Source organism: Lutra lutra, chromosome 12 (genome assembly GCF_902655055.1).
Source record: "Lutra lutra chromosome 12, mLutLut1.2, whole genome shotgun sequence".
Taxonomy (NCBI): domain Eukaryota; kingdom Metazoa; phylum Chordata; class Mammalia; order Carnivora; family Mustelidae; genus Lutra; species Lutra lutra.
In genome coordinates, this window is record NC_062289.1 from 81,073,352 (window position 1) to 81,217,530 (window position 144,179).

At 47.7% G+C, this 144,179-nt stretch overlaps 1 protein-coding gene across 1 annotated transcript; it reads right to left on the bottom strand.

Annotated features, from left to right (window-relative positions):
* Positions 1 to 31,309: 31,309 nt before the first annotated feature.
* Positions 31,310 to 117,619, bottom strand: LOC125081803 (transmembrane protein 132B-like). The gene is given in 8 exon segments (XM_047696512.1): positions 31,310 to 31,838; positions 31,840 to 31,967; positions 31,970 to 32,451; positions 33,346 to 33,541; positions 35,655 to 35,843; positions 35,845 to 35,903; positions 113,803 to 113,862; positions 117,493 to 117,619. Coding segments are annotated over 8 exon segments (1,770 nt in total).
* Positions 117,620 to 144,179: the final 26,560 nt, after the last annotated feature.

The following is a 144,179-nucleotide window of genomic DNA, read 5'->3' on the forward strand; positions in this document are numbered from 1 at the left end:
TAGGTATTATAACACAGAGAAAAGAAATATTACAGAACCCAGGGTCCAAATAGTTTGATCCCCCAAACTCCTAAATCATTCCTGATTTAGGAGTATAAGTATGTCCTCAAGGCCTGAGTGACAGAGAAGACACAAGGAAATGGAAAAGAGAATTCAATTCAAATGAATGCAATGTTGACATCAACCGAATGCCCCTTTAAAGAAAAAAGAAAAGGGAAAAAAAAAAAAAAAACCGAAATGCTCCATTATTCAGGAGTTACCTGAAATTAGGATTTCACCTTAAAAGGATGTGGTCACTAAAAATCCAGAGTGAGATGAAGACTTTTTTTTTTTTTTTTCAGATCCTAACTATGGAAAAAGCTATTGAAAAGCCTTGCCCAAAGCTATTGCCTGAAAAACAATTTTTAAAAGAGTTCTGATGTATCGGGTTTGGCCACAGTTTTTTTATGGACATAAACATTTTTTTCAAAATTTTCATTCCATTAAATGAATGAGAGTGATGAGAGAAAAAATGTCTCAGGTACTCTCCTGCTAATAAGAGTGGTATTCTATCGCATTTCAGCTGGCTAAGCTTCTGGTAAATTCAAAGCCTTTTAATAATTCCTGCAGATAGAATGTCACTAGGGGCTCTATCCCCACCATCCAACTCCATTTGTGACCACCGTTTGCTGGCCAGACTGCCCTTTGAGAGTTAGCCTTGGTAACTGAGGCCATTATAAAGCTAAGACAATTGTGTTCAGATCAGTACGAGAAGGCAGGTGTTTAACTGAGGCAAATAACCACGTTGTGGGCATGTATTCACATGTACATTTTTACACGACTAGCAGATATTTGAGAAAGAAGTGGACACAGCAGTGTCCAGCAGAGCTTTTCAGAATCATTGCTATTTTATTGCACCTCATGAAACCCCAAGAGGGGGGTACAGGTGCAAAATCTCCCCACCATAATTGTGCAAGAGCTTTGGTTTGGCCAGGACACACCTTCCTTGGGGGACCTGGGTCTTATCCAGCCCTCAGCTTACTGATGAGGGCTGGTGAGGGTCAGAGAAGGAGGGGAACATGCTCAGGACTTCACCCTAAAGGAAGGAAGAACTAGAAATTTTACTACGTTCGCATAAATCAAGTGTGTCTTATTTAGTAGTCTTAGGAGTTTCTTCATGCATTAAGAACTGACTTTTTAAGATCAGGCACCTTCACATAGCTTTGCCCTTACATCAAAAGCACAAATCGCAAGAACGTTAGCACCAGCATCTTTCCTCAGTCATTAGCAGAACATCCTGTCTCAGAAAGCCACTCCCTAGAGCTGGCCCTGTTCCAGCTCAGTGGTTGAACAGTAGGGGCCTCCTCTTCCCCCTCCCCTTCCTCTTCCCAATCCCCCCCTCCCCCTCCCCTTCCTCCTTCTCCTCCTCCTCCTTCTTCTTCCTCTTCTTCTTCTTCCACTTATGCAAAACTTTAAACTTGACAGTAAAACAACTGTTTCTTTGATGCTGTCTGAAGGCATTCTGGCATTTACCCCAATGATAATTAATGTTCTATCCAGGCCAAGGCCATTGACCATCTAATTGTCTCTCTTTGTGTCTGAATAATACACAGTAATCAAGAAATAAAAATTTTGCCTTGTGCAGGAAGAAAAGAGGCCCAGGAGATCTAAGAATGACAATTAGAATTTGCATACCAAGACCCAGTCCAGGAGCTCTCTGGTGGACAGGAAGGGAATTCACACACATAAACAGAGACTCCAACAGAAAGGCTCCTGTTAGTTATTATCTCTCTAGTGGGTGCCTTGGTTTTAAGATCTGTAATTAATTATAAGCAATGGATGATGGCCAGGGAGAGCTGATGGCAATCTGGTGGTGGACAGCCCTCTGTAAATTTGAGGATGTCTTGTCACATTGAGGCTGGCTAATGTACTAGACATTCAGTCTTACTCGATGGAGACTCCAGAGATAAATTGCTAGAAATATAGAACAACTTCCAAAAAGTTCACCCCCAGCAAAGAGCCAGTGACCACGCGGAACGGAATGGGTTTTGAAAGTCCGAGGGCCTTCCCTCCCTCCATGGCTCTCTCTTCACTTAAACGACGAGAATCTCTGCGTCCCTAGCACCGAACACAAAGCCAGGCACAGGCCTGGTGCCACTTCATTGTTTTTAAGAAATTGTTTGCATTGAACTGAGTAAAATAGAATATCATAAAATTCTGGGGAAAACAGCAGGTGGCCGGCCAGTGTCCCTAAATCCTGAGGTAGACAGAAACTGTCCCCAATTCCCAGCTGACCAGTGCCCAGATGCGTCAGTGATGGTGAGGAACTGGGGTGGTATAGGGTGTCCACAGCACAGATGGTGAGAAAAACTTAAATTTCCCAAAGAGCTCACGCTTGCTCCAGAATTAGGGGAGCAAGAGAGGGAAAGGGCTCTTCATCAGTTTTTGATGCAAGAACAAAGATCTGTTTCATAGGATGTTACTTTCCTTTTAAAGCTCAAAGGATGTTGTCCAGCAAATCCGCAGTTACTTATAAGAGATGAAGAGTGAAGGTAGCCTGTTTGCCCGTGTCCTCAGGCTACCCCAGAGCCTAGGAGATACCCTCTGTTCCTTGAACCCGAGCAAGCTTTTACTGAAGACAAGGGTGGACATGACACATTGGCAAGCTTTCTTGCTATTATCCCATTCCTCAAGCCTGCTGGGAATGGCTGCACTCCAGTCCTTCTTCCAGTGCCCTGTGTTAATCTGGGCTCTCCTTGTATCCAGGAAGCTGTGTGTTTAGGCATAGGATTCCCTTCTGACCACTGCTAACACAAACCCCCATAGACTCAGCAGTTTTAGGAAACAAATGTATTATCTAATAGTTTTGGAGATCCCAAGCTCTAAAATCCTGGTGTTTGTAGGGCTACATTGGGGGACAATTGGTTTTGGGGTCTTTTCCAGGTTTTAGAGACTGTCTGCATTCCTGGGCTCTTGCTCTGTCTTCTTTGTGACCTTTGTTTTGATCATCCCCTCTTCTCTACCTCCCCCTTATGAGGAGCTCTGTGACTCTGTTTGGTCCCATGTGGACAAACTAGGATAGTTTTCCCATCTCCAGAACCTTAATCACCCCTGCGAAGTCCCACTTAAGGTCCCGGGGACATGGTCATCTGTCAGGGGTGCTCTTCTGCCTCTCACAGAGATGCACCTTACTAAGCCCTGAACTTCTCCCAAACCTGCTCCTGCCTCCCTCTATCTCCCTCCTCCCAGTAAATAGCAGCAGCTTCACTAAATGTATGTTTAATGACAACAAATGGCTGTGACTCTGATAAATTTTTCAAAGTCATGGCACCCCTTTGCTTGGTGTTTCTTTTTTTAAAAAAAGTACCTATTAAGCAAATGTACATTTACCAAAAAAAGCAATAAACAGATGTCTCTCATTAGCAAAAGAAGGGTTTTCAGTTTTATCCAACTTTAATTTTCTTCCTTAATGCTCATCAATAGATGGGATGAAATAAAGCCTTCAGCCAAATACTCAATTTTGGAAGTTTTGAGACACGAGGAACTCTGTAAAGTTGAGACAGAGGACACACCATCTTAACTAGACTCTAGACAAAGAGATGGCTGCCATCCTAAGCTCATCTTGGGATCATAATCTAGCACTGCATTCAAATAAAATAATTTCCCTAAATGAGACTTGATTTGACCCATTCAGGGTTGGAAAAGTGATCAGATCAAGCATGAGGAAGCATTCACCTTGACCTGACCTGTGTCCCCAACCATGTCTGTGCCTGGCCACTGCGCTCAGGGAATTTAGAATGACCCTATTTCATCACAGCCTGAAGACAGTGTCCACCTCATGGAGAGAACTTGGATGACCGGAAGTCATGACATACAGGTGGGTGGTAAGGAGTGAAGCATGCTGGGAGCACTTCTGATCTGCATAAAATTCTTCCCCAAACCAGCAAGGGCTTTCCCACTTCTCTAGAAATAACTGGTCCTCTTCATCTACCTTTCATTTTCCCACTTTGGGTAAAGACATAACATCCAAAATAAGTCTGACTTTCCTCTTAATGCTTCCACTTGAAATAACACAGTATGAACGTTGTGTTGAATGCAATTCCCATTCGCCCTGGATGTCAGGGTAAACAGTGAGGAGTGGGGGCGTGGGCACACTGAAGGTGCCCTTTGAGAAGACAACCTCGCCCCTCTACCCCCAGCACTTGCTGCCCGACAGGAATGTGAGTCAGTGTTGCCAGATCGTCCTTGTTTGCAAGAGAAGATGGAACACGTCTACTTGAACATGTGGTCTTCCAATTTTTTTCCCCAAAGGACTGAGAGCATTTTTTTAATCATACATAAGAGTCCAGTTTCCCAGCTCCTCAGAGAAGCTGATGCACAAAGGTCAAGACCAGGGAGCTTGGATTCATCACGCAGGTAAGACTTGGTGGCTACAACATTTATCGTGCCCAGGGTGTGGGAACTTTCCCAATCTCCAGAGCAGAAACTAAACAAAATCCTGGCAGGCCTCCAGTCTCCTTTCCCGCAATGACCAGAGCCCAGAGGACATGGGCATGTGGCTCCCAGGAAGCTGTAGCAGCTGGGCTTCCAGACTTGACATGTTATCCAATATTTCTGTTTTTCAAAACATCCTTGCTGGTTTAGAATCTCAGAGGTACCAATGGGAAAGGACATTTTGTCCGTTTGGTTCTCTGGGAAGTGGATGTTGAGAGGCAGTTAGGAGTATGAGCAGTCATGGAGGGCAAAGCCCTAAGAAGATTTCAGTGGCAGGAAGCAGATTTGGGCAGAGAGGATTCCGGAAACAGATCTGTGAGAGCTTCAGTCCACACAGCGGGACGGCCGGGAGCAGAGTCTGCCTGTTGGCAGAGTCCTGGGCACAGGGCAGAGCTGGCCAGTTCTGTGCCCCTGCTGTGATTTGCTAAGCCGTTGGCTCATCGTCTGGGAAGAGGGAAAACCACAGCAGATCCAGAGGGCGACAGGCGGAGACTGTCAGCTCACCAGAACCCTTGCAGCTAAGTGGCAACCTATGGAGATCCAGGTGGCCCAGCGCCACGGCAGCCAAAAGGAGGCACCTGTAATGGACCCACTTTCATTCCTGAGCAAGTCTTGTTTCATTGGAGTAGGTGTCGTGCACACATCTATTCACTCGTTGACTCCTTCCTTCACTTAACAGATATTTGCAGGGTAACCAATGCCTTTCATCCAGCCCTGTGCCTGGGAGAGCATCACCCCTTCCAAGACTGGTAGCAGTCGGGCCACTGATGAGGCCTCCGCACTGTGGGGTGGGACTTCTAGTGCAGGAGTCACAGGCGCTGGGGTGTGCAACGGGCATGTGCAATGGAGGGGTCTGCACCCAGGGACCCGCTACCCTTCCAGGGACATGAAGAACCAATCCGTCCATCTGATCTCCCAGGTGGCTGAAATTCTGGATTTCTGGAATAGTTACAACTGACATGTGTACATTTTACCCCAAACCCACGACTGAACACAAAGATGATTCTCACTTTGTGTTCAGGTGGGAGCCAGGATTGGAAAAGCAGATTGTTCCTCCTTTGGAACCCCCACAGCCGTGAGCTGTAGGGAGCAGAAGTCCAAAATCCAGGGGACTTGGGGTCAGAGATGATATGTGAGACCCAATGCCATGGCAAGGAGAGAAACCGGGGCAGATGGGGGAAGGGACCCAGAGAGAGGAAAGCTGGAAATAAATCGTAAAGAAAAAAAGCCTACACTTAGATAGTTAGTTACAAATCAAAGCCAGATCCAAGCACGAGGCACTAAGACATTTAATAGCGGGTGCTAATAATAACAGATGCTATTATTGTGTCTATTTTATAAATGAGGAAACTGAGCTGGAGGGATGAAGCAGAAGCAGAGGGAGGGGCTGGACAAGATTGCATTCAGCTCCAGGGACAGGATCCGAGGGGGTCCAAGCCCAGCAAGAGAAAGACTTGTGTAGGGTAAGGTACATGTATGTGGTCTCCCATACAGGGGCCCCCACGGAAACTGCCTATTACAAAGAAGAGGCTCACCCCTTTCCCCCTCCCCCTGCCACCCCGTCTTGTGACAGCATCAGCAGGCTGGCGGATGGACCACCCATTTCCCAGCTGGGCACCAGGCACAGTTTGGATCTCCTTCTCATCCTGTTTGGGAAGCCTCCCTACCTGAGTCTTTAATGGCCACACATTACTTCTCCAGGACACTTGAATCACCAATTGGCTGTCCAGAAATTAATGATGCGTCATGCCAGGCAGATGTGGATGCATGGATGGTGATCTTGGAGAATCTCCCACAGGGAGATCCGGCTGGGGATGGGAAGGCGGGTGAAAGTTTAGACCAGCAGCCCCCAAATGCAGACAAGGTGATTGATGGGGGTGGTGAAGAGGTCATTTTGCTGGAGGCAATAAAGGGAGGTACAGTTGTTGGCTGGAGAACTTTTCCCAGGAGGAAGGATGGATTGCTTAGGAGGAACAAGGTCCCATCATAACTGTCCTCCTCTCTCAAGAGTTGTGGATGGTTTGGCCTGGAGTTGACAGTTAGCTATATTAATTAAGAAGACAATCACTCTTCCCAGAGCCTCTGCTGTGTGTCAAGCACCGCCTCGGGCCTGGGAATAAAACATGAAAAAAGGCAGAGGAATGTCCCCTCCCCCCGCCAGGGGACTTATATTCTGGGGCGGGGCCTCCAGACAATGATCAGGTGTATTAGTAAGGACATCTCAGAAACAGAAGGGCCATGGGTAAGAGCAAAGTGAGGAGGATGGGGAGGGAGTGTGGTTGGAGGGTGGGCACACAATTTTAGGACACAGTTAGGAATTCCTCAGCGAGAAGGTGACCCCTTTGGAGTAACTCAGTGTAGCAACCAGAAGGCAGAATCGGGATGGCAACCACAATGAACCACACTCACAGAGCCCTGGCTGTGCACTGGGGACTGACTGTATCCCGCAGTTTACTTCTCTGATTCTTAGTTAATGACACACCTGTCGGGGAGCTTGCTATGACCACCTTCGTTCGTTCTTTATTTTTTTTTCTTTGAAGATTTATTTGATTATTTGAGAGAGAGTGAGAGCAGGAAGAGGAGCAGAGGGAGAAGGAAATGGAGAGAATCTCTCCAGCAGACTCTGAGCTAAGCTCAGAGCTCGGTGTGGGGCTGGATCCTGAGACCCTGACACCATGACCTGAGCCGAAACCAAGGGTTGGTCACTTAACCGACTGAGCCACCCAGTGCCCCAACTTCATTCTTTCTATTCTCAGTGCTCTTTCTTTCATGTAAGAATTATTTCTATTTTTTAAGTAGTGGACCCAAGTCTGCTTGTCTATGGGTTGATATGTGATATTTGAGCAGGTTATAGTTTCCTTTACGAAATCATATATTCATAGCATGTTTTATTCAGATGAAGGTTACTCTTCTCTTTGCTCTGCTCCTGAAGCTGCAAATTACACCTTTAAATTCCTCACCCCATTATCACATCTCCATATAAGATAGAAAAGGGCATTCCCAAGAGGAGATTTCCCCCACCCCAACCCCACCCCAGACTGGTATATAAATAGTAAGGAGTAGTTATGGAAATCGCTGCTATTTTATCCGAGGAAACTTTAAAATGCCTCGTTTTTAGAAATGTTTTCAAACTGAAATTTTAGGATTTCCCTAAGCTTATTCTGGGGGTCCAAACATGGGGAAAGCAACACAAACACAAAAAAAAGATAAATTGAAGACTGGAAGAGAGACATGACTGTCTGATGGATGTTACTGACTTTCCATTTTATGGGAGGAGCAGAGACCTGAGCAGGAATCCAACAGGCAGAGTAGCCAAAAGTTAGGATGACAGGTGTCATCCTGACCATGCCCCTGCCTGGAGCCTGCTCCTTGGTGGCTCTTGGACATGGGCTTCCGGCAAGTAGAGACGTCTTCTCATTTTAGGACAAAGTTTATGGGGAAATGAAATGTCAAGAAGAAGCCTCACACAGCACCAAATGTGAGCTCATCCATTTCCTTTACCCAAGGTAAAGTTGGACTTTGTTAAAACTGCTTTGAAAAGGCCTTGTTACTTTGTGTTTCCAGAAATAATGGTTTACGGTAGGGTTACGTGATGGTTAGAAATCATTTGTGTTCATTTCAATGGCCTCATTTGTCTTTTGTCAGGAACATGCATCCTTATCTGAGACAGAGGACCTTGGACCTGGGGACCCTGACCATCCCCAGGAAGTTGGGGTGACCAGCTGCATTCCCAGAGGGCTGCACATCACAGCAGTGGGGGTTACATGCAGCTGCCATCACCACCCAGGGCTTAAAAAAGAACCACCCCTTTCATTGCATTCAAATAAATTCTCAGTGTGATGCTAATACATTCTGAACACCTCTCTAATACCAACAAACGTTTTTAATGAGGAAAAAGTGGTCTCAGGCCAGAGACTTTGTCAGGCAATCAAACTGGAATCTAGTGACATTGTTTTGCATTTATTACCTATTTGGAGAAGATGTGTGTGTGTGTGTGTGTGTGTGTGTGTGTGTGTGTGTGTGTGTGAGATTAGTGATACCTATTTCCATTTCTGATAGAGGTATAAAATTTCCTTTAAACATGTATTCATTTAAATGCAATTCTACATCATGATTTCTTTGGCCCCACTTCCTTGTTTCAGAGGCCCTCGCACCCCTCCTTGACTGCACACAACAGTTTGGGTCCTTGTAAGTATTGCACGGTTTTGCACTTAGGGAATAGACCACAATGTATCCACCTGTTCTGCAGTCTGGGTGCATTTGAATGCTTCCCTATTTGGGGCTAGGGTATGAGTCTTGGGGAGTTGTGTATGTATTTCTAGGGTGTATGTATACCCTGGAGGCATGGGTATGCCCATATGCAGCTTTGACAGATATTTCCAAAGAATTTGCCAAGGGGCCTTACAGGCTGAATCCCATCAGCAGAGGAGGGAGTATCCTTACTCCACACCCTTGCCAATACTTTGCGTCTTCCTCCCATGGATTTTAGCGATCTTGGCAGGTGTGGTGACATTGCACAGAGTTCCTTGGGGAAAGTGAAGAGCCTTTCGTGGTCTCCTGACCACTTAGCTTCCTCGATGAGGCGCCTGTTCAAGCCATAGGCTCACTATTCCGTCAGGTCATGGAGTGTTAGAAGGGAGGGTAGTTGGGTGACTTTCGGGGAAATTAGTGACAGGAAGGGGATCTGAGGGGTCTTCTGGAGCCCTGGCAACATTCTGGATTTCTTCCGGGTGTGCGGAACTTATAAAAGTCAAGGGGTGTGGATTTTCTGTAAACTCTTACAAAAAGCTTCAGAGAAAAAAATATAATTGCACAATTTTAAGACAATAGTGAAAGAAGATGTTTGCAGAAGTGTCCAAACCCTGGTAGGCTGCCCACGAGGGATGAGGGTGGGAGGGCACTGACTGGGACGGTTGGCAGGCATCAGAGCCTAGATGAGATCCTGACCTCAAGGGTTCACTGTCAGAAGAGTTGTGTCCACGTGTCCTTGCCGCCCAGGGTGGGCAGGAGAGATGGGGGTACGACCCCATGCGTCCAGGGCCTCCTCCTTCCTGGCTCTGGAATGAGTGGTCATGAATGGATGTCCTGTGGGTCACTAATAAGTGAGGCGGGTATCTAACGTGACTTCTCTTTTGTTCATAAACACCTCCAGACCCTGGGCCAGTGAGGACAGGCTGGGTTTGGTTTCTATCACTGGTCACGGGCCATCGACATGTTTTATGACTTGCTTAGGTTCACAACTGCATTTTTCATGTGACTAAGAGTGTCTCCAGCTGGGACCGGAGTCTCCCTCACCTCTGTCTCCCATGGCTGACCCAAAGCGAATGACCAAGGCATGAACATTGGATGAAAAACCAAATGAACCATTCCATATTTATTTATTTATTTATTATTAAAGATTTTTTATTTATTTACTTGACAGACAGAGATCACAAGCAGGCAGAGAGGCGGGCAGAGAGAAGGGGAAGCAGGCTCCCCGCTGAGCATAGAGCCTGACACAGGGCTCAATCCCAAGACCCTGGGATCATGACCTGAGCTGAAGGCAGATGCTTTAACCCACCGAGCCACCCAGGCGCCCCTCCATATTTATTTTTTATAATTGCTGCCACTGTTCACAAAGAATGTCTCATCCCAGCCAGGAATGTGTCTGTGGGGGTCCCATCAGGAGAAGGGAACCTGTCCACATAATTCAACAGAGATCATTTTATATGGGAGCTAATCACAGAGGTGCCCTAAAAGCTCAGTCCACAGGAAAGTGAGGCAAACTGGAGATCAACAGTGTCAGAAAACCATCAGGGCTGGTGGGAAGAAGCCCAGGGTCTGGGACCCTGAGGAGAGGTCCAAACCCTGAAAGACAGGCCACACCCAGAGCCAGAGCCAGTGTGGGAAATCTCCCAGCTGGCGTCGGGACTTCGGAGAGGTGGGGGGAAATGGACATGAGAGGGCAGATCCAACACTGTAGAGACCCCAGAGAGCGGGTGCCAAGAAAAATGCCTTGGCTGCTTCCCTGCCCTAAGCTTCTCGCCTTCATCACTGACTCTGCGGGTTAAACCCATGCAGACTGTGAGTTAAACCCACAGAACCCTGGAACCCAGCCCCTGCCACGCAGACCAGAACAGAAAAGCTTAATGCCCATCACCCAGTTACCCCAGGCCCCCCATCCTCCTCCCCTCCAGCAACCCTCCATTTGTTTCCTATGATTAAGAGTCTCTTAGGATTTGTCTCCCTCTCTGATTTCATCTTATTTTATTTTTCCCTCTCTTCCCCTATGATCCTCTGTTTTGTGTCTTAAATTCCACATAGGAGTGAGATCATATGATAATTGTCTTTCTCTGATGGACTTATTTCGCTTGGAGCTGATCAATTTTAATGAATCCTGAGATCTGAGATCCCTGCCCCATCCGTCCATCCCTTCTTTCCTAAGCTGCGGGGTCCGTCAGAAGCAGCTGGGTCCAGTACAGAACGGGTTAGGGCAGAGAGGAGACTGTTAATTCTGGTGGTCCTACTCCCCCCCGCCTTTTGGTGGGGAAGCCCGGCTGGGATCCAGGCCACAGATGAAGACCTCACGGGACAGATCAGAACCGAACCCATCACCATCACCCCCAAGGCCCTGGGACAACACGAGTATTGACCTCATTCCTCACGACCGTAACCCTGTTGGTTTACACCGGGTAACTGCTTTCTCCCATTTGGAGTATGAGTCTTCATAATGGAAAAATCAAACGAAAACCGTATCCTTAGTAGGAAAGACAAGCTCCTCCAAGTCAATTATCTTCCACGAATGTCCATACATTGGCTGCTTCTAAAGTTTACCAGAACCTTCACTCTCTTTAGCTCCCACATGGAATGGGTTGACACATGAGAAAGAAGCCGTCAACCTAAAATGGGAGAGAATGTGCGGAACACATCAGCTTTCTTTTTATCACTGAAAGACCACAGCGACATTTATATGGTCCCTGGGGAAATACTCTTATTTCGCTTTTCCATGGATGGTGACGATGTTCTTTTCTTTTCTTTTTAAGATTTTATTTTTTTATTTGACAGACAGAGATCACAAGTAGGCAGAGAGGCAGGCAGAGAGAGAGAGAGAGAGGAGGAAGCAGGCTCCCCGCTGAGCAGAGAGCCCGATTCGAGGCTCGATTCCAGGACCCCGGGATCACAACCTGAGCCGAAGGCAGAGGCCTCAACCCACTGAGCCACCCAGGTGCCCCACGATGTCCTTTTCTTAGCGGCAACTACTGGACACATCAGTGAATGACAAGTCCCTGTGAGCACAGTGGAGGGAATGGCGGGGTGGGAGGGGCATGGGCTGCCCTGGGGAGGGGGAAGAAGAGGAAGATGTGGCTCTCTCCAGCAGGAATGCAGTTCCTAGGGACTGTTTTCTGTTTCTCTGCAAAGTACAGCTCCAATTTCTACTCTTGGTGATGCAGACTAAGTCTCTTGGGTCAATGACCTGTATGCATTTTCTCCTTCATGTCTCTCTTAGGTGTAATACTGCCTTAAATTTCACTCAGAGTCACACAATCATGTCCGAAGGCCATGGGCCCATGACATTGAGGGAATGTTGTTAGACAGATGTGAGAGGCCCGAATCCCAGATGCCTCCTCTTAACATGGTTATAGATGTGGAGAGAAACAGTATCAGAGGTATTTGTAATTCTCCCCAAATGTCCTCAAAATGCCCCTCAGGAGCCCAGATGGATTCACTAGCTGCCTTTCCAACTGTATAGAATAAGTGACTGAAATTCTGTCTTTGGTTATAAATTAACTTGGGGACTTTGGAAATATTTCACAATATCTGTGAGCTGGAGAGATCTATGAATTTCAATCTGTCAATACCCACAAATAGTTCCAGGGCACTAAAAATACACAGACCCTGGAGCTTGGGACATCTGGTTTACCAAGCTCGCGCGCGCTCTCTCTCTCTCTCTCTCTCTGCCTCTCTCTTCCACTAGCCTAGCTGCTAAACATGCTTCCCTTTGCTGCTGGGAGCCATGATGATTTCAGGTGGAGGTCTGCAGCTGGATGTCTCTGCCCAAGTCAGACACATTTAACTCCAACAACAGAGTTACGGTTCTGAGGCCAAAAGATCTCCGTTTCCTGTCCTTCGCTTTGTTTCTCATAGGAGTGTGGCATTCATTTCCAGCTCTGACTGGCAGAATCCACACCCCCCCAACCCTGCACCAGCAGTATCAAAAGATGGAAGAAATCAGAAAAATGTCTGCTGAGTGCTCCCCTGACATACCTATTCCTTGCATCAGACACAACGCAGCAGCAAGACAAATATCACAGGCTCCTGTGAAAGTTCCAGAAAGAATCCAGGAAGTGACAGGAGCCTCCTACTCTCAGCTATCCCATTCAGGAGGTGTTTCTCCTCTAATATGCGCAATCCCCCAGCTCTTTGGTTTCAGGAACCTGCTAAGACAGAAACCTCAAAGCACCCAGGATTCAGCAGGCTGTGTCCTCCACAGCAGAACAGGATTTGTGGACTGATGGTGTCTCTGTTCTGTCTGTTTCCTCTGAACCTAAAGCCTGGTATTTGCTGCAAGAGACTCTCATGTGAAAATGTAAAATTGTTGAAGCAAACTCAGAAACCCTGCTTGAGAGTCGTGTTCAATTTCCTTCTCCTGAGCACCAGGAGGAGCGCCTAAGTCTGATTACCATCCTCCTACTTAAAAGGAGTGTGCATTTTCCCTTGGCTAATGCACAGTTAAGTCTATCCTGGGCTATCTCAGTGCAGCTAGCTCACTGCCAGGGGAAACAGACACTGTAAAAATAGAGAAAAATCCAGAATTAGGTGACAGCTCCAAATTCCCTCACACTTAATCCATAAACATCAAAGTTGCTGCTGACCGCCACAGACCTGTCATTCTTGGTGGGGTTTTGCAGAATCTAGAGAGAAATCGATGCCACAAAAATCTAACTTCAAGGGGAAAAAAAGCAAGGAAGTGGGGGAAAAAAAAAGGATGTACAAAGTTTTGCTTCTTTTATTTTATTTTTTTCTTTAAAAACAAAAAACAACTCACCCCTTCCAAGCCCCTGCCTAGCCTGGGATCACATAGCATTTTGCATGTGAATGGTCCCAAATGGGCTTCTGAACAGTGGACCTCTAAAATGGTTAGGTAATTGGTGCCCCAGGAAAACCTAAGGTCCCTGCAAGTCTTTACCAAGTGTAATGGGAGGTTCTAGTTCATTCAGTTTCTGGTGAGGCTCTCATCCTGACTTGTAGACAGATGACTTCTTGCTGGGTCTTTACACGGCAGGAGAAAGAGCAGGAGCAAACTCTCTGGGCTCCTTTCCTCTAAAGGCACTAACCCCATGGCGAGACCCCCACCTTCATGACCTCATCTAACTAATGACCTCCCAAATACCATCGCACTGGGGGTTAGGGCTTCAGCATGAATTTGGGCAGAAGACGACTCAGCTCATAACAACTACCATCCCAAGTATAAGACATGACCCAATATATTATGGGAAAAAAAGTAAAATAAAGGAAGGAAGGAAGAAGGTTCCAGACTTGTTTTTTCCCCCTCCCTTAGTACCTGCAAATCTCTGCTACATGATTTTTTGCCAACTTAACCCCACCCCCTACCCCCTTCTAATCCTAAGGATGACTTTTCGGAGATCTCTTCCAATGACAAGCACATCAAACAAGACAAAAAATGAGGCAAAAGTCATTATGACTGGGAAGCAGATAAGTGTGGGAGCCTCCCAGTGCTCCGGACAAGCTCAAACATCTAGTCAGACTTCTCCAGCCTTTTTCTATTGCCTCGGGATGACATCATGGGTGACGTCACCTCCCATCCCCACCAAGCAGCTTCCAGACCTTCCCTCCTCCTGCTCCGCCCACAGTCCACATCCAGTAATAAACCCTGTTACTTTGTAACAATCGCAGTAGCTGCTTTCCTGATGCAGCTACAAGAGCCACACTAGACAACATCCTGAAGGAGGTTTTTCCCATTCTTTCTGTAATATTTGTGTTTTATCAGAGTTTCATCCCAAGAGATTTTAAACTCGTGTAAGTTTTCTTTACACGCTTTTTTTTTTTTTTTTTTTGAAGCTAAAAGGCCGAGATTTGTATAGGACAGCGAAAGGAAGACTGTGCTAGTGGAGAGTATAGGATCACAGGATGAAGGAAGTCAGACACCGGGAATGAGCAAGAGACAAGCATATTGATTGTAAATGTGTCCAGGCGCAAGGCACAGAAAACTCAGCCCCCAGCTCCCTAAACCAGAAGCATATGTATTTTTTTACTTTAGAAGTCTAGAGGTGAGGGACGCCTGGGTGGCTCAGTTGGTTAAGCAGCTGCCTTCGGCTCAGGTCATGATCCCAGCGTCCTGGGATTGAGTCCCACATCGGGCTCCTTGCTTGGCGGGGAGCCTGCTTCTCCCTCTGCCTCTTCCTGCCATTCTGTCTGCCTGTGCTTGCTCTCTCTCCCTCTCTCTCTGACAAATTTAAAAAAAAAAAAAAAAAAAAAAGAAGTCTAGAGGTGAGTTCAGAATTGGTTTTGTCATCAAGGTCCTGGACCCTGGCCATCTTTCCCATCCTTGTCCAGAACTCTACCACAGGATGGGAAGGCAGAGGTCAGTAGAGCTTTCTTGCAGGACAATGATTATCAATAACCAATAATATCAATCAATATCAAAAGTAGTCCCCAGAAGTCCTCAGAAAACAGCTCCTAATGTCTGGTTGGCCCAAATTGGATCACACGTCCTGTACCTCCACAGGATGATGCCGGTCACCCATCCATCCCCTGGGGTGGGCAAGGGGATGATGCTGTGGGCCCCCCAACTTGGCCCACCCCAAAGGGGGAGAACTTTCTCCACTCCAGATACTCAGGCATCATTCTGGGTGAGACAGTAGGTGTCACGGTGACTCAGAGACTCACTTTCCACGATTCTGTGTCCTTCTAGCCACATCAAGGAGAAGGTGTCTGTTTGGTGTGTGTATATCTAAAATCCTTCCTCATTCTCCAGAATCTCCTTTTTAGACATCAAGGAAGCAGAATTCAGGCTCAAAGCTTTGTATGGGTAGCAGCATCTAGGTCACCGTGTTTTATATTTATTTTATTTATTTCCATAGTTACCTGCTATTTTTGACAAGGGGTCGGTTTTCCATTCATAAAGAAAATTCCTTTTCAAATACATTTATTTAAGTAAATTAAGACTTTTAAGGTAAATATTACATAGGTAATGGTACAAATATGATTGCAATTATGGGGAAAATTGTAGGAATGCTAACATTAAAAAGAGGAAGATATTGATTAAAAAGAGGAAGGTATTGTTTAAAGATTAGCAAAAAAAAAAAAAGTAGGTTCGAGAGAGAAGTAGGTCTCCAGTGCAATTAGACCCATCAGGAAAACCTGAAGCCTGCCTCTAGATTAATTTCTAAAACAAGCAAAATATGCAAAAAAAAAATAAGCTCTGTGCCAGCTCTTTTGTCCTTCCAACAATACCTCACCACTCCACAATAAATCTCCAAGCACACACATTGTTGCAGATTTAAACATCAAAACAATGCTTTGTTTCAAAATTCATTTGTTAACTCCTGCCATAATTACCGTTCTTTCTGAAGACCGCCTGAAGTGGTCCAAGCCATCATTAACTCTATTGATTTCTTATTAAATTTGGAACTGAAATAACAGAACTCATGAGCCAGTGCCTATGTGTTCATAACACACCCATGCTTACCTACGCACAGTGTTTTAATAGTGTTTCTTCATCTCGGTTGCATACAAACAAAAACAATTCAAAAAAATCAGCAAACTCAGTTTGTTTTAGGGTTAGGGTGAGGGTTGATGGGGGGAGGGGGTTGGGAGAGGGGGTGGGGTTATGGATATCGGGGAGGGTATGTGCTATGGTGAGTGTTGTGAAGTGTGTAAACCTGGCGATTCGCAGACCTGTACCCCTGGGGATAAAAATATATGTTTATAAAGCTGTAAAAAAAAAAAAAAAAAGAAAGAAAGAAAGGATGAATCCCCAAGTTTTGTAGCAACATGGACGGGACTGGAAGAGATTATGCTGAGTGAAATAAGTCAAGCAGAGAGAGTCAATTATCATATGGTTTCACTTATTTGTGGAGCATAACAAATAGCATGGAGGACAAGGGGAGATGGAGAGGAGAAGGGAGTTGAGGGAAATTGGAAGGGGAGGTGAACCATGAGAGACTATGGACTCTGAAAAACGATCTGAGAATTTTGAAGGGGTGGGGGGTGGGAGGTTGGGGGCACCAGGTGTTGGGTATTGTAGAGGGCACGGATTGCATGGAGCACTGGGTGTGGTGCAAAAATAATGAATACTGTTATGCTGAAAAAAATAAAAAAATTAAAAAAAAATCAGCAAACTCAATATTTCCCACCCACAAAAATCTGCTTCATACTCTATTTTTAAACTAGGCTCAGACACGCAAAAGTATTGATTCTGGTAAATACCCATTTTATCGGTGTTTTCCAAAGTGTGCATTGCCCCCACAAGGGATGGACGATGCAACTTTAGGTGATGCCTGAAAGCAGTAAGTCTCTTTCCTATCGGGTTTTTCATTTCAGTTCTCTTCCAACAGTCCTTGTCATTACATTGAGAACATCTCATCCTGAGGATGGAATGTCCCTGCCGTCTCCAGCACCTACTGGTTTTCCTATTAGTCAATGCTCAGGCAGAATGAGCATCACACCCAGCACCCCGGGGGAGCATCAGAATCTAAGTAGAAATGGACACTTCTTTGTACCCATTGGAATGGGTAGCCACAAGGAGCAGCTGAATGAACAGATGACAAATAGCTCACACGGCAGGTGGTCTGGGGGAGCACGGGTTCCGGGGTCCTAGGTCTGAGCCTGTGCCCACCTTCTGGTTTTCCTTCCTTGGACACCTGGTGTCTGGGCTTCACACATGAAATGCTTACATGTCAAGAAAAAAAGAAAAAAAGAGAAAAGATTCTTTTCTTTTTGAAAAGCTCTGGTTTTCTTTCTGGAAAGTTTTATTATTATTATTATTTCCTTTTTCAGTTTGTCTATTTTGTTTCGCTTTCGTTTATTTGCTTCCCAAGAAGTTGCACCCCTGACTTCCCTCTGTGCCTTTCTGGCCTCTGGAGGGTCCCACATGCACAGACCAATCACAGGCAAGGCGGGAGATGGTACCTGTCTGGCCCAGGTGCACGGCTTCCTTCCTCAGGACTGGGGGTCGGACTTCCGGCCCTTGGTTCCAAACTGGGATTGGTTGGCAGAGAAAGAGGAAAAAAAGGCTTTTGGTTGGCAATGAATAGAATGGGCGGCATTGATTATCTGTTCTATGTTTTTCTTTTTAACTCCCACTTAAAACAGCCACAAAAGGGACGCCTGGGTGGCTCAGTTGGTTAAGCAGCTGCCTTTGGCTCAGGTCATGATTCCAGCGTCCTGGGATCGAGTCCCGCATCGGGCTCCTTGCTTAGCAGGAGCCTGCTTCTCCCTCTGCCTCTGCCTGCCATTCTGTCTGCCTGTGCTTGCTCTCTCTCCCTCTCTCTCTGACAAATAAATAAAATCTTAAAAAATAAAATAAAATAAAACAGCCACAAAAAAACAGAAACCCTGGGGATGAGCTGAAGCCCTACAGTGTAGAAAGGAAAGGGGGTGTAAGGCAGTGTGGGAAGGAGGGGTATGGCAAAGGTCTCGATGTGACTCTTGAATGACTGACACTTGGGAGATGTGTGCGTGTATATGATTATATTTTACAGGTAATTAATGTAAGGTTAGAGAATTAGAGCAATCTCAAGACCTAAGAGGGTCGGTAAAATAAGACTTAGCACTTTTCTTAGTTTATATCCTGTTTTTGCCAGAAAGATGCTCCATCCATCCCATGTAGAGAAGAATTCATCCTAGGCATCACTTGTTGTATCTGAAGTGGTAATCAGGGTGTAGAGAGCAGCAGAAGTGAGGCTGTCCCCTGGGGAAGAACATCCCACAGGTGCGTATCCTTCCAGATGGGAGGGGCTGGCCCACACTTTCCCTCTCCACCTTCCCATTTATTTTCCTCTTCCTGGATTTCAGGTTGTATGCCAAAAACTGTAAACCTGTCATTCTAGAAGAGCTGACAAGTCTTGGGTCAGGCACACTGGGACCAAGTGTCAATTAGTGAAAACAAAGTCAAATTTCCCATTTTATGGATTTTTATGTCCCTCCTTTTTGAGGAAAACTCTGTTAAAGATTTAAATCGGGGGCGCCTGGGTGGCTCAGTGGGTTAAGCCGCTGCCTTCGGCTCAGGTCATGATCCCAGGTCCTGGGTTCGAGCCCCACGTCAGGCTTTCTGCTCAGCAGGGAGCCTGCTTCCTCCTCTCTCTCTGCCTGCCTCTCTGCCTACTTGTGATTTCTCTCTGTCAAATAAATAAATAAAATCTTAAAAAAAAAATTAAATCGTGGGGCACCTGGGTAGCTCAGTTGTTAAGCATCTGCCTTCGGCTCAGGTCATGATCCCAGGGTCCTGGGATCAAGTCCCACATCAGGCTCCCTGCTTGGCAGGAAGCCTGCTTCTCCCTCTCCCACTCCCCTTGCTTGTGTTCCCTCTTTCACTGTGTGTCTCTCTGTCAAATAAATAAATAAATCTTTAAAAAAATAATAAAAAAAGAATTCAAATCACAAGTACAGTGCAATTTCACACCACTCTAACTGAAGAAACATGAATTCCCATTAGTTTCAATTTGAATTATTAGATTTGAGATGAAATGTAATCATTGTCGATAGGGTACCGATGGTATTTCAAAGAAGGTTGAAAAGCATTAAACCCAAATTTTATTTTTTCTCAGACCTTTTTAATGACTAGAAAAGACCACAGTGACACAATCTTATCAGAAAATAAATGTGGGCCTGTTTATTCACCCCTTGGAAGAAGTTGTGATATTTCTGTATTTTTATCATTTTATACTATTTAAGACACCTTTTCATTGGTTACCAGATATTTTCTTAATTTATAACTCTTACTTGTCTAAATTACCAAGAATTTCAAATTAAGGGTATTTGAATTAGTGAGGTCTGTGGGTCAAAGGATTTAGAGCAGAGGATGCTTTCATCAAGTCTAAAAACATATAGAAGTATCTCTCTATTGCCTGTCCCCAACTACTCTACTTCCCAATTTTGGTGACAGAATTCCCGATCTGAAGAGTCTTTCTGACCTCCTTTGTCAATGGCATGTGACTGAATCCTTGCCAAAATTACCAGAGAAGGAGTTAGAGAATTAGAGCAATCCCAAGACCTAAGAGGGTCGGTAAAATACTATACTGATATTTTTCATTAATTACAGAGACACCTGAGTTTGTCCTGCTTTTAAACATGGTCATAATAGGATGTGATGTCAGGAGCTCTGGCAGCCATTTTGGGGCATGAGGTGACAAAGGAGCCAATAGATTAAAGAAACTGGAGTGGAAGGATGGGGAAGTCCTGGGCATCTGAAGACATCTGAGAGCTTCTGAACCAACCAGCTTTAGACCTCCTGTTCTGTGAAATAATAAGCCCTGTTTTGTAAATCCTTCTACTTGAGTGTTAGTTGTTGGGCGAAGAATCAAAGTTGCATTGGGGGATTCCCAATGAACCAGAGATTCTGATAGTGAAATTCTGGAAATACGTAGGTGAATCTATTTTACATAGATGAATAGCATATTCTGAGTTCCCATGTAGCTTTTCCAGAAGTCATGAAGAAGAAGAAGAAGAAGAAGAAGAAGAAGAAGAAGAAGAAGAAGAAGAAGAAGAGAAGACATGAACAGGACAGTGCATTTCTTATTGCTTTATCATGAAATTGACCTTAGCACCACTGCCCTCTCCTTACTGGCACCAACATCAAACACTTTGTCCATGCACATGTTAAGATTTGACTTACTTCATGATGTAAACTCAGCAAAGTATACAGACCCCTTCCATGCCTCTATTCAGCATTTCAGAGTCCTGAGGTGACTGTGTGAGGCAGATCTTAATAAAGGCAGATCTTTATTAAGATCTCTCTTAATAGGGGCGCCTGGGTGGCTCAGTGGGTTAAGCCGCTGCCTTCGGCTCAGGTCATGATCCCAGGTCCTGGGTTCGAGCCCCGCATCGGGCTTTCTGCTCAGCAGGGAGCCTGCTTCCTCCTCTCTCTCTGCCTGCCTCTCTGCTTACTTGTGATTTCTCTCTGTCAAAAAAAAAAAAAAAAAAAAAAAAAAAAAAAAAAAGATCTCTCTTAATAAAGAGAGATTGCTAAGTGCAGTCAAAGCCATAGGGATGTAGAACTGAATTATGGGGTCAAAGAATCTGCCTTATTTTCTATTTCCAGTGGAAAACACTACCCAATACCACAGTCTTCCTGAATTTCTCATAAGAAAAATATAAAAAGTACATTTCTTTTTGTCAGCTTGATAAGTGACCCTGTAAAAATCCCCTAACTCCCTTCGCAGACAAATATGAAAATTATTTTCCAGTTCAGATATGTTTATCCTTCCTTTAAAAAAAAATCCTATCTCCCCTAAATAGTTTATATGATTTTACTGGGTCTATAAAAAGCAATGATTTTATTAAACTGTAAGACCATGGCAGATGGAGAAACTATAATTTAGAGAGATTAAATGAGCTGAATTTTATATGCCTGTAGCATTTAAGGCATTGAAAAATAACAAAATAATTAGAAAACGATGCATTGTGGACACCAGGCTATTTCTCAGCTGAACGGCTAATAATCACTCCTCACAAGGCTCCAGATGTGCGTGTTTCCTCTAATAATGGGGAGTTAAAAATAACATTTCTAATTCCTCCCCCAAATGATGATCAGCTGTCCCACGCTGCCAAGCACTCCGCAAGGGGGAACGTTGTCGGGTGTCTTGAAGCAGCTCGACAATAAATAAATAAGCATGTTCATCACATTATTCAAATGCAGTCTTAATTACTTGCTCCGAACTTTTCCAAGCGGGCTCCTGGGTGTTCAGTCTTCCAGCTCACGACATCATGCTAAATGGACGGCTACTGCAAGTGCTGCTGGTTGAATATTTACTAGAGCTGGGTCTTTGCTGCATTCCATGTCTCCAGGTCTGCTAGCCCAGCCCAGCTCCCAACTCACCTGCAAACCCAGCACCTCTCCTCGAGCCTCCATCTCTGTGGGGTGAAGGATGATGAGGGTTCACGCTTCTAGTGCCCAAGGGACTAACTTACAGTTTGCTTTCCATGTGTGGTGATGACCACAGCCTTACTCTGTCCAGAGCTCTGGAAGGACACAGGGAAAGATGGCCAGTGGTCCCCTGCACTCTGTGTCAGAGGGGAGCAGGCCCCATGGACTGTGTCACAGTCCCAGGGGCAGGGATGAGCTCATGACTTGGGGTTTGGGGAATGAGCCATGGGAAGTGAGGGAGTGTGGAATCTTAGTTCTGGTTCTTCTACCAGAGCCCTTGGCTGGTGGGCCATTTCTAACTGTTCGGGTTCCCATCTGGAGAACAAAATACTGATACGCTGACCTGCTTCCACAGCTTTTGAAGAATCAAAGGGACTGTGGGAAAGCGTCTCACAAGATAACCTGAAGGTTGAAGTCAACCTCTCCCTGTGACCGGGTCCTCTTCCTTGTGGCTTCAGTGGCCTCGGGACCGGGGAGACAGAGGCCAAACCTTGCATGGCACTTGGACACCCTGGGGTCACAATGGATGAGAGAAGAGAACACCGTAATGATGTCCTAACTGGGACATTGTCCACAGCACGGTATCTATTCTGAGCCCAGCCATCCCCTAATGCCACGTTTGACGGACAAGCATGTGCACTGCTCGTGAAAGGGACCTCCACCCAAGTATGTATCTCCACAGTCTCATTGAAATTTCTGCAGAGAAGACAACGTCCCCCTGACCCTCGGTGAATTCGCCCTTCCGTTCAGGTTTACATAATAAACCACTGTGTACCGAAGAATTAACTTTGTCCACAGTGAGGTCTGTCCCTTACCACGGCTCCTGGCGCGGGGGGCGGGGCACCCCCTAAATCCTTCCCATTTCCTCTGGGATAACCCTTTCTTTGTAGTGCATCTGGGCCCCTTAGATCACACCTGCTAGTTTATGCTAATCAGATGAAGGGGCGGGGTGGGGTGGGGCCAGGCCAGAAGGACCAACCAGCTGCTGAGAGGTTGGGGGATGTGAGCCCAGCGACGTCAGCCCGGCCTCCAGCGAGGGCCAGGCTGAAGTCGAGTTCAAGCACACAGGCCTGGTTCGGTGGTTCCTACCTGTGCATTGACGCCCCCACACAGGCTCTGATGCAAAGCGCAGGTGAACCTCCTTGTTGGCGATGCTTGGCGTGTGTCGTCCCTCGTCGCAGCTGGGAGGCGTGCGCTGTCCCGGACTCCGACCTCCGGGAGAGGTCGGCAGGAGCTCCACGTCTGGACCCCTCCCCACGCGCCCTAGACACCCAGAACCAATCCACTGCGCTGAGACCGTGGCTGAGCACTGAGCTGGTGTCTGCATCAGTGTGTGGGATTTAAACAGCGATCACAGACAGAAGCAACGCTGTAACCATGAACGTGCCACTTGTCCCTTTTCTGCCAACAGCATGGATCGTCTATGAAATATTAAGTGTCTTTCCCTGGGTTTGATCGTTTCTGCGTTAATTGGCCGTTAATTGGTCGTCCACTCCCATCACGGTCCCTGCTGCGTCTTGCGGGTGTGCCTACCTCGCAGGTGGCAAGGCTCTCCGCTCCAGCAGCCCCCCCCGCCGCCCCCCACCACCACATCACCCACTGGGAGTGGTGGACCTTTAATTTGCTTTTGGAATTCCAGAAGTGGTCTGCAGTATACCTCCAGGAGTCCTAGACAAGGCTTTCTGTGGAGGATGAGTATTTTATTTTATTTTATTTTATTTTATTTTATTTTAAAGATTTTATTTATTTATTTGACAGAGAGAGATCACAAGCAGACAGAGAGGCAGGCAGAGAGAGAGAGAGAGACGGGGAAGCAGGCTCCCTCTCGAGCAGAGAGCCCGATGCGGGACTCGATCCCAGGACCCTGAGATCATGACCCGAGCCGAAGGCAGTGGCCCAACCCACTGAGCCACCCAGGCGCCCCGAGGATGAGTATTTTAAAGGGTGTGGAGAACCAGAGAGAAACCAGCACAGGCCATACAGTGGTGGTCCTGAGTCCTGTGCCACGAAGGAGCACCTGAGTCCTTCCACAAGCAAACCCTGGCTTCTCTCAGCGCATGTTTGGCTGCCACGGTTTTGCCCAGCCCAGCGTCTGGGGGCAGCTGTGGGGGGCAGGACCAGCTCCATTGCACAGATGTGCAGGTAAAGATCTTCAAAATGGAAGAAAGAACTAAAAGGCCAGGTAGTTGGGGGGGGGGGGCGGTGGCGCTGTGGACCTAGCCACCAGCTCTGGTCCACCCAGACCCACCCACACTATTCTCAGATGGGACATACCCACCCCAGTGTCAAGAAGCCCTGGGACCCAGAGTCACAAGACATTCTAAAACAGGACTGAAACGGGAAAGAAAAGCCCCCTGTCAGGAGGCAGGAGAGGCATGAGCAATGTTCATTTTATTTTATTTTTTTTAAAAGATTTTATTTATTTATTTGACAGATCACAAGCAGGCAGAGAGGCAGGCAGAGAGAGGAGGGAAGCAGGCTCCCTGCTGAGCAGAGAGCCCGATGCGGGGCTCGATCCCAGGACCCTGAGATCATGACCTGAGCCGAAGGCAGCGGCTTAACCCACTGAGCCACCCAGGCGCCCCTCGTAATGTTCACTTTATAAGCAGCACCCACACCTGCCCTTTCGGTACATTCATTCATTGGTCAGACTTCCTCATAAAAGGAATGGGTTGTTCCATTCCAGTCTTGCCATACAATACCAGGATTGCGAGAGACCCCCATTTTTATGTGATTTTGGGCCAAAGAAATAACGGGAGCCGTGGCAAGTCAGGAGTGACCTAAGCCATCCTGAAAAAATAAAACACGTTTAAATGGGTAGAACAGTGAGAGCCTCACACAGACCCCAGATTTCAAAGTCACACCCACCTCATTATAAGATACAGCTTATCCCAAGGAACAAAAAGGCCGTTTCCACTCCTAGCCTCTGCTGTCTCTACAGAGACAATCTGCAGCTAAAATAAAATACACATATTTCATCTAAACAAATGGCCCAGACTGACCATTAAAACCAGAGTCATTTCCGTGCTTCTCCTAAAACACAGACATCGACTGGTTTTATCCACTGATAATATTCCAGCCTCCCTAAATTGAGAACGTTTATTTTCCCAGTGGAGTTTAAAGCCCATGGATGATTATTTCCCACCTCCTGGTCTCCAGCGAAGGAAGGGTTTATATTAAACTCTTCCCTGTGCTTTCCTCTGTATTTTAAGATTTCTAAAAACAAACAACACCCCTACCATCATAGTGCACGTTAATTATACAGGTTCAGCAAGAAATCTTCAGTAGGTACTAAGAACATCAATACCAGAAAAAAAAAAAAAAAATCTCAAATGCAGTATTTGGAGTTTGCACAGAAACTTCTAAACAAAGTGCTTGTTCCTTTTTGAGTCTCATTGCCAATGTTCTTCCCTTCTGGAAAGCAATTATGCTAACCATCCTCCTTGTACACTGAGGTCCGGGAGAAACTCTCCGCGGCCGGTGGCTCGGCTCTCCTGCTTTCCATTAGAAAAATGGAAAGCGGATGAAGCTATTAGTGAAAGATAATTTTTGATGGTTCTGAAATAATGCTGGGGGAAGAATGGAGTCGAGAATTTGGGAGTGTTCTGATTCATATTCTGCCAGCTCTGTTGAGGGGGGACAGGCACGAGGCTTCACAAACTCTTCCTCAAAGACCCTCCCCTGCCCGTGCCCATTTACCCGTGGGCTCCTGTGGGGCGCGGAGGAAGAGCAGGCTTGGCTGAGGGCACTTATTAAGACCTATCCAGCGACACAAACCCTGGGTTCCCAGGGAGATCTCTCTTTTCATCCTGAAAGCAAAGTGCGGCATTTGCCAAAATGGCCAGGGTGACACAGTCAGTTTCAAAAAGGGCACATATGGCTGAGAGACCTTGGCAAGGGCACCCACCGTCTTTTCAGCTGGGGTGGCTGGACCAGTCTTCAAAGATCTGACCAGAATCCCCAGCTCTCTCTCACTCTTCTTATGCCTCTAAGTGCTCTGCCTGCCTGGTAGCATCGGCTTCCTGGGATCTCCGACCCATGCCCTGCCCTGTCACAAACACAGACACACGCTGAGACATGTGCATGCACACGCAGAGATGCATACAAACACAGGCACACACACAGCACACACGAGCATGAACAACCACAAGCACACACGCAAACATGTGCACAAACACCCCCAAACACATGCAGACCACACAGTACACAAACTATGCACACGTGCATGCAAATACACATACATGAACACGCACGTGCATGCACGCGTCCGAGCCGATCACAAATACAGCTCAAGAGGGGAACAGAGAGAACCATCTCACTGACCCCAAACAGCCCCTGCATCTGGGGTTTAACTTGGTTTGGTCCAAGACGGATGTGGAAAGCAGCCACCCCTCTTCCTGTCCTTAGCACGCTGGGTCATCTAGCTACCGAAAACGTCTCTCTGGGTGGCTGCAGGAATGAGTAAAATGCTGCGCTTTTTTTTTTTTTTTTTAAGATTTTATTTATTTGAGAGTGAAAGAGAGCGAGAGCAAAAGCAGGGGAGCAGCAGAGGGGGAGGGAGAAGCAGACTCCCCACGGAGCAGGAAGCCCGACGTGGGGCTCGATCCCAGGACCCTGGAATCATGACCTGAGCCAAAGGCAGACATTTCATGGACTGAGGCACCCAGGAGCCCCAAGTAAAATACTTCTTAAAGGTGAAATTTCCTAGTGTTTTTCAGACTTTTAGTTCATGCTTACTATTTCTGATTTGCAAAGAAAATCACCAATTGTTTAGATGGGAACACTGTCACATCCTAGGGATGCTCGTTTTTGCCTCGATGCCAACTACTGGATGACCAGAAGTGTAGGACCAGTTTACTGACCTCAGACAACCTGCATCCGCCCGATGTGGTCAGTCCTGTTTGCCGAAGCCCTGAAGGAGGGGGAACTGGGTGGGCGGACAGCCCTGCGGGGAATGTGAGGACTCCCAGGAGCCTGGTCTGGACATCAGCAGAGGCAGCAAACCCAGCTACTTCCCTCCATGCAGTCTGAGCCTGACCAACAATGTCTCCTACTGAGCCCTGACTTCATCCCAGAGCATGACTCCAAAGTCAATAGGGGAGAATCACTCCCCTTCCCCATCCATTTCAACTGGCATTCTTTGTAGACTATGGACGGATGCCTGCTATTAGTCAGGTAGTGCTTGGACTGGGGGATGGCCGATTAGATCAGAATGCACTCGTGCCTCATTTACAGGGACAGAGAAGTGGGTCGAGGCTTTTGAGTGGAGAAAAAACAGTTTCACTACCGTCTTGAGTTGCAGGGCAATGTCCCTCTGGTACTGTTGTTGGATGGGGTCGCCCCCTGACGGCCCCACCTGTGCTCCCACCCCCACAACCTGCTGGTGAAAGGGAGTGAAACCAGCATTTCGCTCAAAACACGCAGAGAGCAGACTTCCACGTTACGTAACGTCACAGTAAAACTCAGCCACGGAAGTGGCAGTGAAGCCAATAACGCATCATTCCACTCGCCTCGATGCTGGTTCCCAGGTGTTCTGGAGAGGCGTAAGGATGGTTTCAGTCTGGATTAACCTGGTCCGTTTGCAAAATCAAAGTGAGGCAGTCAATTTCTCTCCGTACACATGGTTTTTCTGGGGGCTGTTGGGTGCTGTTTACCCTCAGGGAAAACGTCAAGTGTGTTCTGTTCTTAATCTCTCCCGAACTTAGTCTGTGGATTTCAACTCCACTGTCTCTTCCCCATAGTCCCCTCCCCATAGTCTGGTCTCCAAAACAGGGTCCCTATCTAGACCAAGGGGACAGACCTCTTGCATGCACAGTGTTCTAGGTAGTACTCTCTCTGCACCTTCTACACCTTCAAGAATGCCCAACACTGGGCTGCTCTCAAGATGAATTAACCAGAATTAACCCAAACTACACCATCCTGGAGTACTGGAAGGCATATAATCTATACCACACTTTGGATGGAATTGTTTCTTCAGACCCACAATTCGAGTATCTCAACCACTAAAATCCTGCTCATTTTAGGCAAACAGCGTAGGACCCCAGGGAGATGCATTCCAGGAATCATCATTCATGTCCATTTTCCACGCTGGGTTATGCTTCTCGGGATGCAATGTCTGTTATGTGGGTGGGAAACAAGAGTGAAGATAGCCCATGGCTTCTAATTAGCAAGAAACTTTCGGAGCCGATACAATGCCAGGGAAATTGTATTAACTTGATGAGCGTCAATGCCAAAGTTCAGGGAAATTTAGAGTCCCTGTGGTTTCAAACCAAAATGTTTATGCTTTTGCTTCTTAGCAAATATGACACCCCCCCCACAGACATAGGAGAGAGGGGGGCAGTTCGGAAAGGGGGATCCCAGCCCCCGTCCAATTTTTGGCTTTATGGTGACTGGGTTTTAGCAAAAGCAGCAGATGTGACTGCCCGGGAGCAACTGTGTCTCACTGAGCGTCCGCACATCATCTCTCTCCACAAAATCCTTTTCAGGAGTGGCTCCGTTCCCAGTTCTGATGGCCAGCGCTGCCACATGTCTGCATTCCGAGTCTGCCCTGCACCAAGCCGAGCCCACTGTTCAGGCTGCTTGCAGCAGGATCCCCCCGTGAGCTGACATCCGCTGGCTCTCCACCCACCATGCAAACCCCCCTGCTCCCCAACCCAACAAAGTCCCCTTTCCAGGGGACAGGCTTGGCTGACTGTGCATGACTCATCCAGTAACTTGAGTGTAGATGCTTCTATTTCAGAAGCGAATTCCCGTTACGCTGAAGCCAAATGTCAAGGATCCAAATGGAGATAACACAACTTCGAGAAGGCGCAGACTTCATTTGAATAATGATGTGAGGATTAGCATATACTTCTCTCCACATGCACCATGGGGCCACCTCCTTTGCAGAAAACCCAGCAGAAGACACACAGTTACCCCAAGGCTAACAAAGAAGGTCTTCCAACAAGTGGCTTTTAAAATAATCTTTGTTGTTACTGTGACTGGTTATTTCTGACCATTTTATTTATTTTTTCTTTATATATGCGTATGTTTTCTACATAGTTTACAATAGACACCGATGTCCTTGACAATCCTGAAAACAATGCCTTAGAGGCACCATGCCCACAGTGCAGCGTCTTTTAATTTTACATCAAATGACTCTGGGCTGGCTCCTGGCTTCATTCTCCAAGCTTTGCCAGCCTCAGTTCTCAACCCCAGTAATAACATGTAGAAGACTCAGAACTCCAGCTCCTGGGGACAGGCTCAGTGATGTGTCCCTGTTTATAAACACTTAGGCGTGCTACAGACAAGGCATACAAGAAGATCACAGTGGGAGCTGGTGTAGACCGCCCCTCCCAGGGAGAATGGTACAGAGAGGACGCCGTGCTCTACTGGGAATACCCGAGTCATTGCCGTTTGGGGTCACAGAGCCACCTGAGATCACTCTGCAGCAACTTTCCATTCCTGCTCCTGTGGACCCCGTTTCTTAGAGTTGGTCTTTAGATATGCAAGTCTACCCTTGCTGGCCTGTGAGCTCTCTGTGAGCACAGCCAGGATGCAAGACTCTATTGAGGGAAGCAAATGGGACAGGACACCGTCCATCCCATGGATAAGAGAACAAAGACGGGAGGGAGAACCGGGTTAAGATAAGAGGGTTGCATCTGAAAGGCAGTGTCAGAATAATAGCAGCATTTCTGAAGCAGTCATTCTCTGCTGGGTGCTGGCCTAAACTCCTTCTTTCATATTGAAATTTGTATGACAAAATAATTTGAAACCATAGAATAATAATGAGGTGCCAAACCATAAGGGCCACAGGAATTTAAGATGCTACCTTTGTCATTTTTGCTTACGATCTGCCTCTTTTAAAGAAATAAAACACTACAGATTCAGCTGAAAAGTAAAAAAAAAAAAAAATTAAAAATCTGAATTCCTGTCTTCCACCCTTGGACCACTGCTACCATTCACTTCTCTTGTATGGAAGTATACAGAATCAAGTACGTTGTTGTTGCTATTATTTTGAACAGATTGTTATCTGTTACATCAATGAAGAATAAGAAAAATTAGAATTTTTATTATACCTTCCAAAGAGTTTGTTTCTTGGAGATAAATGGCTTAGCCAAGACTAAGAAGGGCTATTCTAGCCCCAAATCCAAATAAGAAACTATTTCATCTTAATAAATAAAAATTGTACTTAATCTTCCTACCCTTAAGTTCTTTTACTTCAGACCATTTCCTCTGGTTCCTCCAATACCATTTTATAAGTTATACAAGAATCGTGCAATATGAGATTTCTTTCTTCGTTGCCACTGATCCAGAGCTGCCATGTTTTTCCTAACAATAGCTTGATCTTGGAATAGCTGTTTGCTTTTGTGATGTGTGTGTGTGTGTGCCCGTGGTGTGTGTGTGTGTGTGTGTGTGTGTGTGTATGCACGCGCGTGCATGTGTGCCCCCGCCACTTATTCACATCCCTCCTCTGGACATCCTGTGAGTGTTTTGTCTCTACCACAAAAGCAATTTTGAATATCTTCCTGGTCATCGGATGGATGGACATCTACATACTGTTAGATTGGACTATCATTCTGTTTATCTCTTTTTACCCTTACTCACACAAATGGCAAGCTTCATCTGCAACTGTTTCCTTGGCAACTCCTTTTCTGTACACATAAATACTATTTTTAGAGTTCAGATTGGGTGCAAAAAATTGATGCTCATATACAGTGCTTTCATAAATACAGCCTAAAGTAGTTTGAGAGATTGGAAACCCCAAGAAGTGAGCCCCATCAGTCCCCCATGAAGTTACTACGGTCAGAGGAAACAAAATAAATGTGTTGGTGATGTCAACATTTACCCAGAATTCATGTGAAAAAGAAAACTTCATGTACAACTCATTTGTTAAATAGCCCTCCTTTATTGACACTCTTATATTCAGTAAAACCTCTTGTCCAATTCAGATACAGATAAAGTAGGGGTATGAATTTACATACTGCCCTGAACAGTGATGTGATGACAGGTGGAGAAAACCGACATCCAGCATGGACACTCAGTAAACGGCAAGACATGACAGAGCCTGGGCTATAAAACTTGTACAACAATCAACAGATCTTGAAGACAGGACTAGTTTTTGTTTTTGTTTTTTTTTTTTCCCTTGATAATGTTTGCAAAAGAATTCCGGAAGCCAGAGAAACTAGTTTCCATGCATACGCAGGGCATGGAGTAAGGTGAGGGGAATGAGGAGCTGAGGGCACAGAATTTAATGAGACATTCCCTGTTACTGTTGTGCAGTGCACGCCCCTGGCACCCGGTGCACCTTTGCATACATGCATCAAGAGCAGTACTCACTGCAAATAAGGGTTACATTCTGTTATATTTTGCATATGTCTACTCTCAGGCTGTGCACAAGTGATGTCCACTGTGCTTTATGAAGACCCAAGAATAGAAATATCAACTCCCAAATTATTTCCAACTCCCAGTGGCCATTTGCCCTGAGACAATGGGTAACATCCGTGAGTTCTAGGCTCCTTACATATCACTGAGCTGGTCCCAGAAATCAGGTAAAAATCTTGTCCCAGGAGGTTCCCAATAGCTCCTTGTAATTGACCTAGAGGCAAATCACATCCTGGCTTACAACCCGGCTGCTATTGTTCTCCGGGACTCTGACACCTGCTCAGAAACAAAGCTTTGTTAAATCACCCCCTATTGCTGAACAAACTTGCTGCTCCACCGTTCCAAAAACAGAAGGCATAGAGGTGAATATGAATGTAAGAAAGGAGCTCACATGGAGTCCTGCAGCCTTTCCATGTAGTCTCTGAGGTCCCGGGGGCCCCCCAGCCCCATGTCCTGACACACCCACTTGATGTTGTCCTCACTGTCAAACAGGATGGAGTTGGTGTACGGGCCGCCGTCCTCCGGGAGGATGGTGGTGTAGGACGTAAACTTGACTCGCTTCCGCTTTGGACCCGATGGATTCAGAGGCTCACTTTTCAGGTCCTTCTCATAGACATAGTCAGAGGGCCTGAGCAGCTGGCTGTGGAAGGTCTTCTGGGAACCGCCGTTGAGAAGGAAGTTCCTCTCCTCGAACTGCAGCCCCCTGTCTATCATGGTCGTGTACTCCTCCGATGGGAGGGTGATGTCCACGGGGTTCTCCAGAAGTTCCACCTCGTTCCCAAGCCAGACCCAGTCATGGGAATGGGGGATGTTGCCTTGCTTTCTTGTGGTGAATGTTTTGTGTCTGTATTTCCAAGCAAATGTCACACGGTTGATCAAGAAGACCAAAATGGCCAAGCAGAAGACACAGAGCAGAGTACATGCCTATCTCCAAGTCAGTCAACCCCCTTGAGGTCACCGTCAAGTCACTGAGATTACTGGTTTCTGGTAATTTCCCTTGACTGGGGAAGCTTGTGAAGGCATCTGAACTGCCACCTTGAGTGACTTCTTATCCTTTCCTTCCTGGGGAGACCATGCGGTTGTGCTTTTGTTGCTATGTTCCTCGTGGCCAACAGAGGCGCCATGTTGGAACCACTCCTGACCTGCTCTCTCCTGGTTCCCTTCACGCTCGATGGAATTACTGAGGTGGTCTTTGTATTCCCGACTGATGCCCTCAATGTCGTTGGTGCCTCCTTGGCGCTCATCAATATTTGGTTGAAATCTGACCTTGACATTTCCTTTACCCACGGCAAGAAAGTTCTTCCTCTTGGTCTTCTGACAGGGCTCACTAATCATCATTTCTAGTTTAATCAAGGGCCCTTGCCCTTCACCCTGTGCAACCACCACCGGCCATCTGGACTGAAGGTTTGCCTGGACAGACACCACCATTTCACCCAATGATGACACAGTAACTGAAAAATCCTTGGGGTCATAAATGTCTAAGGGTATCACCAAACCATCACTGACCAAAATCCAACAACTAAGAAAAATGAAATTAAAACTTTATGTTACAATTTATTTCCTTCAAATTTATAAGCACATACACAAATTTATAAACCGCATATGTGGTTTATTATGAGATATGTCTCCAATACCCAGGCAGAGAACAATAAATGTGTTTTAAAATCGGGATTAGTTGGTATCATACATTTAACTGGCATAAATAATGGGTTGTATCTGCACTGGTGTGAGGAGCAAATTTGTTTACTGTAGTCCTGTGTATATTAACTTAGTGAATGTCATATAACGGAATTCGACTTTGAATTTTCCAAAGAGTTTGAAAAATCACAGGATGCTTCTGAATCGATTTCAGGTGCAGCTAATCATGCTGCTGTTCAAGATGAATATCACTCCACGAAACCTTTATTAGAAAGACATGCTCATTTGAAGTATCTGAGAAAAGATGTATTGTGGGGACTGGCATGCTTGAAGGACACAATGACCTTGGTATAATTCAATGGATTTGCTACAAGTTTAGAGATGGAGCAGAGGTTTAAAGTTGTCCATAATTAATATAAAACAACAGATGTCTGGTGTCTATTAGCCATACTTCTTTAAATAATAGAAATAGAATTTGCAAGGACCAATTATTACCTATTTTGGAAAGGAGAAGACGTGAACCTTCGGTCATGATCTACCAAGAGCCCCCCATCACAGATAACCCACTGCAGAGTGGTATTGGGACACATGGTTAGTGTGTGAAATATCTAAGAGGACAATTTCCCTTTCCTGAGCACTTTTCTCGGACACAGACAGACTGGAGAGAGAAAACAGAGTTTCAAGGGTCTCCTGTCCTAGCTACGAGTGCTCTATTGATCTTCTCTGCAGATGTGAGAGGGAGGGAGGTGATCTCAAATGACCGGGGACTCAAGGATTCTGGAATCCCACCTGCTGCGGGGTCTGGATAACGTCCTGGGCCAACACCGCCGAGACGATGGCTCTCTTGTCCGCTCAGTGAGGCTGCAGGGCAAGGGACAAGCCGGCCACCAGCTGCACGCCCAGGTCTGCGATGGTGATGCCGTCATCCAGCACGATCACCGTCTTCTCGGCCAGGATGGAGTCGGACAGCAGCGAGAGCACCTTCGAAGGAAGCGAGAAAGCTCCAGGGTCTGTCGCACACATCAGTAATAAAAAAAAGGAAAGAAAAAGGTTAAATGCCTACCAAAAGGAGTGGGGCTCTGTAAGCAGGTCATTTGTTTGCCACCCTCCTTGAAACCCCAAAATGTGCTCTCAGTGCTAAATGAAAGCTTCAGAAAGTAGGAACTAGCTCAGATCTAAAAAAAAAAAAAAAAAGAAAAGAAAAAAGAAAAAGAAAGAAAGAAAGAAAGAAAAAAAAGCAGGGACCTACCTTTCCCTTTATCTAGCTGCAGTGACAGATGCAGGGGAAGTCAGCTGCCACATTAGCAGGAAATATTCCTCCCAGGGACAAGCTAATGCTGAAGTGTCAGAATACTTTTTATTTGGGGGACTGCTACCTTTTTACCCCCCAAGAAACATTGTTCTCTAAAATCCAAGATTATCAGAAACCTTGCTCTTTGAAATCCCGCCGTCAGGCAGAATGAACTTCCCTCTCTTGCCTTGAGGACCTAAGTCACTTTGACACAGAGAAGCAGATTTGATTTCTAACTCCGATGCGGGATTTCAGATAACGCAACATTTCCCACGTGCGTGAGTTATGTGTCTCACTAGCGGGCAGGACCCTGGGTCCATAGACGGTCCAGACGGATGCCGGCAGCTCAGCTGCCGACAGTGTGCTTCATACTAGTCTTACCTGTCCTCAGCCCTTGCTGGCTTTCCATCAGACCCTATCTCTTTTGTGCAATACACTTTCCCACATTTCCTCTGCATGGGGTCTCTCTAGGAGCAATAAGTCAACAAACCTGACTTTTGTCAGATAATAGATTTTCACCTGATGATCTTAGGACAGATGATCTGGGACTAGGACAACTGGCTGAAATACAGATGGTTTAGAAGAGCATTTTTTAATGTTTAATCACACACCCTCCATTAAAGAACAAGGAACTATAGGAGCACCTGGGTGGCTCAGTGGGTTAAAGCCTCTGCCTTTGGCTCAGGTCATGATCTCTGGGTCCTGGAATTGAGCCCCACATTGGGCTGTCTGCTCAGAGAGCCTGCTCCCCCGCCTGCCTACTTAAGATCTCTCTCTCTGTCAAATAAATAAAATCTTTTAAAAAAGGAACGATAAATAGACCCACCTAATATATTTTGCTTCCTTTGATTTATACAATATTAGTCATTTGTTTTCTTCAAAGAGCTTGATTTAATTTAGTGGTAATTCCCCCCAAATTAAAGAATATTATCTCCCTGTTGGTGCTGGCCCATTAGAGCACAGAAAATGTAACAGTTTCCTCAAAACAGTAGTTATATTTTGACAACCTTTCTTACTAAAAATATTTAGAGAAATGGTGTCTTGCCTTCTTCCCCTGCTTAATTTTTGCTCTTTGAGTAGATGTTTATAACGTAATAATTGTAGATCCTTGTAGCATCATTGAGTTCGCTGGGGAAAAATCCAGCACAAAAAGGAATCTTAATGGCTTTTAAAAGTCATTTCGGCTCATAAAACATCAATTTGCAACCAGAGGGTTTCAGACCTGGACTAATGTCGTACCAATAGAGCAGCTTGTACAAAAATCACATTTGGGTGAGCCCTAAATTGGGACGTGACAAAGAATATTTAAACACTTTGTAAAGATAATCTGTTCTATAATCTCTTCACAGCCCTCCTGTTAAAATTAACTAAGAAATATTTTCAATCATCCTCTAAGAAAAGAGAAAGCATGACATTGGGGAACTCTGTGCGCGTAAATAGCTACGACAAACAAAATGTGGCCAGATGTTGGCCAGATGTCGCCGAGTGCCCTGGGGTTGAGAGCTACTAATACCAAGGATGTAAGGTTGCTTTTGTTGTGTGTCTCGAAGTAGCATCCCCTGGGGAAAGGGTGCGAATCCGGTCTCAAGAGCATCTCTAATTTGCAGAAGCTTCTCTGTGGTTAGACATGAATTTCTGAATGTGCCGTCTACAGGCTGATGATTTCTGTGTATTGCGATCATGACTCCCTCCCATGTGCAGACAACCCACTTGCACAGAACCGACTCACACTAGCATATCTGGACACAAGCAAAGAGTGGGCTGAGAATTTGGGGAAAGCATTAAGCAGTGCATGAAACCGGCACCGTCGGTGGTCATCCCAGGCTCCCGGCCCACCAGGGTCCTGCCGCCCTGGAGCTGCGCGATCCTGGGCTCCTCCACCTTCATGAACTCGGCCACGAGGTCGGTGATGTCCAGCTGCCAGTCGGGGCCCAGCATGGAGCTCAGCTGACTCACATCAGGTGCCTCGGCTACGACCTGGGTGAGGACACGACACCGTGGCGTGCTGGTACTGCAGGGAGCACCCCTTGCCCCTCTTCTCCTCATCCTCCCCTTGGTGGGCCGGGAGCACAAACCAGAATGAGCCTACTTTTCATCAGGGTGTTTTATCCTCAGTTTTCCAGCAACCGTGGGGCTGTGGTCATGAAATGACAGGACCCGGCTCCTCATCTGGTCAAACATGTGTGCCCGCAGATGCACTGACGACATCTTCAGCCCTCGGGCATGTGGGGTGTTTCCCTGGTGCCAGAGCTGTGGCTTCCCGCCCAGAATTCAGGAATCAAAAGGCGTTGTCTCTTGCCTTCAACGTGTTTTCCCTCAAGTGGCAGATGTAGGCAGCCGGAGGACCAGGAGGGAGGTTTGCTGCACGGTGGAAACGCCCTGGGGTGATCCCGTGGTCCCCTTTTGGTTCACAGCAACATAGTCAGAGTGTCTAAGGGTCAGAGCCAGGAATCCACATATTTCAAAGAGCCCCGGTGATTCCAAGGGGCAGCAGTTTGTGAACCAGTAGCTTGAGCTCAAGAATACATGCAAACTAGCCTCACGGCCCCCTCCACCCTCACTCAGACAAGGGACACGAGTGCTCTGATCCTTACTCTCCTCCCCTGGGAAATCGGGGGTGCCCACCTCTGCTGAGGTTGTCTCAGGGAGGGGAAGGGCACGAGCCCTGTTGGTTGACCTGAAGTTGGCACCTGACGCTCATGATCGAGAGAATTTGAGTGACTCTATTATCAACATGGCGAGGACAGGTGCTAGGGGAGATCCCGGCGGAGTTCAGCTCCGGGAGGCAGGGAGCTAGGATGGTTCCTGCACCTGTGTGGTTGAAAGGGGCTCGTTATGAATAACACAACACCCATCCCACCTTTATGACTCCCCACTGAGGACAACTATTACTACAAAAGACGCTCGAAATTGCTCCTCCCGCTTAGAAAACCCCAAGGGTTTGGGGAGCCCTGAGCCAGGAACCACAGACAAAGACCCACATGCATATTTCTTAATAATGCACCGTGTCACAGGCAGTGTCCAGAGTGGCATCGGCTCTTGGGGGAACATCCGCGGCCACCATTGCTGCTGTCACTTTACACATTTACCTGGTTTCCAGCCACGGGTCCCCCAGAGTGCCCAGCAACCTTCCGTCCCGGAGCAGGGCCCCCTTCTCTTCTAGCATTGAAATCTGCCCAGCTGTGGTGAGGGACAAGAGCAGAGCGGCCGTTAGCAGCCCACACTGTCTTGTCAAATAATCGTAGCCACTTAAGTGGCTGTTAGACTTCATAGGACATAAACGCTTTCCTCTCTAATCCACTTTCTGTTTACACACAGGGTAGGCACTTCATCCCCTCATTTCAGCTTTTCTTCTGCCTCAAAAAAAAATCAGATCTGCAGCCCCAGGCACTTATCGGCTCTCTCATTAAGCCCCCATGCTGGGGAATTCATTCCCTCCGAAACGCTTGGTTCCTTGAGCTGATAGCTATTTCTAAAGTCGAGGCAAAAACAACCACAAAAATCACTTATTGATGATGATATTTGGGGACGTTTCCTCTTCTTCTTTCTCCCTCCAGGGTGTTTATACCGGGTGTCTCTTTATAGACTTCACCACACCTGTTACGGAAGAGCTATTATAAAAGCAAATTGATGTGGCTGTTTTTGTGCTTTGTGACAATGTTAGCAACCAAGGAGCAGCAAGCATGCTGCTCGAACGTGTACCACTGCGTTTCCCGATCAAATGTTTGGGTAAAGGGAACACAGGCCAACAGCTGGTAAGGGGAGCAGCGGGGACAGGGAGCTGGGAATCTGGCTCACTCACTCCCAACCTGAGTCCCCTGGCCCTGCATGCAGCCCCAGAGAAGCCAAAGCTCCCAATCCGTCAGCAGACGTCAGAAACCTGGCTTTTTAATAAACAGTAATAATAATAATAATAATAACAACAACAACAACAACAACTTTGGTGGTAAGAACACTTAACATGAGATCTACCGCTCTAAATTTTTCAGTATAATATATAATATACATATTTTCCAGACCAGATGAAACATATTTAAGGAAAAGATTCGGTTGCAGGAGCAAGGTGTGGGGGAATTTTGGCTTCAAGGTCACCCCCACCGGATGTTCTGGCAGACTAGGCAGGTCCTGACTGTCTCCAGGATGTGATGTGACTGTAACCAACTCCCCCCACCCCATCTGCCTCTGGTTTCCTCAGGCAGACCGTCAGAACACCTGCTAAGATCAGTTCAGCAGACAGGGAGGACTCACTGCTGGTCCCAATCTCCTCCCCAGCCCCAGGGCAGGCATAGGACAGGTAGGGAGAGAGAATGGGGCCACTGGGGTTCAGTCCAGGATCCGAGAAGAGATTCTAGGTTGATTTCCAAGTATTCCACTGGTTATAGTCTGAAAGGCAAAAGCAAACCAAACAGAAAACAAACAAAAAACTTCCTTATTCTGAAAAATAGCAAGTAGTGGGTCATCGTTTCTCTGAAGTCCTGCCCCTCCCAGTTTCAGTAGCAGTGACACGTTTGTCTTCAGGAAGCTGGTATTTCAGAAGATGCTCAGCCTTCAGGAAGAGGATTTTCTTCCCACGGTCAAGGGCACCCCCCACTTCCCAGCCTGAGCCTCCTGCACCAGCATGAGACACCTGCCCCCCACAGCCTCAGGTGCAGGGGCCTGCGGAAACCCAGGCGCCCTGTAGGTACAAGGGCAGATGCATCCCCAATGGGCCAGGATCCTGGGCTGCTCTCCATGGCCTCCCAGCCATGTTTCTCCACCTGCCCCTCCCCGGCCCCCCGCAGCGACAGATGTTTCCATGTATGTTCATACGTGTAGCGTGTAATCCCCCCTGAGGTTCCCTGCCCTTCCCTGCACATCTTTCTAATCCCATTCACTGCTTCCCTTTGACGTCTCCAGGCTCTTTGGGTTTCCAGTATCATTCTTCACTACAAGGAGCTGGCTTCTTGGAGGGCTGGCTTCTTGGAGGCAAAGATGATTCTAGGACTGTGGCAGGTGGTTCATCTGCCCCCCTTACCCTCAGTTTCAGCAGGTGATCCTTCTTCTGACTTGTCCTCGTAAGGTCAGTAGTAGCCTAACTGCTAGGTCTGTGCCATTCATCGTCTCACGTGAATATCTACCACCGCACATTGTCACATGAAGAGGGGCTGTACTGGTTATGTACTCTGTGTCCGTGTAGCATATATGTATAGTAATTATATTCTTAAATATAAAATGTAACCTATAATGATAAATATTATATACAGTAACATACTATATATAGTATGTATGTATAGTATGTCCGTGTAGTATATATATAGTAATTATATTCATAAATATAAAATGTAACCTATAATGATCTATAGTAACATACTATATAGAGTATGTATGTGTAGTATGACATATACTTTGTAGGTTTTAATGAATTATTGTGGACTTCATGCATGTTTTATATTTATATAACATGTAAGTGTTATATTCATATGCATTACATGCATGATATATTCATTATGTATATTTATGTTCTATAGCATAGGTATAATTCTAGGCATGCTTTATGGGTTATTGTGTATCTCATGTATATTTTATTTTATAGAACATAAATGTTTACTGCACATGCATTATCCATATTTATGTTACAGAGAGTCCTTGGGCTATAGAACAGGAATATGAAGGGCTATCATCATTCCCAAGTGCCTAAGAAGAAGCCAGGACCGGGCAGCATGATTAACGAGCCCAGGGTCACAGAGCCATAAGCGGCAGAGCTGGGACTCACCCCTGCACGCCCCCTCTGGCATCTGCACCTTGCAACATCGCAAGGTTACTTAGAAGAAAAGCAGGAGTTTCACCTGAATGCACCACTCCTACCCCGCCTCGAGTTTGCCACCGTATCCATCTGTCTGTTTCAATCGCAGGGACCCAGCCACGCACTGCTTCCAACCTGACAGATGTGAAGCTCCGTATCGAGGAAGAAAAGCGACAGAATCAGATGGTCTGTTTCTCACACGTGCACGAAAAATGCACACACCTATATGAAGATAGGCAAGTGCTATAAAAAAAAGATAACGGTCCTTTTTCATGCAAACCTAAAGGATATTTAATATTCTTTACATAGTTTTGCAAAAATGCTGCTTAGTCTCTGCCGCTTAAGGTGCCCTTAGATCGATTTTTGGTTTTGCCTTGTATTCAAATGACCGCTGAAATCCCAGCAGGGCTAAGAATCGTCACTCTATGGGGAACGGGGTAAGCTTAGTTCTCAGAACTTCACATGTACTGTATCTGTTTAATCCTCATGGCGCTTGTATAAGGTAAATTGGTATTATTCTTCTTTTGTAATGCACCAAGTGAAGCTCCGAGAGGCCATTTCGTCAGGGGTACAGAGCTACCAAGAGACAGAGTCAGGATGTGAACTCATGCTGCTTGGAGGCAAAACCTGGTTCTTAAGGAGTTGGGGTGACTTCCTCAGCACAAATACACAGGACAGAAGACACACCCTTCTCTCTCAGGCAGCCGGTGTAGCTGGGACCTGGAAGAATGAGCAGCCAGGGAGAAATTCATGACCCATCTCCGGGGTCTTGCAGCTAAACTCCCCAGAGGACGGCCCGGGATCGCCAGCTCAGTGCAGTGACTTGAATCAAGGGAACCCACGCCCACTAGGCTCTCCCTTGCCTGCTTGTGTCCTCAGGTCGCCAGGTCAGACACTCTCGCTCCTAAGCACTTAACGTACGGAGTCTGCAATAATTAGTAAACTAATCAGGGTTCTGCATGGGCAAATAAAATTTCAAAATAAGAAGAAATTGATTTATTGGAAGAACACCTATGAAATGGATCAGATCTGCTTGGCTCTATAAAATGGCAGAATTTCATTCTGTCTATACAATTTCTTAGCAAATTGCTCTGATGTACATCACGTTCTGGTTTAATACTGATTCCATAATACAATTATTTTCTTTCTCCCCTATTCTTTTTGGCGAGGTTTTCTGAGTGGGTTTGAAGAGACTGTTTTTAATTATATTTCCCTAAAGCTCCCATAGGGGCTTGGAAGATGAACATATTTACTGGCTGTTTTCACCTCGGACTGGCAAGAAGCATCCACTGTTCACCTTAATTTTGGACACACACATCTTCATGAAAGACTCCTGAGACCTCTCTCAGTCTGCCTCCATTAGATGGCATAGAACATCTCTGCATTCTATTTAATGGGCTCTCACCATGAGAAACCCAACAAGTTAGTCTTTTTCCTCTAGGAGAAAAATCTCTGCCCCCAAATACTTCCGATAATGCTTTGCTATTTCTAGATAAGTATCTTCCAAAACTCACTCCTTATAGAAACTTCAGAGCATCCCGGGCCAAGACTACAGCTCAGTACAAAGCCTTAGCATATGCTTATCTGCAGAATGTTTTCATGTTCGCATCTCATCTCTTGACTTAGGGGATTTTAAAAGCACCACCGATGCTTGTTAGCTTAGGAAAGGATCCAAGCCCTTCGTTTTCATCAAACGGTGCCCCAGAAGGGATTAGGAGCTGTTGATCTGGTGAAAGCCCAGCATATGGCCCTGCCCAGCCTCCCGTGCCTGCTCCGACCGCACTCCTGGAGCCTGCTGGAGAGAGACACTGGTAATTAGCTGCCATTGGCACAGATGTTGAAGCCAAAGCTTAGATGTTCGATGTTTGCTTATAAATAAGTGCCACATATGCACACAAAAGCACATAAGGTATTTTGTCAGGATAAACAGGTTTTCAAGGCGGAAAATCAGAGAGAGAAAGTTCTGCAGGATTTTTGCAATTTCTATTAAAGCTACTTAGGAAATTTCTTTTAGAACAAAAAAAGCACTTGGGAAATCGGAAAGTCACACAGTGTTTAAGAACAGCATAAGGCATTGGTGGCCTCATAGAAACAGTTTATTCCTGTGAGTCCCAGGACCTAAGTCAGTGCAAACAGTGGCCTCATGACCACCTAGTCCACAAAGAGAACTGGGAGAGAAACTTTGAAAGACCCCAGTGGACAGGACCCAGCAGACCCAAGACATGCCCCTCACTGCAGAAGGCTGGCCCTCCAAACTCTTACTCTCACTGACTATTTCCTCAAGAGGACCAGGAATTCAGAATCTAGCCAAATCCTCATGTTTCAGGGGGAAATTCTTGATGTAGAAGCAATGGGCTCAGCATTATAAAATGCTGTACCACTGATGGAGCTTGTGTTCTCTCTGCCATGAATAGAGGCTAATGACATCCTTGCCTACAAGAGACTTTTTCTGAGCCTCCTGAGAAAATTCTATCTGAAGCACTGAGCTCTTCAGTTGCCATGACCCTTGATTAGGTGGTGTGGCACAGCCACTGTTCCCAGAGCCATGCCACCTCCCCATATGGCCAGGGTGAAATTATAGCGGTTTCTTCCTTTATGGAACACCTAGATTGACGCTAGTGATACAAAACCAACTTACCATCATATTCTCTGTACAACCATAGTATAATTTAATTTATAAGAAGATAATTTACCCATAAATTCTCATGAATAATGGAGTGGCATGAAGTACTGTTTGGACTAGTGAAGCAAGAACAAGCCAACCCAACCCAACCCAGCCCAACCCATCCCAACACAACACAACACAACACAACACAACACAACACAACACAACCTATCCCAACCCAACCCAACACAACACAACCCATCACAACCCAACACAACACAACCCAACCCAGCCCAACACAACACAACACAACCCACCACAACCCAACCCAACCCAACCCAACCCAACCCAACCCAACCCAACACAGCCCTGCATGGCCCAGAGCAACAGCATAGCGCCAGGTTGGCTGCAGTGTATCTAGGGATATCGAGACCAGCCAAACTGGAATGAGCATGTTTCACCCAAGGGAAGCGACCAGCACATCTAGAATGAATTGTTTCCATGAAGGAATGTTGGCTCTGCCTTTTTAGGCATACTTTTTTTTTTTTTTTCCAAAAGAGGCAGGTTGAGAGTGAAATCTATCAGATTTCAATACTGGCCACTATTAGGAAAACAGTAAGACATGACACTGGCCAAACAAAGCAAGTTTCGGGACTGTATTTGCTTTAAGAATGGCTGTTCTACAGACGTGAGCATATGCTCTCCTTGACAATGTGACTACAATACCCAGAGAAGGAAATGGAGATAGTACAAAACCATCTAGAACAAATGTGCCCCTCACCGATATGATGCTCCAGTCTCTATTAGACACTTTTCCTGACTCCCACAGACTATAACAGAAATGGGAAAGTTTTTATCACATTGGTGAATGTTGATGGATCCTAACAGGCCCTGTGAGGGAAGGGAAGAGGACTTGTCCTGAGAAGGGATCTGGATTCTGGAGGAGAGGTGTGCAAGGATCAGTTAGTGATGTCTTCCTTGGACGGGTGCTAGGGAGCTATAGCATGTGTGTCTTACCTCTATCACTTTTGCCACAAATTCAAGTCCAAATTCTTTAGAAAGCTCTGAAGGTTCTTAAATCCTAATAACACAAAGTTCCCAAGATGCTTCTTGGCAGCAACGATTGATGACATCATGTCTTCTGCATGAGAGCCCAAAGTCACATGATCAGCATTTCAAACTAAAAATTCAGTATCCAGGGCTGCCTGGGTGGCTCAGTGGGTTAGGCCTCTGCCTTCGGCTCAGGTCATGATCTCAGGGTCCTGGGATCGAGTCCCTCATCAGGCTCTCTGCTAGGCAGGGACCCTGCTTCCCCCTCTCTCTCTGCCTGCCTCTCTGCCTACTTGTGATCTCTCTGTCAAATAAATAAAATCTTTAAAAAAAAATTCAGTATCCATACTTCTCCCTATAATCAACTCTCTTTCTTTTGTGGTAATGATCCTTAGTACTCCTGCCCCACATAGTTATCTGTGCACACTGTCTCCCCTTATGGACAAAAGGGGACCATGTCCTAAGATCCTCCATAGTCCTCTCACGGAAACTACTTACTGTGCATGAGAAGTCAGCTGTGATTTTTTTTAAAAAGATTTTTATTTATTTATTTGACAAAGAGACAGATCACAAGTAGGCAGAGAGGCAAGCAGAGAGAGAGGGGGAAGCAGGCTCCCTGCTGAGCAGAGAGCCCAATGTGGGACTTGATCCCAGGACCCCGAGATCATGACCTGAGCTGAAGGCAGAGGCTTTAACCCATTGAGCCACCCAGGTGCCCCTCAGCTGTGATTTTTTAAAAAATTAGGATTTAAATTTAAATTTTAAAAAATTTAAGAATTTTTAAATTTATAAAAAAATTTAAATGTATTTATTTATTTATTTTTAAGATTTTATTTATTTATTTGACAGACAGAGATCACAAGTAGGCAGAGGGAGACAGAGAGAGACGGGGGAAGCAGGCTCTCCACGGAGCAGAGAGCCCAATGTGGGGCTCGATCCCAGGACTCTGGGATCATGACCCAAGCTGAAGGCAGAGGCTTTAACCCACTGAGCCACCCAGGTGCCACTGAGCCACCCAGGTGCCCCCCAAATTTTTAAATTTAAAAAAAATTTAAAAATTTTAAAACATTTTAAAATTAAGATACATTCACATATCCTAAAACTCACCTTGTACAGTATACAAGTCAGTGGGTTTTTAGCAGATCCACAGTTGTACAGTAATCACTATCCACTTTCAGGACATCTTCACCACCCTCAGAAGAAACCATGTACTCACTGGACTGCACTCTTCCATCCTCACTCCCCTCCCCCACCAACCCCTAGAGACCACTCCTCGACTCTCTGCTTTGACAGATTTTTCTATACCGGACATTTCACATAAACAGAATTATACGATATATGCCCTTTTGTGCCTGGCTTCTTTCATGTGGCATAATGTTTTCAAGGCTCATTCATGTTGTAACATAGATCAGGGCTTCATTCCTTTCTACAGCTGAGTGGTCTCTTATGTGGATAGACCAAATGGGCCTATCCAACCATCAGAAAATGGGCTTTTGGGTTCTTTCTACTTTTTTTGATACTGTAATGTTGCCATGAACATTCATGCACAGGTTTCTGTGCAGACTTCTATTTTCATTTCTCTTGGATATATACCTAGGAGTGGGATTTCTGGGTCATATGAGAACTCTACCTTTAGTAGTTTGAGGATCTTTTAAACCATTTTCCAAAGGAGCAGCACCAATTAACATTCCCACCAGCAATGTCTGGGTATCCCAATTCCTACATCTTCAACAGCCATGATTCTGAGAACAAGCCCTCCACACAATGTGCAAGCGGTTCCAATCCAGACTTCTCTACCCACCCAGAAGAAAACATTTCAGTATCTTCTTTCTTTGGGTTGTCTGTCAAAAGGAAGAATTCTCCACTGGCGAGGAATTCACTACCCATAAGGGACCTCTTGCAGAATCTAAACTGTGGCACAGAACCACCGACTGAAATATCTATCAGGTTCTGTTCACCAGTTTAGACACCATTTCTTTCCAATACCCACATATCAACTAAGAATGCTCTTTTTAATGAGCCAACTGGAGAAGGCAGTCATTAAATGGTGCACTGAACATATGACTGGGTATATGCATGACTGACTCATGATTGAATAAATGCATGATGGATGGATGAATGAACAAGCTCAGTGAATATTTATTGAACACTCTGTAGGAACCAGATGCTGTGCTAGACGTGGAGACAGAGCAAACAAGAGACACATGCGAGCGAGCTCACAGGGATCTCACGTTCTGTTGTGGGAGATGGTCAGAGCCAAGCAGATACACTAGTTGAAGGGGAATGTCCGTTGGTGGCAAATGCTACAAAGGAGCTATGGGAGGTAAAGGAGTGTAGTGGCTGGGCAGGGAGGTTGGAAATGTGGATGGGATCCAGATCTCATGGCCCTTGCAGTCATGGTCACGGGATGCAGGGAAGAGAGGTTTTGAGGATATTAAGGCTCTTTCTAGTCTGAGTCCTTAACTCTTCAACAAATTGTCACCAGTGTTTCTCACTGGTCTCCTTTTAAGGATTCCAGTGGATTATTTTGATCCTTGCAAGAGAAATTCAGAAATACCTTTCCTCTCTCTTATCTACATCTACATTACTGCCTGAATTTCATTATTTCCAGAGCTCATTTTCAAAAACTTTCTCCCAATGACCAATGCTCAGTGACTCCTCTCTGACCAGATGGTAAACTCCAAAGTCCTGTGCTCAGCTTCACATTTGTCTTTCTGCATTACATCCCAGCACCTCTCCTGCTAACTGTGCTTCAAGAAAACTGGCATCTCCCAATTTCACCAAGCAGATCAGACATTAAAACAACAACAAAAATGACAACTAGCTGATGCTTTTTCAATGCTGAGAATGCTTTATTTCTCAATGCCTTCCTAATCAAATTTCCTCTGTTCCTTCCTAACTCCTATATCTACTTCCAGACTCTTCTCAGTCATTTCCCAAACTTGCCGAGATGATGTATCTCTCTGTCCCAGTTTTATCTGAACATCTAATAAAGCACACCGAAAACCTGTTGGAGGCGGGACCCAAATGAGCTGTTCATTTTTACATCCTCCACACCCAGGACAAGGAATGGCACAAAGTATATAAGGGATGGATGGATGGATAGACGGATGGAAGGCTGGATGGACAGCTGGCTGGCTGACTGGCTGGCTGGAAGGATGGAAGGATAGAAGGATGGATAGATGAATGGATGGATGGATGGATGGATGGATGGATGGATAGAAGGATGGATGGTTGGAAGGATGGATGAATGGATGGATGGATGGATGGATGGATGGATGGATGGATGGATGGTTGGATGGATGGATGGGTGGTTGGATGGATGGATGGATGGATGGATGGTTGGGTGGATGGGTGGGTGGGTGGATGGGTGGATGGATGGATGGGTGGATGGATGGATGGATAGATGGATGAGGAAAGTTTCCTCCTTTCTCCTTGGCAGGAAAGCCCTGCCCAACAGGAGATTATGTGAGCCAACAGAGTGCCTCAGATCCCTCCAACACAGACAGTTCAGAAGTCACTTGCTGTAAGATGTGTTAGCCAAGCTAGACGAGAGCCCTCCATGGGAGCTTTTGGACTGAACTTGGTTGGAAAAGATTCTTTTCTTTCCTTGTCATAGAGTTGCACTGGTAAGAGCCTGAAGCTACTGTGGTCACGGTTTTTGATTTTATTCAGCAGCTTGTTGGGAGAGGTAAAGTTAATGCATAGAAACAAGAAAACCCACAGAAAGTGTCTGGCCACAGTTTTATCTCTGGTTCCTATCATCCCTAATGCCCTAAACTTCTAAATATGGGCTTACGAGGTCTGATCTTGTCCCTCTTCACCACCTTGGAAGTAGATTTCAGTGGTTCTCGCCCAGGGATAATTTTACCTCTAGTGTAAAGAGGAATGTTGGGCAAGGTCTGGAGATGTTTTGGGTTGTCACAATTCAGGCAAGGGGTTGGCGCTGTTATCAAGTGAGTGGACGCTGGGGAAGCTGATCCAATCCCTACCGTGCACGGGACAGACCCTCACAACAGTTATCAGACCTGTCAGGATGGAGAAACCTTGAATTAGCTCAAACTCATCACTTACAACAAGGTTCCCGATAGTCCTTGCGAAGGCCGTGCCCCGAGGCTGACACCCACACTCCACCCAGTGAGGCAGACCTACCCGCTTATCTCTGCAAGTCAGCCCACAAAACACCTGCCCTACAAAGGGAAAGTTTCCATGTTCAAATAGTCCATTTTCATCCGTACGCTGTCTTCCCTGGAATGCATATGAAAACCACTTTCCTCTCCTTCCTGGTTTTGCTCCCTTTCGGCCCATGTTACAGGCCGATCTTTGAAGTTAAACCAAGGAACAGCAAAGCTTATTAGCCCTGGCTTCTGCAAACAGCCCTATTAACGTTCCAGGGGTTAGCAGGCTGCAGGTGTGGGACTATTGATTGGGCTTGAAAGAACTCCTTCTTCCCAGAGAGTAGGTGTCTCCTTCTCCATAATTCGCGACCTCTGTGTTGACAGGCCTGGGTCCCCGAAGCTTCATTGATCGGTGTGGCCACTGAATTTTTAATGAAACTGTGTATAATGCACAATATGATAGCTTTGTATTGATTCAGTCTCACGGGAGGTCGTCTTTACAGAGAAAGTCCCTCTAACTGCTTCCCATTTGATTTTGGTTTAGTTTGGTTTCGCTTCTGTCTCATTCTGCGTTACCTCTTCAGCAATGCACTGAAGCGAGAAGCCCGCCCCGTGTAATGCCCCCAGTCTGGACGCATCCACTGGCTTTCCAAACACTTCCCCAGAGGCTCAAAGACCCTGATGGGGCTCGGCATGCTCCCTGGGGTCCTCCGGCACCTCCCGTGATGCTGGGGTACCATCCCGACTCATAGGGCCCTCCACAGATACACGCCCCGATGAAACAGTCCTTGGGGTTCACCAAGGGTCTCTTGATTCCCGTCAGCTTGGGTGGTGGCTTACAGCTGACCAAACTCAGACTCTGGGGCAGGGCGAATCGGGACGCCAACCCCAGTTTACGTGTCTGGTACCCGGATGACGTGGGCAGGTCTACCCCCGGAGCCTTCCTCACTGTGAAAGGAGGATGCTATCCCTTGTATCCTGAAGGGCTGTGGCAGTCCTCCCTTTAAGTAACCGATGAAAAGGACTCAGGGAAAGAACCAGGCACCTGAGAGTCATGCCTCAAACTAATCGGTAAATAAAAACTCAAGAGTAAACAAGATGCGTCAACTGAACAGAACGAGGACGTCGGGAAGATGAAGAAGGAGAGGCTTGGACGGACGGGACAACTTGCCCGAGGTCACCGTCGTGTGTAGTGGGACGAGGGTACAGAAGGCAAAGCTGAGGGCAAAGCACAGGCCAATAGCCCACGATCACCACACCGCCCCCCCCTCCCAGGTGGGACATGTGTGATATTCCTCAGGCACTGCCGGCCGCCCTAATGCTAAGGGAAGGAAAGACAAATGGTGGACTAACAGAGTTCACTGTCCTGCAGGAAAAGCCATTCTTACCAATAACCTGACTTCCGGAGGCCCACAGACTCGATCTCCTAGAGCCCTCACATGACCCTCCCCTCCGTGAGTGATATGGGAAACAGAAGCAGAAGGGCGTGTAAGCAAGTTAGGTTTCCTTATAACCCGCAGCCTATTGACAAGGACTTGTAATAGAGTATGAGCTTCCTCCAGAAAGCTCCCAGCTGTCCTCATATAAGTGTCTTATACTAGAAGAGAGACGACCTTCGCTTGGCAACAGCCAGGCTCCCGGCATCCGACAGTCTTTCGCAGCTTATGAAAGTGCTTTTGGACACCTCCCTTTGTCCCTACCTCCCCCATCTCCCAAGCATAGAATCAGCCACTCCTCACAACCCAGGTCAGCAGATCTTTCTGCCCATGGGTCCTGTCCCTGTGCTTTAATAAAATCACCTTTTTGGCACCAAAGATGTCTCAAGAATTCTTTCTTGGCTCTTGGATCTGGGCCTCACTCACCAACATTCAAAAACTCCATCAGCAGCACTATGACTCGAACCCATGGCCTGTGGACCAGGCTCTGAGTTGTGCGGTATAGACGTCTACACGGAGTATCTAACCCACATATAATCATGATTCTAAAGACTGTTTGAAATGCATCAGCAGCAAGATGAAATAGAAAAGGCATAGAGCACTTTATTTCTATGTTGAGGTTAAAATATGGGCATAGAACTAGGGAAGAAATGGAGATGCCAGGGGGCATGGCAGTAGATAGATAGTGGCGGGGGCAGGCTTGGGATGTCTACACAATCTGATTTCAGAGGGAAAAGATGGGTTCAAAGGCAGGAGAGTAAATATACAGTCCCCTGGGCTCCAGACGGGCAAGGAGAGCAGAGGAAGGATGGATTTGCTCCTGGAACTCGCCAAGAGTGGAAATGGGCCCCCTGGCTCTCAGGCCACCTGCCAAGGAGCTCAGACAGCTTACGAGTCTCTACGTCCCTCAGCCACACTGAGCAAAGGGCCAACTGGGTGGGGAGGTGGCGATTTTCAGGTGGGGGACCGTCCGATGCCAGCACACAGCTCTGTCCCTCGAGAACCGAAGGCATCCGAGTTAATACAGTAACTTCTGCAGGAACCAGGAGGAAGGGATGGAGAGATGATTGAATGCACTGGGCAGGCATTTAAACTCAGAGAAAAGCACCAAAAGAGAAAGGAAGGTCTTCTTTGCTCTGACAGAGCACAAAGTGAATGCATCTATAAATGGAACAAGGCAGTAAGGGCCAGGGGTGGGCGGCGCCGGAGAGCACGGCTCTCCCGAGGAGACAGGTGCAGGGGCTGGAGGCAGCCCAGAGAGCCCCAGTCCCTGCCTCCCAGGAAGAGGGAGAAGCCCTGCACCCAGATAGAAGCTGGGGAGTTTACAGCCACATGAAAGGATTTCAATTAAGAATGTCAGTTCTTATCAGAAGTCATCAAAACACTAATGAAAAAAAAAAAAACCCACAAATCTGTCTAATTAATACTAAAATCACCATCTACACAGCAGGAGCAGAAGGTTAAGAAGGAAGCGTTCTCTCCAGTCCAGACAACAGGAAATAGATGCTGTTAATTCCAGCCAGAAAGGAGTGACAAGTGGTAAATTACAGATTTAAAGAAAAACAAACCTGGGCAGCAACCTCCCAACTGCCTGACATTTTATATTTAGGTTCTCGGCTCCTGGGGATGGGCCAGGGAAGGAAATGCACGTCCAGTCATTCGCAGGAGGTGCTGGCAAGTATGGCCAAGAGGGGCAAAAATCCTCGGAGTCATGCGCCGAGAGTCACAGCCAAGGTTAAAACCGGCGCTGACGCCCCGTGCTTGTTAATATGAAAGGGATTTCCAGGCACGTGTGTACTCTAGTGCATGGGTGAGTTTGCCAGCGTGCATATTGAAATTGCACCGTAGAGTGTTAGCACGACCTTGTGGGAGCTCCTAGTTGTAATAAAAATAGCCATAATGGTAATAGTGGTAGTCACACAGAGACAGACAATGCAGAGTTAAGTAAGACATGATCCCTGCCTTTGGGATGGTGGGATCTCAGGGAAGGGCCAGCCTCTCCCACGCTCATCCTCATAAGACAGGCCCAGGAAGCCCAGAGAAGGGTCTGCACAGGCTGATCCCAGCCTGGGGCAGGGCAGCTATGGAGTGGGAGAGGTCAGGAGGAAAAAGCTCCCTTGCAGAGTAGGGGTCCAGAGCTGGCTTGAAACTGAAGCATGGTCCGGTGTTTCCATGGACAGAGATCTTGTCTCAGGAATGAAAAATTCTAGACGAAGTCTGGTTAAACCAAAGAGACCCTTGTCCCAACTCTGCATGAAGGAATCATGATGTTTTCAGTTCCCTAAGCCAGGACACTTCCGTTGTGAGTATGCCTGAGTCTGCTGGGCTGTGTTCCCACAGTAGGCAACCCAAATACCGTCATTAATCTAAGACCTTAGGGTAGACCTACCAGTGCCCACTGCCTCCCACTTGGGTACGGGCACCGGCAGGCAGAGTCTTCCCTAAGGTCCTCACCTCAGTTCCTAAGGCTCGAGCATGCCCATCGATAGGTCTACATTCAAGGTCATCTGTCCTATAAAGGCACCCATTTCAGGAGCTTTCGGTAGGAGAGCTCATCTGGATTTGGATTTAGTTCACATTAACCCAGGAAAGGCAGCTGTTGTAACGGAGCTGCTGATGTTCTCCAGAGGGGTGGTATCAGGTTCTACTTAGTGACCAATTTCCTGTACATTTCTGAGCACACAGCTCAGCTAACTGCAGATTTCCACAGACAGGTCATCCATCAGGAAACACTAGCCTTACCTTACCTGGTGGTAAGTGTAGTTTGAACACTGATGCTTCCCTGCAGTGGGAAAGGCTTTAAAATGTTAATGCAACTTTTGGGGAGTCTTTCAGCACCTCATTAGTGTTCTGTCAGCAGATTTTGGGAACCTGGACACTTTATGACTGTGAAGCAAGTCAGGAGGCACTGCCTTGTGGAGCAGCAAGAGGGTCTTAGCTCTCTCTCTCCAAGAATGAGGAAAACAATTCACAACCCAGCTGATGACAGGTGACCAGCTTCTGGTATTCTGGAAGCCAAGGATCATTGGCAAACAATACAGTTACCAATAACATAAAAACAGGAGCCCAGCCTTCTGTCGGAAAGATATATTCTCAAAGGTTACAACAGAATCTTGCCCTGGAAATCACATTTTTCTTCCTTCCTGGAAAGACCTTCAAAGAAACTGAGGAAAAAGAAAAACAAACAGAACATGAAACAAGGCTTAGAGGAGATGCGATTAAACACAGATGTGGTTTGAAAACCCAAAAAAGCCCATTCCAACTAACAGATCCTGCTGATGGAGAAGCAACAAGGACAGTGTTCTGCTGCTAGGTTCTGAGAACAACCTCTGCTTACAGAGTGAAAATTCAGGAACACACAGTGTGGTAAGGGGCAGCTCCAGAGCCTTCAAGCACCTGTGGGCATCTGCCAGCCAGGCAACCTGGAGTAAGTGACTTCCTGTCCCTGGACCTCTGACTCCGTACCTGTAGCATCACATGATGACTGGTATTACACACATCAAAACCCTGTCAGGGTTCAATGAGTCAACAGGTCCCAACATGCGTAGAGTAGTGCCTGGCACATACTGAGGGCTCCAAAAAGTATCAGCTGCTCTCACCATTAGGCTGGCTATAAACCTCCATGGGCAGGACACATACATATCCCATGTAGTAACTCATAAGTTCCTGTGCATATCACTGTGCCTGGAACAGAATCTTTCCATGAAGCTAAAGCACACTGGATCCTAGCCACATCTGAAGCCCATGTCAGATCTCTCCAACAAAGATGTTCCTAATACCAGTCCACTCCTCTTTTAAGTTTTCCCATAGCAGGGCTGTCTCTGGGGATGTTCTAAGGAAGACTATGTGACCATGGGTAGAGGAGCTCACTGCGGATTTGGATGGAGCTATGGACTGAATTGTCTCCCAAAATTCATATGTGGAGGTCCTGACCCCCACTGTGACTGTGTTTGGAGAGGGGGTCTTTAGGGAGGTGATTAAGATCCATTGAATTTAGAAGGACCTCAGTCTGAGAGAACCAGATCATTATAAGATCCTTCTAAGAAGAGGACCTCTCTGGGTGTGTGTGCACAGAGAAAAGCCCATGTGAGGACACAGCGAGGATGACGCAGCCATCTTCAAGCTTTCTTAAAATTCTGGTCCTGCTTACCCCATCTTTTCATGGTCCACTCCTGACAGATACCAGGATACAGGGTTTAGAGGGAACAGGTGTGAAAGGATGTGACACATGAACTCATACTGCTAACTTGACCTTCTCAACAACCAATGTGGTAAGGCCTATTTTCCTTCTCTTTTACACACAGATGATTTGTCTTTCATTGCTATTAAACTTGGAATGAGTGGCTACTGGTCAACAAACAGATCATTTGGAGTGATAATTTGAAAACAGGGTAATTGAACTAAAGAGGGTGAAGCATCTTATATGTTATACATGTGTAGATCTTTTTCCCTCTAGAGACAATTGTATTCATCCATCCAACTATCCATCCATCCATCCAACCATCCATCCATTCATCCATCTCTCCATCTGTCCATCCGTCCATCCATCTGTCCGTCCGTCCATCCATCCATCCATCCATCTGTCCATCCATCTAATCATCCATCCATCCATCCATCCATCCATCCATCCATCCACCCATCCATCCACCCACCCATCCATCCACCCATCCAACCATCCATCCATCCATCCATCCATCCATCCATCTATCTATCCATCTGTGCACCAAGTGATACCTGAACATATACTCTGTCATATTTCTATTCTGTGCAGTAAGATGATAAGTAAACCAACAATCACATGGTACAGCCTCCCCACTTGAAAGAATCCACCCTTGCCAGGAAGCTCAAACACAAAGAAGTATTTATGACGCCCACTAGGAAAACTCTGAGGAACTGGGGATAAAAGATGTCATTCTCTTTGGGGCAAAAGTGCAGATGTGGAGATACGTTCTCAGAAGCACAGCTGAGGTTTTCCCGGGGAAAGCAGCATCCCACCTGTATCAACAACCTCAGCTGCTGTCCAAGGCTCCAGCTTCGAGTTCTGATTCCTGCCTTGGGCGTTCCCCTCATGCCCGCCAGCCCCCACCATGATGCAGGCCAGTTCTGTGTTAGTGCTTCCCAGAGCAGATGCCGGGGCCCTTGCTCTGTTTCCCACCACCCCTCAGCTTGTTGGGTGAACAGAGCACTCAGCCAGGACAGGAACACAGACTCTTGAAGGCCAACACCCACCATCATAGCCACCATGGTGTGTCTTCTGCTAGTCACCATCTCTGATAAATGCAGGTACAGTGTCACCTTATCTAACTGAAAAAGGGACCTTTGAGCGTAAACATGGGATTCCTAAAATCTTGCTTAAAACAAAGCAGCAAAAAACCACGAAAGCTGACCAAATGTGTTTTGCATTTCGTGAAGTTCTATCAGCAGAGAAATATGCAAGGAGCCCCAGTGCTCATGAATGCTGAGGTTGTGGTTTATTTTACCCTCCCCCTGCCCCCCATCCAGGAAGCCTCGGGAGTCACAGCCAACCCCGAGGTCCAGCGCTGGCCTCGGAAGCCGACTCCCATGGTCACTTCATTACAGCTCCCCCCTGCTGCTTTTTGTTTTCAAACGCCTTGAGTTATGATTTATAAAACTTCAAGGCAGCTGTAAACTTCAGGCAGAGAAAAAAGAGGGTGTTTTTTTGTTTTTTTTTTTTTGTTTTTGTTTTTGTTTTTTGCAACACCTTAAACCGTGATTTTCAATTCCCGAGCTGGGCATAAGATAACTCAGAAGTCTGCCTTGGCTCACCATTTAAACTCTATTTTTGTGGCCTCTGATAAGACGCTATCCTGACGGTTTACTCTTTCAAAATCCAGCTACCTGTTGGTCCCTGAAGAAAATGAGGAAAGACATCGCAAATAAGATAGTACTTGGAGAAAAATTCAATAAAAATTCAGTGCGGCTTGAAGCTTGCTTACGGTGTCAAGGGCACAGTAGCTAATATGGGGAGACGGGAGAAGTGGAGGAAAGTCCCATTATCACTGTCCCTGTGGGTGGAGACTGTCCATCAGTCGTCAAGACTAACTAGATAATACCAACCACCCACCTGCCCCCCAGGGGTTACGGCGAGGGGGCTGGCTGGCCAGTGGGCTTTTCGTATCATTTACCAAGTTCTCTTGCTGAAGTCCATCCATGCACCTTGCACAACAGAATATAATAAAACAGGTAACCTTGAAGCTGCGAAATCAACAATAAAGATCAATGTTCTTCCGTGGAAAGTGGGGGCATCAGGAGCAGGAATAATGGAAGCTTCCGGAAAGGCAATGAGGGTCAGGACCACCTTTCATGCCTGACATCTGAAGAGTGAGGGGTGAGCCCATGTTTGTTAAATACATACGAAGCAGAGCTATTCTAAACATTCATTAGGAATTTCTCCCTTCCTCATATCCATGCGGCTGGGTGGGGACCCAAGAAGCCATCCTGGGAAGCATGACCCACGTACCCTGGCCACTGCTGGTGGGTCCATTGGGGAACCTGACCCAGACTGGGCCTCGAGGCAACAGATATGGGATTGTCTTGGCTCTTTCCTCTAAATGGAGGGACCTAAACTCAGGAGCAGGTGGTGGCCATTTCGTGTCACACGGACTGAAAAGCAGAGAGAGTTGTTCTGTAGGAAGAACAATAAGAAGGCAGCTTTGTAGAGAGAAGCCGAGATGGGGGCCAGTTCCAGGTCAGCCTTAAGCAAGGGATGGTGGGTGCCCCTCCCTCGAGGGGCTTGGTGTCCATGAAGCAGTCTGATGTCATGATAGCAAACACCCTTTTCACCTTGAGTCCCCTGGGGCGGGTGGTGGTTGCTGGCCTAAAGTCTCTCCATTTTCCACTTAACCCTAAAGCATGTCAGGCCTTCCCACTTGTACACAATTTTCATTTACTGTTCAGAGATAAACGCCAGCTCCTACGCTTCCAGCCGAACACCCCTGGCCTCGCTGCGAGGGCGGTGAGGTGAGTCAGTACGAGAGGCTCTAAACTCAGGGTCACAGGTGTGGGTTCGTCTCTGCTGTGCGGCAGGCTTCCCGGGTAATCCCAGCCAGCAAGACCCTCGGCCCACTTCCTCGTCTATCAAACTGGGAGTCACCATCCATGCGATCGGAGTCCCCCAGGCTGGACGGCAATTGGACAATGACCAGAAAAGAAGGGAGGGCAGGAGAGAGAGTTGTTATATTGACAAGCGGAGGAAGAGTTGGCTGGGACCCTGAAAGGAAGGGGGAGGCTCCCAGACAAACGCCTCCGAAGTCCAGCACGGTGATGGAGAGGACAGGTTGGCCCAGGTGGACACGGAGTACCTCTCCACTGGGGAGCTGTTAGGACACGCAGGTTACAGAAGAGGAGGCTTGGAGAGAAGTCACTTACCTGAGGTCACACAGCTGCCCGGGAGCAGGACAGAAGGGGCCAGAACCACAGCCTCTGTGCCACAGCCCTGCCTCAGAGCTCTGTGGACATCGCATGGGGAAAGGCTGTCTTTGTCCCGGGACCGAGGTGGGAGGTGAAGTGTGTTGTTTGCACCGAGTTGGTCGCTGAGTAGAATAGAGTCTATGAGAAACCGCGTGGATTCAGTCCATGGCTGAGGCTCTCTCTGCATCAGACAGATAGTGAGGAACAGGCAAAGCAAAGCCTTGATGCTCTATTATGATTTGGAGCCCATCTCCTTCTGCAGGGTATCGGGTGAGAGATAGGTATTCCGCAGGCGTCCTTGGGCGGGGAGGAGATGCACCTTCTCCCCATTCTGGGCTACGGAGAAAAAGCTGAGGTCCCTGGGAACAGAGCCATCATCCACGTGAGTGGGAGGGACAGGAATGGGAACAGGCAGACGGTCAGATAGGAGACCGAGGAGGGAGACAAAACGACAGGGAATTCCTGTGCTCGGAGAACATGGAGAGAGGCCAGAGAGCACACACAGGGGCAAACAGAGCCACGAAGACAGCGTGAGTCAGCTACACGGACAGAGGATTATGGAGACCACAGGGGCTTTAGACGCACCGAGTCACGGAAACGAGGCCAAGAAGAGAAAGAGAAAGACAGAACAGATGCAGGCTCAAGGCTTGGTGTGCTCTCTGTCTTCCTGGGCATGGAGCTTCTGCCCATGCACCTGTCTATCCACACACACACCGATGATGAACGATGACTAGCGGGCCGCCCCCCAAGCTGGGACAGGTGCATGCAGGTGGAAAATCTACTGACAGTGGGACCGGGAGCTTCAAGGGCAAGGTCTGGACGGATGCCCGGAGCTGCTCTTTGTGGCGAGAAAGGCTTGCTACGGTCCCAGAGGGCGCAGGTGGGGCTGGATCGCTTTGCTGGTGCTGGGAGGAAGTGAGGGTCACCAGTGGCTCCCTCGGGGCTGCTGGAGGAGGAGGAAGGGCAGGGCAGCTGGAAGCTCTGGTCTCTATCTTCAGGGTCACCAGGAGGAGACATAGCTCAGGGTGCTGGGTCCTGTCCATCTTGTGGGTTAGAAAAATAAGTTTGTCCTGCTTCGGGACTGGCATCACACCCTAGTCCCAAGAATGCACCAGCATCTTCCTAATGGAAGAAAAGGGATTTACAGAGGAGATGAGAGTCACGGTCTCCAGAGGAGACGATTGTCCTCAAGTATCCGGGCGACTCCTGAATGTCCTTCCCGTGTCCCTGAAGAGGGGGGAGAGGAAGGCTGGGTGCAGGTAGGAGAGGAAAAGGCAGGCATGCACATGGGGACAGGGATGGCAGCGAGGCGTCAGCTGCAAACCAGAGGCCACCTAGGGGGCCACCAGACCAGGTGGGAAGAAGGGTCGGCCCCAGGGCCTTCAGAAGGCAGCTGCCGGCAGACACCCTGGTTTTGGTGTGCTCCGACTGATCCGGGACTTCCGACCTCCAGCACTATGAGAGGTCACATTTCTGCTAAGTCATCCCTCCTGTGGACCTGTTAACAGCGGCCACAGGACATTACCCCGTCATGAGGCAGAGAGATGGAACAGGACAGGGAAGGAGGGGCAGATGGGGGACACGGCAGAACCTGGGGGGCTAGAAGGCCCGTGACATCCGGGGACTTCCATGCCCAGGACTCTGCGGGGCAGGGGTCCTTCTTATTCGCACACCCCAGCGCCAGCCCTGAAGACCCCGGGTTTGTCTGAGGTCCCTTCCTGCTGCCTGAGTCTATTAGCTGCTCCGTCAAGCTCTGCCTGATTACACCCTCAACCTGCTAATACAGCCATCTCTGTGGGCTGACGGGATCTCTTACCCACCGCAGGCCCTGTGAAAATTTAATAGGACACCACGTTGCCTCAGAACTAGCATGCAAATATTGGGCACTGAATTAACAGCGGGGCCTGACAAGACAGCAGCGTGCGGAGGAATGCTCCAGAAGGAGGCCGAGAAGCCTAGCCCACAGCGGGGAGCTTCCCAAAGAACCAGGGACCCAGCTGCATGGCTCTTGCCAACCCAACCCCGGTGGGTCCAGCCAGCGGGGTGGGGGACGTGGCTGGAGTCTGGCTGACTCTCAGACTTCCAGTCCCTCCAACAGGAGCTGGGAAAGGAGAGGGAGGCCCACAGACATCAGGGGGAAGGTGGAGAAAGACAGGACTGTCCACATCTCCATACAGTCAGAGACAGAAGCAGGAGGAGAGGCAGGTGCTTGGTGTGGAGGAAAAAGGCAGAGTATAGAAGAACTTATGCAGACTGAGAAGGAAAGAGAGACAGAGAGAAGAAATGAGGAAGCCGGGCTGCTTAAAAAGGCTGTCAAGTCCAAGACAGAGGCAGAGAGCCAAGGACCCAAAGAGAAAAAACCAGCAGTGCTGAGAGATGGCAAGGCAGAGAGACACAGAGAGAATGTCCGAGAGAGATCGGAAGGAGAGGCCGGTCACCTCCGGCTCAGTACCCCATGTCCCATCCCACATCTGGAAATAAGGCACCCCCGGGCCCCATTTTAGCTACCTTCCCAGTGCTTCTGCAGGTAGCAGACCTACAGCACAGCTCAGCACACCCATGTTGGGAAGGACGCAGGAGACAAAGGCATAAGAGAGGGGACCTCCCCAAAAGGGGGATTCTCACAAACCCTTGTGAGGTCACTTGCCCACCCTGTATCCTGAAGCTCCAGCAGGGCCCGAGGATCTGTCCCCAAGTCACACAGCTGGTCTCAGGGGCAGCTGCCAGCAGACACCTTCCAGTCCTTGAGCCGATGAGACACAGGCTCCTTTAGCCATCCGTGCTTTGGCAAACTTCTCTCTCTTTCCCGACTCTCTTTCTTCCCGAACATCCAGTGGTGTGGTGTGATGGCTGAGAACCCAGGTGCTTGGGACCGACTGCCTGCTCTGAGAGCTACCTTGTACTTGGGAGAGTCGATGACCTTAGTTGTCTCAGCTGTAAAATGGGCATAATGAGAGTTTCCCCTAACTCTTACTGTGAAATGGCTAAGAAGGATAAGGCATTTAAAACAGATGAAAAGAAAAAAAAAAAGAAAAAGAAAAAGAAAAAACAGATGAAAAGCACAGTTAGTGCTCAGTTAAGAGTCACTATTCATTTTATTACTCAGAGCTCTTCATTCTTCCTGGCAAACTTCTACCCATCCTTCAAAACCCCATTCCAATACTGTCTTTATTTTCAAGCCTTCCCAGATGAGCAATTTCCCTTTTGGAAGAATGAACCGTGTCTTTAAATAGAAAACCATACCAGCTCTTAGCATACAGGAACCTCTTCTCTAGCTGTCCCTCAGCTTTACTGTACAAAGCCTGAAGGGAAGGGATGGGTATAATTTGATTTTATCAGCCTAGGACCAAGTAAGGTTCTGAAAGAGAGAGCCCTTGAGAAAACTGGTAGATACAACAGTATCAGAGAACTATGGGAGGGCGAGGTGTGCGAGGGGTTGGCAGAATGCAGCGGAGCTGGGGAATTGGAGATATGGGGCGGGGGACGTCCTGAATGCCCACCCCCCAATCCTGCCCTAGTCCCCTCCCCTTCCCCAGGGCACATCCCACCAACCAGCAAAACTCCTCTCAGATCTCAGGAGTGTTTGGCTAAGACATTTTTGGGGTCAATACCCAGGTATAAAGAAAAACAAGTCTGTGTGTCATCACCGGCCAATCTGATAGAAAACTGTGTCTTTTTCCGTAAAGCCTTTGAACTTGCTGTCTTTCAGAAAAGGTTACAAGAAGGTAGCAAAAAGAACAAATTCTCTGAAAACCTTATTTCCTGTTCCATCAATTGCCTTCACGCTGAACTGCTCCATGGGAAGCAGGCGCCCTCAGAAAGGGTCTGCTGGAGCCATCCTCCCTGTGTGCCACGGAAACAGTGGCCTGGGCCACTTTTTCCCTTTGTGGTAATTATTCGCTGCTATTTTTTTCTTCAGATGAAATAAGAAGGAGGTATACTTCCGAGCCCGTCTAATATCTCCATTAGCTGCTTTGCTAAAGGACGATGACCCGGAGCAATTCTGACGGGCCCTCCCCCGGGGGCTTCTGATCACACGTGCCTTCATTCACTGGGCCACGGCCGCAAGGCGAGTTTGATTCCCAGTCTTGTAGCCAAGTCAACCCTGTCCGGTCTTTGCCTACATCTCAGAGCCCGTGAACTGACCTTTTCTTCTCCAATGTGGCCAACAGCACACTGTTCTCCAAGACCAATCATCAGCTGGGACACAGGGCCTGGCACGGGGCTCTGGGTCGCCCTGCAGGGCCTCACACAGGAGATGAATGAGCGGTGACGAGGATGGGTGCACGGGGCCACCCGCCTCCTGCAGACACAGAAACGGGAGTATCTGTGTCCGGGTAGGAGCCAGAAGCCCAAACCAGCCTTGCCGAGACCTTCCCTTTGCTGCTCCCAGACCTCAACGCCTCTAACTTCCATTTGGACCCTGGGCTCGTTCATGGTTTTGCATATTTGGTTTGTGTTAGGTCCATTATTAAACAAAACGAGATTGAGACAAAGCGAAAGTTATTTAAAGCTTTATTTTATGATAGGTATTAGAAGTTAGACTGATCGGTCAGGGGAATGAGACTGAGACAAGGTGAAAGTTATGCAAAGCTCTATTCTATGCCAAGCATTAGAAGTCAGACTGACTGGTCACTCTCTGAAGAGAGCGACCACCCCCAGCTTACAGACGACCTTTTATAGAGCAAAAGTCTGGCCACACATAGGTGGCCAATGAGATTGTAGTCATGTTAGGTCACACGCAGGTGGTCAATTGAATTACAATTTACCCTATAGTAGCTGTTTGACCCAACCTATTACTCTGGTCAGAGTTGGTGCTCAAGGTTGGCGCCCAAATGGCAGGGTTTGCATTCTTTGGTGGTTAGGGGAAAAGTATGCATGTTTCTTACTGATTGGATGTCTCCACCTGGCCCGATTCGTCCTTGTATTCTGTTGTCAAGAACTGGCCGACCTGGCCTTGTATTCTGGGCTCTGTTATTAGGAACTAGCTGACCATATTTTACTGGTTTCCCAGACTTGCTTCTAAGTAAGTTTCTCTGGGGGGAGGGGGGCAGGGTCAGTTTAAGTTTTACTGCACAAACAACAAAATGGCTTTTAACCAAGATGGAGTGGCTCTGGCTAAATAGGTCCTTACAGTTTGAATGAAAAAGAAAAAAAAATCCACGCCTCCACTGAAGAGACTAGTGTGAGGTGTGGTGTCCCGTATCAGGGAGGACACCTCATCATCTGTGGGTCTGACGACAGGGATGACACCTGTCGTCATCTGTGGGTCTGAGCCCTCACGAGCTCCCGGGGTGAAGTCTGGGGAACAGCCCCCCGGGCCAGGGAGAGGCCGAGAAGCAGGCAGAAGGCTCCAGATGGGGAGGGCGGCAGGTGGGGCCACAGGGGAGCTCCCGTCGGGGTTTGTCTGGGGTGACAGACTAGCAGGCTTTGGGCCCTCCCACCAGCACCTTGGGGCTCACAGGGAGGCCTCAGTGGGGTCCCTGCACCGTCCACACAGTCTCAGCGCCACATGGTCCTCAAAGGCGTGGCCTAAAATCCGCTCCCTCTGTGGGAGGGGGGTGACGCCCCATCCGTAGGAGAGGTACAGCAGCCGTCTTAGCACCATGAGGCAACAGGTATGAGAAAAAGCTGCAAAGGATAAGGAGAACAAAGCGGAAGAGGAAGTAGATAAAATTAAATGTCCTTACAACCCACAGCCCACTGACGAATGCTTGAGGCGGGCAGAGTAGGACACTCTCCAGGAGCCCACAGCCATCTCAACATCAGTGCCTTGCTGGAGGGAAAAACAACCTTAGCTTGACAACAGCTGGGCCTCCAGGATCCCAGAATCTTCTCTAGCATATGAAAATCCTCTGGAAACTTCTCTTGGTCGTTACCTTCCCCAGCTCCAGAGTATATAATGAGTCACTCCTCACAAGCCCAGGGCAGCTCCTTCTGCCCACAGGTCCTGTCCCCGGGCTTTCATAAAAACACCTTTTTGCACCGAAGACGTCTCAGGAATTGTTTCTTGCTCATTGGCTCTGGGCCTTGACATTTCCGCATCATGAAGAATCTCAAAGACTTTCATCCTTGTACCACAGAACCGCAGAGCCAAAACAGAAGCTTCCAGAACTTTCTGCCCTTGAGACAGGCAAACCCCTGGGTTTTATTTTTAGTTAGCAGGACTCAGCTGTCCTGCTGCTCACAGACAAAAACATTTCTAATCCCAGGGCAGGAAAAACAAAGGGAAAATAAAAAGACTGGGGGACATTAGCTCTCCCTCTGGGTGTGGGGGAGAGGGAGGCAGGGGGAAAAGATAGGGAAGAGGGGAGGGAGTTATGGTGCACCTTCCTGTATTTCCATAAGCTTCTCTCTCTTCCTCCCCTAGATCTAAATGCACGTTGGAGAGCAGAAAGCCTCAGAGCAGGTTGTGCTTGTTTTAGGGATTGCTCTGAATCCTCCTCCTCTTCCGAACTGCGTGACCTTCTACCTCATCTCTCATGCCTCCCCCACCCAGCTTCCTGTGGCTTCCCCTCTTTACAGAGCAGGCGTGGGAAGAGAATGGCCCTTCTATCCCACCAGTGATCTCCTTACACAGCCTGGATGGGTTTCTGGGCTTGAACTGTCATTCACAAACCCATCCCTTGCTCGCTCTCTTAGCCCCTAACGTTTCCGCGGCTTAATTCTCCAAAGGACGGTGCTAATTGCTTCTCCCCCCTCCTTTTCTGTCAAAGCCAAAAGAAACAGTTTCCAACAGAAGGGCGCACTTCCTCCGTCCTCCTCTGTCACAGCGAGGGGCTGAAGAACCTGCAGGTGTGAGGGACCTGGGCGACACTTTCAATGGCTTTTGTCACCCTCCGCCCGAACGCGGCTGTGTTTGCTTTTGTTAAGTCACAAAGTCCGATGTGTGCGGTGGTTTAAGATGAATGCCTTTGCTGACAAAGAAAAGATGCACGTTTGGAGCGGTGACAGGAGAGGACTTCCGCAGCCTGAGACGCTGCCCTTGGAGGGGCCCCACCCCTGGGGTTTGGGGTTCGTCCTGAGACCCCAAGGAAGGATCTGCCCACCTGCTCATGCTCACACCACAGGGGAACAGTGGGAACGGGTGAGCTCGGCCTCGGACCGGAAGGAGGCACGTCCCAGGTGCCGTCACCCACCCACCCACACTGTACTCCATCCGTGCCTCTGCCGGTTCTAAAAACCAGCCCAGACCCAAGCTCATGAGCCTGGCTGTAAGTCTGACGGGCCAGATTCACTTTGCTTCCTTTGGATGGATTCTCATTACAGAAACACACATATACGTGGTGTGCTCACGCACACACCCCCCCCCACACGCGTGTGCACACCATGCTCCAGGCACCACCCACATTACTGAAAACCATCAGTCATAATGCTGTTGCGTTTAATAAACATGAATCTTACTGAAAGGATGAATTCTAGGCAGGAGAAGCAGCCCAGGGAAGAGAAAGGGCTTATCCAGCATCCTTTAGCTGAAGACTATTTATTTACTTATGTGTTTGTTTGTTTGTTTGTTTAAGACTGAGAGCATGAGCCGGGGGAGGAGCAGAGGGAGAGAGAGAAAGGGAGAGAGAATCTGAAGCAGACTCCGCACTGAGCACTGAGCCTGACACAGGGGTTGATCTCACGACCCTGAGATCATGCCCTGAGCCCAATTCAAGAGTCGGAGGCTTACCCGACAGAGCCACCCGGGCGCCCCCAGTGTCATTTAGCTGAAGCTGTCATTTAGGAGTCAGAACTAGAACCCAGGACCTCTTGTCAGATCAGAATTGCCTGGCTTGATCCCCAGAGCCACACCATCTAAGGTGAGCGGGGGCCCCGTGGGTGTGGGCACTGTGCAGAGCATGATGGACAGTCCCAGACAGGCACACTTGGGTGTGGGTCCACAGATGCCCTGGCCTGGTGGCCATCTAGGCGGAGGGGACCTGCTGCACTTGCAGAAGACGGCTTGAAACCCACGGCCCAAAGTTTCCCTCCTACGTAGGCACTGCCGACCTAAGAGTTGTTGCTCTAGCCAGCCTGACCTCAGTTCCCTGACCCTTTCTGCAGTGGAGACCATCCCCCATGACCTTGGCATTACCCAGATAAATGCCTGATCCTAGGACTTTTTAAAAAGGACCAAAGAAAAACAACAGCAAAGCTACCAAGTTAACTCGCAGCCTGAGAATATGTTCTTGTCCAACGGTAGGCACAACGCAGACCTTGCAAAGGTGGGATGGTGACTGTGGGGAGAGAGCAGGAAGCAGGACAAGCCCTTTCTATGGGGTATGGGGCCCAGAGGGGAGGCGGGGTGGGGTGGGGGAGGAGAAGATGATGGCTGGTTACTGCCCTCGGGAGTTTTACTTTACTTCCTCCCCAACTGGGCTGCCGCAGATCAGAATTCTGTGGGACCCAGGGACACGGTTTATTCCAGATCGGAGCTCTCAACGAGGGCTGTGATTGTGTGATCCAGGGCACGTTGGCAGTGTCTGCAGACCCCTGGCTTGTCACGACCTCGTAGTGGGGCGTTTGGCAGGTGGAATCCAGGGATTCTGCTAAACGTCCCACAATGCACAGACCAGCTTCTCGCAGTCGGGAATCATGCAGCATGGAATGCCAGCCTTGCGGAGGCCAGAAGTTCTGAGGTCAAGGGCGAAACTCTGAATCAGCAGAGGAAGAGGCCGCGTCCCCCTTTCAGGAGCCAAAGTGGAGGTCCGGCCATGCCTCCCCCGCTTCCCTCTGATGCCGGGAAGCCCGTGGTCCTGCTCCCCGCCGGGCTCAGCCTGCCACAGGCCCACGGTTCTCCCCACCCTGGGTGTCATTCATTCTCCTTGTCTCTATCTGAGTTGAAAATCGCCAAGGTCATTCTATGTGATGGTGTTTTGAAGGGGTTTGGGGGTTGGCGTGTGACAGAATGTCACAAGGACCATGACTGATGGAAACCGGGAGAGAAGCAAGGTTATGTGTTCTTCAAGAATGCAGGACACTGGGGAAAACACTCAGAAAGGGATATTTTGCCCCCCTGAGATAGATACAGACTCCCCACACCATGCATCAAGCCAGGGTGGCCTGGGGACGAGGCCATGTATGTGCAGGCTGGACACACATCAACCCGCTGGACGGGGGGCAGGGAGTGAGCGTCCAGAGGGACGTCCTGGCTCACACATGCTTGCTCAGGATGCCTCGGCTTTCCATGTTCACACACAGCCAGTGGGCTTTGGACTTTTTAAACTGACCCTGGTTTTTATTTAAAATCACTTAGTTCAGGGGCGCCTGGATGGCTCAGTCGGTTAAGGGTCTGACTCTTTGATTTTGGCTCCGTTCATGATCTCAGGGTCCTGGGATCGAGCCCCGCATTGGGCTCCCCGCTGAGCAGAGAGCCTACTTGAGATTCTCTTTCTCTCTCTCCCTCTGCCCCTCCCCATCTAAAATAAATAAATAAATATATTTTTTTAAAGACTCTTTTTTTTTTTGTAATTTATTTTTTTTATTTTTTCAGCATAACAGTATTCATTATTTTTGCACCACACCCAGTGCTCCATGCAATCCGAAGACTCTTTTTTTTTAAGATTTTATTTATTTATTTGACAGAGATCACAAGTAGGCAGAGAGGCAGGCAGAGAGAGAGGAGGAAGCAGGCTCCCCGCTGAGCAGAGAGCCCGATGTGGGGCTCAATCCCAGGACTCTGAGATCATGACCTGAGCCGAAGGCAGAGGCTTTAACCCACTGAGCCACCCAGGCACCCCAATAAATAAATATTTTTAAAGAAAAATCAAATAAAGTCACTGAGTTCGTAAATCCTCATAATTTGGGGCAATGAATGCCTCCCCTCCGCCCTGCTCATCTCACTTGGTGGTGCTTTAATCTCTCTAGAAACTCAGACAAAAAAGAGAAAGCAAACCAAACATACCTTCATATGTGTAAATCTATCAGCCAGTCTGAGAGCTCTACCTTCTGATAGCGAACACCGGAGTCCTGCCTGTCACTCTCACTGCCAACACACTGCCCCAAGCCACTCCTACCATCCACTGGCCAAAATACTCCAACAGCTTCCTAACTGACCCTTTCAGTCTCACTTTTGCTCCTCTTTGGTATGTCCTCAAAAGAGCAATCAGTGTAAGCCTATAAAAATGTGTAACAAAACAAATCCCTTCTCTGCTCAAATTCTCCAACAGCTCCCTAATTTCTGCAAAGAAAAAGCCATAGTCCTTTAATGGCCATGAACACCCACCATGACTTCCTCACTCCACCCCAGGCACATTCCTGCCTCAGGACCTTTGCACTTGCTGATCCCTCTACCTAGAATCCCTAGGTACCCCTGTGACCCACTGACACATTGCCTTTCATCTTTACTCAGATGGAAAGAATTTTCATTTTTTGGAGGGAATTTTCCTGAACTCTCTCTAAAATTGCAATCTTTCCTTTTAACCCTAAGATGCTATCCCTGGTATTTCCTTTTTCTGAGCACTTTTCATGATCTAACATACCACATGTATTACTCACATATCTCTGTCTGCCCCCAGAAGATTCTAAGTCCCATGAGAGCAGAGATTTTTATGTTTTAGTCATTGAAATCACCAGTATCTAGAATCATGAAAGCCATATATATGGCAGGCTCTCCCTACCTATTTGTTGAATGAATTAATGAGACATACATAGGAAAATTGCTAACCACATGGCCTTGCTATGAGTACCATTTCTAAAATGCACAAAATGATTATTTTTAATATTTACCAATTTTACCACTTTACCACTTACCAATAGAAAAAATATCAGAAATCCATAATCACAAAACATTCTCCCTCACAATTTATCAAAGAAAAGCAAATAAAAACAACAGGTTTCAACTCTCAAATTAGCAAGTATTTTGGAGACATTAAGGAGGGCATCTGTTATGATGAGCCCTGGGTGTATATAATTGACGATTCACTGAATTCTACTCTTGAAACAAATATTGCACTGTATGTTAACTAACTAGAATTTAAATAAAAATTAAAAAAAAAAACAGTATCCAGCATCAGGATGGATAAGCATTTTTTACACTACCCATGAGAAAGCAATCTTGTACAGCTTTTCTACAAAACATATTGACAATATACAGCAGCAGCCTTCAAAATATTTGTGCATATTAATTTTATTTCAAGAAACACTCTAAAGAAATAACAGGAAGACTAGACAAAGACACATAAGAAAACACTTACTGTAACATTGTTTATGATATAAAAAGGTTACCATCCAGTAAGACAGAAATTGGTTAAATACATTATATTTCAGTCATTTAGTAAGGAGCTCTGGCCAATGAAATCTGACTAGAAGGTTAGAGATGATGTCAGATGTCAGAGAAGCTAGCAATATGTTCCAACAGTAGATTAAATAGTTGGGTGCGAATCCTCCCCCTTCCCTATGTCTACACTGGTCTCCAGGATAGACCATACTCTCATAGTCCTCTGTAGACACCAGATGCTATAAAGCCAAGGGGCGCCTGGTGGCTCAGACAGTTGAGCATCTGCCTTCAGATCAGGTCATGAGCCCGGGGTCCTGGAATCGAGTTCCGCATTAGGCTCCCTGCTCTGCGGGGAAGCCATCTTGCCCTTCCTCTGTCCCTCCACTCCTGCCCTTGCTCTCTCTCTCTCTTGCTTGCTCTCTCTCTCTCTCAAATAAAAAATAAAAATCTCTAAAAACATAAATAAGTCTACAGCCAACAAACAGGTGCTCTTACTTGAAAGAACCAAGTCATCGCTCAGTTGAATCTGAATTTCCCATACATGTACCTAAAACAGAGAGACTTAGTAGGGTACCAGCTTCACACGGCAAGTCAGCAACTGAACAAGAAACAAAATGCATCTTCCGCATCAGGGCATAGGACCTCCCATCACATCACACAGCCCCCAAGATCCTCTGGATCTTTTAGGTGAAGACCACTGGATGACCCAGAGTCTCTGAAATTCAGAATCTACAGGGCTGTGTGTTATACCCCATAGAGGAGGGAGAACGGAAGTCCATCTCCCACGAGTGGATCGCTGGCGTGTTCTCACACACACACAAGCTCCTCCTGCTGGTGATGGGGCGGACGAAAGCTTCACAATGACACCCATTTCCAGCTCTGCAGGGTATGTGAGGAACACCAGAGGGGTGTGCAGGGGTGTATGTGTGTAACACTCTGGGGTCCCTCCACTGGAGGGCCACAGAGAGAGTTGGACAGGTGCCTGATAATAAAGGAGGTCAACCTAGATGCCACGTGGGAGCCGGTCAATGGCTGCTTGCTGTCATAACCAGTGTTATTTATCTCCACATCGATAGCAACGGGTCAGAGAGGGCTGCCAAGTCCATCTTCCTATTTATAGTTTAGAGAACATGATTTATTCTTGGAAACTTTCTAGGGACTAGCTTTCCTGTTGGCCAAGAGTGACTTTAAATGGGATCACTGGCAGCAATCAAGCCTTTGGTCTGCTCCAGAATCCCCCAATGCTATACTCGGATCAGCTCAGGTCACAGAGGAACTATCCCGCGCCTGCCTCTTCAAGAAGGACCTTCGCCTGTCCCTCTGCACCACGCTGGCCCAAGCCACACCGTCTCCCCTCTCCTGGAGGAGGACAGCAGCCTCCAAAGCTCCCTCCCCCCTTCCATGCTTGCGGTCCCCCAACCCAGTACCACGAAGTAACCAGATTTCCAGATTCAATTGTTTTAAGTATAAATAAGTAAGATAATGTCAGTCTCGTGCTTAAGACCCTTCAGTGACTTCCAGCTGTTAGGGAAGGACCCAAGCTCATGCCATGGTCCTGGGAGGCCCTTCCTGCGTGATCGGGCCCCTGAGTGCAGCCCTCATCTCATTCTGTGCAACTTCTCCCAGTGTTCACCACATACAAGCCCCACTGTCCTCTTCTAATTCCTGGGATCACAGCTCCCTCCCCATCTCCAGACCTTCACCAGCATAGACCCCCCAGCCATGAGTACTTTGCATGCAGTCCCCTTCTACTTGTCTTGTAGGACGTATCTTCGGAGCTGTAATTCCATAAAGCAGATTCTTTTAACTTGTGGATTGCCACACACGCAGGACAAGCACTTCCTTTTTATCTCAAGAAGTAGGATGTCCACAGAGCAGAAGTGGAGGGAACAGCCCAGAGCCTTTTCTCCCCTCTCCGGAGCAGGGCACCTGCAGACTTACAGTCCCCACTGACAAGTGTCCCGTTCTCTGAGTACTCCGTTCTCTGAGAGCAAAAGGAGGAGAAAAGGGGAACAGAAATGGAACAGAAACAATCCTAGGGTGATTTCCTCACCCAATGTAGGTACCAGATATCTACCACGAGTCAAGCACTATTTTAAAGAATTTTCTTGAAGCATGTGTGATATAAAATAGAATCATATGCTTAAAATACGTAAGATTTTTTAAGTTTCGACCTATGTATAGGCCTGGGAAACCACGACCGAAATCAAAATCGTGATCACAAAGGTTGACTCATGGGGCGTCTGGGTGGCTCAGTGGGTTAAGCCTCTGCTTTTGGCTCAGGTCATGATTTCAGGATTCTGGGATCAAGTCCCGCATCAGGCTCTCTGCTCAGCAGGGAACCTGCTTCCCATCCTCTCTCTGCCTGCCTCTCTGCCTACTTGTGATCTCTCTCTGTCAAATAAGTAAAATCTTAAAAAAAAAAAAAAAGGTCGACTTGTACCACTCTGTCATCTGTGCCCCCCACTCTTGTCTGTGCCCCTACCCCATCCGCACACAACCCTGCCCTAATTTCTGCCACTGTGGGTTTGTTCGGATATGACTGTAATTTCATAAAAATGGTATCACCCATTTTTCTGAATGGTTTCTCTCATCTAGCGCAATTATTTTCAGATCCTTTCATGTTGTAATGTGTGTCAGTAGAAAATTTCCTTTGATTGCCTAGCGGTATTTCTTTATATGGAGGATTGACTATCCATTCACCTGCTGGTGGGCGATCGTGCGGTTCCCCGGTGTGGGCTAGTACAGACAAGCCCGCTGTCAACATTCACGAACAGGGCTTTGCATGCCATACCCGTTCATTTCTCTTAAGCAAATGCCTAGAAATGGAATGGCTGGATCAGAGGGAAGATACATGTTCAACGTTTTTTTAAACCTGTTTTACAAAGTAGCTATTTCACTCCCCACCAAAAGGAAGTTCCTGTCTCTCCATATCCTCACCAGCACTGGAAATAGCATTTTTGTTTCTCAAACTTTATTCATTCTGATGGTGCGTATTGGTATCGCCTCGCATTGTTCTCACGACTAAATATGTCTGATGATCTGTGTATGTCCATGCATCCACTGGCCAGCCACCCATTTGCTGTGTGAGACATTAGTCATCAGAGCTACAAATGACACCCTTTGATCTGGAACTCATGTGGAAATGACAGAGTCATCAGCCCTCGCCTGTGAGGAGAAAGCTGGATAAATTGGCAGAAAATGAGAATAAGCCTTCTGGAAAAAAATCCAAGTGGCTTCCGTCCAAACAACACCTAATTGTTCCTCGTGTGAGATGAACGAGCTCAGCCACGGAAAATGGGGTACGTGCCGTGTCCGTGATGACAACTGATGGCCTGTGGCACTAGACACAGTGAAGTCCTCCAAATAGAGGTCGCCGTCCTCCCCGCTGGGAGGTAAATGTTCTGCAGGAAAAGAGCCAGGACTCTGGCGATAGGAGTCAATCTGGCCGTTTAGCTCCAGGCTGGCTGAGTGATGGTCAGCAAATCCCCTCCGACCTCTGGAAAGAGCGAGATAATGACCAGGACCCAGAGGTTAAAACGGGTTAGATGGTCACCATCCCAATCAGAGACAGTCTGTGAACTCTCAGCCTCTGAACTGCAACTGCGAGAGGCAGGGGGCAAAATATTTGGACGACAAGGAGAGGCAGGAGGGTCTGGTTGGGGTGTGGTGGCCCAGAGAAGTGGCTGGAATCAGGCATCTGCTTAGTTGCTGTCTGACCTTGGTGAGTTATTTAAACTCTGTGCCTCGGTGTCCGCCTGGAGGAGATGGGGCTCCAGGAGAACCTGTCCCTGCAGACACGACTATCATGATGACCCCTGGAGGGTGCCATCCAGTCAGTATGGTGTCTGTTGGGATTTGGTTGTTTTTTTCCCAGATGATGATGTGGCTTTGCCTTTGCCAGATCTTCATTTCCCCCCGCAAGATAAACCAACAAGCTCGACTTTAAGTAACATTCCTAAATTCACAGCTTTAAAATTAAGCAAAAGAATGAAAAAAAAAAAAGAAAATATTTCACTGGGCAAAAATATCACATTGGTCCAATCTACAGGTTGCCATGACACATTCCGAGGAATGAGGCAAATGCATGAGTGACCACAGTGACTGTCCCTGTCACCGTCTCCATCGTGCCCTAACTCCCTGTAACGGAGACCGGTCTGCTCTTCACTCTCCCTTGGTTTTCCCGACCTCCACTTGGCAACTGGGGAAACACAGTCTCAGAGAGGTTCTGAGATGTGGCCAAGGTCACACAGCCAGTAAGTGGTAGAGGACAGATTTGAACCTGGGTCTGCCCATACCAGGAACACGGTCTGCATGCCCTCTGTTCCAGGGCTTCTCCTCCTGCGCTTTCTCTAGCAAATCCACTTCCTCCAACTCCCCTGCCCCAGGGATGGATAATGACCAAACAAAAAGTGGACCAGATGTCTCCATTCAGGACAGAACAGCCTGGTGCAGGTTTGCAGACATCCCCCCAGGCAGGAGGAGCTGCTTCTGCCCTCAGCCTCCCTCTGTCTGGAGTGTTTGGAAATGGCCAGTGATGAAATGGGTCTGAGCCCGAGGCAGCTCATCCTGGCCATGCTCCTGCTTGAGCATCATTAAGGAGAAGCTGCTGTTTCTCCTACAGAGGGGGTTGCCGTGGTTGGGGTACATCTATGTGCTATGTTTAGAAACCCCATTCACTTTAAATGTTGCAGTCTGGCTTAAAATGTTCCCCGGGGCTGTAAGGATGCAGTTTTCCATCTTCATCAGTCTTCCTGCTGCAGATTTCCAGGGGGTATTGACCACCTCTGAGTTTGCTCATCCTGTGGGGAGAAACTCAGCGCTCCAAGAAGCAAGGACTTCACACGGTCCCTGTCTCAATCTCTCTCACAAGCAGACTCAGGGTGGTGGACTGAGCTAGATGTACACATGCCGTGTCCAACCACAGAGAGGATTCTGTCCATCGGTGACCATGCCCAATCCCTAGGGCCATCTCCCTGGCAGGCTGTCTGTCCTAGGACGCTTGGAAGGTCACTGGCCAACGTATGGGCTCATCACTGATGCAACAGAAGGAGTGGAGGCAAAGCTGACTTTGGTTCTGGATTCGAACCACATTCTAGCCATGGTGTAGTTTGGGAAAGTAACGTTTTGTGATTGAGTTTCTTGACCTGTTTTTGCTTTGAAGAATTTATCCTGTTATAATATTGTCCCTTCTTGGGAATTTCTTTTAAAGTTCAAACCATCTGATAGGCAATATATGCAGACCATAAAGGCAATAACCAATGAAAACAAAAGAGGGTGCAGGTCCAGAGGCAAATCCAACCCACAGTGGCCAAGTTTCATTCCCTAAGCTGGGTGTTAGTGACACAGATGCTCGTTTTTTTGTTGTTCCCTCACGAGGCAGGTCTGTCTGTGAGCCTGGATGTAGTGAATGTCTCTGTCTCTCCCTCTCTGCAGCAACCAGGCATCACCTCGTAGCAGGGACGTGCACAGATTTGCGGAACCCTGTTCTGGGCCCCCTGCGCCTTTGCTCCTTGGCAAGTCAGCCGGGCAGCAAAGTCGGGGCAAAGTGGGGATCTCGGAGCAGAGCAGATCGCAAGGGCAGCCTTACCTATGGGAGTGCAGTAGGCCTTCCTGCCCCCTGCTGAGGTGAGCCTGCTTTTTCAGAGCTGCCTCTTAAACAGGAATTTCGAGCTGCCCACAGGGAGCCCCAGATGGGAACCCTGATTGGCTATAAAATTGCAGGGAGGCTGCATGGCTCTCCCAGAAAATTAGACTGTGTTCTGTCCCATTAGGTTTCCTACGGCCCAGGCAGCTCATTGCTGAGTGGAGTAACTGCTTCCATCCGTAAGCTGTCCACCCCCCAGGAGGGATTGGGACCTCGCCTTCCCCAGCCATGGGCAAGTTGCTTCACTGGCCAGAGACAAATATCTTCCAAAAGCAGAGATGGTACTGGGGAGACCAGGAAAGGCAGCCAAGTCAGCTGAGGTCCTTCCAGGTTTTCCTGCTCCCTGTCTGCTCTCAGTTAAAAACCCTACAGCTTCCTTTGATTCATCTTAAATAGGTGACTCCCCTCAAGGGTACTAGTGTTTTTAAGAATGCTCCCTAATTGTGGGGTAAAACCTATGGTAGATCACATTTACCAAAATGTCTGTGACGATGCTGTCCACATTATCTCACTGGGACACGGATGCCCCTGTCATCCTGCCTTGAGGTGTCCGTCTCCTCCCTTGGATCCTGGGCAGACAGGTGGCCTTGGTAGAAGAACATTCTGTGACCTTTGGGGCCTCATCACAAAAGGCCTCTTCGATCTGTCAAAGGAGGAGAGATTTGAAGTTCTTCACTGTTACTTTGGAGCCTTTGTCTCCTGTTAAATATGTAAGAATAAATTTGGCACATTTGTACAGAAACGGCAAGCAGAATGCTGGTGCATTTTTATAGCACATTACCCCCATTCATCTGGAGATCCATTTATAGCCACCCCACAGGGCGAGGGCTGAAATGACAGCCTTCTGAGAGGGGAAATGCAAAATTTAGGATCTTATGGTTTGAGGTGAATTTTCTTTTTTTCAAGTGTCTATGCTGCTTGACCTTTCTACCATTAGCATCTTCTAAAATAAGTACTGAAGTCGCTACCACAACATGAAGGGGTGTCAGCGGACGGGGGCCGACACACACTTTGCCTGCAAGCTACCACACACACATCCTTGCCACGGGTCTCCAGGGACGCTCCTGGAAGGAGCTGTCCTAGTGCTCGAGGAGCTGTCCCTGGTGCTCACTCGGGCGGTGGGCCAAGGGATGGGTCCCTCCTTGGGAGAAGGCACGGAAAGAGTGGGAAAGAGTAAAGTAGGTGACCCCAGAAGGGTGGGGCATGGGAACCATGGAGGAACATGGTGGAAGAGAAGAATCACCAGCAGACTTGACAACATCAAGTATCCAAGGACCAACAACTGGATGAACCAGTGTGCTCTGTCCACACAACTGAGCACTGCTCATCCATGGAAAGGAATGGCAGGAATGAACTCCTGCTCCATGCCACATATGACACAGACACTGCTGAACACATCATGCCAAGGGAGAGAAGCCACAAAAGGTCACATAGTGTCTGGTTCCCTTCCCATGAAATGTCCAGAACAGACAAATCATGAGAGACAGAAAATGGCTTTGTAGCTACCCCCATGGCTGGGTGGGGGGCAGGCTGGGGAAACGGGGAGTAGGTGCTAGCTGGAGGCTTCTCTGGGGATGAGGACAGTGTTGTAAAACTGCCTGTGGTGATGGTTACATCACTGTGAGTATATGAGAAACAATGGACTTGTATATGTTACACGGGTGAATTGTACAGCATGCGGATTACATCGTAATGAAGCTATGTGTGCATTGTAGATATATAAATATGCATACAGATGACCCCCTTTACCTGCCAGAGACTTACAGTAGGAAAAATGAATGCAAAAATGTCCTCTCGAGGGGTGTCTTGGTGAAGTGGTTGCCTTCAGCTCAGGTCATGATCTCAGGGTCCTGGGATTGAGCCCCACGTTGGGCTCCCTGCACAGCAGAGAGTCTGCTTCTCCCTCCCCTTTGGTGCTATCTCTCTCTTGCCATTCTCTCTCTTAAGTAAATTAACTCTTTAATAAATAAATAAATGATCTAAAGTGTCATCTTGAGAGGATGAAAAATAAAAACCAATTAAAAATGCTAAAATCAGGAATGCCCGGATGGCGCAGTTGGTCAAGCCACCCAACTCTTGATTCTGGCTCGAGCCCCACATCACGCTCTGTGCTCAGCAGGGAGTCTGCTAGAGATTCTATCTCTCCCTCCCCCTCTACCCCTTCCCCCAATCATGATTTCTCTCTCTCTCAAATAAGTAATCTTTTTTTTTTTTAATGCTAAAATCAGGAGCATGCTATGTGGGAACAGGTGTACCAAACAGTTCCCCTCCCCCTCCCAGGTAGCCACAGGCATAGGGTCACGGCCAGACCACGGGCTTAGAACTGGTGTCTGCTCTGATTGCTTAGTGCTCGTGGGTTTTTCCTGTTAAACTTCTGAATATTATTTCTTAAACCTCTCCCTCTCCCTCTCCCTCTTCCTCTCTCTCTTTCTGTTTGTTTTTCAAACATATAAGCCTAAAATGACAAGACTTATTCATTTGCATGTGCTCACTACAGGTTAAGCACTTTATTAATTGTATCTTGTCATCTTCAGCGTGCTCTGATGAGATGCCTCTGGTAGAACTTATTTTCCCCTTTTATAGATAAAGACACTGAGGTCATATGATCCAAAGATGTGTTTCCAGGTCACACTGGTAATCAATGGAGAGCTGGGATTTGAACTCAGGGAGTGTGAACATATCATATTAGCATTATGCCTCTAAAGACATGGTTCACCAGATGATGACCGAGGTGTGTGTGTCATCTGTGTCCGCCAGCAGGGAGGCCGGAGGAGGTTGGGTGTTTTCTCTGACTTGGATGAGAGGAAGGTGGAAAATTCTGGGAAGAGTCACACCTCTCTTAGTGGACATCACAGTCATGACGCCATGTCCTGATGAATAACCCGTCTACCTCCTGTCATTGAAGGTACTTATTTCTTCAAGGAGAACGTCATTGTCTGAGAACACAGCATCCAGACACTATTGCCCTCGAGGAGGTGTGAAACAGGAACTCAGCACTTCGTGCTCTGTGTCCCTTTGTACTCATCACCAACAATGCAGACCGAGGCCAGCTACCCAACCTGCAGTGCGTGTGGTCACAGTGGCTGCTTTTGGAGTGGATCATAAATACCAGAGATTGAGGCAGAATCTCTACAAATTTGTCATGCCTCATTCTTGCACAGAAACGCCCAGAACTATATTCCTGGCTAAAGACCAGCAGCAGTTTTTCTCATTGACTTGTTTATTGGTGTCTGTTTTCCCAATTCACCTTAAGAAACAGCACATCTGTGAAGGTTTTCCTGAAAAGATGCAGGTCAATTGAACCGAATACCTTTCTACTTAATCTCCTTCCTCTTTTGCATTTAGCTGACTTCAGTCTGCTCCCTGGGATCAATCACTGTGTATTTATTTACTCCTGAATGGTGCTAGGAAATGATGTCCCATATGAGCCCTGTTGTAGGCCACCATTGCAGTATGTTCACAAGCTATGTGCTGGCGTTCCCATGTTATCAGAAGAAGCAGACATGGACAGGTGGCTTGCACAGCCCACACTCCCACTGTGGCCCCCTCTCTGCAGGAACCCTATGCCACAGTGCTTACAAAGGGTGCTGCTCACTCTAGTTTATGCAGAAGCATGAAGGTAGATTTGTCCCAGCCATACTGCCGAGTATGGATACGCTCTGCAATGATAGGCTCAATTAAATACCTACTTGGAATTCAGACCTGTAAAAGCTTATCAGGTAAGCGCTAATCAAAGATAACTTTTGAGGATATAGGAACCTCTTTCTCTTTATTCTAATAGACAGGAACTAACCACACTACCTACTGTAAACATTATTGTTCTTGACCACCATGAAGATCTACTAAAACTAATTAGAGTCAGAATCTTTCCTATATGTAGTATGCAATCATCAGTATACTCAGTAACTCTCTGACCAGCACGTACTGGGGACTAAGGGTGATCTGTAGAATAAATGGGTGGATGGATGGATGGATGGATATGTGGGGGGATGGACGGATGTGTGGGTGGGTGGATGGATGGATGGATGAACACGTAGTCTGATCAAACCAATGGTCTGATCCTTTCATGTGAAATGTGGCTTTCTCACTTGCAAAAGCCCTTCCTCTTTCTCACCAAGGTAGGTTCCATCTATCCATTCAGACATTTCCTCTCTGAATGTCTTATGGGTATTATAACAAAATATCACAGACTGGGAGGCCCAAACAACAGAAATGTATTTCTCACGGTTGGCAGTGGAAGTCCACTATCAAGGTGCTGACAGATTTCGGTCCTGGTGAGACCCACTCCCTGGCTTACAGAGAGTGAAATGGAGGAGAGAAAGACAGAGAGAGAGCTACAGTGAGAGAGCTCTGGTGTCTCTTCTCATAAGGGCACTAATTCTATCAGGTTAGGGCCCTCCCCCCAATGACTTCATCTCAATCACCTCCCTATAGACCCCATCTCCAAATACTGTCACACTGGGGGTAGGACTTCAACACACAGATTTGGGGACAGGGGAACACAATTCAGTCCATAGTGACTACGAATTCCACACAAACAAGCATAATCACAGGCTAAGTCATGTCCATCCTCCCTCTCCTCAGGAACCAAGTCAGCATATTGGACAAGGAGGCCCTTCCTCCCATCAGGAACTGCTCTGTGCCCTGTTGCAGTAAATGCTCCCACAACAGCTGAGCAAATGATGTGCCCTTCCAGTCCTAACCTGCACCCAGCAAGTCCCTGGTCTCTTGGGTCCCATCCCAGGTTGCTGAATGGAATGCACTTCACACACCCTTGGGAACTAGTGAACAGACCTCAGGGAGCTTCAGCCAAATCTAAAGCCAGACAGGTAGACACCTGTCCCCTCTGTCTCCAGCTCCAGCTCTGGACCAGATCACAAGGGTGGAGGTGGGTTTGAAAAGAGAAATTCACACATAGGCTGCCAACATCAGAGGTGTCTCGTGTGCCCCCAAGAACCAGGAAGCAAGACTTGGAGGACACAGCAAAGAACAGACTAATATAAGTTTAAACAGGAGCCTTTGGAGGGGATGTCAGGAGACAGAAGACCGAGTTGCCATCTCTCCATCTGAACCGGCAGATCACAGTTCTGACAAATGTGCCCAAGGAGAGCAGCCAGCGCCCATCCTCCAGCGGTGGGGGGAGGGGGAGGGGTGCTGCAGTAAACCAAACCATGAGCACCAAACTCCCGGTAGGCAACCGTGGCCACTGGCCCTCAGGATGATTCCTCCCCTTCTCTTGTAACTTCGTGCCACTCTCATTTGTTTTTCAGACTTGGATGGATCGTCACCTGGACAGATTCTCTCTTCCTTCAGACTCTGTTTCCCAGAAAGAGACTTCTCTTCCCATTTGTATCCTTTCATGTGGTCTGCTTACAGTACGAGGTTGTTTCTCCCAGTGTGGGCTCAGAAAAAGCTGCCCCTCCGCTCCCCGCAAGGATAAAGTGTTCTTGATTCTTCCCAGACGATTCCCCGTCTCCAACAGCGCAGAATTGCCGTCCTGACTCCCCATTCGACATAAATCTCCGTGAGCAAGTTACTGTCCCATTCACTCTGCACGGAAGCAAATTAAAAATCCAGGATGCCCAGACGGCCAGGCTTGAATTTTCGCCCAATGCTTAGTAGCTGATCAATAATAACTTAAACCGAGAAAATATATGACCCCCAAATAAAAAGAAATAATAAAACATAAATAAATAATAAAGAAATAGAAATAATAAATTCAGAGAAATAGAAATAGAAATGTTAGAAAAAGAAATAATAAATTCAGGTCCTAGTTGAAAAATACAGGGATTTTATTAGGAAACATAAATGAGGTGAAGTCAAGGAGTTAACTTATTTTAGCTAAACAACTTTTCAGAAATCTCTCTCTGAAGGCAAGAGATTGGATTGGGTGAGGCAGAGGCAATATACCCCGTAAATCAGCATATTTGTGTTACTTCACTACCTTGGTGGTTCCGTTTCCTCCTGACAAAAGGTTTAAATTAGGAGATCATTTTTTTACATTTGAAACATTTTACAATAGTCAGCCACCTGTAAGCAATGTTTATATCTATCTATCTATCTATCTATCTATCTATATACTTATATATATATTCTACCTAAGTTTATACAAATTATATATATTTAGGTAAAAGAAATATATAGAAATAATATCAATGTATACTTATGTGAAAATATAAATATATAGTATATATTAATATATCTCATATAATATAATAATAAATAATATATATAATTTTTATTTGACTATAAAATTTATTTATAAATTTAATTTTTTATTTTAAGTTTAAAACTTATATTTTTAAATTTGTAAATTGTATAAATTAGAGATTTATTTGATTAATAAATAAAATGTATTTATTTTAAATATATTTAAATAAATAATTTTATTACTAAATAAAACTCATTTATTTAAATGTTTAAATAAATAATTTATATTTATTATATATTATGAATAATATATTATAATACATAATATATGTTTTATATAAAGTACATAGTTATATAAAAGAAATATATAAATAATATACAATTTATATTTACATTTACATGTAAATATACACATACATATATATAATTTTTAAAAGCAGGTTATGAATCCAAACTCAATGGGCAATAAGGAGATGAGGGCTTCAGGCCATAAATTAGCACGTTCGTGGGGCTGAAGACACGTGATTAAGGTAGCAGGCAGAAAATTGGAGTGAAGAGTCACGGCTTCTTGAGCATGATTATAAGTGGGCAGTTTTTGTGTTCTGAAATATACCGAGCCTTCCACATGTGATAAGTTCTCATCCACCAACAACTATAAATTTGGGTGAAGAAGAAGATTAAGTTTTATTATGTTCCGTACAAATCATTTCTGAGTCCTAAAACGATGCATGCAATTAGACCGAATGAATTCTCAGATTCCTCTCTACCAACTGGGACCCTGTGAGAAAACAGCTGTAAACAGCCGATGATCTGGGAAGGGAGGTGTGTTAACTGGCATTTTGGCCTCCATTATTAAGCTCTCCATTTTTCTAACTATTTTCAAATACTAGTCATTTCTTTAAAAAGAAATAGTCTTGACAGAGGGAGACACAGAGAGAGAGGGAACACAAGCAGGGGCAGAGGGAAAGGGAGAAGCAGGCTTCCCGCGGAGCAGGGAGCCCGATGCGGGGCTTGATCCCAGAAAACTCTGGGATCACCTGAGCCAAAGGCAGACACTTAACAACTGAGCCACCCAGGTGCCCCTCTCATATTCCTTTATCCATTTCTATTACCCATTCTGTCCAAATCTTAACCCAAATGCATGGTGGTGGGATTAGGAGGTATGCAGATACATGCCATTTATACATAACCACATCTCAAAATCAGGCCTAAGTCAATTTGCAGGTCCTCTCTACTCAAGATTTATGAAAGCAATATTGTGTAAAGTTTAATTAATGATGCAAACAACACCATAATGCTCTGGAGACTTTTTTTTTTAAATTTTATTTTTTATAAACATATATTTTTATCCCCAGGGGTACAGGTCTGCGAATCGCCAGGTTTACACACTTCACAGCACTCACCATAGCACATACCCTCCCCAATATCCATAACCCCACCCCCCCTCTCCCAACCCCCCTCCCCCCATCAACCCTCAGTTTGTTTGGTGAGATTAAGAGTCACTTATGGTTTGTCTCCCTCCCAATCCCATCTTGTTTCATTTATTCTTCTCCTACCCCCTTAACCCCCCATGTTGCATCTCCTCTCCCTCATATCAGGGAGATCATATGATAGTTCTCTTTCTCCAATTGACTTATTTCGCTAAGCATGATACCCTCTAGTTCCATCCACGTCATCGCAAATGGCAAGATTTCATTTCTTTTGATGGCTGCATAGTATTCCATTGTGTATATATACAACATCTTCCTAGGAACATCACCAAAGGCAAGGGAAGCAAGGGCAAAAATGAACTATTGGGATTTTATCAAGATCAAAAGCTTTTGCACAGCAAAGGAAACAGTTAACAAAACCAAAAGACAACTGACAGAATGGGAGAAGATATTTGCAAATGACATATCAGATAAAGGGCTAGCGTCCAAAATCTATAAAGAACTTAGCAAACTCAACACCTAAAGAACAAATAATCCAATCAAGAAATGGGCAGAGGACATGAACAGACATTTCTGCAAAGAAGACATCCAGATGGCCAACAGACACATAAAAAAGTGCTCCATATCGCTCTGGAGACTTTTAACTCCCACCATCTGCTTGGCACAGACGCACACACACACACACACACACAAATTAATTTCTTCTCATCATCACAAAGGTATAGGGAGAATTAAGATTTGTCTTCAGCCTTTTCTTCTTGGTCCAACATCTATTTAAAGAAATACGTATTTTGGTGATGGGAAATTATAAAATAAAGGCAGTAACATACTAGTTGCCAAGTATGGGTCGAATATTGTGCTAGGTATTCTGCACACTTTGCTCATTTCCTGAGCTTTTCCTCTGGATATATTGGATGCACGTGATGGTCATCCCCCCAGCATCCCCACGCACCCCATCTTTTTCTATTTATAGCACGATGATGGATTGCATCATTAGTGTCAACTTTTACACCTGCCGTCATGGGACGGTGCCAATTTATCCCATTAAAAGGCCCCGTTGTTTTGGGATTCAACAAGAAGCCTTGCTTTGGCCAAAGCAAAGAGACAGGCTGTTGGCGAACCACATCTGAGCCTGAGTCTTCAGGACATCCATGCTGGTTTCTATTCTGTATTGCCTCGTTTGGGGAAAAAAGAAAAAGGCTGTGGGCATTCTTACTGCCCTTCTGGGGGGTTTGCCATTGCCTCAGGAAGAACATGGCTGGGCCAGCCTGCTGGCATCAGGATGACTAGGAAGGACACACGTGAAGGACAGCATCTCCAGCAGGACCTCAACCTCCTCATGGATGTTGGCTGGAAAATAAGTGAGTAACTTTAATATATTTCTTTCATTTGAAATAATCACAAAACTATACAACAGTTGTAAGTATAGTATAAGGAATTATGTTCCCCTGAACTAAATGAAAATAAATGGCCAGGGGCGCCTGGGTGGCTCAGTGGGTTGAGCTTCTGCCTTCGGCTCAGGTCATGATCTCAGGGTCCTGGGATCGAGTCCCACATCGGGCTCTCTGCTCAGCAGGGAGCCTGCTTCCTCCTCTCCCCCTGCCTGCCTCTCTGCCTGCTTGTGATCTCTCCCTCTGTCAAATAAATAAATAAAATCTTTAAAAAAAACCTGTTAAAAAACAAAGAGCCAATCCATTTAAATTAATGGTTGACCCCTTTGAGTTACTTGTGTATCTCCTATAGCAAGAACCATACTACCAAACCCTCCACACAACCATCATAATCAGGAAATTCACACTGATACATTGCTAACATTTATGCATTTTGATACATTGTTAATATTTAAAAAGCAAACCTCATTCCACTTTTTCCAAATCTCCCAACCATGTGCTTACAGTGAAGGATCAAATCCTGCATTATGGGCTGTTAACAGGAACCATCTGAACCTTCTCTTTCTTTGTTGTTCTTTTTTTTTTTAACATTTTATTTATTTATTGGAGAGAGAAAGAGAGAGCCTGCAAGAGAGAGCATGAGCAGGGGGAGGAGCGGCAGAGGGAGAGGGAGAGGTAGGTTTCCTGCTCAACAGGGAGCCCGATGCCGAGCTCGATCCCAGGACCCTGAGATCAAGACCTGAGCCGAAGGCCGATGCTTAACCAGCTGAGCTCCCCAGGCGCCCCTGAACCTTCTCTTTCTACTGGGATTACTGTGCTGTAGAAGGTAAACGTCACATGCTGATGGCCGTGTGTGCTAGCACATGGGGAAATGCCCCATGCATGGCACCACAGAGAGCAGAGCTGTAAAGAAATCACTCATTTATTTTCCCTCCAGCATCTGTGAGGTGGCCGAGCTCCTGCCGGAGATGCCATCCTTCACATGCATCTCTCTGAGCAGCTCCAAAGGCCACAAGACACCAACTCCAGCTTCTCCCTGGAACCCCAGAGCAGTCACCTGGAAAGAAAGAAGGTGTTCTTTTCTTTCAGTCAGGGAGTCTGAATTTTGCTGCTTGCAGCTTTATCAAAGAGCCATTCTCTCTCTGGCCCTAGGGTGCCTACCCACATACTTAGCAGGAAATGTTTACAATGGTTTATCATTTGGAATATGAACCATAGCTCAGTCACTTCCTTGCTCTCAGCCTATGTAACTCCATCTGTCAGTGCCTCAGTTTACTCATCCATTGAATGGGTTCTGAAAGGCCGGCACAATCACACACAGTGTCCAATCCACCATAAATGTTCCATGATGTGACATGTTCACAAATGTTCACATGATTGGGGCATTAGGAAAAGATGGAATGAGGTCTGATTTTTAAATATTAACAATGTATCAAAATACATAAGCATTAGCAATGTATCAGCGTAGATTTCCTGGCACATACAGAACACCATAAGGCTTCTGTAGAGTTACTAGTATCATTCTTGCTAGCATTCCTCAGGTAGCCTAAGAAAATCACAAGCCCCTGAGCCCCGCATGCAAAGGGGATAGGGGGAAAAAGCGCGGGGGGTGGGGGGGGAGTCCACTTGCTAAATACTCTGGATCATTCTTAATTTCCAGTAAATAATCAATCAGATATTTGTGGGGAAAAAAATCTAAACCCAAACTTTAATAATTTACACAGACAGTCTCCTGGGACCTACTCATCCTGTGCTTCTAGAGGGGGTTTTCTGATTAACTCCGTTTTCCATTAGAACACAAGTATTAATCTACTGAGGGAACATGAACCTAGTCACTTAATACTTCTCGATGCACAAAACAGAAATAAATTAGTGTGAATGTGTGAGATAATACTCCCTTCAGTTGTTCCCTAAAAATATTACTTTTTTAAAAGTTAAATGAATTAGGTTTATTTAATTTTTGTTGCATCTTAATAAATTCATTTATTAAGAAAACAAACTCAGTCTGAAGAAGACAGATTTCACAGATTGAAATAAGAAAAACAAAAGGCTTCCAAATTAGAATCTATGGTCAGGCAAAATCCAGCAAATTATTATTAAATTAAATCCAGAAACGTATTATTATTTTTAATTGCTTTGGATTTTGATTAATCACCCTCTTTAGAACACAGATTAGTGATCCGCATACCCACGCTTCCAAAACACCTGAATGCTGCCTCAATTCATCATTTGCCTGTTCTTTTTCCCACTTTCAATGTTGATTTATCAGCCCTTGAGCAGAATAAAAGATCTGCATGTTTCCTAACATCTCCCTCCTCGTGGAGAAGACGAGGTTCATCGTCTCACCAAACCTGCATCTCTCCTGCCTGTGTCGACTGGGGTTTTGTTTCATCTGAGCTCAGCAGAGAACCAGGAGGTGGGAGAGGGTCCTGACCTCACAGAATAGCCCTCCAGATCTCGTCCCATAGTAGCGTAATTCCATCTCTCTACAGAGTGCTCAGCATATCAGAAAGAACTTGTCTTTAGAGAGCTGAAGCTGGCTTGTCCATGAGATGGCAGTCTACAATAGTGATCCCAATTCCTTTTCAGCTCATTCTGCAACTGGGGACATGCCGAGAAGAGCTAAAAATTCTCTGCATTATTGACCTAACCCATGGCCAGTCCCCAGCTCAACCATAGGCACACCACAAGAGGGCATAATACCCTGGGATAATATTGCTTTGCTTAATCAGCAAGCATTTACTGAGCACCAACAATATGCCAAGCGTTTATCCAAACACTGACGACCCCACAGAGAGGAAAATAAGGTCCCTAAGACCATGGAGCTTATTATCTTTTTTTTTTTTTTAAAGAAATAGACAGCTGATGGTGCAAAAATAATGAATACTGTTATGCTGAAAAAAATAAAAAAATTAAAAAAATAAAAAAATAAAAAAAAATAAAATTCTGCACCCAAAAAAAAAAAAAAAAAAAAAAAAAAAAAAGAAATAGACAGCTGATCAAATAAATACATAACATGTCATTGGTAACAAATGGGAAGAAGTCACATAAAGAAGGGGATGAAGAGGGAAGACAAGGGTTGTTATTTTAAATGGAGGGGGGGGTCACAGAATGCTCTACTGAAAAGGCTCCAGTTGAGGTGACAACTGGGAATGATGGTGACAAGACAAAGACAATGACAGGGGTGATGACCATGGGTGTCCTCTGTTGGGGCTGTGGTCAGCACTTGGCATGCATCATCTCTTACAACCCTGCGAGCAGATTCTGCTACTAACTCCTATGTTAAGGGGAATACAAAGTTGAATTACTTTTTTCAAGGTACCTGGTACCTGGCTGCTGTGTTGCCACTGAAGGATTTTGAATCATGGACCAAAGAAAAGGAACTCATCTTTTGACAGCAGGTATGGTGTGATGGCAACCAGACACTATGGCTTTCTCATTGATGGTGCATGGTGTTGAAAAGGGCATAATCACTGATGGATGTATTTCTAGATCCCAGGTAGACCCACCATCACTTCCTGCATTCCACTGGGGGCAATGCTTCCCCGGATCAGTGTGTGAGACAGGTATCATCTGCCTTGTTCTCATCTTCATCAAGGTCAATCTTACCAACACTCTCTAGAAATGCAGGAGCAACTCACGGTCATAGCTTGCTGCAAATACTAGATGAATAACAAAATTTCAACTGGATGTTTTCTAGACACGTGCTGGTGACCTGGAGTGTATCTACCGACAGGCGTCCATGAGGTGTATCCCTCTGTGCTTTCCCATCAGCTGGCTGGTCACACTAGGAAGCTAGCAAGGAAGGGGAAGGGATATGCCAGATGGAGAATGGTGGAAATAAATTCCAAGAATCTGGGGAGGGATCGGAGACATGGTTAATTAGTTAGACACATTCAGCGAATGACAAGATACCTTGAAGGAAAGGTAAAGCTCAATTAAATAAAATCCAGCCAGTGACAATAAAGAACCTCGGGGCCACATGTGGGTCACTGTGTGGAAGTGGAAAGAGCAGAAAACATTGAAATTTATGGCTGGAGATATTTTAAGAAATCAGTAAGTTTCCACCTCAAGGAATTCTGCCCTTCTGTCTCCCTGCCATGTTCTTACTCCAAAATTTCTATAGCTGACTGCCTGTTCTTCAAACTGCTACTGAAATGTTACCTTTCTCAGCGACGCTTTCCCTCACCTTCCTCCCAAAGCCACCCCTCACCTTCCTACAGTCGACCTCGATTACATTGCCCGATCATTTGTCATCCTATCAAATTATGCAAAAATAACCGGAGATTCGTTACTCGTCCGTTTATTCATCTATGTGTCTGTTGCCTTTTCTGCTCAAATATAAAGGAACTTAGAAACCTCATCTACCCACATGAGCCACTGTCCTCTTAATAATGAGCACCGTGCTCAGCCCCTGGTCGTTACTCAATAAATGAACGGCCCGGTTATTTTTACAAGCGAACAAGACGGAGAAATGCAAAACGAAATAACTCCTCTAAGACGAGGTCATGGAGATTCCCAGGGGCAGAGCCTGGTCTCAAATTTAAGACCCTTGGCTGCTGGTTGGTTCTGCTTTTCAGACTCCCGGTGAAAAAATCCTACTATACGGATGTTCAAAGGGTAGTTAACAAGCTGAATGCTGTTGTTGTATAGACACACTCATGGGAAAGGGCATACTTATTTCCTGGTTTCTTTTGCTCGCTCACACAAGCTTTGTCACCTGGACAGCTCAGCCCTGAAACGTCCCCGCCACACACGGACTTCCCCTCCAGAAGAAAATCTGGACATGTTTTGCTTCCATAGATGACATGAGCAATTTAGGAAATGATTGGAAACATAAAGGCATCTCACAGAAATGCCAATAAGAGTTAGCAAATCTCATTAATGAGATATACGAACTTGGAAATTACCATGATTCTATTTCCCAGTGAAACTATTGTAATTAAGTCCGAGCGTGTCTGGGTTATTTAGGAAAATAAGTAATTACGCTATGCCCTTGAGACGTCTCGCTAATTGGGCGCAGTGAGCGAACACTCTCGCGGTCTTGCCTGGAACTGAATTTGATCGTCTCATGTCCAGGACCGTGCTCAGGGCAATTGACCGCCTCCTGCAAGAACAGGGCAGGGCCCCAGCAACACATAGCAAACCGACATCTGATGTATTCTCCAGCTGTCCCAGATTAGGAAAGGCACAGTGCTTTTTAACTCCACAGGGACCGAATGAACACGGACATCCCAGCCCATGAGGACCATCAGCCCTCCAGGTGGCATGGGTCCAACAGGCCAGAGCTCACTGCATGAGGGTATTATGAAGAGCCCACATCTCAAAGATGCATTACTGTCACAAAATATGGTATCTGAGCCTAGAAGAACATTGGGCTCCAGTATTTATTTTTTTAAAGATTTTATTCATTTGTTTGACAGAGAAAGATCACAAGCAGGCAGAGAGGCAGGCAGAGAGACAGGAGGAAGCAGGCTCCCCGCTGAGCAGAGAGCCTGATGCGGGGCTCGATCCCAGGACCCTGGGATCATGACCTGAGCCGAAGGCAGAGGCTTTAACCTACTGAGCCACCCAGGTGCCCCTGGACTCCAATATTTAAAGCACACACAGCACACACAAGGGAAGTCAAATCTAGCTGCTTACCCAATCAGTACCTCAAAGAGTAGTAAGCCTGGAAATCTAACGTGTAGCAGGATGAATGCAAGTGGTAATATGGCATTGAATACGGGATGTTTTCTAAGAGGGTAGGTCACAGATGGTCTCAGCGTACACCCGAACTGATAATCAGATCAGGGCATGTGTCCATTAGCTTGACTGTAATATTTCACTACATATAATATATATATATATATATATATATATATATATATATATGTGTGTGTGTGTGTGTGTGTATAAAATCATGTTGTACAACTTAAATATATACATTTTTTTATTTAAAAAAAAAAGATGTGGCTGCCTCAGTCATTAAGCATCTGCCTCTGGCTCAGGTCATGATCTCAGGGTCCTGGGATCAAGTCCCAAGTCAGGCTCTCTGCTCAGTAGGAAGCCTGCTTCTCCCTCTCCCACTCCCCCTACTTGTGCTCCCTTTCTTGCTGTCTCTCTCTGTGTCAAATAGATAAATAGAATCTTTAAAAACAAATACATAATTTTTTTTTTTTTTAAAAGATGCAGGTGACCTGACCAAGGATCTAGAAGACAGTTGGCTTGCTGGACCAGTCAAAGAAAATTTTAGAAGCAAAGCTAATATTACCAGCTCTGGTCTCTCTTCTGTCCAAGATTTTCTGATGTCTCACGTCCCAGTAGAGATGATCTCTGGGGGCAGAAGGAGTTCACTGTCTTTCTGGTTAATATGAGTTACCATTAACATTGAGACATTTCAATGAACGGGTATTACAAGTGTTTATCTGTGACCCAAAGGGAAAGAGACAAACAGCTCTGCATTCACTATCCCTGCTAATTACATCCCTCCAGAAGTTTTAGGTAGGCTGTGACTAGAATTTTTCTTTCCAATGAGGAATAATTGAGATCTCAATGGGTTGTTTATCCTATTAGTGACCCTACGAAGGCACAGTTATGGGTTCCCCCCAGACTAGATAATCCCAACTCCATAACGAGAAGATTGATTATCAGAAATGTGAAACATACTCACATGGAAGAAAGGGCCATGGATAAACAAACAGTGAGGAGAGTTCTAGCCTTTTAAAAAGTGAGGGGAAACAGAGTTCTGAGATGCTCATGATGTTAGAAATACATCTTACTCCCATCTATTCTTACGATGGTAATATCGATGAGGGAACATGACAACTCGGACTGCAAGTGTCATGAATATTGGCAGATTATGAATACTTCAAAGGTATTCTTCCACTGATGGAAACCTACCTGTTAGCCAAGTGAGATGTGAGCTGAACATTCTGAGTCAGCATAGGTTTGGAAGAACAATCAAATGAATGCTTTCTTTAATCCAGTTACTTTTTGCCATACTCAATATGGAAAGGCTAAATTCTTATTATCTTTAAGGTGGGAGGAGCACAACACTCCTGAGATCAAGGTTTAAAATTTCAATCAACACGGTGTGCGGGGAGGGGAATTAGCTTTAGAGAGGAAAGTCCTAATTCTAAAACATAAATTCTACTCCTAACCTTGACTGGTTAGTTAAAAAGAACAAGAAGCACTGGGTCTTGGACAAGAACACACAGACAGCTCCATGAAGCATCACAACCACCACGGGACACCCAGTTTGAGTGATACAAGCTGTGGACGGTAAAGTCGTTATTCACGCCTTTCATGCAGAAAAAGAAAGCAAGACCGTCCTGGCGGTAATCATATTCAGGAAGTTCTCCAGAGTTGTGTGACTTCATTTATATATAGGACATTTAAATATATATACACAGATCTTCAAAATAAAACAGAAAAAGTGTGTGTGGATAAAATATGTATATAAAATATAAATATATATATATATATATAAACATTTTATGCATATACATCCTTTCTGTTTTATTATTGATACTTGCTATCACCATGTGTTCAAATTTACTAGTATCTATTTGCCACTAAAGCCATCCAGTGTATTTTTCATCCAGATCATTATAGCTTTCATTCTTAGAAGTTTGAGACTTTGTATCTTCCAAGTCATTAGGGATGAGGACTTTAAATCATAGACCAATGAAGCTAGAGAATGCAATGAGGTAACATGTGAACAGTTTCTAGAACGTCTTGCATTTATAGTGATAAGATCAAACAACTGAGAAGGTAGGGATCTCGGTAGGTGTGTCAGTTAGCTCTTGCTGAATAACAAATTGCCCCAGCAGGTGGCATAAATAAGGAGCCCCTCTTGTAACACTTGCGGGTCTGTGCATCTGTTAGAGCAGCTCTTGAGCCTGTAGGTCTAGGCACCTGTGGGTCACCTGGAAATGCACACACACTTAGACCCAGACATGCACCCCTAGGTCTACCCAAGCACACAGGAAACAGGTACAACAATGTTCACTTAAGGAAAAACTCCATTGCCAAGCTATCTGGATGTATGTAGCTCCCATGCAAGGAATCTGTTGGCTGACTTCCATTTCTCTTGGCTTGGCATTAGCTGTTAGAACAATTTCAGATCCCAAGGGTCCTGGAATCAATTCCACCATGGCCCGGGGGGGGGGGTTCCTGCTCAGTGGGGAGTCTGCTTCTCCCTCTCTCTCTGCCCCTCCTCCCTCCTCAGGTTCTCTCTTTCTCTCGCGCACTGTCTCCAACCAATAAATAAACTCTTAAAAAAAGAACACTTCTCAGATTTGCTTATTTTTCTAAAGTCTTCTGTCCTTTATAATCACGTGGTTTTCATCTTCATTGACTCACATTTCCTCACCGTGAGTATTCATTAAAATATTTTAAGTTAAGACTTTTTCTGCCTTTCTAACCTAGTGCATTGGGTCTTTGCATTTACCAGCTCCTAAAATTCTTATCACAGTTTTTCAGGCAGTTTGTGTGTTACCTTCTATTAAAATGATTCTACCCAAGGTTGTCACAATTCAGAGATTACAGCTTCTGCAGGATGTTTTTTTTTAGGAATATATTCATATATTCACTTTGTCAGCCATTGAACACATCCCATGAGCCTGCATTTAACATCTCATTTGATAGCATAATTCAACAAAAGGGATAAAAGAAGCAATATTTATTAATATTGTGGAATGGATTTTACAGGGGTATTAGATAGGCATACACTGTCATCCCAAAGCAAACATTTCTGCATTTCTAGCACTGCCAGTAAGACAGAGAGGAAAAGGGTAGGAAGGGAGGAAAGGAGAAGGAGGTGGGACGCCTGAGAACTTCTTCTAATGATGTAACTTTGGTTGCATAATGCCTTTTTCTAATGCAATCTTTCCAATCTCTTCTAAAAAAGAATGCAAAATTTATTCCCACAAATGTGGTAAACACCATCTGTGTTGTTCTTTGGGTTTGAAAACATCACTACTGATCAAATAGTTTAAGAAAAGATATGCCCTGTACAAAATCCACAGATATTACTATTTTGTACCCAGGCAGTATTTCCTGAGCGTGTAGAGTGGAAAATCCCATGTGGACTTCTCAGGCACAATATCTGGGTAGGAAAGACTATGGTGACAGCTTGGCCCCTCTCGTTTCTGCCTGACTCCGTCCCTAGCAGCCATCCCCGAGAACTTCACTCATCCTCTAAGCCCATGTCAACAGTTCAGGTGGGCTGGCCAGAGTGACTGGTTCTGGTGGGTCCATGATCCATGCTGGGCCAAACAGAGCCAGAAGACCTAAGAGGGAAGAGCACCATCCTCCCTAAACCCTAAAGAGACCACTCCAGCAGGATGGACACTGGGAGCTGCTGGTGGCCGACCTGCCACCAGGAGGGAAGATCCTGCTGGAGATGAGGCTGGAGATGCCACCAACCAGAGAAAAGACAGGGGACAGACACGTCACTAAAGATGCCACTGGACAGCTGGATCCAGACGTCCCTGGTAGCAGCTCCCTGTGTGTCTCCATTGGCACAAGGAGCCCAAGATCCCTTTCTTCTTGGGCTTCACTTGTGTGGGACCCAACGGCAGCCACCAGACCAAGCTCACCTGACCAACACCCCCCAGCAAACCAGAGGAGGTCTGGGCCGCAGCACAAAACAGAGAACCAAACAAATATGGCCTTTGGAGAACAAGGAAACCTATTGACTACATCCTTGGCAACAGGGCCTGCTCCCAACTATGAATCCTAAAAATGTCAAATATATGCCTTACCAAACTCCTCTGAATCCAGGACTCACTGTGAATCTGTGGGATCTGAGGGGAAGACCAATGCAGGATTTGGGGAAAGGTGTTTTCCCCTGGTAAAGAGACAGACCTGTGAAGAAACTTCATTCTTCCTGCCTTTGGATGAGCAGTGTGAGCCTGTGATATTCGGAAGAGCTGCAGCTATCTTGTGATCATGAGGACACGTGTGGATGAGTGACAGCCAGTGTCTTGGGTGTCGTGGAGTGGAAAACCACAAACATCTGGATGCCACTGCCGGGCCACTGGATGAACAAACCAAGGTACCAATCACCTCTGAAATTCTTGTTATGAAATAATCCTAGAATTAAGTCCTCTCATTTCAGCCACTTTCCAGTGACATTTTACTAACTGCAGCTGATGGACAGCATCTTAAATAACACACAAATCTCATGCCTTCCCCATGTTTTTGCAACTGAGGCTTAGGGGATGTTCCTCAGGTATGCCAGGGTTCCCAAAACCCATGGTCCAACAAGGTTGCATAAGGAAAGCCTGTCTCAGAGGTTGTGAATGAGTGTTGGGTTTGAGAACGAGAATGTTGAGTTTGCAATCACCCAGGTTCTTGAATATCTTGATCAATGTCTATCTACTTAGTTTTGTCCACTCGACCTCAGTCACTTACTCTGGGAAGAGATCTTCTAAAGCAGACAGAAGACAGTCCCAGATGAGATTTGCTGGGGTCGGCAAGAACAGAGCAGAGCCTTCGCGGCACAATTCCACAGATGTACCAGCCAATGCCTCCTGCACTCACACTTGCTAACTCTCTCATTAAACAAGTACTTTCCAGCACCTACTCTGTGTTTCCCACTATAGAACCCAAATCTTTTAAGGATTGAAGAAGAAGTAGAGAACTTGAAAACGCCGTCACAACGCAGCAGGAAAGCAGCCATAGAAGATGCGAAATGAAAATGTGGGACTGTGTTTCAATAAAATGTCATTTGCAAAACAGAAGATGGGCCAGATTTGGGCAATGCCTGTAGTTTCATGACACCTGGTCTAAGGAAAAGGAGGTTTCTGCATGTTTTACACGAAGGTTCTCAGGAAGATATGGTTGTGGTGAGGAAAGTCTCTATCGATGGTGACCCCTTGGTTCTCTATCACTAAAGCAGAGAAGGAAGAAGGGCTCAGTTGGTGGACCATGTGACTCTTGAATTCAGGGCCATGAGTTCAAGCCCCACATTGGGTGTAGAGCCTACTTAAAAAAAAAAAAAAGAGGAAAGGAAGAAAAAGACAAAGACAAAATCATTCATGGAAGGCTTGAAAACCGAGTTAGGTCAGCAAGCAGTTTACAAACAAGATGTTTAAATTCTGAACTTAATTTCATTTGAAATGTCACATTCCTTCTGGGAAGTGCCAACAAATTACTGTATAAGATCCATATGTAATTATCTCTGTGGAAAGTTGGCAAGTCACAAATGAGTTTAAGGTGTTATTTGCTTGATGATAATTTGTGGTGTATTTACATGGACTTTTCTTCCTCCTCTCCCACTCAGACTTTGTGTTTTCTGAGGAGCTATGACTCAGGGCTCACATGGGATGTTTATGTTCTCATGTCTTTGTCTCCATGGTTGGAGAAATCAGGCCAAGGAATCTGAATCTCGGCCCAACTTGGGCCTCTCGGCCCTAGGCTGTGGATGCAGATCTACCAACACCCAACTACAAAGAAGCTTTCAGAAAGATTGGCTACCTTCCCCAGAGGAATTCATTTCCAGACTCTCATGCAGAGCTTCAAAAACCGAGAATGTGCTCTGAAAATGAACCACAAAGTTGAGAGGACCAAGAACTCAGGACCTACCCGAGATGTCTACAGAGGGCCTCAAACTACAGGATGTTGGGAAGCCCATTCCAGATCTGGGGGCTGCTCACAGGGTGTGTAGTGGAGAGGATGACTCTCCCAGGGGAGACTCTTCTGTGCTGCCATCTCAGAGTGAGAAGACCATCCCAGCATAAAGGTTTCCCCAGAAGTCCTGCCCAAGAACCCCTCCTCACATCTCAGACCTTGCCACAGGGCCACCCTCTCTCCTGGCAAATGTGGCTTTTCAGCTAGGCACATCAGCAGGGGGAATACAACCAGGGGTCCATAAGCAAGGAATAAAATTGAAAAGACAGATAATACCAAGGGTTGGGTGAAGATGAGGGGCAAGCTGACCTCTCAATGATCATTAGCAGCAATGTAAAAAGCAGTATGACCCCTTGGGAAAAAGCTTGGTTGCTCCTTTAAAGCTTAAGCCAACACTAATTCAAGACCCAGCAATTCTGCTCCTAGCAAAGAGACTTGCACGTGAATGTTGGTAGTGGCTTGGTTTAAATAGTCAAAGCCTGCAAGCAATCCCAGTGTCCATCAACATGTGAGAGGTTCAACAAGTGGAGGTGTATCTATCACCAGCAATAAAATACTATTCAGCCATAAAAAGGAGTAAACTAGGGTCACATAGCAATGTGCATGAATCTTATATGCATTTACAGACTCAAAGAAGCTGGACACATCACACTGCATGAAAATGCTGATGTGATGTTTAAGAAGGGAGTTTGTAGTGACAAAAGAAAACTAGAGTTTGCCTGGGGACAGAGTTCCTGCATGTACTGACTATGAAGGAATAAGAGGGAACTTTTGGGGGTGATGGAATGTTCTACATCTTTTTTTTTTTTTTTGAATGTTCTAGATCTTGATTCTGATGCTAGTTCCATAGATATGTGTATTTATCTAAATGACTCTAACTATACATTGAATATGGGTATGCTTTACTGCATCTAAATTATTCCTCCAAAAAGCAAATTTTAAAAAATCCAAACATTTGATAAGCCAAAGTACACAGCACATAAATCCATCCCAAGTATGACCATCCATCATTACCTGTAGCACTTTTGCATCAATTAATGCAACCACTGTCGTCTGCTAGACAGCCATAGAGCCCTCAACCAACTGCCCTACTTCTCATCTTGGAACCTTAGTGCCTAATCTCTGCTAGCAGCCAGAGCGAGCCTTAGAAAGAATGAAATAAGTTGGGTCATTCCTTGGCTTCAAACCCTCCAAACACTTCCTCTAGGTTAGAATAAAATTTGAAGGTTTTTTTCCCAGGTTTATCCAACAAGATCAGGTTCAGTGGTGAATCACAGAAGGACTCCACAGTGCAGAGCCTTAATCAGAAAGAAATTTATTTCTCCCTCACGACAGTGAAATCTAGAGGCTATCATCCAGGGCTAGCATCAGAGACCCAGATACCACTCTCTCTGTGCTCCACTGTGTGAAGCCTCCATTCCTGAGGTAACATCATGGTCCAAGATAGAGGCTGGGGCTCCAGTCATTACACCCATGTCCCAGCCACCAGACAACAGGAAGGCACACCTCCTTCCATTAAAAACACATCAAAAATTTTTAATTGCTCTGGCTGGGAGGGTCCTCCAGGTACCCATTCTTTTTCCTCATGCCTATCCCTATTCCAAGGTCAGCCTCCTCAAGGACCTTCAGGACGACTCCACCTAAAATAGTCCAAGGCCCTTCCTTATTCATGCACCCAGCTTCCTTCTGCATGGACCCTGGAGATCTATTTCCTTTTCAAGCCAACAGGAAAGAAAAATGCCTCACCCACACCACCATCCCACTCCCGTGTACCTGGAGTTCCAGGAAGAAAGGAGAACTATTTTTAAACAATAGAGGATTATTTGCAGGGAAAACAGGGTGTAGTTGGTCTGTCTGAGAATCTTCAGCTTCAAAGAAGGGGGATTCCCAGGGAATTTCCAGCTATGCTTAGTGACTTTGGGTAAGCAAAGCCCACATTTAAATGTCACTTAGCAGTGTCCCTTCCACTGTGTATAGGCCAGCTTTAAGGAGAAAGTTTCCTGGCCGAGAGAAGTGACTCTTATATTTTTTAAAGACCTATTTATTTATTTGAGAGAGAGAGGGAGGGAGAGCACATACTGGTAGGGGGAGAGGGAGAGAAGCAGACTGCCAAGGAGCAGGGAGCTGGACTGGGATTCGATCTCACAACCCTGAGATCTTGACCTGAGCCAAAATCAAGACTCCATGGCTTAACCAGCTGAGTCATCCAGATGCCCCAAGAAGCGATTTTCATGATGCGCTCTTGGCTTTCAGAAGTCAGCCCATTCTGGGACAGGGAAACCTGCAGCGCCCAGGGACAGGGCAGGAGGAGCAGACACTGCACACCTGTGGATTATAGCCACCAGGGCCCCAGGGCTCAGACCTGCGACCTGCAGATCCTTCAACTCAACGTGGGCAGCATTTTCCCTTACCCTTGACCGGACCCTGACACTCCTCGGGGCCTGTGTCCTGCAGGAAGGGGTCCCTGTGATGACAGCTCCTAGGACCCAGAGGCTGGACCTACCCTCCATCCTCCCCACCACCAGCCCTGCCTTCGCCAAATCCCTGTGGCCACCCCATAAAACGTGCGCAGAAGAAAACAGCCAGGCAATACCAGCCGATCTCCTCTGGAATGTTCTAGGCGCTGTGTTACGGGCCCATTAAAGTCCCCCACTCAGAGAGTCTGCGCATTTCTGCTGTGGAGGGGGAAGCCCAGGTCTACTCAGCAGATTCGCACCCACCTCCCCCAGACGCCATCTCCTCTGAACCCCACAATCTCCACCAGCACCCCCAAATTGTTTTGAAATCAACCTCAGCTGCCGGCGGGGGAGAGCCTAGATTTCTGGCAAGAAACAAGTGCTATGGGGGTGACTTGCTCCGTGGGCCAAGATCGGCTCTTGGGACCCCTCGGTTGGGTTTCTTTGTCCTGCATCGCCAGCCCCCCAGTTGAGGAAAGGGGCAGTGGAACCCCAGTTGTGGACACTTCTCTCCATCCTCTGTTCTCACGGAAGGACGGAGCTGGGGACAGGGCAGGGACCTCACGTTTAGGGCTGGAGCTCCCGTCAGCAGTACCTAAGCAGGACCTGCGGTAGAAAGCTGGGGGGACAATCAACGGAATTTTCCCCTTGGTCCCGCCCCTTCCCAACTCTGGGGCAGCACCCGGGAGCCTCCCGTCCATCTAAGCTTGCTCCGAGAGCCCCAGCGCTTCGGGGGCCGCCAGCCTTCTCGCCCCTCGCCAAACTCCAGGTCAGGCTCCCTACTCCTGGAAACAACCCGAGATCCGAGGCAATTTCCCGAGCCCGAGAGCCTGAGCGCAAGCCACCCGCGCCTGCCTCACCTCGACCCAGCGACGCGCTAGGAGCGCACACTACGTCCCCAGGTCCCCAGTGTCCACGCCCAGTCGCTGCTGGTCCTCACCTACGTGGCTCCGGAGCCACCTTGGCCCGCGCTCCTCTAGGATTAACTCCACCGCTTCAGTCCCCGGGGCCTCGCAAGGGGCAGCCCCGCCTCCAGCCGGATTCCAGGCTGATCCAGCCCAGTCCCTCCCCAGTTCCCTCCCGGCCCTGCCCTACCCCAGGTATACCCTAACCACCCCGGCCTCCCGACCCAGCCCCGCCCTGCCCACGTAAGCTCCGCCCACAACCCCATCTCACCCTCATTCAGCCCCTGGCTCTGCCCCCAACCCTGGCTTGCTTGGACCACCTGAACTTCGCCCCCAGCTGGCTCCAGGCCCATGGTCACCGGAAGCATCTCCCAGGCCCGGCCCCAGTCCCACCCAGCCACCTGAGTTAGGCTCCGGGCCTCGCCTTTGGCCCAGGCCCACCCCACCAGCTGCTCCTCGCCCCCGCCATCTCATGACAACACCCTATTCCTTAGGTGCCCTTTCCTGTCCAGAACCGCCTCTCCCCAATTGGCCGTCTTCCTTTGCCAACGTCCTGGGCCTGGCGCCCAAGACCTGCTGCGCCACCCAGTTGGGTGGTGAGCTCTGGGAGTGGGGAGGAGAACTGGCAGGGGGGAGCGCCCTTCCAGCATCACTGGCAGTGGTGCAGGAGGAAGACCAGGAGGGGAGGACACACCACCTCCTGAGGCATCCCGTGTGGGATTCTCCGTGGCCAACTCCTTTCCTCGCACACTGCCTCGCAGCCCTAGAAAATTCGGCCCAGGGATGCCCAGTTGATGTGGGAAACAGAGGCAGAGGAAAAATTATTAAATTTCTTTACCTACTGACAAGCCCTTAAAACAGGCAGAGTGACTCTCCTCTAGGGACTCAACTACCCCCACCTTAAGGCTTTGCTAAGGGCAAAGGACAATCCTACCCTGACCGGCCCCCTACCCCCAGCCAGGATCCTGTAAGTCTACTTTAATACTTCCTTTGGAAACTTTATCTCTAAGCCTCCAAGATAGTGTCAACAATCATTCCCAAGCCTATGACCCACTGATATACGTCTAAAGGGTCTCACGAAAAGGTTTTATTACTGGTAATGAATAACTTTTTCCCCAGACAATAGCTATCCCCTCAAGGTCCTAGAAACCTTGCTTCTAAAATTCCTTAGAGACTTACGCCATCCCTAACCCCCCCCCCCGCCCCCAAACTTACAAGTATTTAATAGACCAGTCCTCACATCCCGGGGGCAGCAGCTCTTCCCGACCAGGGGTCCTGTCCCTGTAATTTCATAAACCACCATTTTGCACCAAAGATGTTTCAAGAATTCTTTCCTGATCATTGGCTCTGGACCTCACCCCACAGAACCTCACCTATGTTCTAGAACTTCATCACAATGACCAAGATGGAAATGAACCCTTCCATTGTCTGCCTTTCATTTCCCAGAGGCTGTCTTGTCCACCTGCGCCCACTAGAGCGCACGTGCCCAAAGCTTCCTGTCCTCGGGAGCATGTGTGTCTTTCCAAGACCTCCACTGACTAGGCATCTTTTACTTGTACTGTCCAACCAGCACCGTGTCACTGATGTAGTACATCAGGGTGATCTTGGGCACGATGTCCCTGCAGGCCAGATGTCAGTGAATTACACTTCCACTATGAGGAGGAGTTGGTCCAGTTCTGAGACCACATGGTAAGTTAATATTGTTGTAGGGGATAAGAGCAAGCAGCCCCAAGATGGGCCACTTTGACAGAAAGCCTATTTTTCATTGAAAGCAATGAAAACTAAGCAGATCAAAGTAAAAGCTCATTTACCTCCCCCTCAAATGCCCACCTGCACCAGGAAAAGAGCTATTAATAGAGATTCCTCTTTACAAGAAACTTATCTGCATGGTAAGGCAAACTTTGTTTTCCAAATATCTCCTCTGCCTTCCTGAAAATAGTTTGTCTTCCCTTTGTATCCTCAGGCCCTATCCCTCTCCTTTGGCTCACATTAGATTCCTGTTGCTTCTTTGGAGTTTCAAGTCTCTGGCTTCCCATAGGAATAAAACTAAATTTCTTTTTCTCTTGTTTGTCTGTCTCATGCCCATGTGATTCTTAATGCATCTGGAAGGACTTTTAAGGGCAGAGAAAATTCTTCCTCCCCAACACTGTCCATCTGCAAGCTTGCAAAGATTTGCATGTGTGCATGGATATGTACACATGTGTGTGTTCTGAGTTGCCCCGCAAAATCTAATTAATAGTGTGGGTTGTGGTCAAAAATATGATGCAAAACATTTAAAGTCTATACATAGTAGTAGAATCCCTCTGTTCCTGGGAATATGTGTTTTACTTTCCAAGTTACCAGATTCCTCCCCAAAATGGTTGTACCCGTTGGCAGGTTGTGTTTGAGGTCTGAAAGTTTCTTTACTTTCTGGTATGATGAGAGGATTTTCCAGAAGCTCGTCTTTGTTTATCTCATTTTGGGGTGACATACTTCTGGTGTGGTTTTATAGATCTGCAGTTGGTGTTTTGTTTTCCAGAGAAACACTCATCTTTATGGCTCACCATTTAATTTCCCTGCTGTCAAGAGGCAGAATTAAGTTATTCCTCTTCTTAAAAGACTGATATAAGTAGGGAATGATGAATGCAAAATACTGTAGTTAAACATCGGCAGATAAGCTGATGGATCGGCTGTCACTTAGATTATGCTATAAACCGAAAGAAAGTAATATTTAATCATTTGGGAAAAAAAAAAAACAAAAACAGCGTTGAGGGATTTGGTGTACTTTGACTCTGAGTGACTCATGACAGCACACTGTTATTTCCCAGTTAGGAGGAGGACTAAAAAGTACAAAGCTTAGAGAAAAGTCATTGTTTTCAAGAGCACGCAGGGTCTCCCAGAGGGTTTAAGCAATTGCGAAGTTGACAGTTACAGGATGACGTCCATCCTTTTAAATTCCCATGTTGAGGTCCTAACCTCCAGGACCAGAGAGTGTGTCTGTGTTTGGACAAAGGGGTTTTAAAGGGAGTAATTGAGGTAAAATGAAGGCATGGGGCTTGGCCCTAATCCCATATGACTGATGATTTTGGAAGAAGAGGGAAGACCATGGGAAGACACATGCCTTTGAAGAAGGTGGCTCCTGGTGTTCCTTGGCTGTGGAAGACTCTGGTCAGTCTCTGCCTGCATCTCCACATGGACGTGGCCTCTTCTCTGTGTTTTCACTTCTTCTGACAAGGACACTTGCTGAGGGATTTAGGGCCCTCCTGGCTAATCCAGGATGAGTGCCTCTCAAGATCACTCACTTAGTCACTCCTGCAAAGAGTCTTTCCAAAATCACATGGATAGGGTCCAAATGGATGTATCTTTTGGAAAAGCCGCCACTCAGCCCACTACAGGACCCATCCAGAGAGTCGAGGGTGATCTCATCTTGAGATCTTCAGCCTGATTACCCTTGCAAGGACTCTAATTCCAAAGAAGGTCACATTTGCGACTTATTAGAGTTAGCTACGCACATGGCTTTGAGGGCCATTGCCAGCCATCATCTCATCACCTCGTGGGGGCATTGTGGGGCTGAAATTGGTTTATTCCTCTGAAGCGCTTGCAATGGTGTCTGAGAAAGTGACCAGTAAGTATTGGCTAAGTATTTTCATCATCCACATGTGTATCAAAAGCGAAGGGGAAGAGTTTTGAGGTAAGTGTGAAAGCACATTTCTTTGTAACAAATAAAAATATTCCAATATTGGGATATATTTCAATATTCCAATATGGAATTTATACAGAATTCCAAAATTCCGTGTAAACAAGACTTCCGTGTAAAGGACAATGGAGTTTACCCACCCAGTCTCTGTCCTGTGTATCTCTCTTTGGCTTAATTTTGATCTGTACACTTTCCCTGTCATAGAGCCATCCCCATGAGTGCAAGAGCATCCGTGAACTCTGCAAATCCTTTGAGCAAACTGTTGAGTTGGAGGGTGACTGGGACAACCCTCTGAACGTCCTGTTGGGGTCAGAAGTGAGGGTGGTCCTGTAAAGGGTTATGGGCCCCTTAAACTTGATTGTTGAGTTTACATTTTGCAGTTTGCCTCACCCTAAAGGTCACATGGTGGGTGTCACACTCTGGTTTCCTGTATCCTGGGGTACAAGCAGATTTTCACTTATGATGGTGAGTCTCTGTCACACAGATCAGCACCTCACACCGCAGGGGGCCTTTCTTGCTGGAGTGAGAGGTCATGTCGGGAACTAGAGTCTGAACAGCATTCCAGGGGCCTGTGTCTGCCTTGGCTGAAGCCCCCCGAGTTCCTTCTATTATGTTCCTTTGTTAGGGTAGAGGGTGGGCCTCTGCTGGTTTTCCATTTCCCCGTCCACAGCAGAAGACCCAGGTGCACAGTGGAGGCTGGAGCCCGAGCTTCGAGAAGAGCCCACCGCCGTCCCACTGGTGGGGAGAAGGGGCTGGTTGTGAGGTCCGGGTCTGTGAGGGAAACATTCCTGAGGCCGCTGTGGTTGTAAATGTCCTTGATTTGGAGCCGGCAGGGGCTGGAGGTGTCCTCTCCCTCTGCGGACTCCACGGAGCCAGACAGCTTCATGAGGACGGGGTGGGGGCACTGATGGGACCTCGGCGGTGACTCCTGTCTTCCCTGAAAGATGGCTGAGTGGCTGTGGTGGGGCCCCTGCTGGGAAGACCCGCCTGGATCCTCTGCTTTTAGAGGCTTTCAGCGAGCTGAGTAATGACCATCGCTGGGGATATTTTTCTCTGTTTTCTGGGTAATAGTTCTTTCTTAAGAAGTGAAGTTATTTTAAATGGAAATGGAGATAACTTATAATTAAACATGTGCAGTTAAAGCACATTTACTGCTAAGGTGGTCACGTCTTCGTTTTGAACAGATACCACTGAAGCTAAATATACCACGGAAACTGCGAGAGCAATATCTATAACCTGGTAATAACGGCCGTTGTGAGTCTGTTTGTTTTCCTGGGAGTCTTCATGGCAGCAGAGAAGACAGCTGAATGCCGTGAAATTGAGCTGAATGGGGAAGTGAAGGGTTCATGAAAAGCATTCTTCCCCCCTGAATTGTCTTTGCACGAGTTGAGAAAAGTTTCCTCTATTTATGGTGTTTGCTGGTTTGGGGGAAATATCATTCCTTCAGTATGAATCCTCCTGACCATTTCCCTTACAGATGAAATTCGGTTATTACCCTCATTTGCATCTAAAATCTTGGGATCTGGATCAACTAGATCCATAGATCCCAATCCTCGGAATAATGCCTCACTTTTATGCCTGCTTTATATTTGGAATCTTTTTCTTTAACTTTAGTTGTGCAGTTCAAAAAGTAATGCAGGTCACCATGGGATCCAACATGGCACTTTTGGTCATTTGTTCCAGGGAAATGCAAATGTACATACAAAAACCTGCCTGTGAACACTCACAGTGACTTTATTTGTAACGCGAAAACTGGAAATGACTCAAATGTCTTCAGTGGGAAAGAGTTGAATAATCAGTGGCACAACCCAAATCCCAATGGGGATCCCAAAATATCTCATTCTATATAATTCCCTTTTATAACATTTTGAAGGGACAAAATTACAGAGAAAGAGAAGATATTGGTGGTGGCCAGGAGTTAGGGACCTGGGAGGGCAGAGGGAGCGTTGGAAAGATGGGCTGTTCTCCCATGGGGTGGCGATGAGACACATGTGTACAGGTGAAAAAATTATGTAGAAGGAAATACACAAAGACACACACGTGAATGTATGTGAAAGTACCCAAATTTGAATAATGTCAGTAGGTAATAATAATTATTAATATAAATAGATAATAATAATATCAATATTAATAATAACCACTTCCTGGTTGTGATATTGTGCAATATTTATATAAGATGGTACCATTGGCGGGAGCTTGGTGAATGGTATTTGAGGTCGCTCTGCCGTATTTCCTACACCTGCAGGTCAATCCATGATAACTGCAAAACGAAAAAAAAATTAATAACTTAGAAAAGAAATACAAGGTCCTTGTTGACAACTTGGAAAGCATAAACTACAAAGAACTACTATTACTATTTTGTTCTTCTCCCATTCTGTGTCTTTGTTTCATGCACATATGCCCTATTTGAGTCCCCTGATCTCCGGTCTTCTTGTCACAAAACATAGTAACGTTCTTTATTGTTTGAATGCCACATTTTATGTTCTCTTCCTTGAAGACCAGAGCATCCTAATACAAGCCCCTGCTTACATGGTAATATTGATGTGGTTTTATTTCTTCCGGTTTGCCCTGAGATTATTCCATTATGAAGTGAATGCTGGATTTTGTGCCATGAAGGACAACAAGGACCAATAAGGCAGCGGACACGGATACTATTTCCCTGTAGTGGGTGGGACTGAGGGCGTGGCATGTGGGATGAGGAGTGACAATTCCGCATCTTCTCGAATTGTCTTCACTTGTAGATGCTGGAAAAATGTCAATACGCTGAGAAAGGACTAAAAATCACAAGTCTAAGCGTAAGATGAACAAATGAACCCAACAGTATTTCCAGTGAGTACTGTACTGGTGTTGAATGGAAGAAACTAGACACAAAACCAAACCAAAACCATACCAAAAGAAGTGAGTGAGACTAGAAAGGAGGGGACCAACTTAGGCAGGTTAAGCAGGTCAGGCCTCTCTAAAAGTTAGTCTTTATGGCAAAAAGACACCCCCCCCCAAAAAAAAATCAGCCAAGAGGAGCATTCTGGGGCAAGAGACCTTATAGATAAAGAACTCACAAAACTCAACAGAAAACAACAGCAACAACAGTAAATCCTACAAGACAACGTGGGTGAACACAGATATTTCGTCAAGGAGGATACATGGATGACAAGCACATGAAAAGATGTCCAGCATCGTTATCCATCAGGGAAATGTCAACCCAAACCACAATGAGATGCAACTGTACACCTGTTAGAATGAGTAAAATTAAAAATTGGGACATCGCCAAAGGCTGGTAAGGACGGAGAGAAACTGGATCTCCCTTAGGCTGCTAAAGGGAAAGTAAATGGTATTGCTCTTCTCGATAACACTCTGCAAAGTTTCTTCTAAAACTCCACCCTCCTTCACCCTACAACCTGGTAATCATCACACTCTTTGACATGTACCCCAGAGAAAGGGAAAGACATGTTCCCACAAAAGCCGGAATATCAATGCTTAGAGGAGCTTTATTGGTGTTGGCAAAATACTGGAAACCTTCCACGCATCCTTCAGCAGGTGGATGGGTGAGCGGACGCTGGTACGGCCATGCCGTGGGGTACCATTCAGTGATACAAAGGAATGGTCGGATGCAGGAAACTACCTGGCCGGGCACGAAGGGCAGTGTGCTTACTGAAAAGTCAATACTGACCTGAAAAAGTTGCATCCTCTAAGATTCCATTCAGATTCCATTTTTTGCAATGAGAGAACCACAGAGATGGAGCACAGATCGGGGGGGCGGGCGGGGAGGGGAAGGGGCAGAAGGTTGCTACCAGGATGATCTTTCCTACCTGCGGGGGAATTCTGCATCTGGCTTCCTAGTGCTTACCCGAATCTATGTATGGGGTTAAACTGTAGAGAACCCCACACACACGAATTTGGGTTAAAAAAAAAAAAGTCAAAACCGACCGAGTCAGGGCTGTAGCGGAGTTGTCAGGTACCACCATTAATTCCTCGGTTTTAATGTACTTCAGCTGCAGAAGATGCCACCATTGGAGGCGCATACGTGAGATTCTTTGTCCTGTTTTTGCAACGTCCCACAAGCCTAAATGAGTTCAAAAGAAAAAGCATATGTGCGAAAAATAAAGTAAGTGTAGAGCAGCTACTGAACTCTAAGAGCAGGAGGCAGGGTGTTCCAGAAAGACCACCTTTCGGCAGGGGAGGGGATGTGGACACCACCACATGGCCACCTAAAACTGGCTAAACAAAGGCTAAAAATTGAACGCATTAAAAAGAGAGACTGTCTGCGCTGGTCTCACTCCGTCTCGGAGCTCCCACTGATGGTCGTCATTTCCAAGCACATTTTCCCGTGAGCAAGAGAGGCACTGCAGCACACAATGCCACTGGACCATCGGCTTTGCCGGCTCTAGCAGCGAGGAGTTAGAAGCATATACAATTCCTATTCCCCCTGCCCCCGCAAGAGTGCCCCTTAACAGGACAAAAATGCAGTGTGCGCGACACATGCACACACACACACGGCCCCCCCAGAAGAGCCGAGAAAACCCAGACAGCACTCAAGGAGAAGTCCTGAGTAAAACATGGAGGACAACCTGTAGGTGGGACCTGTAGTTTTGCAATTCACCACCTTGTGGTTTTTTCATCTACAAACTCATGGTAGGCCTTCCGCGGCCATACTGACACGTGCTCCTTCACTTGCCTCCTCGGCCCCAGGCCACCCAGTCAATGTGCAGTGCAAGCGACCAGCGGTAACCATCTTTGTGGCCATCCAGCCACCCACAGCCAATAACCCAGCACGTGAACACCTGCGAAGACGGGGGGCCAACTCGGTACCACAAATGTTCGCTTGGCGTTTTGAGATGACGCCATTTCCTGGCGCACAGTGAAAATCGAGGAAGGGAAAGGATTCATGCCAGAGTGCAAGTGGGTAGAGAAGGAGAAGGGAAAACCCACTGAGACGTTCAGTTCTGTTCAGTTGACCCAAGTCTACTCGGGAAAACCTTTACCGATGGATAATTTCTGAAGACGAAGGGAAAGCATAGACACCACTAAGCAAGTCAATGAAAGAAACTGTTGACTGTCAGTCATGGAAACACAACAGTGTAATATTCTGAGGGTTTCTGTTGCCGCCGGAATGTGACGGGACACATTTTTAGGGCTCTGTCAATACCATTAATATTTATGACCAATCTCACGGACACATCCATCAACGACTTCTGCTCGGGAATTGTTTTCGCTGGCTGATGAGCCCTGAATAGCAAAATGGAGAGTCATTACAGGAAGGCTTTTATTTGTTTCTGTTTTACACACACCCTTAAAGGTGGTAAAATCATAGAAAGGCTGCACTCCGAGAACGTAATTTTCTTTTTGTAAAGGAAAAGTCACCTTTATTTGTACCAGGTGAACTAGATTATTTATCTCAAAGCAGTGTCCTAAACGTGCAGGTGTTCATGAGCACAGACTGACCCCAACCTGCTCTGAAATCCCACCTCCATCTCCTTTAATTCTGGGATTCTGCTTAAAGTCTGCGCCCGGCTTCCCGCCCGGCTTCCTGGGTACTAGTGTGCTGGAGGAGAAAGCCCTTCCCGGCACCAGGGGACACGGGCTAAGATCCGCCCTTTCTGCCCTGCTCCTGGAGCCCCATGGTCTAGGAGGCATTCTTGGACCGGAGGAGCCTCAGTTTCTTTCTCTGTAGAGAGAAAGCTGCATTCCCTACAATGATCTGGGTTCCTTGGAGAATCAACGGTGAGACAATGACATTGCCCAGTGCTTGTCCCATGACGTGCGCCCGGTAAAGGTTAACAGCTCCTTCTCCCCTGCGCACCAGCGTGCTCCAAGGGGACACACTTGAGAGCAGTGGTGAGAGCAGAAATACTTCATAACCGGGGGTGAGGTCACCGACCAGTAGGATTAGATGTAGCTGGTAAATGATCGTGCCCCCCGCCCCCCGGGGGGAACCGGCAGGACATATGACAAGGCACCATTTTTTTTGCATAGGTTAGTGCAGAGCCCAGGACACCTTTTCCTAAGCGACTTCACTTGACCAACCGCACTTCTGATGGGCCCCAGGGCGGCAGTCCCCGGGGTGCCCACTAGATGGCGCGCGCAGACCAGCTTGTGGCCACCCCTGCCCCACGCTCCCCTCCCTCGGAAGGTCCCTGCTTACCTGCCTTCTCAAGCCCTTCGCTCCCCGGGGAGCCCCGGTTTCCCCAAGTGTGAGGAACGAAGGTGCCCTGCGGGGTCAGCCCCACCCTGCGCTCCGCGCTGCACCTGCCGTGGGGCCCCTGGCCGCACCTGTCACAGCCTGGAAAGTCGTAGCCTCTCTCCGCCAGCACTGCCACGGCCCTGCCGCTGGATGGACACCTGTGGGTGGCTTTTTTTCTGGAAAGGCCTCATTGTTTTTATGGGAAAGGACGCACGCTCATGCTAAACTTCTGAACTACCTAAGGAAAAGTCAGAACCGCGGCACCCCCAGCAGGGCCATGGGTGAGACTATAGGTCCGTTACTGGACACAGCCACGTCCACGGTCATGCTCCGAGGGTCGTGCACGGAGAAGTGGACAGCAGGGACGCCCTACTTTACAGCAACAAGGCCGAACTGTGCTGACAGCTTGTTAAGCACCATATTCCCCTTTTACTTGTATTTAACGGAAGACAAAGAATCTGACGTGGAATTTCTGAGCTTCGAAAACCAATCACTGCAGGAGATGCTGATCACGAAACACTGTGACGGGGGAGCTTCAGGGAAACAAGTCAGGACCGGAGGCCTCTTCCTTCTCTTCTTACTCTCACCGCAGGCTGCCCCGAACCTTGTTCCCATGCTTCGAGAGGCCAGCTTTTGTTTCCCGCGCAGCAGGTTTTCTTCTCGTTTTAGGTCTTTATGTATGTATTTGTGCAAAAATACTGTTTTCAGATTTATCGGGGTGTGAGGACACACAGAGCTGTGGATAAACTAGTTAATATCACCTCGCGTAGGTCCCGTTTCACAGGTGCGTGTGGTGGGAACACTTCTGGTCTGTTCTCTAAGCCGCTTTCCGGGGTGCAGCACAGTGTTGCTGACTGTCCTGGCCACGCTGTCCGTTAGAGCCCCAGGACATATCCGTCTTATTCATAACTGCAGCTTCGTACCCTTGACCAGCATCTCCCATTGCCTCCAGCATCCAGCCCCCAGCGACCGCCGCGTACTCTCTGCTTCTGCGCGTTCATTTCCGTTCTGCATGTGAATGAGAGCACGCGGCGCTTGTCCTTCTGTGTCTGGCTTATTTCACTGAGCGGACCCCTCCAGGTCCTTCCACGCTGTCACAGGGGGCGGGGTTTCCTTTCCTTAGGGATGAACAACTTCCATGGATGACGTGTGTTCCCATATGTCCCATCTTTTATCCCCTCATCCGTCCGCCTTTAGGTTGTCTCCCCACCTGTGAATAATGCTGCCGTGAACACGCGTGTGCAGGTGCCGCCCGAGAGACCTCAGCGTCCGAGCTCCCCAATAGGGCAGCCCTTGGTTGCATGTGGTCATTTAAACGAAAACTGATCTAACGTTAAGTCCCATTAAAATTCAGTTCTCCAGTTGCACTGGCCACGTTTCAAGTGCCCAGTAGCCGTGTGTGGCCAGTGGCGACTTCATTAGCGCAGATACGGGATATTCTATCCCTGAAGACAGTGCTGATACCGACCCTCTTCTTGACAGGTGCGTGAGCAGCACCCTTGGACTTCTTCCCACTTTCCTCTGCTTAGACAGTGATTAGTTTTACATATATTTGCACACTTCTGAGTTGTACCCCATTTGTGTTCCGTTACAGAACCCGACGTCCCACTTTGATGCTCCTCCTCCCTCACACCCTCCGTTACGCACCTGCTCACTTCATCAGTCCCCACCACGGTTCCAGAAAGGACGAGTCTGATCTTTGATCACCAAAGGCACCTTTTACTTGTGAGCTTTCTACTTTTTCATTCCTTTAGTGTCATTTTAATGAGGTCCCCGGGGGGACCAGTGAGATAAACCAAGTGGTCAGCCGCTGTGTTGGACCGAAGTCCTGAAATGCTTGGTGAACTGTGGGAGGCTGCTCAGATCTCGGGGACAGGTGGCCCGTCATTCTTTCCACACACCTGACCGAGGTCCCGTGTGCCAGGCTCCAGGGTGGGAGCCGGGACGCATGAGGGAACCTCATTTCTTGGCATCAGTGAGGGCTGCAGGGGCATTCCACCCAGAGACAGAAGTCTCCTGCCTTTTGGGGGGAGGTTTCTTGGGTGGTGGAGGAAGTATTCTGTCCCACAATTAGAGACCAGACAAAACCACTCACATCCTTGAGTGGAGTAGTCGTGCCTTCATTTCTTTATCGAGACCCAGCTGAAGAAGCTGCTGGTTCTTTCCTGAGAGAAGGAGTGGGGCCTTTAAAAAGACCCAGGGAGGGGGCGCCATGGGCCTGGGGGTGGGGTGGGATCTGCCACCTCGCTCCTTTTCCCAGGACCACCTTTGACCCTGGAAAATGTCACCTTGGCTGGTGACAAGTCATGCATTCCCACCCTCCCTGCAGGGGAGCCCGGAGGTGGGGGAGGTAGCACTAGGAGTCGTGGGCAGCAAGAAACAGGGTGGGAGATGGTGCGGGTTGGCCTTGCTGTGCTTTGCTTCCTTTTAAAGATTTGAGATGACAATTGAAAACCAGGGGGAATATTTTATCTTAAAATGTAGGGCGTGTCGCGAAAGCATGGGACGTTGAGCAATCCCGGGCTGGGACACTCCCAGGCAGACAGGGGAGCAGAGCCGAGCGGTGCCCCCTTCAGGTGGGAATGAGCCCAGGGTACGGGCCTCCATCACTCAACTTTTCTCCTACCCCATCCTTTGCTCATCCTGGTCCAAGGCTGGTTCCTGGAGAAATTTGACCCTCATTCCGTGGTGTCCACAGCACCACTGCAGGCACCAGGGGAGTTTTTTAAACAGGGTGTGGGGTCCTGTTCCCAGGAGGCTTGTGATCAGAGAGACGGCGAAAACACGCCCCCCGCCCCCCCCCTCAGCCAGCACCCCCTGGCCAGCCTGCTTGGTTCCCTTGGCCCCCTTTGCACCTGGGAAATGCGGCTCAACGGCATCCTGCCTGGAGATGAGTACTTGGCATCGACAGCTGGAGCTCAGCTGTGCCCTCTAAGCCCATGTGGAGCAGCAGACAGTGCACGGGGCCAGGGAACACTGGGCAGGCCATCGACCCCTTCCAGTGCAGTCTCCTGGATGGAGACAGACTTTTGCCTGTCCCCGCGGTTTAGCCAGCGACATTCTGCCGGAATCTCCCGAGGAATATTGTGACCTCCGGCCAGAGTTTCTACGATGCCTGCTATGTCTCCTTCTTCTCCTACAACCCCGCCCACCATCCTCCAGGGGAAAGCATGGACAGAACACATGCTTTTCAGAACCAAAGCTATCGGAGAACCATTCGGCCCTAAACTAAACAGTTCATGTTTTTAACCCCTTAGCCCAGCTCTCTAGATCCCAAAAGGGGCTGCCCTGAGTGCCGTGAAGGAAGGCTAAGGAAGGAAAGATGCCTCATCTGCCTCCACGTTGCTGGGCGGATGGTACCAACATGAACTTAACATTCCACGTGGAAATAAGGAACCTGCGGATACCGATGTCAGGGCTCGCGTCCATCGATACGTAATCGTAAGGGACACGTTGTCTGTCTTTAGGAAGCTTAAGAAGAGCCCATGATTATAATATTTTTTGGTGTTCTTTGAGCATTGTTTCTTTCATTTTTCCTTCTTTTATGTCATTTTCAAAAGAAGTGTTTACATTTTTTTTTAAAAGCCATAAGGACACATATTAAAATTATTCTGTAAAAACGAAACAAACCAACTCACCACGCACCAGGCTTTCCTAAGTCTTCCTAAGACTCCAGGAGGCAGAAGGATGACCTGAGCCAGGCCTGCCAGGTGCCATTTCTACTGCTCCGGATGGCCTTCCTGAGGACCTCGAGGGACTTAGTGTTGCCCTAGGGTCCTCCAAGCCTTCTGGGGCGACAACAGCTTCTGTGTTGGCTCCAGGAATGGGTGACTGTGAGCTGGGGTGAGACTCTGGACACCCCTGAAATGGTCCCCATCTGCGAAATGGGGATGGTGATGCTCCCCAGAGGCAGCTTGGCCCCAGACTCCGCAACCGCTACCCCAATTGTATGGTTCCTGCTCTGTCTGCACCTGCCCCTCCACCCTGCGTCACTCACTTACCCTCCTGCCTCTTGTCGACACTGGGCTGTGTGTCCCTGTCTCAATGCAGCGCATATCGATAGCACAGAGTTCTCAGATGATACTTGATTTGGATGGCAACACGGGAGATCATCCAGTCAAACTCCACCCCCGAGGGAAACTGAGGCATGGAGGGGGTGGGTGATACGTTTTCCAGGTCATATTTTTGCTCTCTGGATTCAGAGACAATGCGTCGAGGACACCTGGCCAGGTAGGGGCTGCGCTGGTCAGAACCCCGCCTCTCCTGAGTCCCAGCTCTCTCCTGTGATGAGGAACAACTTGACCCCACTATGAAGATGACCATGGCCTTCATTAGGTGTCCACCACTGCTTTTAGGGACATGGCTCTTGGATGTTACCACCCCCCTAGGAGGCCACACAGACCTTCAGTAGCATCAGACCAGCAAGTGCCTCTCGAGTAATGATCCACCCAACTGTCATTTGGAAAGAGGCCGTCTGCGTTGCTCCAGACGCCCTTTCTTCCTTGGCCAATTAACAAAGTGTTGCATTCCCAGTCCGCCATGATTACGTGGTGATTCCAGTGTGAGCTCCAGTTCAAAGGGCATCATTTGTAACTCTGAGAACAAGCCTCCAATACAGTGGGATTCCTGTTGATCACCGCTTCCAGCAACATGGGGTTTGGGAAATCTAATTTGTTAAGGGTCCGCTGAGCTAAGCTTTTGGTAACTCCAGGGTTCAGAAGGTTCCTCCAGCTCCATTCTTCATGTTGGCAGACAGACCCTTCCCTGCCTCAGCAGACAGAGCTGTCATCCTCCCCGCTGCTCGGAAAACTAATAATCTAGGAGTCCTTCTCACCGCTTCTACCATTCTAACCACATCCGTCCGGGAAGCCGTTGTGCCTCTGACTTCCAGAATGTGTCCAGAATCCAACCACTGCCTTTCCTCGACATCGCCAACACCTAAGCCAACCACGTCATCTCTCGCTGGTGTGGGGTGGCGCTCGCTGCGGGGGTCTCCCCACCTGCCTGGTCACACCTGTCCTTTGCACATGCGACAGCCATCTTCTTATACTTATCTGTCAGCTAACGTTCTCTCTCCTCGCAGGAATGTGTGTTAGGTCCAAGATAGAAGTTCACGTTCGTCACGATGCTTCTGCATCCTCACCACCCAGGAGCCCGCTTGGCGTCTGGCAGGCATTCAGGCAATAGTTGTTGAAGAAGTAGCAGCAGAAAGATGGACAGGGAAAACCAAGTCCCAGCATTTGGCTTTCCAAATGCATACAGGCTTCTGAGGAACATCCCTTCAGCCTCATGCACTCCTTTTTTCCTCTACTTTCCCCTCCTTTTCCTCTCTTCTTTATGTTTATTGCCCTCCCATCTTTCCTATGACAGCTGCATTTTGGGTTGGTCAGTGGGTGTCAAGGCGCAAGGTTAACCTCTCCTGGAAAGACATATCGGGGTCTTGGACACAGAGTGTGTGGGAAGGAGCTTTCACTGTAGAATTCTCTGCATAGGACGGTACACTGAGTCAGAGCCCAGGAGACAGGTGTTGAAGGGGTAAATGGAAAACATCAATGGCCTAACCACACGTTAAAGGCCAGTGAGGATAAGGGAAAATGGGGAGATGCCGGGAATGAGTAAGATAGTGGGGAAAGATTAGGTGGGACATCGTGAGTCATACTAGAGGTTCTTGCCTTGATAAGTCCTTCCAGAATCATATATTGTGGGTAAGTGAGATGGGCTTTGAGAAGAGCCAGATCTGACAGGCATTTAGGTGGGTTCGCCGTGACCACTCTGTGGAGTGAAGCCTGACAGGGAATTAGAGCAGAAGCCAGGACTGCTTAGGGGAGGGTTGTGGTCAGAGAGCCAAGAGCTGGTGATGGTTTCATCCAAGGGGCTAGCCCTGGTGGTGCAGTTGGTACAGAGTGGCCATAGTCTGGAAAAAAGATCTGAGAAGATTTGTTGTGACTTCCATGTCGGGTACAAGAGAAGGATGACACTACAATTTTTGTCTTGGAAAACAGAAAGGCTGGGGTTGCAACTGGTTGAGGCTGGGAAGCTTTGAGGAGAAGCGGTTTTGAGGAGCATGGAAGGAGACGTTGGGCTAAATCTGGCCCACGGCTTGGTTTTGCAAATAAAGTTTTATTGGAATCTACCCATGCCTGTTTGTTTGTGTATTAACACAAAACCTGTTTCTGAGCTTCTACAGCAGATTGGAATATTTACTCTGAATATTTTTCTACTGCTGTGTCGTCAAATTATTTTCCCTTGAAGTGTGTAATCTGCTGTTAATCCCATCTGGTGCGTTTTTCAATGCAAATACTGTGTTTTCCATCTGTTGAATTTCTGTTGGAATCTTTTATTATACCTTTAATTTCTCACCTCGTCATATCCATGCTTTTCTTTATTTTCCTTTACATTCTCCAACATAGAGTTGACATTAACCGTAATTATTTTAACTGTTTTAAGGCCCTTGTTTGCTATTTTAACTATTTTAAGGTCCTTGTTTGCTAATTTGATTATCTCGCTCATCTTTGGATCTGTTTCTATTGATTGATTTTCTCTTCTGGCCATGGTTCATATTTTTATGCTTTTTTTTTTTCAGGCTTGATGATTTTTTTATTGGCTCCTGGACCTTGTGAATTCTACACTGTTGAGACACAGATCCCACTGCACTTTTTTTTTTTTTTTTTAATCCGTGTTGGCCTTTTTTTCCAGCATGATGTTAAATGACTTGCAGATCATTTATTCTTTGGAAACTTGTTTTTAAGATTCACGAAGGCAGGTGCAGAGCGGCCTTTGTTGTAGGGCTGATTTGGTCCTGTTGTGAAGGACGACTCTACCCAGTACACACAGTGTGATACGGTCCCTCCAGGGGGACTGTACCCAGCCTCACGTGAGTCAGGGAAGCAGTCCAGCTTCCGGCGTTTGGTGATGCTTTTCTTGGTCTTGGGAACTGAAGCCCATGCAGGCACAGACAGCACGGAGCCAGAGAAGAAAGGGGACCTCTCTGCAGGTGTTTGGAACTCTCCCCAGGCCTCTTTCTTCCAGTCCCATTACCTTAACTGCTTTCACCTTTCCTCTCTGTCTCTCGGCTCATCCTGACTCCTGGGTCCTGTGCGGTTTCTTCTTCCCCGAGCTGCCGCTTGCAAACTGCCTTCAGACGCTCAGCTGCAGTAACTGTAGGGCTCCCTTTGTGCTGTCCCTTTCTCTCAATGACCCCGGTCTTGTGCCTACCCACGCTGCTCTTTGTGAGTACAGGTATGTCGTGTATTTCGTCTGTTTTCTATCGATGGGGGACAGGGAAAATCTGGGTACAGGGAAACCCTCATGGGATTAGCATCCTGGGAAAGCAGAAAGCAGAAGATTCATTTAAATGGGTGAGACAGATCGTGAACAAGTAACGGAATAAATAATTTTGAAATGGCTGTGAGTGTACAAATCATAGCACGAGTCACGTGTAAAGATAAAGGAGGGAAACAAAGAGTCAGGAAGGGCTCTTTCTCTGCAGACTAACGAGATAGTCCGTGGAAAGTGCTTGGCTCAGCGGCCCCACAGAACAAGTACTAAATGGGTTTTAGGTATTGCTAGCAAATTATTTTATTTTATTTTATTTTAATTTATTTATTTGACAGAGATCACAAGTAGGCAGAGAGGCAGGCAGAGAGAGAGGAGGAAGCAGGCTCCCTGCCAAGCAGAGAGTCCGATGCGGAGCTCGATCCCAGGACGCTGGGATCATGACCTGAGCTGAAGGCAGAGGCTTTAACCCACTGAGGCACCCAGGTGCCCCTATTTTATTGATAAGCCAAACAGTGTAGCGTTTAGGAGCATGATCTCCTGGGTTTGAGAACCAGGTCCAGCATCTCCTGACTTGACCTCGGGCAGGCTGTCTCTCTGCCTCTCTCCGTTTGTAATGTCGGGGACAATGTGCTGCGGGCAGCCCATAAGCTATGCAAAGTGGGAACAGAGCCTGCCTGTCCCAAGCACCCGCCACGCCCTCTAGTCCTCGCCATTGCCCTTCCAGGGGCCTCCAGCACCTGTTCCTCCGGTGTCTGTGGCCACCAGGGAGCCCAGGTGGATAAGACCTCGTGGACGGTCCCTGACCCTCTGAGGGATGCTCTCCCAGCCTCCTGGCTTTGACCTTCCATAGAAGCCACTGGCCAGAGCTCATGCTCTGGACAGTCCAGAAGCCCAGGGGTCAGTGACAGTGACGACACCGCATTCCCGCCATGGAGCCATCAGCAAGGCCATCCACTTTGTTCAGAGCAAAGAGCTCTTGACTCGGGAGGTGTAAGATTTGTCGGTTCCTTTGTTCTGTCTTTCTTGCTGCCTCTGTAGATCTCTCTGTCTGCCGCTCTGGGTCTGGCTGCCTTCCGGCTGCGGACTCGTGAGCTGCTGGCCTGGCTCAGTTTGCTTCTCACTTGGTGTCTCCATCCGGATGCCCTTGATGTCTTTCCTTGGTGTGCCACCAAGCCTTCCTTTCTGCCTGTGTCTGTCCCTTTCTGCCTTCATGTAAGCCTGTGTGGCTTCTATCTCTTTACACTGACATCCTTTCCTCTGCCCCCTCTCCCCTACAATCCCTGTCTCTCTCCCTCCCTCCCTGTGGTTTCTGTCCTTGTTTTCCACTTTCCATCCCTCTGTTGGTACCTGGGATCAGCCCAAGTCCGCAGCCCAGGCCTCCCTGCCCACAGCAGTCACCCACAGAGGCTCCAGCCAGTCCCTAAGAAAACTACACAGAAGGCTGTATTCATATTTAAATACAGTCCTTATCCTGGACTAGAGTCTCAATAGCCCCACACCTTTCCTCGGGAGATCATCCCTCAATGGACATCTAATCAGGTTTGGGTTTTCACCCAGCAGCTGTCACGGGCTCATCGGTTCTGCAGCAATCTGAAGTTTGATTAAATTTTAATTTAGCCCAAGATGTACAAGGAGATTTTTTTCACGCACACGAGTAACGGTTGTAATTAGGCAGAGCTTTGCCAACGTGTAAGTGAGAGGCGTGAGAGAGGAATCGGAGGGGATCCTTGCGGTCAGAGCTGGGGTGGGAATGTGCGGACCCCACCACCTCAGCAGGGTCACAAAGGACACCAGAATGCAGGGGTCACAGCCCAAAACTTGCCGCTGTACATACTCTCTCTCTGACATCCTTCCCCTTGTTTCCCTGACTGTCTTCCCCTCCATTTTTCTACGTATCCCCCAGGCTCCACTATTCTGTCTTTTTGGCCTCCTCCATGGGTGTCTTTGTCCGTCTATCTGACTTGGTCCAAATACACGTGTAACACTTACACCCCAATAAAGCTGTTAAAAAATAAAATTGAACAATGCAAACAAAGAGAGAGTGTGTTTTCTTTACCTACTGTCTGTCTGCGTCTTGATGTCCATCTGTCCCTCTCCATCCAGCTCCAACCCCGCACTGGGGGGCCTGGGCTCCCGGCTGTCCGGTCTGGTCCACCTTGCACCTGCTTCTCCATCGGTGAGAAACCCCACTCTCATCCGGGGCTCTGTGTCCACCAAATCCTTCGGCTCTGGAACACATTAAAAAAAAAAAAAAAAGTTTGGAATTGCTTGTTCTTATCCGTGAGAAAACCCTACTAATGATCTTTAATATTTGTTCCATATTTTACTTTTGTTTTTGTCTTTAACCTGAATTACACAGTCAGAGTTGTGTGTACAAATGTTATCTGGGATCCCCAGCATTTAACAGCTGGAGCGTCAGAAGCTCAATCTTGCTCACTCATCCCATCCCACACGAACCAGCGGGGGCTGCACTCCACACCGGCCACCCCTGGGGCCCAGGCAGCTCCGGCAGCCACCGTCACCATCACACCCCAGGTCACTGGGCAGCTCCCTCACTCAGGGACATTCTAACTTTTCCCTGTTAGAACCAGCGCCCCAGAGAACATCCTTTATGGGTTTCGTGTCCGACAGTTTTTCTCCAAGTGAATTCCCAGGAGCTGAGGTCCCGGGCAGTCCATCCGTTTTCTTTACCATTCCGAGCTTCCAGCCCATCCTGAGTTGCGTGTAAAATGAAGATGGAAATAGAAGCAACACCGTGCATTTGTTATTGGCGGTTATACGGGATGGAATATCACTGTAACGACCTGGCAAATACCAGATGCTCATCACGTCAGAGCTGTGGGTTTTTGTTTTTGTTTTTGTTTTCCCCTCTTGAGAGTGCGGTGCTGGTATGTGGCTTGGAGACACAGAAGCCCAGGGTGCTTGTGCTCTCCTCGACTTTTGTGTTGGCTCTGGGTCGTTCAGTGAACCCACGGGAGTGTCAGTTTCCACACACAGAAGAAGGAGCCATGGGTCCCTTCCCTCCTGAAGCAGGTGTCGAGAGCCAACATGTTCTGGCAGTCCTCCCCAGCTCTGAGCTCCCTCTCAGATTCAGTTGTCCACTTGGATGAGACAATAGTGTCGTTTAGGAGAATGGGACCACAAAGAGAGAAGGAGGGGCTGTCTTCGCCCTGAGAGCTGAGCTTACAATCTTCCTGGGACCCGGGGCCGATATCCTTTCCCCCTCTGGAAGAATGTCAGGTGATGAGAGAAGTTGTTGAAGGTGTCTTGTACCAGAGCTACTCACTGGGGTTTCTGCCACGGGCAGGTGCCTTCTCCTTGGCACAGAGCTCACAACGGCCTACACAGGCGGACTCAGTACTGACACGGAGGTATGACGGGCCTTCCCACCACTCCCGCACATGTGCCTCCATTGTACGAAATGGCAAGATGTCTACCATTCTTCCGTTCAGAATGTCATGTGATCTGAATGGAAACTGATCCCCATGAAGGAACATACATTTGCTTCTAAGGCATGAACCTCAGAGCTCGCACAAATAAGAACAGAGTCAAAGATTTGTCTTTCGGTGGCTGGTGCGTTGTTGGAAGTCTCTGGCACTACGGGATGACTTAAGTGAAATACTTACACGGGGAAGCACTGTAGTACCACGCCACAAGTAGGCAGGGGTTCCCTGGGGGGTCCCGGACAGGCTCTTTGTGCACATTTGGAAAAATAGGTGTAAACATCTGAGTCCCCGTGAGAAAGTGGAAAGAGGTGAACACGATTGCAAAGACGTTTGTAAGAAAAGCACTGTGGGTTTTGTTTTTTGTTTTTGTTTTTGCTTGTAAAGTATCACTTCTCTTTGAAACAGTGTCTGGGAAAATCACTGCAGGTGATCTCAGAAGGCAGCGAGCGTCTTGTCCGGTGAGCGGAGACCAGTGTTAGACTTCTCTGTTCCTCTGGTGCCGGAGGGGACCTGGGCGCATTCTTTATTAGTAACAGTGCTTTCCACCCCAAATATCAAAACAGAGCAACATGAAACATGTAAAAATCAAAAGCAAACTCACACTGAGTAAACAGCTGAAATGTCCAGGGATGACGGGCTTCAGGTACAGCTGGAACCAGGAATCTGGCTCTTTCTTCAGTTTCACCTAAAACAGTCACTCCAGGGAGTGAACAGGCCAGGTTTGGGTTACAGGCCCACGTGGGCAGAAAGGGTCAGCACCCCTCACCCTGGGTGCATGACACCTGCAGTGGGAGTGGGCGGTGAGCTTGAACCATCAGGCTGCTACTAGAAGGAGGAGGAGGAGAGAGGCAGGGTGTGCCTAGTCCTGCAGGGAAATCAACACTGAGCAGGGATGTCTGATCATTATCCAGGGTGCACAGGAAACATGTAAGCGGTGTTCACCATTGAATGCTGGGGTAGCAGCAGAGGAGGTCACGGAGAGGACATGACCCTGGCTGGCCTGCAGCTGGTCCCGAAGAGATCCCAACCTTCCGCCCTTGGGATTGGAATCTGCCCACCATTCCCACACTGGGAACCAGTCTCCAGGCTGCAGCCTCTGAGACCGTGTGGATGGTGCTTGGACCCCGCCGAGGCCTCTCTGTGAACCCCAAGATTCCAGCCTGGAATGACATTCCTCTGTTTGTGACACCTGCTGCCTGCCTGTCCAGAGGGTTCTGCCTGCTTCTCTCTGTGCCCTCCGGGAGCAGCCGGGTTCAGATGTCTCCCCTGGAACTCCTGAGTCAGCAAACAAGTTGAATTTGGCCCTTTCTTGTAGAAGCAAGACAGCCTCTCGTTCTCCGTAGACGATGGGAATATTCCTACATCCACACGGATAGCCTGCCTTTGGTAAGTTCAGATGTCGATTCCCACAGTGATTTTTCTTCGTGCTGGGAAGAATGGAATTCTTGGGCACATGGCTACGTCTTATATACCATTGAGTCTTTCTCCAAAAGTCCATTCAGGTGGTCGATGCGAAAGGAATAAACCTTTTTTTTTTTTTTTCTTTTCTTTAGTTTTAAAGAGAAGGAAAAGAGTTTTAGTCAAGCTCAAGTTAGGACAGCTGCCCGGGATATACCATCTTCCCCAAAAGAGAACGGTCAAGGAACATCTGGCAGAGAGTGACAGGTGGTTTTTACATGAAGAGTTACCAATCGTCATGCCCAGGGACATCCCAGAAAGTTACAGGCCTTATCTTGTGTTTTGAGTATGTGCCCGACTATAGGACTTTTATCTCATCTTTATATTTGGAGTGCTTCTTCTTCTCCTTCTTCTTCTCCTTCTTCTCCTTCTTCTTCTTTTTTAAATGTAGCAGATTCACAATATGTGCTCGGGGTAGAAATAGAGCCCCGACTTTGAGGCTTCAAGGAGTCATCTTGTCCTTGGTGAGGGTTAACATATGGCATTCCCGGGAGCCTAGGAGCAGGACCACCACACAGGGAAAACTGAAAATGTCCTTTATCAAGGTCACGATGCAGGAACGAATAAGGGAATGAACGTGTGAACAAATCAGGAACACACCCGAAGGAGAGAACACTTCGTTTTGAAAAAGTTCGTTATCTTTTCCAGCTTTAACGGAGAATGCCTTTCAAATATTCAATCCCAAACGGTCGCTTTTGTTTGTAAGTTTATCGTCAGTGAAAAACATATCATCTGTAAAATGGGTCTAGTAACGGTAAAGTCATCTGCCGAGAAGGCGCTCGGCCAGCGGCTGGCTGGTGGGGGTCCGCCCTCTGTCCGCACCTGCTGTGGGACGTTCTCCTCCCCCTTCTGTGTCTGGGGGTGGTGAGGACTGATGGAGAAAGACGATGGGGGACCCACTCCGTGCCTGTGCCGAGAACAGACTCCGGGTGGGCAGAGGCTCACCAAAGCAATCATGCATTGGGTTGATTCTGGTGGAGCTGAGTGTTGAACATTTGGGGGATCTCACTGCTCAGCCCCATCACCCAGTTTCCCACCAGCTTTTCCAAATGACTTTCTCTCTGGACAAGAATGGAAGGAGCAACTTCACCAGATTCCCTTTGTGAACCTACCCAGTAGTTCTTTAATTCACTCATGGAGCCAATCTCTCATAGTATCTATGGCAATACCCATATTTACTGAACTCTTCTTGCTCATTATATGGGAATTCTGTTCTAAGCTTTGTACACAGATAGTGTCATTAAATCTTCATGAGATCACCACACAGCACGTAGTTTTATTATCCCCACATTCCAGATCAGGGAACTCAGGCACAGGGAGAAGTAAGTAACTTATGGTGGACCTCGTAATGGACGATAAAAAGCCATTTACACACCCCTACATCCTGCCAGGTCCATGACAGACACCTGCTATCCCAGGCTTTTCTGCAGGTACCTGGCCATATGACAAGCTTTGGACTTCCTGATGAAAAGGGGCAGATGCAGCAAGTGCACTCTCTCCCCATCCCAAATTTCCCTACTGAGATAGTGGACAGATGGCTGGTGTGATGGGCGCCATCTTGCTCCCTTGAAGGACTGGCCCAGAGAACTGCAGAAAAGCAGCCCTGACCTCATGGAGTCACTGAAACACAGGCTGAGCCAGTTTCAAAACGAGGCAGTCCAGTTCCAGAGCCCGTGACTATGACCTCTCTTCCGCACTGCTTCTCACACACCAGATCCCGTCCCTGCTTCTGCAGAGGCAAGGCAGGTCAGAACAAAGGTGGCTGAGACACTTGGGGAGTTTACAGTCTAATGAGTCATTTGAGATGGAAACATGAACATGAGAGAAACATAAGGGGAGCATTAGTGGTTCTTCCCAAACAGGGCAGACTAGACGGTGCTCATTCACACCATGGAGGGCAAAAAAGCCCCATTCCTCTGAAGGATGTGGGCCCGGAGGCTGAGATAGGAGGGCAACAGGAGCAGAGGCTGGTGTGGTGCAGGACTCTGCGTGGGGAAAAGCAGGAGGCATGCTTAGAGTGCCCTGTGGTGGGAGAGAAGTCCGTGAGGCTCCCCATGGAGAGGGACGGTGGGAAGGGCGCGAGAGCGGGAGGGTGGGTCAGATCACCGCCTCAGGGGAGTGTGGACTCTACCTTAAGAACAAAGAGATGATGGAGAGGAGAAGGGAGTTGAGGGAAATTGGAAGGGGAGGTGAACCATGAGAGACTATGGACTCTGAAAAACAATCTGAGGGTTTTGAAGAGGTGGGGGGTAGAGGTTGGAGGAACCAGGCGGTGGGTACTAGAGAGGGCACAGATTGCATGGAGCACTGGGTGTGGTGCAAAAACAATGAATACTGTTACGCTGAAAAGAAATTAAAAAAAAAAAAAAAGAACAAAGAGAGCACACTTCCAAAGAGTTTCAATCTCGGGGAGAAATGATCTGAATCCTGTCGAGATAAAAAAAGATCCTTTTCAACTGTCGTGGGGAACGTGGACATGGGAGATGGTTTGGGGGCCGTTGTGACTGTCCCCGTGAGGACAGTCTCTGTGGGGGGTGGTCATGGACATGGCAAGAAAGTGAGAGGCAGGACATAAGTCACAAAAGTGGACCCGACAGGGCCCCGGGGATCAGCAGAGGAAGTGAGAAAAGATCATGAAGCCGGCGCTCACAGACTCCTGGGCCTGGGGGAGAGGAAGGGTGGTGGCCCTGGGCTCCGGAGGGCAGAGGTGGACATTGTAGGACTAGTTCTCTTCTGTACCTGTGCTGTTGTTCGTCCTCTTCTTTTAAAAACTATTTATTTATTTATTTATTTGAGAGAGCAAGTGAGTGGGGGTGGGGGTTGGGTGAAGGGAGTGGAGGAAGGGGACAAGCCGACTCTGCTGAGTGTGGAACCCATGCAGGGCTCAATCCATGACCTTGAGATCATGACCTGAGCTGAAATCCGGAATTGGAAGCTTATCCGACCAAGCCACCCAGGTGCCCTGTTATGTGTCTTTCTCATTTGAAGCGAACACGGGGTCATGTTCGCTGTGTTAATAAGCTCTGAGCGTAGGCAGTCACTTACCAAGTGAGCCTTGAGTCGAGATTTGGCGAATGTTGGAAGGCACCCTGGCCGGTGTGTGAGCCCTGCTGCAGGCTGTGGGGTGCGGGGGTGGTGGGAAGGGTCCTAGAGGGACATGACAAGGCCCCTGCCCCTGGGGGTGGAGAAGGAGGGCTAGCGGTCAGGCTTCCTAGGGTCGGTCTGGGAGGGAATGCTCCTGACTCCGGAATTTCCGTGTTTCGAGGCCTGGAGAGTTGGTCTTCACAGACTGAGTTTTAGTGGCAGGGCGTGAGCTAAAGTGGAATTCATCTGGCTGGCAGGCCCCTGCCTGCTCGTGGGCTTCCCTGTGTGTGACCTGCATCCTCTCCTCTCCTGTGCAGGACACGGAGGTGCTGAACACGCCCGTCCTCACCGGGAAGGCTGTCTCGGTTCCCGTCAAGGTCGTGGGCATTCAGGAGGACGGCTCCGTGGTGGATGTGTTGGAGGCTGTGGAGTGCAGGTCTGCGGATGAAGACGTCGTGAAGGTACAAGGAGTCTTGCCACGGGCCTGCCAGGGGTTCGGTCCTCTGGGGGCCCATCCTTCTGTCCCAGGGTCTCCTGGGTCTAGAGCCAGGGTGACCACACTGAGGAGAGGGGGACCAACCCTTCTGGAGGGCGCCTGTTTCCCTCCCCAGGGTGGAGACCCCTCACGACTTAAGCAGAAATAATTCTCTGTCTCTCTCTCCAAATAACCATCTTCGCTACTTTGGCCCGCGCCCCAGGTCACGCAGTATTTCTTACCTTAAAGGATGAGCTTTTTAAACTTGGAAACCCATTTCAGCCTCACTCCATGACAAGAGAATCATGAGCTTGATGTCCTTTTGTGTTTTTTTCATTTTTTAAAAAATCTGCTTCTTTGCCTTCAATGACTATTGACAACATGTTTATGGAAGGGCCACCTATGGGGTGGGGAGGTCTTACAGCAGGATCCAGCTCACAGTTTGGGAAGTCTGGCCCGGGGCATTTCTGCCGGTTTCTTTGTTCTGCTGAGCTGCGTTCATGACATCACATGTGACCAGGAACCTGCCCGCGGATTACTTCATGTTCTTTGCATGAACGTGTAGTGCTTTTTTGGTGCACTGGTTGGCCATTTCCTTTTGCAACAGACCCTCATGGAGAACGGACTTAAAGCTTCAGAATTGTCCTTTCTCCCTCAAGTTGTTAAAGGGAGTCCCCGGGGCCCATCCATTCATTCGTTTTAGGGGGGGAAAAAACAAAAACAAAAACAAAAACAAAAAACCAGAACAGTGAGTGGGCGCTGTCTCTCCTGACATTCCCCTGCCTCCAGCTGAGAGGGTCAGGGGACTTGGTCTCAGGCTCAAGAACTTTGCTTCAGACGTTCTGTGGGGGGAAAGGTCTGGGAGGGGCTGAAGGAGATGTTGTACGCTAGCTCTCCAAGGAGGCTTTGGAGGAGGCCGTGCCTTAAGCTGGAGATGCGTTTGGTAAAGAAGCCACGAGATTTCTAGGAGGCATATTTAAAAAACAAGAAGAATCCTTAGGAAACCCAAATTGGGCACAGCCCATGCCTGGTCCCGGATGGTGAATTCTCCCTCCAGATGGAAGTTGATGTTGCTTGAAAGCTTGGGGCTGTGGCAGGCCCGGTCCTCTGGGCAGGTGTTGGGAGGAAACCAACCCGAGGTCTTGGATATTCCGAGTTTAGAGGAATCTGCACCACGTCATTGCTGACCACCGAGAACAACAGCGAAAGGGCTGATAATTCATTTCCCCCTGTCGCCTTTGACAGCGCACGTGACTGATCTCCCATGTCACTGTCACTGAAGGGTGACAAGGATAGCCGTGTTTTGAGAGAGGCTGGGTCTGTGCGCTTGGACTGCTGAGGTCTGAACAAGTGGCCCATTGGTGCAGGTTCCCAAACCTATCCTCCCTCCCGAGAGCCCCCAGGGGTGGGGTCCCCGCTCTCCTGCCCCAGATGACTGTACTCTGGGTCAGGACCTTGAAGGGCTGGAGTCCATTCCTGCCCTGTATTCAGAGACGTGGACTGAACGTATCTCTGTGCCGGCTTGATAGACAAATCACTTTAAAAAAATTATTTATTTATTCATTAGAGGGAAAGTGGGAGTGAGTATAAGCAGGGGGAGCAGCAGGTAGAGGGAGAAGCAGACTCCCCACTGAGCAGGGATCCTGACCTGGGACTCCGTCCCAGGACTTGGGGATCATGATCTGAGCCGAAGGCAGATGCTTAACCAACTGAGCCACCCAGGTCTCCCAGACAAACCGCTTTGCAAAACAGTCACTACGTGCTTCCTGGTCACCCCTGTCCTTGCATGAAGGTGGGGCTTTCTTTCCAGAAAAGTCCAGCCTGATCTTCATAGGAATATGCTGAGTCTGTCGGTCACCAAACCCAGCTCCTCGACCACTGGTCTGGGCCATGCCAGGTTCTGCTCCAAACCTCTGGGCCTGTGTAGACGCAGAAGGTTTGATGAATTAGCTGTAGTGTGTAGTGTGAAGTGTGTAGTTGCTATCAGGCCCATCCTCGCCGTGGAGCGTTTCACCATGGCTCCTAGAGGACTGGCCCCGTCTGCAGAGTGGGGAGCTGCTTCTGTCAAGGCGGGAGATTCCAGGGGCCCTCCAACAGTAGACGCTCATCGGCACCAGGCAGAGGGATTCTCAGTCCCATGCAAGCGCAGGGAAGGCTGGCCGGTTCCCAGGGATAGTCTTGTGAGGATCGCTGGGATCTCCTGGAAATTCTGCCGAGGGAAACTTCATGCATGGAGGTTTAGCCAAGGGAGAAAGCGTTCATTTGGGAAAAGGCAAATTGTGATACCGGGAAAACAAAATTGGCTTTTGATTTCGGGACGGGGAGCACCTTGGGCGTGGAGGGTCATTGTGGGGAATGGCTAAGAATCTAGAATCTGAAAGAATTCAAGGATTTTCAAAGACTGGACACTTAACCTAATGCAACAAGGTCAGGAAAGTCCTACTTTTGTGTTAAAAGAAGAAAAATAAAAGTCTTCCATAGCACGGATTTTGGGAAACGCAGCTTAATAAGAACATCCATGTGAGAAAGTTTTGTCGTTTTTGAGAGCGGTGAGATCCAACGGGTCCGCTGTCGGAAGAGGCTGCCGTGAGGTTGACAGGATCTCCGCCGGTGTTAGTCGGTGCGGGCTCCCAGAACAGAGGTCACATGCGGGCAGACTACAGGCCAAGTCTAACCCAGAGGTGGATGTGCGTGTATTCTGCATTTAAAAAATTGAATCAGCGGCCACCATGTAAAAAATCATCAGTTTCACCTTATAACCTGGATTTCTAGCTGCTCTTGAAAAACTACGGGTTTAGGCCACCCTGGGTCATCCTTCTGCCTGTCCGAATCCTCTGGGGCTGGTGAGTCAAAGCCGAGGATAGAGGCCAGCTCTGTGCTCCCCACCACTCCCTCTCGCTCCCCCTCGGAGGCTTGTAGGGCATCTGTCCCTTCTCGTCGCACTGCTGCTGATGGTTTTCTGATAGTAGATTTCAGAGGAAAGCGAAGCATGACTTGTACCCTGGCTTCTGTTAAAAATCAGCAACAAATGCCAGCTCTCAGTCACCCCGATCGAGAATTCTGTGTCTTTCTAGGCATGGGAGCAACCCTGGAAATTGGAGTGTCTTCTGCTCACGGGCGTCCAGAGGGCAGAAGGTCCTTGACATCAGTCACAGTGACGTGTGAGGTTCAGGACATGTGAGGGTGCAGCCTGGTCATGAGAAGAAGAGTCCCAGGGGCGAGATGAAGACGGGGAGACAGGACAGCTCTCTGTAAGCCCTCCAGGGGCCATCGTTCAGGAGATAGTAGATTGGGCTACTTAAATCCCCAGAGTGGAAATTACAAGGGAGCTGCTCTAGCTCACTATAAAGAAAGAGAATGTGTATGTTTAGTAAATCCCTTTGGTTCAGATTTCCGAAGGTCAACACAGGCTCAAACCCTGACTCTGCCTCCCTCTATGTTGGACCTTGGACAAATCACTTCCCCTCTCTGAGCTCAGGGTCCTTATCCATTAAATGGGATGATACTGGCCCAGCAGAAAGGTTCTGTACAGAAATTTGTTCTAGCACCAGACTAGAAGGCAGAACTACCAATAATTCCAGTAATCCTTGAAAATCCTTTAAAGAACACCTTCTAGAAGTCCCAAAGAACCCAGTTGGTTTGTTTGCTTTATTTTGGTTTTCTCCTTAATTTCTTGCATTCGGGCCATGGGCAAATTTCCCGTGGGAATATATGTTCAGATCTGGATTTACAGGAGGTGTTGAGCAGAATCACAGATTCATAAGATCAGGGAGAAGCTGAAAATAAGTTAAATTTACCCCCTCTCTATATTTTAGTCTTGCCCATGTTGTATCTTCTAATGATGTGCTGTCAGGTGGAAATCTGCACTTAATCTGAGCATGAGTACTTGCATTTTCATTACAGTTAGAATGGCGTATAGAACAAGCCCACTGAGGAATCTGGGAGGGGAAGGTCATGTAAGATAATGTCTCAAAAGGAGTCACACCATGCTTGACCGCCATTACGTCAGTGAGTGTTTATATTTCTAGCTATACGGAATGCACATCTCTATCTTCATAGCCGCATGGTTGAATCTCTAGCTGATGGATGGGTGCACGGAGTCCAGGTTCTGTCCCTTACCCATGAGGTGTCCTATGAGCCAGCATTGTGCTCACGGGCGTCCTTGAGGACACGTATGGTCCTCAAGGAGTGTTTGTTGAATATGTGAATGAATGAATGAATGAATGAATGAATGATTCAGTGTTTTTAAGATGGAATAAGATGTTTAGGGCACCCCCCCAAATGGCTGGACTTGCTCTTGTGACAATCCTCAAAGAGTGGTGAAGGACCTGGGTCAAAGGGACAGACCTGGGGTGGAGTCTTGGACCCAACTCCTTGGATCCCCTGATGGAAGTCTCCCCTCATTCACGGGGAAGGCTGTTATTCTAGAAGCACCCACTGTGCACACACAGCATGGAGGCAAACGTGCAGAGCTGTGGCACCTGTCAAGATGGGGTAGAAGTCACTTCCCTGAGGAGGAGCTCATGTGGGCATTCATGCATATTCATACCACGTATGGGGTGTTAATTATGTGATACGTCCTCTTGCAATAATTGCATCCCGAGTTGACCTGTGTGATCCTCACCAGCCCTCAAGTTAGGTAATACCAGTCACACTCTCCAGACAAGAGAACGGAGGCCCAGAGGGGTTAATTATCGACCTGAGGTCACCCAGCTGGTGAGTGCAGGGACCGGACCTGCCGGCCGACTTCAGAACCTCTGAGTTTAACCACCGGGCATTACGGAACCTCTACCCTGTGTAGCAACCCAGGATGTAGTTAGGGGGATTCCTTAAAAAAAAAAGTATTTATTTGAGAGAGACAGAGAACATAGGGGGACAAGGAGAGGGAGAGAATCTTAAACAGGCTTCCTGCTAATCGTGGAGCCAGATATGGGGCTCCATCCCATGACCCCGAGATCATGACCTGAGCCAAAACCAAGAGGCAGATGCTGAACGGACTGAGCCACCCAGGGGCCCCAGTGAGGGGGGATTCTTACGCACTAGCAGCAAAAGGTAATTCCCACACTTGACGCATCGGAGAAACCAGCTAGCTGTGCCCCTTTCCAAATTTTTAAAACACCACCCCTCCAGGAAGACACATTCTGCTGGTTTTGTCCAGAGTCTCTGAAAGGCTTCACAGGACTGGAAAATAGGACTGGCTATACACTGTCCTCTTTCAGTGTCTGTCTCGCCAGTCAGCTCCTGCTTTGAACTCATGGTCTTAACTTGGTTAATTCTTGTGTTGTTGGTCAGTTAATTGAAGTCCCCAGAACCCCAGAAGCCCCACATGAGTCTCCAACAGGGGAGGACCGCTGTGCCCTTGAAGAGGCATAAAGATAGAAGGACACTGACCTCAGGGCTGGTGTGCGCTAACTCACCCTTGCAATAATTCAGTTTTAAAGCCTCCAGAATCCGCTGGACTTGCAATAACGGGAAACCAAAGAGCTAATGACAGGGCATGGGCATGCTAAAGCCTTCCCATCCCCAAGAGAAGCATCATGCTTTCCAATCTGGTCTGCCAGTGTTGGAAGCAAAGTGTCTTCTGAGCGATGGGTGAGACGGACACATAGAGACCCGTGTCACCCCTGGAGAAAATCATCAGCTTTGAGAGATTGGTTGCATTTCCAGGGTTGATGGTAGGCAGCTACAAAAGGGTGCTGTGGCTACACTTTCCTCAAGTTTGAACCTCCCAGGGAATTTGAGAAGGGAACGTATTTCTTGGAATCAATGCTTTAGGGAGATAGGATCAAACTGCTGTCATTGAACTAAGGGCACCATCATTGAACTAAGGGCACCATCATTGAACTAAGGGCACCATCATTGAACTAAGGGTACCATCATTGAACTAAGGGTACCATCATTGAACTAAGGTACCATCATTGAACTAAGGGTACCATCATTGAACTAAGGGTACCATCATTGAATAAGGTACCATCATTGAACTAAGGGTACCATCATCACTTGGGTGGGTGGGGTTGGGCAGCTAGTGGGATCTGTCAGATATGATGACTTGAAATCCCTCATTAGTTATTTTTGGGGTACTTTGTTTGCAAGTCATGGAAACCCAGATTTCCCGCCTTAAGCCTGTGAAGAAAATGTATTGATTGGGTCAAGCAACAGCAAGCGTCCAAGATGACTTCAAGCCTGACTGGACGAGAACTCAGCAGTTCTCTTCGTCCCCTCGTCATGATCCCCTCTGTCTTGTGTTTATTCTATACAAGAATATGTAATTTTCTTACATGGCTTCCCCAACTGCTCAGAGGTTTCCGTCACTTCCTATTCAAGCCAGGAGAATGAAACTTCTCTTCCTGAACATTGTCAAGAAGAATCCTGGGTTGGAATGGAATCAGGCCTAGTGTCTGTTCTGGATCTGGCGGTTGTGGGACCAAAGAATGGAATGTGAGCGTCGATCTCACCTGGGTGTTGTGCCTACCACTGGGGCTGGAGGCGGGACGAGTTAGATCTGGAACACGTGGTGTAGGAGTTGGGGAGAAGGGGAGGGCTGATCTGCAGGGAAATTTCTATCTCTTGGTACGCCAAGAACGTTGGACCCCACGTGGGTTCCTGGAAGGATGGAGCTTCTGCACATCTTCTTCCTGTGCTCATGCTATTTCCAGTGCCCAGCTCCCCTCCCCTGTCCCCTGCACCTGTGGACGTCCCACTGTCCTCTGGTCTTTGCTCAGGTCTTTACTCCATGCATCATCTCATTCCTGCCTTTATGCACCCCATGGGTCCTCGCCTCCGTGGGTCTCCAGGTAGATACACGTATTAGGGACTCGTCACATAGCTCATCCTTGTGCACGGTGGCACGTCTGCCACTTGAGGGCAGGGTCCATGTCCCCCGGGGGGTCCTGTCCCCAGGGTCTACCCGAGTGGGCAGTCCCAGCCGCACAGGCTAACGCGCCCAGCGACACCGCGCCAGGTGCCGGACTCCGTTCTGCTTGGTTCCAACCCGGCTCAGCGATCCGCCCACACGGCCCCACGCGGTGGGCGCAAGCGTCACCGCGTCCTATGGTCAGGAACCGAGTCATTGTGCTCAGGGTGTTTTGAGTAACCATTAGTGCACCACATGTCCAAGTTCATCACACCAAAAAGCGGACAAGCCGTTCTTCTATTTCTTCGCTCCTTTTGTAGACAGACGTTATAAAGACAGATGTTTCTGGAAACCCAGATGTTTGTGTAAGAGTTTTGACTTTTACATGGTGGCAAGTCCTTCAGCTGGAAGATCTCTGCAGAGCACATCTGGCCTGCGGCTGCCGGGCTGACCTTCCCGCCCTGGGAAGCAGGACAGGAAAGGGAAGACTCTTCCGCATCGTAGATGGGGTGGGATGGGGGACTTAGTCAGGACCCCGCAGGTGTCGATGAAGAGGAGTTCGATGAAGAGGAGTTCACGAGGCTCTCTGCACTGACTTCTCGCGGAAGGTCCTTGTCGGCTCTGGGCTATGACACGCTTCCAAGAAGCTCTGACTGATCCTAATTTTATGTAGAAGGAGACAGAGAGAAATCCGAAGGAGGCTTAAGGCCATTTCTTTCTCTCTCAGCAATGCCTGGCAAAAATTCCTACAGAGAACACTGCTATTCTATTTCTGGGCATGAATCTCCTTCCCTTTGCCCACCACCAGGAGCCAGGCAGCTAAGAATAAGTTGTCAGGCAGCTTGGCTGTTAGAGCCCGATTTTGTCCTTCTCTGTGCCCGAGATCAGGACTTTTATTGTTCCTTCCTAATTGGGGACGGGGCACGCATTTCCTGTTGGCGGGGTGGGGGGGGTGGGGGGGGTGGGGGGGTGGGGATGGGGGATGGGCAGGGCGGCCTTCCTGGCACTTTCTTCCCATCAGCACCGCTGCGATTTCAATATGAATCAGCTCTTTTGTTCTTTCCTGTCTCTGGTGTCTCCAATTAAGAGCTGCCATTCTGGAATTGTTTCTGCGTGATGCAGAGAAATCTTGGAATGAGCCAGAGGGGGCCGCGAGCCTCCTGCCTCGCTCCCTCGGTCAGCATGGCCATGTGCTCCTGCCCTCCTCTCCCGGTGCCTCCTGTGCGCTCTTCTCCATCCTGCCCTGCTCAGATCCAAGGTCGGGGGTGGGTGCTAGAGTCTTGGGCCTGTGAACGTGTGTCGGATATCAGGCAGGGCCTAGGCCTCCTGGGGACATCTTTATTTTGTGTTCAGTAGGAGGAAAAGGGACCCTCATTGATGTTGTGGTGTCCGGTTCACAGTTTCAACTTACCTGTGTGAGGTGAGTGGGATGGGGCGGAGTGTATTATCTCTCTTGATGACACAGAACAAGTGGCTCAGTGAGGACGCAGGGCTCTGCCCTTGCACACTGAACGGTGCGGTGACCACGCCGTGCGGGCTGTGCTGGCCTCCATCCGGACCAGCCACATCCTCATGTTCCCGTGGAGCTCAGGAGTGGAGGAGCTGAGACGCGAGCTTCGTCTTCGGTTTTCCAGAGCTCTTCCAGGAGGCTCCGTGAAGGAAGGAATCCTTTCCTGCTGATGGGAACCTGAGAACCTCCAGTGCTGGGGGGTTTCCCATCGAGGCATGGCCCCTGGTGAGCATGAAAGGCCCTGACCTTGAGTTCTAGCTGGCAGAGGCCTCTGGCTCCCTCCATCTCCCACAGGGCTTCAGGCGGGACTCTAGCTACCAGCAGAGTCACGGCGTCCTACTCTCATGCCATGAAACACCGGGCCCTTGAAGGCGGGGGAGTCAGGAAGGACTTGCCCAAGGTCACGCAGCGGGGGATGAAGGATTGAATCAAGAGCCATGCCCGGGGCTTTGTGAATCCATATCCCATCCTTGGAGTACGTTCTCCTTCCTTCGGACCTGTGCATCCGTGTGGATACCAGACTTTCTAAGAGATGAGGAAGCTCTTCTCTCGGGCCAAGCACAGACCCGCCGAACTCCAGCCCAGGGTCCAAATGCGGTGAGAGAGTGACAGGAATCACAGGGCAGCAGTGATATGCGGAAATAGTAGCACGAATAACGTAAACGGACGAGAGTCAAGGTCGTACCCCATGCCAGATGCACTGGTGGGCCATCGAATTCTGGCCACCGAGCTCCTTCGCCCGCGGTGCTCCAGCAAGACCAGCCGTCTCATTAGCCGGCACAGCCCAGTCCTGATGACCAGACGTTTCTCCCCGTGTTGTTATTATTCTAACATAATCGCTATTGGAAACATCTGCTGTTGAACATGGCACTGTGTGCACAGCCTCTCTTGATTGGTCTCTATTAATTGTCTCCATAAATTAACTGTTAGAGTGGACGGAGAAGCAGAGAGGAGTGCGGCAGGAGTCGGGGACAAGCTCCGGCTGTGGCCCCGGTCCCCGTGGGAACCTAGCCCGGCCTCTGCTTGGCCGCTGGCTTCTCATCTCGTGCCTTTTCATCTGAGCTCCGAGACTGGCCAGGATCAGGAGAACCAACGATCCATTCAGGATCCAGGGAGGATCGGGTCCCAGGGGCTGTGGAGACCGTCGATCTGCGTGGATCCACCGAACACCGTGTCCCAAGCCCCGTGTGCTGCCAGATGACACACAGTGTCTCGGTTCAGCCTCAGGACGCCAGGGGGAGGGACAGTCTGCTCGGTAGAATTGGCCAAAGACATTTCCTTCCCCTGTGCCAAGGCCATGGCCAGGACTCTCCTGCCCTGGCGATGCCAGCCTCTGCTCTGTCCTGCAGCCTGCCCACCCAGCTGGGACTCAGGACCGGATCCCTGACTCCTAGGCTGCCCTCCACGTTCTGACACTCTCCAGGTCTTCTTCTCACCCTCCTCGTCCTCTGTCATCTGCTCTCACCCTTCCAGCCTCTGAAGCCACAGCTGTCAAGCCCGCAGGGTGAGCGAAATTTGCAGCTCATTTCTGGAAGAGAGAACTCAGCACAGAGCAGAGCAGGTAGCCACGCACAGAAGTTAAGGGTCCCCCTGGACAGCGCATTAGGGAAACCCTGTTTATGTCACTGCCCTGCATCATACCCTGAGCTTCCAGGGACCGTGGCAGAGTGAGAACTCTAGGACACTGAACCCACAGTGTCATGATTCCGACCCAGCCATGAACTGGGTCCCGGGATTCTACACGTTTCACCGTAACACCATGAACTCTGGGGTGTGTCTGGTGGGCTGAGTTATAGGGTGATATCCTTGGGGATCATAAGGAGGCAGACGCCCAGCCTGGCAGCCGTGTCATGGGAAGGGGTCTGTCCTCGTGATTTTTGTTGATTATCAATGAAAATGTTCATGAGCACAAAATAGAGACACTGGTACCATTGGGGAAGAAACCTGTCCTTGTTGCTGTCAGAGGAGCAAACATTTTTTTGTTGTTGTTGCTGGAAATATACATCTGTATGTAGACACACATCCAGGAATATGTGTAGAGAAAATACATGGGAATGTGTATATGTGCACATATGTGTACGCACACATCTGATCTCTGTCTCCCAGACACTGTGCACGCTGCATTATCTTGGAGAGTGTGTAACACAGCAGATGGGGACTCATGGGGATGGGTGATGGGGACAGGGAAGGCTTATCAGGCACCTTGACCCAGGGATGGCAACCGGAGCTCCCCAGAGGAACCTCAATGAGCCGTGACCTCTGGGAATCCAGGATGATGGTGCTGGGGGTAAGGATGATTTTCTGTCTGTTGGCGAGCTGGGAATTTCCCACCACATGTCCATGGATGACCAGCATCTCACAGCCGATACGTGACCAGCATTTGTTGAGGAGGAAACATATCCCTCTACCATTTGGGCTTGGGATAGTTTCCATCCTGCCGTCCTTAACAATGAACGATAATGGGGGGTGGGGTTTGGGGCGATGGGGGATTTGCAGCCCGTTCAGTCTGTCTGGTGAATGCTATAAGATCAGTTCACCGTTCCGGGTGGAGAAGAGCATCGTTTTCATTTTAAAATCTATTTAAATGAATTTTTGTCATATATGTAACACACACACATGTGCGCAGAAGTTGGAAGTGGAAAATTTTTATTGAATTTTGATTGGATCAAAAGTTTGATTGAAGGGGTTTCAATATAAAAATTCTAAAAATATAAAACAGATTAAAATGACACTGCAATCTAATGTAATTAAAGTTTATATGTCCCAACCTCATCCTGGCGTCTGACTCCTGCATAACCTGTCATCAGCACATTATCTGGGATTACACCAGACCTTCATCTGGGCCCTTTCCCACACACAGAGGCCTGCAGAATCTCTGATGATCGCCGTGTGTATATGTTTTCCTTGTTTTTGATCCTGCAGAGAACGAGTCTGTCTGTGCTGCTCTCCGCCAGGCACGTTGGCCTAGGGTTAGGGATGGAACCGGCATCCTCTTTAGCATCTGATTATTCCTTTTGGTTCATCACATTTCCAGTTCTGCCTTTCTCCGAATGTGCCTTCCTTCCCTGGGTCTTACCCCAGAGTAGGGGGTGGAGGAGGGGTCTCTGCGGGGGGCTGGGGGAGGAATCATGGAGCAAAGGTGACCATGCACTCTTCTCCTCTGCCGTACACGGCCCCTCCAGACCATCAATTTCACCTTCACCCCATCACTCCTTGTGCACCCCTTGCCCTGCAAAAAGGCTAGAGCTGCACCAAATGAGCCCAGGAAGGCCTGGGTTGACTCTCCAAGACCACAGAGCCCTCCTCTAATCATAGAGCAGGTTCCAGAGGGAAAAGCCCAAAAAGTGTACCCATGCACACGCATGCGTGCGTGCACGTGCACGCACACACACACACACACACACACACACACAGAATGGTTCTATTTCCCTCTCACGAGGGTGAGCTTGTTCTAGGATTGAGAGTCTGGTAGGAAGGATACACGGACGATCTCTGGTGTTTGCTCATATCGATTACCTTTGCAACATCATGCGCTGGATGGCAATGACATGTGGGAAGCACCCTAAAATCTGCCTCCTGCCCCGTGCCTAACGGCACGACGTTCGCTTCTGGCAGAAGGCAATCCATTTTAAACGTTAAACATAGGAAACAGAAGGTATTTGAGGTAATGAGTGAATCCAAAAATTATAAGAAAAGTTTTAGATCCTTGGATTTTAAGATGTAAAAACAGAGTGGCCCGAGGTGTCCGGTGGGATCCTGGAGGGAGTGGAGAGCTGTTCCATCTCCATCTGCTACACGATCGTCCCCACCCCGGCTTCAACACATCCTCACACCCTCCAGCGAAGAGAACTTGGACAGCGTGGGAGCCTGGGAAGGGCGTCTCTGGGCAGGAATGAAGCAGCAGACTTGGCAGGGGGACACATGGGGACGCTGGCCATAGAGGGTGGTGGGACTGGGGACTGGTGCCTCTTTTCTTGAAGGGCTGCTGAGAGGGACCACCCAGACCTCCTTAAAGATGGAAGGAACTATTCCCTGCATGCTTCTCTGTGACAGCCCCCAGCTAGCTGCCCACTCTAGACATGGCACCTGCCTGGAGAGAGCCACCCCAGCAAGGTTACTTGTCCTCCCGGTGGCCTGTGTCAGAGCCCCGTAGGGTTGGCCATGGCCCATGTTCGTGATGCCATCTTGAAGCACGTCTCCCGTCTCTTCCTGATGCTCTCGCCCTTCCTTAGTTTCCGTGAATGTCCATCCTGCCAGTGCCCCCTCCCCGGGGGGATCTTTCCACGTGTCGGTCTCCCCCCGAGGGCCAGCCCCACGAAACCCCACCCCAAACGGGTGCATATAGTCTTTTCTTCCAGCAAAGCTCTTGCCCATTTCTAATGTCTCTTTCCTTTGGGTTTCTCTCCTACCTGGATCTCAGCATTCTGTGGGGACAGACTATCGATCACCAGTGAATGAGGAAGGCCCCGACCACCTAAGAGGGTCAACAACTCTTAGCAGCATAGACTTGATTCCCTTCTCAGTCTGTTTAAGAGAAGGATTTAATAGTTCTTGTGAGTGCGGAGATCCACACCAAAAAGTCCCTCGGGCAGGACAGGTTCAATTCCTGCGTGATGCTCCCCTGACCTTTCCCCAGCCCTGTCCCACCACATGGTCCTCATCCTCCAGGGCGACATCCTGCCAAAACCCCCAGCCTCCACACTCCACACTCTGCACCGTGAACGCTAACTTATCCTGCGGGCCAGGGCATTACCAGCCACAGCTGATGATAAGCTCATGGTCAGCCCTCCTAAACCGTGTTACCACCCCCCGGCCTTCCTTGGAGGGTGACGCTAGGTGTGAGGGAGGAGGAGGATGCCTTGGGGCAGGGGGCGAGGGTCGGGGGAGGCTCAGACCACAGGGAACTCTGAAGGGACCATTCTTCCTAGAGTAATTTGGATCAAGTTCTCTCTAGAACTTCTTATACGATTTGGCAATAATCTGTTGCTAGATTTCATCCTACATCCAGAGATTAGATGAACAAAGTGTACATGAAATCAAGTCAATGAATTCTACCCTCCTCGTCACCCCAGGCCTTCCATATAAAGGTCCTAATTCACTGTAACTTTAGAATGCTCTCAGCTCAGTGGTTCAGACTAATTTAGTCCAATACAACCAGCGGCAAGGCCATTTGCACTCATTTTAGGTGAAGAGGAAAAATCAAGTTGTATAGAATGATCTGATGAACGGTCCTCTCTAGGGGTTTGGAACGAGGGAGCTGGGACCCAGGGCCTTTCCTTTCTGGTCAGGAGGAAGGCTTCCGTCTGCTCTGTGCCTGACTCCTGCTGCTGGATGTGTATGGTTAAACTGTCTCACCAAGTCCTGAAAAGTCCCTATTGCACAATATCATGAAAGACATTCCATCACTGTTTTCCCTAAAGTTTGAATTGTCATCACTCGCAAGGTTAGGTAAGGCGAGTGGCTAGTACTTCATTATGCCGTCAGATGACATTACCTGAAATAATTCACTGGATGGCCCTGGGCATCTGCTATGTATGAAATGTACAGTCACACATTCAGGCAACAATTTTGATAACACTAAATACCTCTAAAATGGGTCAGCTAGGGAATCAGTAAACTCTGTTTTGAAAGAAGTTCCTATTCTTAATCGGTCTGGGAGAAATAATTTGCAAAGAATGCATATTTGGGAAACTCTCCTGATCAAGGCTGCCATGCACAGCTGTTCAGGTTGTTCACTGAATAAGTGCACACAGTTAAGGGAGTAAATGAAGAAAAAAAAAAAAAAATAGCCCTCTCTCTGCGTGGTAAGTCAAAGGTGACCATAAACTCCTTAGGATTTCTTTCCCTGAAAGGTACAGTCTATGTCTCCTTCTACTGAATGTTGGCATGCTCTGGGCTTGCCAGGCAAAGAGAATTTACTAACAGTGAAACTACACTAGTTCCCAGGATCTTAGGAGTCTGACTCCTCCCACTTCTCATATAGAGCACTTGACCTTGGAACACCATGCTATGGGGAAGACCAAGCAGCCTAAGTAAGTTCTATCTGGTGGATATTTGTTTTTAAAACCACAATATGGATCCTAGTAGAATTACTCTATAACAGTTGGTGCGCTCCAGCCTTTGGGAAATCTCTGGGATTCAAATGTCTTCCTCGTGGGAGATGCCAGTTCATGCAGAAGTCCCTGTGAAACTCTGGAACCTCATTCTGGCCTTCAAGAAGGATTTCCCCTGGGGTGAGAGAGGACTCTGCCACAAATAAGACATCTCACTGCCTAAGTGTTTTGAGGTCACACAGACACTCAATCTTTGGAGAAACTTTGCCTCTGAAGATGAACCTATCAGATGTAAAAAATTTAAGATTTGCAAATGGTTGAGGTCTTTCAGCTTGACACTAAGGAGAGTCTCTTAGGAGAGGAAAAATTTAATCACAATCCCGTACATTTATATTAAAGAGCTCATACCTTCAAAACCAGTTTATAGTCATTACCTTATTTGCTAGAACCTTAAGGATCTTTTATTTCTCGGGATGAGTCCTCACTGTAAGACAGTGCTATCTTGGATGTTTTGTTATCTGCACTGGCTTTCTGATTTCATTGCCTGGTCGTAACTGAGGTGAATTAGGCAGTAGAGGTCTCATCACCCCTGTTTCTGATGCAGGAAGCAGGGCTCACAAGGTGACTTGCTCAGGTCAGAGCCTAGCAGGGATGGAAACTGCTCCCTGTCTCCTCGTCAGCAGCTCCTCCCCCACCCTGTGCCATCTTCGTGCAAATTCCCAAATCTACACCACAAGGACATGGCCAAGGATGGCTGTATTTCTTGTTCCATCCTCCCTCTTACAAGCTGACCACACACCTTTCTGTGGTGTATGTTGCAGAGGAGAAAGTGGTGGGGGAACATCATTTCTTCTTCTGGTGAAGACGGTGGGGTTTAGGATTTTAGGTTCACATCTTCACCCTCCACATACAACCTTGGATGAGACAGTTAACCATCCTGAGGTCTAATTTCTTCTCCTGGAGCAGTAGATTGTGATGCTCACACCCAGAATGCAGTCAGGAGGTGAGCTCTGCAATTTAAAATGTGTTCCACAATTTTAAAAAATGAAATATAAATCACAAGCTACAATGAATAGGAAATTTGTGAAGCATGAGCTGCAAATGGCCAAAGGCCGCATTATTTGAGCTTCAAATTCAATAGTAATTAATAAAATGTAAATTAAAGCAATGACTAGGTATCATTTCATGCTAATAAGATTGTCAATAACTTTACAAAATGAAAAAGTGCATTTCAGACCTCTCCACGGGAAATGCACCTTTCGGGAAAGAATCAGGGCAATCTGTGTGCTTACACCTGAGTATAACTTTCAACCAAGTAATTTTCTTTCTTTGGAATTAGGCTAAGGAAACAGACCTGAGTGTAGATGCATGGGGAGGAGGGTTATTTGCAGTTCTTTTTTCTAACCACAACAGTAAAATTTTTAAAGCAATATAAATGTCTCAGAATGGATGTGTAGTTAAATACTAGATTCATAGATAGATAGGTAAACAGAGTGGATGTAGATGGCTGGCTGGCTGGATAGAAGACAGATATAGACAGATGATAGATGGATAGATAGATGATAGATAGAATGGATATAGATGGATGGATGGATGGATGGATGGATGGATGGATGTGTGGGTGGATGGATGGATGTGTGGTTGGATGGATGGACGGATGGATGGATGGATGTGTGGGTGGATGGATGGACGGATGGATGGATGAATGGATGGAGATAGATATAGACAGATGAAGAGTAGATAGATAGATGGATAGATGGATAGAATAGATACCTCCACCACAAACAACAACATGGGCAGCAAATTGTTTTAATCTCCCTCTTTTCCCTGTGTTTTGGCTGTCCATAGTGTGTCGTCTGGCTGGGTTGCCCGGTTTCAGAGCCTTCCTCAAAATCCCACTGTATTAAGTCCACTTATATTCCCTTGGCCAGCTCTTAGCCACACATGCAAACCTGGCTGCATCAGAGGCTAGGGAGTGAAGTCTATTATGTGAGCACGTTTTTTGTCTCACCAAATACCTTTAATTGCGTTTGCAGAAGTGGAAAAGAAGGGAAATCGTGGGGAAAGCCAGCAGGCTACGGTAGCACCTGCTTCCTCTGCTCTTTCCCTAGAATGTTCTGTCTATGACAGCAGCCACTTTTTTCTGTGGTGCTTCCAGACTTCGGAGGAGACGTGTTTCAATCAATCATTGTGTTAATCAAGTTTACGTTACAGACACACACAAAGCTTTTGTGAGTAAGAATATTTGGCCAAATACCTTTTAATCCAAAGTGTTTCTCAAACTGGATTTTGAAATCCGCAGATGTCTTCCCCACAGTCCATTATTTCCATGAGGACTTTTAATCATGCTGATGCCATACATTTTTTATAGCAATGAAAGCATGTTTCAGATCACCTCATTTATCTTTGTGGCAGATTCTTCCAGGGCTCACGAATGTCTGCATTTCCCTCTCCTTGAGTACACTGTAAGAAATGATCGCATTTCCCCAGACCATCCACCCTCACGCAAGCCAGGGAACTAGTTCTCGCCAATGGTCCTGAGCCGTGGTCATGTCTGATGCCTTTGGGCTGAAGCACGTAAGAGCGGGTCTGACTTCTCCACACTGTCTCTGTCTCATCCACTGGCTGATTACCAAAGAGGAGGATTCCTAAGAACACAGCAGATCCCCAAACTGAAAAGTGCCTGGGTCCCTGAATGACTCTGTGGAGCCATGATCCCTGCTGCTGAGAAACAGAGCTGTTCTGTCTTATGTCCCTGGAGGCAACACAGCCCCATAGAACTGAGTACAGGCATCTGATTTTAGTGGCCAAATTTGTATTTTTATTTAGTTTTCTACTGGTGTCCATGATATTTTGAAACAAAGGCTATATTTGAAAAGCATGTGGATGGACCCAAGAGTACAGTCTTCAGCTAACAACAACAACAAAATATGAAAACAAGTGTTGAATAGTCATTAATAATGAAAAATTCAGAAATTTTATATAAAATGTAGACATCTAATATCTCATCATGGTAGGCAGAATTTCAATCCCTAAGTCCTTTACCCTTGCTGTCTCCATGTGAATCTGTTACCTTATATGGCAAGAGAGACCTCGCAGATGAGATTCAGGCTACTAGTTAGTTGCTTTTAAAGTAGGGAGATGAGAGGCACCTGGGTGGCTCAGTGGGTTAAAGCCTCTGCCTTCAGCTCAGGTCATGATCCCGGGGTCCTGGGATCGAGCCCCGCATTGGGCTCTCTGCTTAGTGGGGAGCCTGCTTCCCCTCCTCTATCTCTGCCTGCCTCTCTGCCTACTTGTGATCTCTGTCAAATAAATAAATAAAATCTTTTAAAAAAATAAAGTGGGAAGATGATCCTGGGTTCTCCAAGGGGGTCTCCAAATAATCACCGAACCCTTAAAAGCAGAGCTTTCTCCTGACCAAGCAAGGAAGAGAGGGTCAGGGAGATCTGAAACAAAAACTGTGTGTGTTTGCTGACATGAAGATTGGGGACTCACTAGAAAAGGAGAAGAAGATCAATTCCACCAACATTATGGATGAGGTGAGAAGCCAGCCCCAGGAAGGAGAGTCCCTCTGCCAACACCTTGACTTCTGCCATGTGAGACCCACAGTGGAGAACCCAGCAGAGCCCCTAGGTTTCTGACCCATGAAAGTGGGAGAGAACCAAACAGGGACTTTAACCCACCAAGTTCATGGCAACTTGGGATCCCGCTGTAGAAAATTAACAGACTTGTGAGAAAACGGGGCACTCTCGGAAAACACGGGTGCAGTGGAGTAGTGAGTGAGCTCTCCAGAGGGTACTTTCCCTGGCAGTCCTGCTCACCTGTGCTACCTGTCAGCTCTTCTGAGTCTGTGGCTCCTCCCTGCCCCCACCTGCCCAGCCTAGCCCCTCTATGCTTGGAGTTACTAACTGTGCATTCAGGGTTCCCAAACCAGCCATCATAACAGTAATCTCAGATTCCACTTTTTCCCGGCTTATAAAAGGGGCACAGGGACACCTGGGTGGCTCAGTCAGTTAGGCATCTGCTTTTGACTCAGGTCATGGTCCTGGGGTCCTGGGATTGAGTCCCACGTCAGGCTTCCTGCTCAGCAGGGACCCTGCTTTTCCCTCTGCCTGCCGCCCCCCCATTTGTGTTCTCTCTCTTTCTCCCTCTGGCAAATACATAAATAAAACCTTTTTTTAAAAGGGGAGTACAAAATAAATCTCCAGTTTATGAAACCGGACTTTAGCCTCCTCTTTTTTGCATCTGTATTGCCTCTCTGAAAGCACGGGATATCTAAACATTCTTAATTGTCTGAAAAAAGAAAAAAAATTTGTTTTTGGTACATACCCGGAATCCTTCATTTCATTTTGCTCTGTGTGGCCACAAAGGATCAAAATTTCATGATAGGAGGCTTAGGAAGGGGGGCATCAGAGCTTTGGTTATAAAAACCTGAGTCCCAGCTCACCTGGGTCCCCGACAGACCTCCACTGATGTGTCTCTAGATGCATGGAAAACAATTCATTTTTAATTGTCTTTAGAAATGGTTTTTCTGGTGTATCAGCTTAGAACAAGCCCGTTTATCAAAACCCGCTGATCCAAATGACTTTCAATCCAGCCACAATTACTTTCTGAAATGAGGTATTTAGGGGAGAGGTGTAGTTTCCGAACACCCACGGGATGGTGATGTCAAGCCCACCATGGGTAGCGAGTGCGTTTGTCTCACGGGCCGCGGCATTTATGCTAATTATCAGGCCGCCAATTTATTATCCTTTCTGTCTTAGGTTGGCTGTTGGATTAAAACCCAAATATCACTCTTGCCACCACTTCTCCCTTCTTTTCTGCTCTTCCTCTCTCCCATCCCCCTTCCCTTTTTCTTTAGACATTTCGTGTCAATAGTTTCTCCCATTTGAAAAGCCAGAAAGGGGGCGCCTGGGTGGCTCAGTGAGTTAAGCCACTGCCTTCGGCTCAGGTCATGATCTCAGGGTCCTGGGATCGAGTCCCGCATCGGGCTCTCTGCTCGGCAGGGAGCCTGCTTCCCTCTCTCTCTCTCTCTGCCTGCCTCTCTGTCTACTTGTGATCTCTATCAAATAAATAAATAAAATCTTTAAAAAAAAAAAAAAAAAAAAGAAAAGCCAGAAAGCCCAGGATAAATATGTGGTCCTGATTTCTTATGCAAGACACACACAAGCACATACATGCACACACACGCGCATGCACACACACACAAGCATGCACACGTGCACACACACATGCACACACACACAGGCACACGCACGCACACACATGCACACACGCGAACACATACAACACGTACGTGCACACACATGCACACACACACACACACGGATGTGGCTTACACAACATGAGAACATTTTTGTCCCAGAATATCTGTCTGAATTGAGGCACTGCTGTCCCCAGGGGGTGATCAGACCTAGTTTCTCTTGCCGTATCTCCGCTGGGCTGTCTGCGAGTCCAGGGTAACCTCTCCAAGTTCATATCCGGTGGCAGAGAAGCTTCCATTCGTCCTTTCCAGCAGCACCCACCAGGTCATGACTTATACCTTGATTCCAATAAGGGTCAGTCCTTCTTCGAACGTGAGGTGGTGGCCTCTGTCCACAGACTGGGGATGGACACGGGTTGCAAATCTGCTGGGGAGATGTAACATCAGTGTCTAGGTGTCCATTACATGGCGCCATTCAGCGATGGGGTATAGGAAGGGCAGCACCAAGCTGAAGCTGAACTTGAGCGTTCCCTTCTAACAAGGCTGGCCAAGGTCAGTGCTTGCAAATCCACACAGAATTATGTCAGCATGTCCAGGTGGGTTGGTTGGGGGAAATGAGAAGCTTGGTGAGTCTCCCACTCAGGACTTTCTAAGAGCTCACAGGGCCCCACCTTGAACACTCAGAATGTTATTCCAATTCGATGTGCGGTTAGAGCTGGAAACCACTCATCCAATAACTCCAACCTGCTGCCTCTTGAAAGATGTGCACTTGTGTTCAAGGCACTAAATTGTAAATGCTTTCGGATCTCCAGAGGGCTCCTTACCCTCTCTGAAGTTGGCAACGCCGTCCTCTGGGGGCTGTCTACAGACCCGCGTTTATCCCTGACCCAGAGACAGTGGCCGCTAAGACGCCTAGGGGAGATGCTGTGCCCTCCTTGGCTCTTCTCAAGTTTGAATATATGTGAAGCACGAATCAGCAAGGGCTGCTTCCCCTACGCCCATGCGGGAAGCATAGTCTGAAGGCGGGGGCGACGGATGCTGGGTGTCCAAAACAGATACTAAATTACTGTACTCCTGCAGGTGGTTTCCTGCCCCCATCCAGGTCCCTCAGGATCACCAGAGAGAGGTCAAGTCACGTTGCCAGTGTCAGAGACGCCTCCCACAAGGGGCAGGGATAGGAAGGATTCGCACTAATCACTCCGAGTGACCAGGGAGAGAGAGGTGAAGACAGTTTGTGAGAAAGGGACCCCCTCTACTTTTCTTTAAATTTTAATCGATTTATTTGAGAGAAAGTGAGAGAGAGAGAGCACAAGCAGGTTCCCTGTGGAGCAAGGAGCCCGACGTGGGGTTCGATCCCAAGACCCCGGGATCATGACCTGAGCCGAAAGCAGATGCTTCACCAGCTGAGCCCCCCAGGCGCCCCTCTCTCTTTTGTCCTATGTGTATTCCCCTCCATTCCTGCGTCTTTGGAGTCACGTGCTTATCTGATGTTGCCGTTTTGTTCCCATCCACTTGTGGGATTCTATTTCCATCTTCAAATGACAATGATGGTACTTTGTTAAGTCTAATTGTCCATCCGCCCTGGAGTGTGATTTAGGAATTAGTGCTCATCTGATCAGACCCATTTCGTGCTCCCTGAAGATGTGTGTGTGTGTGTGTGTGTGTGTGTGTGTAGTTTCTGTTGTGTTCAGTGCTGGAGCCTTGCTTTCCAAGAGATGTTCTCAGTATTTCATGCATTCTTGTGTGTTCTGCTCCCGATGGGCGCAGCAGTGCAGCCCAGGGCTCCGCCCAGCACCGCAACCATCATCCCGAAAAATGTCAGCAGCCACACCACCGACTCTGAACTGTGGGCTTCACAGACCCTTTTGAAAAACAAAACAAAACAAAGCAA